This window comes from Colletotrichum gloeosporioides, assembly GCF_011800055.1.
Source record: "Colletotrichum gloeosporioides strain Lc1 chromosome Unknown consensus_36, whole genome shotgun sequence".
In the NCBI taxonomy this organism is placed as follows: domain Eukaryota; kingdom Fungi; phylum Ascomycota; class Sordariomycetes; order Glomerellales; family Glomerellaceae; genus Colletotrichum; species Colletotrichum gloeosporioides.
Window position 1 is genome coordinate 349,858 of NW_025544681.1, and position 134,512 is coordinate 484,369.

The 134,512-nt window shown below is 55.8% G+C and overlaps 35 protein-coding genes across 35 annotated transcripts in view; 19 read left to right on the top strand and 16 right to left on the bottom strand.

Moving 5' to 3' along the window:
- Window positions 1–1,705: 1,705 nt before the first annotated feature.
- Window positions 1,706–3,010, top strand: GCG54_00006012 (Solute carrier family 35 member E3; the record flags this gene model as incomplete). The annotated part of the gene is made up of 4 exons (XM_045406026.1): window positions 1,706–1,978; window positions 2,040–2,669; window positions 2,720–2,910; window positions 2,965–3,010. The coding sequence occupies 4 exons, from the start codon at window positions 1,706–1,708 to the stop codon at window positions 3,008–3,010; spliced, it is 1,140 nt and encodes a 379-aa protein (XP_045265409.1).
- A 386-nt stretch (window positions 3,011–3,396) lies between these two features.
- GCG54_00006013 (Ribosome production factor 1) lies at window positions 3,397–4,671 on the bottom strand (the record flags this gene model as incomplete). Its single annotated transcript, XM_045406027.1, has 1 exon — window positions 3,397–4,671. The coding sequence occupies one exon, from the start codon at window positions 4,669–4,671 to the stop codon at window positions 3,397–3,399; it is 1,275 nt and encodes a 424-aa protein (XP_045265410.1).
- A 631-nt stretch (window positions 4,672–5,302) lies between these two features.
- GCG54_00006014 (putative glycine--tRNA ligase) lies at window positions 5,303–7,628 on the top strand (the record flags this gene model as incomplete). Its single annotated transcript, XM_045406028.1, has 2 exons — window positions 5,303–7,153; window positions 7,233–7,628. The coding sequence occupies 2 exons, from the start codon at window positions 5,303–5,305 to the stop codon at window positions 7,626–7,628; spliced, it is 2,247 nt and encodes a 748-aa protein (XP_045265411.1).
- Window positions 5,519–7,932, bottom strand: GCG54_00006015 (putative glycine--tRNA ligase; the record flags this gene model as incomplete). The annotated part of the gene is made up of 3 exons (XM_045406029.1): window positions 5,519–7,175; window positions 7,219–7,583; window positions 7,927–7,932. The coding sequence occupies 3 exons, from the start codon at window positions 7,930–7,932 to the stop codon at window positions 5,519–5,521; spliced, it is 2,028 nt and encodes a 675-aa protein (XP_045265412.1).
- Window positions 7,933–14,427: 6,495 nt separating this feature from the next.
- GCG54_00006016 (Serine/threonine-protein kinase CLA4) lies at window positions 14,428–17,102 on the top strand (the record flags this gene model as incomplete). The annotated part of the gene is made up of 3 exons (XM_045406030.1): window positions 14,428–16,491; window positions 16,542–16,641; window positions 16,693–17,102. The coding sequence occupies 3 exons, from the start codon at window positions 14,428–14,430 to the stop codon at window positions 17,100–17,102; spliced, it is 2,574 nt and encodes an 857-aa protein (XP_045265413.1).
- Window positions 17,103–18,232: 1,130 nt separating this feature from the next.
- On the top strand, window positions 18,233–19,787 carry GCG54_00006017 (uncharacterized protein; the record flags this gene model as incomplete). Its single annotated transcript, XM_045406031.1, has 3 exons — window positions 18,233–18,468; window positions 18,646–19,139; window positions 19,198–19,787. 3 exons carry the CDS (start codon window positions 18,233–18,235, stop codon window positions 19,785–19,787), a joined length of 1,320 nt encoding a protein of 439 aa, XP_045265414.1.
- A 247-nt stretch (window positions 19,788–20,034) lies between these two features.
- On the bottom strand, window positions 20,035–21,751 carry GCG54_00006018 (Cytochrome P450 monooxygenase FCK2; the record flags this gene model as incomplete). The annotated part of the gene is made up of 2 exons (XM_045406032.1): window positions 20,035–20,627; window positions 20,677–21,751. The coding sequence occupies 2 exons, from the start codon at window positions 21,749–21,751 to the stop codon at window positions 20,035–20,037; spliced, it is 1,668 nt and encodes a 555-aa protein (XP_045265415.1).
- Window positions 21,752–22,111: 360 nt separating this feature from the next.
- Window positions 22,112–23,943, top strand: GCG54_00006019 (uncharacterized protein; the record flags this gene model as incomplete). The annotated part of the gene is made up of 5 exons (XM_045406033.1): window positions 22,112–22,194; window positions 22,244–22,345; window positions 22,366–22,759; window positions 22,814–23,078; window positions 23,147–23,943. 5 exons carry the CDS (start codon window positions 22,112–22,114, stop codon window positions 23,941–23,943), a joined length of 1,641 nt encoding a protein of 546 aa, XP_045265416.1.
- Window positions 23,944–24,216: 273 nt separating this feature from the next.
- GCG54_00006020 (uncharacterized protein) lies at window positions 24,217–25,131 on the bottom strand (the record flags this gene model as incomplete). Its single annotated transcript, XM_045406034.1, has 1 exon — window positions 24,217–25,131. The coding sequence occupies one exon, from the start codon at window positions 25,129–25,131 to the stop codon at window positions 24,217–24,219; it is 915 nt and encodes a 304-aa protein (XP_045265417.1).
- A 320-nt stretch (window positions 25,132–25,451) lies between these two features.
- GCG54_00006021 (putative transporter) lies at window positions 25,452–27,597 on the bottom strand (the record flags this gene model as incomplete). The annotated part of the gene is given in 8 exon segments (XM_045406035.1): window positions 25,452–25,782; window positions 25,881–26,111; window positions 26,162–26,390; window positions 26,463–26,530; window positions 26,590–26,683; window positions 26,732–27,011; window positions 27,026–27,277; window positions 27,349–27,597. The coding sequence occupies 8 exon segments, from the start codon at window positions 27,595–27,597 to the stop codon at window positions 25,452–25,454; spliced, it is 1,734 nt and encodes a 577-aa protein (XP_045265418.1).
- Window positions 27,598–28,914: 1,317 nt separating this feature from the next.
- GCG54_00006022 (Hydroxyacid oxidase) lies at window positions 28,915–30,198 on the top strand (the record flags this gene model as incomplete). Its single annotated transcript, XM_045406036.1, has 3 exons — window positions 28,915–29,075; window positions 29,125–29,444; window positions 29,510–30,198. The coding sequence occupies 3 exons, from the start codon at window positions 28,915–28,917 to the stop codon at window positions 30,196–30,198; spliced, it is 1,170 nt and encodes a 389-aa protein (XP_045265419.1).
- A 516-nt stretch (window positions 30,199–30,714) lies between these two features.
- Window positions 30,715–33,318, bottom strand: GCG54_00006023 (uncharacterized protein; the record flags this gene model as incomplete). The annotated part of the gene is made up of 1 exon (XM_045406037.1): window positions 30,715–33,318. The coding sequence occupies one exon, from the start codon at window positions 33,316–33,318 to the stop codon at window positions 30,715–30,717; it is 2,604 nt and encodes an 867-aa protein (XP_045265420.1).
- Window positions 33,319–37,029: 3,711 nt separating this feature from the next.
- Window positions 37,030–40,308, top strand: GCG54_00006024 (uncharacterized protein; the record flags this gene model as incomplete). Its single annotated transcript, XM_045406038.1, has 5 exons — window positions 37,030–37,719; window positions 37,783–37,901; window positions 38,169–38,398; window positions 38,445–38,690; window positions 38,744–40,308. The coding sequence occupies 5 exons, from the start codon at window positions 37,030–37,032 to the stop codon at window positions 40,306–40,308; spliced, it is 2,850 nt and encodes a 949-aa protein (XP_045265421.1).
- A 5,283-nt stretch (window positions 40,309–45,591) lies between these two features.
- GCG54_00006025 (uncharacterized protein) lies at window positions 45,592–49,308 on the top strand (the record flags this gene model as incomplete). The annotated part of the gene is made up of 1 exon (XM_045406039.1): window positions 45,592–49,308. The coding sequence occupies one exon, from the start codon at window positions 45,592–45,594 to the stop codon at window positions 49,306–49,308; it is 3,717 nt and encodes a 1,238-aa protein (XP_045265422.1).
- A 555-nt stretch (window positions 49,309–49,863) lies between these two features.
- Window positions 49,864–53,670, bottom strand: GCG54_00006026 (uncharacterized protein; the record flags this gene model as incomplete). The annotated part of the gene is made up of 1 exon (XM_045406040.1): window positions 49,864–53,670. The coding sequence occupies one exon, from the start codon at window positions 53,668–53,670 to the stop codon at window positions 49,864–49,866; it is 3,807 nt and encodes a 1,268-aa protein (XP_045265423.1).
- Window positions 53,671–56,935: 3,265 nt separating this feature from the next.
- Window positions 56,936–57,337, bottom strand: GCG54_00006027 (uncharacterized protein; the record flags this gene model as incomplete). Its single annotated transcript, XM_045406041.1, has 1 exon — window positions 56,936–57,337. The coding sequence occupies one exon, from the start codon at window positions 57,335–57,337 to the stop codon at window positions 56,936–56,938; it is 402 nt and encodes a 133-aa protein (XP_045265424.1).
- Window positions 57,338–57,761: 424 nt separating this feature from the next.
- GCG54_00006028 (uncharacterized protein) lies at window positions 57,762–59,085 on the bottom strand (the record flags this gene model as incomplete). Its single annotated transcript, XM_045406042.1, has 3 exons — window positions 57,762–58,226; window positions 58,285–58,920; window positions 58,969–59,085. 3 exons carry the CDS (start codon window positions 59,083–59,085, stop codon window positions 57,762–57,764), a joined length of 1,218 nt encoding a protein of 405 aa, XP_045265425.1.
- Window positions 59,086–61,065: 1,980 nt separating this feature from the next.
- Window positions 61,066–62,379, top strand: GCG54_00006029 (uncharacterized protein; the record flags this gene model as incomplete). The annotated part of the gene is made up of 4 exons (XM_045406043.1): window positions 61,066–61,336; window positions 61,387–61,775; window positions 61,825–62,012; window positions 62,070–62,379. The coding sequence occupies 4 exons, from the start codon at window positions 61,066–61,068 to the stop codon at window positions 62,377–62,379; spliced, it is 1,158 nt and encodes a 385-aa protein (XP_045265426.1).
- A 154-nt stretch (window positions 62,380–62,533) lies between these two features.
- Window positions 62,534–63,968, bottom strand: GCG54_00006030 (uncharacterized protein; the record flags this gene model as incomplete). The annotated part of the gene is made up of 4 exons (XM_045406044.1): window positions 62,534–63,143; window positions 63,192–63,633; window positions 63,693–63,729; window positions 63,798–63,968. The coding sequence occupies 4 exons, from the start codon at window positions 63,966–63,968 to the stop codon at window positions 62,534–62,536; spliced, it is 1,260 nt and encodes a 419-aa protein (XP_045265427.1).
- Window positions 63,969–64,965: 997 nt separating this feature from the next.
- GCG54_00006031 (uncharacterized protein) lies at window positions 64,966–65,933 on the top strand (the record flags this gene model as incomplete). The annotated part of the gene is made up of 2 exons (XM_045406045.1): window positions 64,966–65,439; window positions 65,589–65,933. The coding sequence occupies 2 exons, from the start codon at window positions 64,966–64,968 to the stop codon at window positions 65,931–65,933; spliced, it is 819 nt and encodes a 272-aa protein (XP_045265428.1).
- A 4,083-nt stretch (window positions 65,934–70,016) lies between these two features.
- Window positions 70,017–72,782, bottom strand: GCG54_00006032 (Protein kinase byr2; the record flags this gene model as incomplete). The annotated part of the gene is made up of 1 exon (XM_045406046.1): window positions 70,017–72,782. The coding sequence occupies one exon, from the start codon at window positions 72,780–72,782 to the stop codon at window positions 70,017–70,019; it is 2,766 nt and encodes a 921-aa protein (XP_045265429.1).
- A 5,053-nt stretch (window positions 72,783–77,835) lies between these two features.
- Window positions 77,836–78,617, top strand: GCG54_00006033 (uncharacterized protein; the record flags this gene model as incomplete). Its single annotated transcript, XM_045406047.1, has 2 exons — window positions 77,836–77,889; window positions 77,970–78,617. 2 exons carry the CDS (start codon window positions 77,836–77,838, stop codon window positions 78,615–78,617), a joined length of 702 nt encoding a protein of 233 aa, XP_045265430.1.
- Window positions 78,618–79,477: 860 nt separating this feature from the next.
- Window positions 79,478–80,681, top strand: GCG54_00006034 (P-protein; the record flags this gene model as incomplete). Its single annotated transcript, XM_045406048.1, has 3 exons — window positions 79,478–79,576; window positions 79,651–79,711; window positions 79,792–80,681. The coding sequence occupies 3 exons, from the start codon at window positions 79,478–79,480 to the stop codon at window positions 80,679–80,681; spliced, it is 1,050 nt and encodes a 349-aa protein (XP_045265431.1).
- Window positions 80,682–83,636: 2,955 nt separating this feature from the next.
- Window positions 83,637–85,536, top strand: GCG54_00006035 (uncharacterized protein; the record flags this gene model as incomplete). Its single annotated transcript, XM_045406049.1, has 4 exons — window positions 83,637–83,708; window positions 84,001–84,183; window positions 84,697–85,230; window positions 85,396–85,536. 4 exons carry the CDS (start codon window positions 83,637–83,639, stop codon window positions 85,534–85,536), a joined length of 930 nt encoding a protein of 309 aa, XP_045265432.1.
- A 313-nt stretch (window positions 85,537–85,849) lies between these two features.
- GCG54_00006036 (uncharacterized protein) lies at window positions 85,850–87,014 on the bottom strand (the record flags this gene model as incomplete). Its single annotated transcript, XM_045406050.1, has 2 exons — window positions 85,850–86,644; window positions 86,808–87,014. 2 exons carry the CDS (start codon window positions 87,012–87,014, stop codon window positions 85,850–85,852), a joined length of 1,002 nt encoding a protein of 333 aa, XP_045265433.1.
- Window positions 87,015–87,743: 729 nt separating this feature from the next.
- On the top strand, window positions 87,744–90,515 carry GCG54_00006037 (Heat shock protein hsp98; the record flags this gene model as incomplete). The annotated part of the gene is made up of 1 exon (XM_045406051.1): window positions 87,744–90,515. One exon carries the CDS (start codon window positions 87,744–87,746, stop codon window positions 90,513–90,515), a length of 2,772 nt encoding a protein of 923 aa, XP_045265434.1.
- Window positions 90,516–98,024: 7,509 nt separating this feature from the next.
- On the top strand, window positions 98,025–101,637 carry GCG54_00006038 (Pumilio domain-containing protein P35G2.14; the record flags this gene model as incomplete). Its single annotated transcript, XM_045406052.1, has 2 exons — window positions 98,025–98,269; window positions 98,337–101,637. The coding sequence occupies 2 exons, from the start codon at window positions 98,025–98,027 to the stop codon at window positions 101,635–101,637; spliced, it is 3,546 nt and encodes a 1,181-aa protein (XP_045265435.1).
- A 1,862-nt stretch (window positions 101,638–103,499) lies between these two features.
- Window positions 103,500–110,799, bottom strand: GCG54_00006039 (uncharacterized protein; the record flags this gene model as incomplete). The annotated part of the gene is made up of 11 exons (XM_045406053.1): window positions 103,500–103,910; window positions 103,966–104,149; window positions 104,205–104,433; window positions 104,527–104,645; window positions 104,699–105,027; window positions 105,320–105,413; window positions 105,648–107,552; window positions 109,202–109,418; window positions 109,478–110,290; window positions 110,358–110,546; window positions 110,778–110,799. 11 exons carry the CDS (start codon window positions 110,797–110,799, stop codon window positions 103,500–103,502), a joined length of 4,512 nt encoding a protein of 1,503 aa, XP_045265436.1.
- Window positions 110,800–112,309: 1,510 nt separating this feature from the next.
- On the top strand, window positions 112,310–114,573 carry GCG54_00006040 (SWI/SNF chromatin-remodeling complex subunit snf5; the record flags this gene model as incomplete). Its single annotated transcript, XM_045406054.1, has 2 exons — window positions 112,310–114,178; window positions 114,238–114,573. The coding sequence occupies 2 exons, from the start codon at window positions 112,310–112,312 to the stop codon at window positions 114,571–114,573; spliced, it is 2,205 nt and encodes a 734-aa protein (XP_045265437.1).
- A 1,447-nt stretch (window positions 114,574–116,020) lies between these two features.
- GCG54_00006041 (uncharacterized protein) lies at window positions 116,021–116,873 on the top strand (the record flags this gene model as incomplete). Its single annotated transcript, XM_045406055.1, has 2 exons — window positions 116,021–116,569; window positions 116,637–116,873. The coding sequence occupies 2 exons, from the start codon at window positions 116,021–116,023 to the stop codon at window positions 116,871–116,873; spliced, it is 786 nt and encodes a 261-aa protein (XP_045265438.1).
- Window positions 116,874–117,266: 393 nt separating this feature from the next.
- On the bottom strand, window positions 117,267–117,927 carry GCG54_00006042 (uncharacterized protein; the record flags this gene model as incomplete). Its single annotated transcript, XM_045406056.1, has 2 exons — window positions 117,267–117,643; window positions 117,702–117,927. 2 exons carry the CDS (start codon window positions 117,925–117,927, stop codon window positions 117,267–117,269), a joined length of 603 nt encoding a protein of 200 aa, XP_045265439.1.
- A 1,000-nt stretch (window positions 117,928–118,927) lies between these two features.
- GCG54_00006043 (uncharacterized protein) lies at window positions 118,928–119,508 on the bottom strand (the record flags this gene model as incomplete). The annotated part of the gene is made up of 2 exons (XM_045406057.1): window positions 118,928–119,215; window positions 119,269–119,508. The coding sequence occupies 2 exons, from the start codon at window positions 119,506–119,508 to the stop codon at window positions 118,928–118,930; spliced, it is 528 nt and encodes a 175-aa protein (XP_045265440.1).
- A 2,886-nt stretch (window positions 119,509–122,394) lies between these two features.
- GCG54_00006044 (Chromatin modification-related protein EAF1) lies at window positions 122,395–128,030 on the top strand (the record flags this gene model as incomplete). Its single annotated transcript, XM_045406058.1, has 4 exons — window positions 122,395–122,456; window positions 122,502–122,687; window positions 122,780–126,074; window positions 126,132–128,030. 4 exons carry the CDS (start codon window positions 122,395–122,397, stop codon window positions 128,028–128,030), a joined length of 5,442 nt encoding a protein of 1,813 aa, XP_045265441.1.
- A 797-nt stretch (window positions 128,031–128,827) lies between these two features.
- On the bottom strand, window positions 128,828–131,048 carry GCG54_00006045 (putative Na(+)/H(+) antiporter C15A10.06; the record flags this gene model as incomplete). Its single annotated transcript, XM_045406059.1, has 5 exons — window positions 128,828–129,933; window positions 129,984–130,643; window positions 130,705–130,851; window positions 130,912–130,941; window positions 131,003–131,048. The coding sequence occupies 5 exons, from the start codon at window positions 131,046–131,048 to the stop codon at window positions 128,828–128,830; spliced, it is 1,989 nt and encodes a 662-aa protein (XP_045265442.1).
- Window positions 131,049–133,521: 2,473 nt separating this feature from the next.
- The window catches only part of GCG54_00006046 (General alpha-glucoside permease), a gene marked incomplete at both ends in the record, with an annotated part of 2,031 nt that continues 1,040 nt past the window's right edge, over window positions 133,522–134,512 (top strand). The window contains one exon of the mRNA XM_045406060.1: window positions 133,522–134,512. This exon is cut by the window's right edge and continues 1,040 nt beyond it. Within this exon, the coding sequence (XP_045265443.1) occupies window positions 133,522–134,512 (991 nt within the window).

Consider the following 134,512-nt stretch of genomic DNA (forward strand, 5'->3'; position numbering starts at 1 on the left):
ACATGGTGGTTCAAAATTACCTTGGACGCCCATACAAAGTGAATGAACACGACAAGGCTGCGTTCGTCGATCTCATGGTTTTCGCTGATGAGGGCGGGGGGGGGGGGGGGGGGGANGGGGGGGGGGGGGGGGGGGGGGGGGGGGAACCAAAAGATGGTGGTCTCGTATTGTGCCAAACCGCTCGCCGCCCTGCGGTTGTCCTGCGGCGCGAAAAAAAAGGACCATCCCAGAGACCAGACGATACGGCGACATCTGAGCGGGTGTCTTGCGCGTACTGTAAGGTACTGTACCACGGATCAGGTTCAGGCTGCCATCCTGAGTGTTGCAGATTTGATGGGCAAAGCAAACAAGTCTTGCAGATGGCTCTCGTGGATCCAGACGGTGATTGGACTCGAGAGGGGCTGAAGCCTACGAGTTCCTAGTGGCTTGGCGCTAGCCTGCTGCTAAGAAGCATGCTGCTGGGAGACATATGTTTTGGGCGGCGAAAACGAACGAACCTAATAAGCCCCTCGGGTGGGCAAACTGGCTGGGAGTCTGGGAGAAGCAAAATAAGCCCGGGACGCCGTGGACGCCAATCAACAAGCCATGGGGAGCCAGTCTTGCACGTAGTAAGCCGAGAGCCCAAGAGTTTTTGTCCAGGGACGACTCGATGCAGTTGGCTTCGGGTCTGGCGCGCGGTCTGTGATGGCGATCCAGTGTAGGTATCCGTACCTTATTACCTAGCCTGGGGTGGGCGGTACTTCTTTGGTGACTTTCCAGTTGTGCCATTCGTCGTTAGCAGCGACGAGACCGAGCAGTACGTGGCCAGAGAAGATGGTGCCGTCAGACTATTTGCCGTCGCTTGTATTTCGCGCGTTGGTGCGAGTTCCATTTCTCTGCCCCCAAACTGAATCTAACGATTGCTTGCCTGCTTCCACCCACTGCCGTCCCGTCCGTCTCAACAAGCCCTACCTAAATCCCCAAATCCCAGGGACGCGGACGGCGGCCAAGTCGCCTTGTTCCGTCGGGGGCTCCTAGGGCAAAAAAGGCGAGACCAGGGCAGGCAGCGGAAGGCTTAGCTTAGGCTGGATGGAGGAGAGCCCTGAGGAGACGGACAGGCCTGACGAGCGCCGGAGCTTGCGTGCCAGCGTGCTAATCCCCTTCTCTGGCCCCTGCCCGCCTCAGGACCTGCTCTCGCTCTCCTCAGTCGCACCCGCCCGTCCTGCCCCTCCCCTGCCCTTATTCCAGCGTGAGCGTGGTGTACCGCAGTAGGTTCCCAGGGACGGTGGACCGGCGAGGGACTTGCGTCGTCTCCCTCCCACCTTCCACGTCCCAGACCCCTGCCCCTGCCCTCCACTCTGCTACCCCTGCCGCTTTCAGCCCGGGGTACTAGGTAGGTGCGACCACCGCCCGCCGAGACCTGGCAAGCAGAACGCCTCGGACCTTTCCATGTGTATCATTATATCTGCACCCGTCACTCCTCTCCGTGAATTCCGCGCGACCGTCTCCGGAATTTGACAAGACGAGTTTTCTCCCTTGGCTGCATTCCAGCACATGCCCGAGACTCCCTTCGTGTAACCGCTGTCGAGCGCTCCATGGTTGACTGAAAAAGGACCGCCAACCCGTCGATGATCATCGATTCGCACCCCCTACGCCCCCAAACCACCCATCGTCGCTCACTCTCGCGGTCTCATTAACCACTCTCTCAATCCACCAAAATCTCACAATGGCCGACAACCAGCGCACAGAACGAGCGGGGTCCTTCGCCTCGTCCTCCACCGAAACCGCGACCCTTCACGAGCTCACCAAGCTGGATCCGATGGAGGATAGTGTTCAAAACCTCAAGTCGCTCAACGACGAGGAGAGGCTCGCCGATGCTGAGGAGGATGAGAAGCTTCTGCCCTCCAGCAATGAGAAAGAGGAGCCCCCGAAGGCGAAGGCCAGCTTTGCCGGTGCCGTTGTATGGATGGTCGTAAACACCTTGGCCACCATTGGAATCGTGAGTTTGGGGAAACCCTCAGAGACATCGAGGGAGCTGCGTTTGCTAACTTTGAGAGCAGGTTTTCACGAACAAGGCCATCTTCTCCGACCCGCAATGGAAGCTGTGCCAGCTCACCTTTGCGAGTTTCCACTTCCTCGTCACTTTCCTTACGCTTCACATTCTCTCGCGACCCATGTTCGCTTACTTCACCCCGCGCCGGGCCTCAATCAGGGACCTGCTCCCGCTGTCTATCGCCATGTGCCTGAACGTTATTCTGCCGAACCTGTCGCTGGCATTTTCTTCCGTCACGTTTTATCAGATCGCCCGTATTCTTTTGACACCGACTGTCGCCCTGATGAATTTCGTTCTGTACAAGGCGACGCTGCCCCGAAATGCGATCCTGGCTCTCATCCCGGCCTGCCTTGGCGTTGGAATGGTCTCATACTATGACTCTCTCCCCACCTCAGACTCGAAGATCAAGACGACTTCCAGCCTGGGCGTGTTCTTCGCCTTCACTGGCATTTTTGCCTCGTCGCTCTACACCGTCTGGATTGCCAGCTACCACCGCAAGCTCCAGATGTCCAGCATGCAGCTGCTGTACAACCAGGCGCCCATTGCCTCTTTCCTGTTGCTCTATGTCATTCCCTTCGTCGATACGTTCCCCGACTGGATGACTGTGCCCGGAAACCGCTGGCTCATGATTGGCATGGTGAGTCAAACTGTTTTGAGACATCCGAGGATAGCTGCTAATTTTCTCAGTCTGGTGCTTTTGCCTCTCTCATCAACATTTCTCAGTTCTTCATCATCGCTCAAACCGGCCCCGTTTCAAGCACCGTTGTCGGCCACCTCAAGACCTGTACAATTGTCGCTCTCGGCTGGATGGTCTCCGGTCGTGCCATCGGTGACAAGTCGGTCCTGGGTGTCTTCGTTGCTATTGGTGGCATTGTCGGGTGAGTTCTTCAGTAACCTACACCGACCACGTGCATGCGGCTAACCAACTGCAGCTACTCTGTCGTCATGCTTCAGCACCAGAAGCAGCAGCGCAAGTAAACCATCGACATGCGCGGCTTGCGTCATTTTATAACTCGTTCTACTTATTGTGCATTTGAAGCGCAGGACATGACGGCGTTCTGTAGATTGGGGGTCTGTGGGAATTAGAAAGGGTGTACTATGGATGATACCTCTTGTGTGAAACCAAACCTTTCACGGCTCGGCGTCTAGGGAATATGATGGTCGAAGTTATACACAAACAATGAATTGATAACTTTTTTTTTCCCCCTCATCGATCCGAGACATGACACCTAACCCTGCTCCAATTCGTCTGATACGGTCTCTATCTAATGCAACAGAAAAACGCCTTTCGGGGTAGTCCCTGACCAAACACATGCAAGAAATCGCATCTGACTCTTGCGATTCGCTCTCCAGATGAACATCGGCTACAAGTTGAAGCGCTTCCGGTCCTTCTCCATCCTGGCCTTCCACTCCCACGGCTGCGCGTCGTCACCCTCGCTACCGGCTCTTCCAATACCCTTGTCCACCCTCCTCAGCTTCGCGGTGAAACGGGGGCCGACCTCCTGCAGGCCAACGCGGATGCCCTCGACGCCCTTCATCTCGCTGCCCTCCGCCGTGACGATGTTCTTCTCCGTCTCGCGCTTCTCGCGGAAGACGTAGCGGTGGCGGCGCCAGAAGAGGTAGTCGCGCTGGTTGTGGATCGTCAGCACCTGGCGGCCCTCGAACTCGGGCTGGGGTGGGAACAGGCGCTGGAAGAGGGCGGCGGTGAGCATGCCGAGGGGCGTCTTGAAGTTGTTGAGGAGCAGCTCCGGGTAGTGGTTCGTCGGGTTGCCGTGGCCGGGCAGCTTCTTGCCCTCCATGAAGTTGGTGATGGAGAAGGTGAAGGTCGGGCCGGCGGGCAGGTGCACGATGCTCATGCCCGTGAGCTTCTTCTGGTCCTCCTTGAGCAGGACGACGGCGGTGTAGTCGCGGTTCGTGGCGAACTTGCTGATCTCGCGGAGGGAGTACTTGTGGCCGAAGCGGTGGGCGGAGCGCGGGACGTAGGTGGCGTTAGGGAAGACGGAGCGGAAGATGTTGGCCTCGTGGTGGAGGGTCGAGTTGAGGGAGGTGGTGAGGAGGACCTTGGGGACGGGCGGCGGGGTGTCGGTGAAGAGCATGGGGAACTTGAGGGCGAGGGAGGACGGCGTGAGGTCGAGGTTTGTGCTAGTTGTCGAGGGCGCCGCAGAACTGTCTCTCCGCGCGCGCTTCTTCTCCTCGCGTTTCCTCTCGCGCTCCGCCCTCTTTGCCTCCGCCGCCTCCTCGTCGTCCTCGTCGTCTGACGCCAGCATGCTGTCTGCGTCGCTGTCGTCGCCCTCCTCCTCGTCGATTTCACGATCGAGCGCCGCGTTCTGCGCCGCCTCCTCCTCTTCTATCCTCCGCCTCTTGAGCTTCTCCACGTCCACCTGCATGCCCAGGCTGTCGTCGTCGACATCGTCCCACACGCGCTTCTGGTCGAGCGTCTTTGGCTGGTTCTTGGCGAGGCGCTGGGCCTTGAGCTCGGGGTCCTTGTCCTCCTCCTTCTTCCGGCGGAAGCGCCTCTCGCGCTGCTCCTTGTCCTTCTCCTTCTTGTTGAGCACGTAGAGCTCCTTGCGCTTGAGCTTGTTGGAGGTCTTGGTCGAGAGCGAGGCCGTCATAGACCTGCCCGGCTTGGAGAAGCCCATGCCTAGTTATTTGTTGAACAGCGCGGGTGTGACGGGTATTGTAGTGTCAATTGAGGGAAGGGGGGATGCTATCGTAGTCTATTGGTTCGCAGCGTGCTGAGATGCCGGGAAAAAGTCGAAATCAGAGTCCTGGTCGACGCTCGGTGAAAATCAGTTTGGAGAAATTTTGGCGGGGCACCGACCAATCCCTGCAGCAAATGCATCTGAACGGGACCGGGCCCGCGGGGGCCAGGGGTGTCTGTCGGCGAATTGAATTTTCCGTCGCTTTCCCCTTCACTTTCTTTTTGGTCTTCTCTCTGTTCACCCGGTCCAATGCTTGACGCCGTTCACGCTCTGGCGGGACCGGTACCTGAGGTGGGCTGGGCCGATCGCACCGCGCAACACGGCAGGCACTGACGGACCAATGAAATTTTCTGGGGTGGGAAAAAAAGGGCAGACGACATTAAGAGTCACAATCCAGACACAGCAGCAGCAACAATCGTAGCACGCAGCATCGCGCTCCTCGAACTCGAATTGATGCCCTTCTGAACTCCAAGGGGGACGCATATCAGCAGCCTCCCTCTGACTGCAAAGGGCCTTGGCTCTGTGACTCACGTTTCTCCCCAAACCCCACCATAAAACGTAGCCGTTGATGAAGCCCTTTCGTTTTATCGCACACCAGTCTTCTATTCGTTCCACAGCTAGCTTCTGTGCACTTCGGCCGGCCGCTTTTTCACTTGCCCACTTTCAGAACTACCCCTCCCCCTCCTCCACGTCCACCTCACTTTCCTCCCACCACAACCTTTTGCTGCACAGCAACCGCAACCGCACCCTCACCACCTCCCGTCACCTCAACAGGGCCAAAGTCTTAACGAAGAAGCGTGCTGCCGCCGCCGACGACGACATGACGACCCCCGCGACGACCCTCAAGGGCCAGCCCCTCGACCGGCCGACGCTCGACGCCATGCTGCGCCGCCGTCTCTTCTTCACCCCCGCCTTCGAGATCTACGGCGGCGTCGCTGGTCTGTTCGACTATGGCCCTCCCGGCTGCGCTCTCCAGGCCAACATCGTCGACCTCTGGCGCAAGCACTTCATCCTCGAGGAAGACATGCTCGAGCTCGACTGCACCGTCCTGACCCCCCACGAAGTCCTCAAGACCTCCGGCCACGTTGACAAGTTCGCCGACTGGATGTGCAAGGACCCCAAGAACGGCGATATCCTGCGTGCCGACCACTTCGTCGAGGATGTGCTCGAGGCCCGCCTCAGGGGCGACAAGGAGGCCCGCGGCGAGAAGGTCGAGGAAGAGGATGACCCCAAGAAGAAGGCCAAGAGGAAGCAGAAGACCATCGCCGTCAAGCTCGACGACGCCCTCGTCCAAGAGTACAACGAGGTCTTGGCCAAGATCGACAACTACGACGGCAAGGAGCTCGGCGAGCTGATCAAGAAGTACGACCTCAGGAACCCGGCCACCGCCGAGCAGCCCTCCCCTCCCGTCGCCTTCAACCTCATGTTCCAGACCGCCATCGGCCCCTCCAGCAACACCAAGGGCTACCTGCGCCCCGAGACCGCCCAGGGCCAGTTCCTCAACTTTGCCAAGCTTCTCAACTTCAACATGGAGCAGATGCCCTTCGCCTCCGCCTCCATCGGCCGCTCCTACAGAAACGAGATTGCCCCGAGAGGTGGCCTGCTGAGAGTCCGCGAGTTCCTCATGGCCGAGATTGAGCACTTTGTCGACCCCGAGGGCGGCAAGAAGCACTCCCGCTTCGTCGAGGTCGAGGACATCGAGCTCACCCTGCTCGACCGCCACACCCAGCTCTCTGGCAAGACCGACGTGCGCAAGATGAAGATTGGCGACGCCGTCAAGAACAAGGTCGTCGACAACGAGACCCTCGGCTACTTCCTCGCCCGCATCCACCTGTTCCTGTCCAAGATCGGTGTCGACATGACAAAGGTCCGCTTCCGCCAGCACATGGCCAATGAGATGGCCCACTACGCCGCCGACTGCTGGGACGCCGAGCTCTTCACCTCCTCGGGCTGGATCGAGTGTGTCGGCTGCGCTGACCGCAGCGCCTACGACTTGACCGTCCACGCCAAGAAGACCGGCGCTCCCCTGCTGGTGCGCGAGCGCCGCGAGAAGCCCCTCGTCATCGACGAGTGGCAGGTTGAGGTTGACAAGAAGAAGTTTGGTCCTCAGTTCAAGAAGGACGGCAGGGCAGTCGAGGGTGCTCTGATGGCGACAACACAGGAGCAGCGCGAGAAGCTCGCCAAGCAGCTCACCGACAACGGCGAGCTGGAGCTCGAGGTTGCCGGCGTCGCCGACGGCAAGGTCAAGATCAGCAAGGACCTTGTCAAGATCGAGTTCAGGCAACGCATTGAGAACACCAGGGAATACACTCCCAACGTTATCGAGCCGTCCTTCGGTATCGGCCGTATCCTCTACTCGCTCATTGAGCACTGCTACTGGAACCGCGCCTCCGCGGACGGCGGCGATGAGGCTCGTGGTGTAAGTTATCAAACCCCCTTTCCTGGGTCTACATGTATGGCGAATCACGGACACAGCACACTAACATATCTTCAACTAGGTTCTCTCCTTCCCCCCGACGGTCGCCCCTACCAAGGTTCTGATCGTGCCCCTCTCCTCCAACGCGCAGTTCAAGCCCTTCATCAAGCAGATCTCCCAGAAGCTGCGCAAGTTCGGCATCTCCGCCCGCGTGGACGACTCGTCCGCGACCATCGGCAAGCGCTACAGCCGCAACGACGAGCTCGGCACGCCCCTCGGCATCACCATCGACTTCCAGACCGTCCAGGACAACACCATCACCCTCCGCGACCGCGACTCGACCAAGCAGGTCCGCGGCGACGAGGACACCATCATCGCCGCCATCCAGACCCTGGTTGACGGCTCCAAGGAGTGGAAGGACGTCGCGGCCACCCTGCCGGCATTCGAGAGCCAGGAGGTTGAGGTCGCGCAGCGATAAAGAGTCTCATTTCATACGTCACATACCCCTCCTTCTGATGTAATGGATTCAGAAGAAAGACAGACGAGAGACGATAAAGGAGTAAAATTAAGAAAAAGGCTCGCTAGGTAGAATAGCCGCGTGTAGGGCCGGCATCTGTAGACATTCTCAACTGAGTAAAGATGAAAACTTGAACCTTTTTTTCCCCTCTTCTATACTTCTCTATACCCCTCTCTCCTAATGCATGTCCGTGTTGCGTGTGTGACGACATTTCCCAAGCTTCCGGTCTTGGCTGAACACCTGGAGCACAGTAACTAACCTCCATCTCTTCGGATGCAAACTGTCCTGCGAGATCATGCACGGCATACAAGAGACGAAGAAACGTGTGTGAGAAAGACGTGAAAGCTTGTGCGGTGGCTGAGTAGCAGCAGCAACTACAACAACTACAACAACAACAACAACAACAACAACATGTCAACAGCAAGCCGCAAGCCCGTGAAGTTCGGGCCAGCTGGCAACGGCCCGCGCGGAAGGAGGGAGGAGGCCCGGCGTTGAGGCTCATCGTATCACCGGCGTCGACGTGACGTGCAGTAGTCGCATCGCGGGGTAAAAGAAAGCGGCAATATACGGAAGTACTCTCGCTAGTAATTCCAGAGTTCCATGCATAGCCGTCCTCGACCCCCGGAAGGATCGCCGGACGTCTCCTCTCCATGCCCCTCCTCACGTTGCCGGAAACCCTCGGACGTGCGAGGCCCCGGGGGCCTGGGGGACTTTTACCACGTTGCTCGAGAGGTAGCCAACGGCAACAGTGGTAAGATCGACTTGCACCACTGCCCTGGGAGATTGACATAATTATTCCAGAAATAAGCATCAGGATGCAACGGCAGCCACGGCGTTGACCGATCATTTCGCAGCACACAGTAATCTTTCGTCGCATCTCTCTCATTCTACGTCTTGGCGCACTGACGGGAGAGGAGAAAGTGCAAGGGCGGCTATCCCGTCTCGGAGGGCGACTTCAGGGGGGCGCCGGAGGCAGGAACCTGCGACAGATCCGCGGATTGGAAACAGGACTGCGCAGTCTGTTCACGCGCCGTTTCGGTTGATCTTTGCCAAAGGCTGAGAGGCTGCGGTAGGCGCGGACGGTTCAGTCAACCACTCATCGCACCTTGACAGATCCATGGTGCTGTACAATGACCAATGAGGATCAGCCGGAAGAAGGGAGAACGCAGCCGTCAGGAATCTGTCAGAAAAGTTCAAGGAAGAGAATGCGGAGATCGTTGCTAGATCGGTTCATATCGTAGCCTCCTAGCAAGTGTCTCTCTCTAGATTTACTTTCCGGGGCAGTCGGCCGAGGGGAAACTCGAGGCCGTCGTCCGAGGAGTTGCTGGGCATGGTGGGCTTGTGCTCGTCTCCTTGGGTTGCAACGTCGTGGTTGCGGCGTGCACCAGGGGAGAGTAGTGGGCACGCGCGTCGATTGGCGATTGATCTGCCCATGCGTTGCAGGCAGGCAGTCGATCTAGGTAGAAACATCAATGCTAGTGATGCGAAATGCAGCGCTGCGTATTGAGCGGGTACGATACGCATCGGCGTATGCGGAGACCGTAGGCGCCCTCCCATAATGCGGTGCTGTGTGACGTTGAGCTGTGCTTTGCTTTACGTTGCCCTTCTCTGCCGTCCTGGGACGGAAATGGGGTGGAAAAATGTGAAACACGTCTGCGATCTGGGTGCGAGATGGATGAATCGCTGACAGGAGGGCGCTACTGCAAACCCAAGGCACGTCCCTCACATTCGGTAGCATCTCGACTCCTCGAGCGCGCGCGCAAGTCAGTGGTTTGCAGACTCGAGCTTCGGCCGCCTGTGGGGGTCAAACCTTGAGGACTTCAGAACAAGGTCCATGGCTGTTGCGACTCGGGCGATGCCGATGTGAAGAGAAGGTTCTTGACCTCGAACTGTGACAGAACTGCGTCCGTCGTTGGCGTGTTCTCTCCTCGATGTGGTCTGCTCCATTATCCTTTGTCGGTGCCGTCGTGGTTGTCCAATCAGGATAGCCGGACGACATTACTGCCCGGGGGACAACAGAGGTCGAGACCATGGGCTAGGAAACTCAGAAGTCTGGATTGATCGACTCGACAACACATAGTCTTTCCGACAAAGAACTTTCGAGTCCATGGTTCGTAGCCCAGATTAGGCAGGTGGAAGGTATGCGGCGGGTATGTGGTTGTTGGTGCAGGGATCAAGACGCGAACGAACCCCGGAATTCCAGTCATTTGGCCAAGATTGCGAGGATGAGCGGATGCCAAACAGTTGGCGTGAGTTGGGTTTCGATTTGCATGCTGGCAGTTCGGAAGCAAGGCCGGCAAGGCCCAGGGAATGATGGGGCAGCGATCGGTCACACGAGAGAGTGTTGTTACTGGTGTGTGTGTTCTGTGCAGGCGTCTCTGGACTGGTGTGTCGAGCATAGATTAGGCGCGGAGGTTTATTGTTAGTTCCACTGGCCCTAGTCCTGTCAAGTTTTGAGGTGACGCTCAATGGCAGGTTGTTCATGTGTTTGCTGCAGCCGGTGGAGTCCCTTTGTCTATTGCGACTTTCAACTCGGGGCGTAAGCAGGTCGGCAGCGCGAGTGGCAGGTGCTTTCCTTCCTTCAGCCAGGATGACGTTCGGCGGCTTGCTTAGACTGTTATGTAAATGCCAGGCTAACTTATCATGGCCGACACGATCCCAAGGCCGCCCAGTGGTTTAGATGTTTGGGTATCCCCGTTTGCACGTGCATCAAGAAAGCAAGTGCCGCGAGTTCCCGCTCGCCACTAGACGGGGACGCTGGATTGAGTCTCGCAGGAAACGAGAGGAGCGAGGCGGCGGTTGACATGAAATGGCCTTATCCAAGTCTCAAGAGCCAGGGGCCGGTGCTGCAGTTACCCGCAGTGGGGGTCGCATTGGGTCGGTTGTCTTGTCTCTTGTCTCTGGGTTCTGCGTCGGGAGGTGCATCTTGGGTAGGAGCGTAGTTGAATGACGGAGCTTTGGGTTTATCGCGGGGGCTCCTGACGTCGCGTCTCTAGCAAGAGGTGAGTCGCAAGGCGAGTGTCAAGGTGATGGGGGAGGCGCCCACCGCCGAAGGACCGAGACGAGGCGGAAGGATGGACAGGCGTGACGTTCGGCGATGACGGGACGAGGAGGTTTTGCTCTGTTTGGAAGTCGGATATCCATGTCAGTTGCGCCTGGAACGAGGAGGCGGACGCAGAGCTGCAACAGACAAACAAACGTGTCGGACTCCCGCTCCGTGGGAAACAAGACGGGACGAGGTCGCATCAGAACACTGCGAAGTTCGCCTCGGATTTGTGGATGCGCTGAAGGAGAATGGAAACAGAAGGCCGAGTGAAGGACGTGTAAAACAGGTCAAGCCGTGGCCAGAGCATTTGTTGTGCCGTGCTCTGGTTTCCACGCAAGTGTGGCTTGCCTCACCGTGACACCTTCATACTGAGACTCCAGTCCTACAACCAGTATGGAGGTCAGAGGTTGGAGAGCAAGCGCCGTAGACCGTCACACCCTGGTTTGTCGACCAAAACTGGGTGCAGGATTGGGCTTGCGCTTGTTGAGGGGGTAGGCATGTATCCTGCACAGTGCCCGTCTGTCTTTATCGGAAACTGGACGGAGGAGATGGGGTAGCTTGGGGGCAGGTTCCCCGCTATGACGTCTCACGATGCAGCGAGGGCCATCCGTGCCGAGACGAGCTGGCTACTGTGCAGAATACCTTTCCAGGGACTATGGGGAAGTCCACCCTAGGTAGGGGAACACTAAGGTACCGCAGCAGGTACGTACCTGCCGTGCTCAGGCAAGTGGATGAGAGGGGCCGTCTTCCCCTCGCTCCATCTCAATCCCGCCGCGAAAGATGCAGCACGCACTGTGAGTGGCTGGAGGCCAGCCAAGATGATCAAGATGGCACAGAACGAGATGCAAGATGGAGCACGCGGTGCCTTCGACGACAGCCCCAAGCCAACTTGTTTAAATTCGGGTGAGCAGTGGAAGTCAAAGAACGAAGCAGCGGTGTCAGGGGAAACCAACAGATGGGAATGATGAAGACGAATCCATTCCTGCCCAACCTTACGGATACCAGCAAGATGTGACTTCCACGGGAGACGGTGGCCTCTCATTCGCCAGTCGTGCGGGAAGTCTTCAGTTCGATGCGTCCAGGGAACATGTCCCCCTCCACCATCTGTACCCAGGGCAAGGTAGATTTGGTTCTTTCTTTCTTTCTTCCCTCCCCTTCCCTGCACCTGCACCACCTTCAGGTTCAAACTTCAGGTGTCTTCCTGGCAGGCCTGGTCTTCTTTTTTCCCAAGCACCCTTGGTGGCCCTTACTTAAGTCGACTCCCCTGCATGTTCCCATTTTCCCCTCCGCTAGGCACGGCGCTATGTGAGGAAGCAGCAAAGCGTCCCGCGAGGCAGGTACCGTCTGGGTCACTTTCCGCAGCGGTGTCAACCATAGCAAGTTTAAAATGTCCGTTGCTGCGAATTGTGCCACTCTGGAGTCGGGTCGGATCCCACGCAGCAGACCCTTAATAATTCTCCTAGTCTTGCTGCAGATAGCCCCTTTCGAACTTTTGCATATGCCTTGTGGATGGTATTTAAAAAAAAAAAAAAAAAAAAAAAAAAAAAAAAAAAAAAAGGGNGGGGGGTTTTTTAAAAAAAAAAAAAAAAAAAAAAAAAAAAAAAAAAAGAGAGAGATAGAGAGAATCGCGCGCTTGACAGCATCCATTTGGCCAAGACCAAGGACCATGAACCACCAACCAAGACCCCTTGACGCGGCCCTACATAGTACATGCCTCTCCCCAAATAGCCTCGACACATCAACTCTTGGCTTGGACTCCAGGCCCCAATTGCAGGCCTTGATTCTGCATTCTGAGCGTGTATCCGCCTCCCGTGTCATCCAGATTTATCTTTATCTCAACCGCGTCAGAAGGTCTTCAGCAACTCTCCAGCAGGAGTCGAAGTGGATGGGCTGCAGCTGCATCCGTACCTTACCTTAGGTGCCTTAGTAGGTAGAGACTTGAGTAGTGGTGTACGGATACAGTACTTCTGCTTGACCTGGGCTGCACATGCTTCCCCTCCCCTCCTCTCGGCTGATCGACCACGACTAGAAGGCGTCCAACAACAAGGCGTGTGTCGCCCCTTTCCTCCAAACCACAGACACACAAGACCAGACCACTGCCAGACAGACACCCCCATCCGATTGCCGTCCTTGAATCTCGCTGCTCTCTCGCTTGCTTCATCCTTCTTTCCCTTCTTCTTCCTCTCCTCCTCACCATCCTTGGAGTCTTTGCTCGTCTCATCCTGTCCTTTGCTGGCACCGCTGCACCGTCGTCAAGCTTTTGTGTTGTTTGGCAACAGCCCCCTTATTTGGCCACCCTCTGGCCATCATCCATCGACCTGCCGTCAAAGAGCCTCTGGTCCGGTACGGATAGCCTTCGAGAAGCTTGAGGTGCCCACAGCTACGCTACTCACTACTTACATGCCCCTGTTCCATTGCATTCCCCATTCTAAAGATACCTGCACAGGAGCGACAGGGGCAACAGCAGCAGGCCACCGAAGAAGAAGAAGAAGAAAAGAAAGAGGAACAGATACCCAAGGATCTTGACGTCCGAACCAGGCCCAGGGCGTAACGGTAACCACAGCCCACAGCCCACAGCCCACAGCAGGCCAGCAGGCCCAGCATATTAGCGGAGCCCCAGGAGGCGCAAGTACAGAGTACCAACGAGTCTACGAAACATCGCGTGTTCCATACCTTAAGCCATTGCCCGGGGGCTCGCATCCGAGGACAGCCACAGAAACAACCCGCCTCTATTAAACTGTAATCGCCTGCCATTTCCCTGCGAGGAAAGCTGGAAGAGAAGAGATGGCGACGCAGAACAGGTAAGCATCTCCCTCTTGCTTGGTTTGTTGGTCTTCCGTTGCCTTCCTACCCGACCCGACCTTGCCTTGCTTTGCCTTGCCTGCGTTGGACGCTGTGCATTTTGCCAACGTCGGCTCTGCACCACATTGCATCGCATCGCATCGCATTTCATCAGTCTAGTCTGTCTGTCGGGCTGTCTGTCTTCAGTCTAGGTACTGTCCGTGTTCTCTGCACTTGCACCAGCATCTTAGCACCTGCATCATCCCTTCCCCCTCCTCCGTTGTTGCTGGGCTGCATCCCATCCATCCCCAATCCCGATTCCTGCCTCTCCGCCCCCCATTCCACTACTCCCGTCCCTCCCTCTACCGCAATCGGCCGGCTCTCTCTAGGTTGGGCTTGCAGGCACACCACGCATCAATCAGCAGCAAGCAACAAGCAAGCAACACCAGCCCAAGCAGAAAGCGGGCAGCAAAAAGCAGCCCAGCCCAGCCCAGCCCAGTCCTCCTAGCAGTCAGTACTGCGCCGCACAGCACAGCACACACACACACACACACACATACACTGCTAGTGCCTAGGTGTCTTGCCTGTCTCTTTTGCCTCCCTCCAGCAGCGAAGCGACTCGACTCGACTCCTTCAGCGAGGCTAGAAGTGGGGTTAATTTCGACTCGATCTGTCATGGCGCACCTCACCGATTGTCAACCGCCAACAGCCTGCTAATTGCGCTGTTCCCATTCCACACCTTTGCCTCTCCATATCCCAATCAACCCCCCCTTTTGCCGTCCTTCGCTTCACCCGCTTGTCGTCGGCGGCAAAACTTCACACTACTTTGTTGTCTTTTTGGTTGTCATCCTCCACAAAGTCGTTCCGCCCATTCGAACACTTCCATCGCATGCAGACCGCGCCCGCCTCCGTCGTCGTCCACGCTGCGCAATCATGGCTAACGAACGCAGTGTGTACTCGTCCGGCCAGTTCATGAACCCAGGCCCGGCGCCACGACCTCCGACCGATCGACCACGTCTAAATCTCGTTCCCAACAATAATCTACCAGGCAACATGGCTAACATGGCCATCTCTCCCATCCGGAGCACCGCGACCTCAACCTACACCGGCTCCACCATCTCCCTCCCGATCGCCCGACAACAGTCGAACCAGATGGATGGTATGGGAGGCGTTGCCGTCAAGAAGGAGGGCTGGGCCTCCGTGAAGGAGTCAAAGAACTTCATCAACCCATGGAAGCAGAAATACCTCATCCTGCGCAAAGAGTCGCTCGACTTCCACAAGGCAGAGGGTGGCAAGGTTTCCTACACCCTGTTCCTCAAGGATGTCGTCAACGTCGGCCGTGTCGAAGCCGCCGGCACCATCTTTGAGATCAAGAGAAACCCCAGCGGCTCCTCCAACAGCCCGGGTGAGGACGACGGCCAGACCAAGACGTTGCAGATTCGTGTCAAGAGCGACGACGACTTGTACGAATGGATTGATCTGATTTACGGCGCCTGCCCTGGAATGGGCGGTGTCAGCAACCCCACCAACTTCTCCCACGCCGTGCACGTTGGTTTCGATCCCCAGACCGGCGAGTTCGTCGGCCTGCCGCCCGAATGGTCGAAGCTCCTCAACTCTTCCGCCATCACCAAGGAGGACTACGAGCGTAACCCCCAGGCCGTCTTCGAGGTCCTCGACTTCTACTCCGACCTGACCAAGCGCGCCGAGAACCCTCAACAATACTCTAGCCTTACCCCTACGCCCCCCGCCGCCAACCAGCAAAACAAGCAGCTTGGATATGGAGGTGGTGGTGCCGGCGTGGCGCCGCCTCGCCCTATGCCGCCCTCCCAGGCCCAGCGTCAACCCAGCTACAACACCCAGCCCTCATCACAGAACCAGCCGCGGCGGCCGTCGCCCACCGAGTCGCAGCAGCAGCGCATGCAGATGCAAGGCATGGCTTCCAACTACCAGCCCGACCCTCGCGAGGAGCAACGCCTCAAGCAGCTCGAAGCCCAGCGTGCGAGAGAACGCGAGATCGAGGAGCAGAATCGGAGGGACTTGGAGGTCTTCAATGCCTCTATTCCCAAGACCAAGACGCCCATGGCTCAGCAGGAGATCGGTGGCTACGGCGGTGGGTCTTCGTCCATCCCTCAGACGGACAGGTACAATCCCTCCAGGGCAGCGCCTCCGGCACCGAAGCCGACACAGCAGCAGCAGATCAATGGTCTGCGTGCCCAGCGCCCGGCACCGTCGCCGCCAACCGCCGGCCAGCCTGCGCGACCACCAATGCAGTCGCAACAAAGCTCCAGCTCGATGCGGGACCCCAACCAGCAGCAACGCATGCCCCGTCCAGATCAGCCCAGTCAGCAGCAGCAGCAGAGGTATCCCCCCAACGGCAGCCCCCAGCAACAGAGACAACCTCCTCAGGCTCAGGCTCAACCGCCATCTCGTCTGCCTGCTCCTGTCAAGCCCCTGAACGTCTCCAAGGCCCAGCCCGCACCCCAGAGCGATGCGGTCAAGGCCGCAGAGGCTGCCCTCACGGCCAAGCCAACCCAGCAGGAGCGCCAGAAGGACGTACGCATGTCCACCATGTCCGAAAGCGAGGTTATGGCCAAGCTCAAGGAGGCTGTCTCCAAGGACGACCCGAATCTCTCCTACTCCAAGCAAAAGAAGATTGGACAAGGTGCTTCTGGTTCAGTCTACGTTGCCAAGGTCAAGGAGGGTGCTGTCTCGCCTATTGCTCGTGAGGTTCTGCGCGCCCAGGGCATCAAGGCTCAGGTCGCTATTAAGCAGATGGATCTTGCTCACCAGCCCAGAAAGGAGTTGATTGTGAACGAGATTATGGTTATGAAGGACAGCAGACACCGCAACATTGTCAACTTCCTCGACGCCTTCCTGCGCAACAACAACGCCGAGCTCTGGGTTGTCATGGAGTACATGGAGGGTGGTGCTTTGACGGACGTCATCGACAACAACCCCAGCATTACGGAAGAGCAAATTTCCACCATTTGCTTGGAGGTTAGTACAGTCGACACACGCAGATCGTACGTGGTAACTAACTTGAGTAGACTTGCCGTGGTTTGCAACATCTTCACTCCCAGAACATTATCCACCGTGACATCAAGAGTGACAACGTCCTCTTGGACGCACGTGGAAACGTCAAGATCAGTATGTATCCCGAATCAAGCCTCACACACATTTTGCTAACGAACCCCATAGCCGATTTTGGTTTCTGCGCCAAGCTCACTGAGACCAAGTCGAAGCGCGCGACCATGGTGGGAACACCCTACTGGATGGCGCCCGAGGTTGTCAAGCAGAAGGAGTACGGCCCCAAGGTCGATATCTGGTCGCTGGGTATCATGGCTATTGAGATGATCGAATCTGAGCCGCCCTACCTGAACGAGGAGCCCCTCAAGGCTCTGTATCTCATCGCCACCAACGGCACGCCGCGCCTCAAGAAGCCCGAGAAGCTGAGCAAGGAGCTCAAGGCCTTCTTGTCTGTCTGCTTGTGCGTAGACGTCAAGAGCAGAGCGTCTGCGGACGAGCTTCTAGCTCACGACTTCCTCAAGCACGGATGCCCGCTCGGCAGCCTTTCCGAGCTTCTCGCATTCAAGAAGCATGCCAAATAAACTGGTGTGCACTTCCTCTTGAATAGGCTCACTGAGATGCCGTTGCATCAGCAGTGACATGCGGCGTTTACGGAAGTGGTGATTTCGTGCAATCACACCTGGGACAAAAAAAACAAAAGAAGACCCGACCTGCGCGCCCCTGCACGAAGCTCCCTCTCACCCATTCACTACGACGACGTACTCATGAATCTCTCCATTTGAATCGACGCGGATATCCTTGACACCCTTCTGACTCACGCGGGACGACAAAATGTTTCGTTCATCCCATCATCATGGCGGCATGGGATTTTTTGCTAATGGTCTCGGTCACATTGCATAGTTGTTTAGTCATTGAGGAGGGAGAGCGGTAATTTAGAGGGAACGAATGACCCGTGACATCTGTGGTTCCATTGAGCGGAAAGGAGCAAGGCAGTCGAGAAGGAGGGCGAGCGCGCTGTTTTCGTGCCTCAGAGAAGCAATACCACAAGTAGAGGGGCCAAACAGCGCTGATAGATAGTCTCAATGGAAAGAGGATCAACGGACAAAATCTCGGGCTGAGTTGCCAATCATTTCAGATGACTTTCATGTTACCTGTTCAAGCAAGACCCAATCCGGCGGGTGTGAGGCGTTGGACGAAGTCAAATGCCGGAGCGGAGGTGAGTTTCTTTTATGTCGCAACCTTCATTCTTTAATAGTGCGTCGACTGACAGATATGTATGGCTGGAGGGAAGAAGCTCTCAGCCGGCCCCCAACTCCAGCTTAAGGTATGGTGTCAACTACCTAGAGGACCGCTCGGCCCCTGCCCTTCCCCTCTTATGAAACCCCGCCGGCCTCGTATTCGCATTGCCTCGCAGTGCAATATCCGAGAAAAACGAGGCCGCCGCCAACCACGTCCCGTGAACGTTTCCTTCTCTGCAACTCAACGCCCACCCCCAGCGCGCGCCAGTTATTTTTTTTCCTGGTCCTCTTGCTTACCGCGCGGGTTGCCGAATGCGCGCCGGTCGTCGTCATTTTCTGGATTCACTACTGCAACTGCAAGGCCCGACCGGATCCGACGCTAGCGACATCGACGAGTGAGTGTGTGTGTGTGTGTGTGTGTGTGTTCGCGGGCCCCCGTCTTGGCTGCCGTGCCGTGCCTCCATCCCACCGGAATGGACAGCCCAATGGATGGGTCCGGAGGGTCGTCTTCGGCGCCGGACTCGACGCCGACGGCGACGGCCACTACGCCCGGCGCTGCTGTGACGATGGGTGCGGGAGGCACCGTGGTCGCGTCGTCGACGGCGGCGAATGCGAATACGAACCCCGTGGTCTCGAGACGCTCACATCCAAAGTCGAGGACGGGCTGTAGGACGTGTAAGAATCGGAAAATCAAGGTGGGCAATTTTTGGTTTGTCATGAAAAAGTGATGTGTGAGACCCTCATACTCATGTCGCAAGTTCCTCTGGTCGGTCTCATCCACTCATGAGGAGTGTGTGAAACGGCCGAACTGTCTCTCATCATTGTTACACAAATCCCATACTGACACACTCTCATTTTAGTGCGATGAGCATAAACCATCCTGTAGGAATTGCATCAAGCACGCGGTCCCGTGCGACTTTCTCCAGTCCCAACGGCAGTCTTCCGCGTCATCGCTCCCGAGGTCGCCGGGGGGCACCGAGTCTCAGGGTCCGAGTAACGGCACCCACGGCGGTTCAATCCCGGGCTTTGGCGGAGGCGGAGGCGTCGACGACCTGTCGCTGAATCTCATCGACCTCGAGCTGATGCACAACTTCACCACCTTCGCCTACACGACCTTATCGACCGACCCCGTCGTCCGGCAGATGTGGAAGGTCCCCGTCGTCCGGCTGGCCCTCGAGTGCGACTATGTCATGCGCGCCTTGCTCTCCGTGTCGGCGCTTCACCTGGCCCATAACCGGCCCGAACGGAGGGACTTCTTCATCAGCAGGGCGCTCACGTATCACCAGATGGCCAGCCGGACGGCCATGGGCCTGATGGGAGCCCTGGACGGAGAGAACTGCGAGAAGCTGTATCTGTTTTCCGTGCTTACCATCTTCTTCGGTACGCTCCCCCCATCCAAGTCTCATTGCTGTGTCAAAAATCGTGACCATTTCTCCAGCCCTCGCCTGCCCCCGAAAATCCTCCGACTCCCTGATCATGGGCGAGTCCTCCTTCCCGGACTGGCTGTTCCTCCTCCGCGGCACGCGGGGCCTGCTCAAGATCCTCGACCCGCGCGCCTACACCGGGCCGCTGCTGCCCATGTTCACCCACGGGCGCGAGCGCTACATGCACACGCGCGACGAGTCCAAGATCCAGTCGGACCTGCTGGCGGACCTGCAGCGCCTCGTGAACAAGACGTGCGCGAACCCGGAGCTGCTGCCCGTGTACAACCACGCCATCGACGAGCTGCGGCGCACGCTGAGCGTGTTCCTGTGGGACGGCGGCCGCGGCATGGACATCACCGACGCCTTCGTGTGGAAGTACCTCATGGCCGAGGACTTTCTGCCGCTGCTCAAGAGCCCCGGCGCGACGCAGGAGGCCGTGGCCATCTTTTCGCACTTTTGCATCCTGCTCAAGAGGCTGGAGAACGAGTGGTGGCTGCAGGGGTGGGCGACGCATCTGATCTCGCGGGCGTGGACGTTGTTGGACCAGGACCATCGGCTTTGGATACAGTGGCCGATTGAGGAGCTTGGGTGGGTGCCGCCTTAAGGGAGGCGCGGTGTTTTCTTTCCGTTGAAGAGGTGTGTGAGGGTTTTGTATAATTATCGGCAGTTGGCCAGCCCAGAAATACCTCGGGCATTGCTTTGTTAGGGCATCGGAGCATTTTCTTAAGAATTTCTCAGATTCATTTTCATTGTTCTATATAGTTTGGCATATCACTATTGAACTTGTCTTGTCCATGGGGCTCGCTCCCTCCACCGCGCAGTGCCGTCCTCTTGTCTACCCAGAGGCACCATCACACAAGCCGTCTTTGGATGCGCAAACGCATGGAGCCCGGCCAAAGATTGAATGCCTCCTCGTGAGCCAGCTCAAACCCCTCATCATCAAAGCCAAAGTCATACCGCCGCACCAAGCTGGCCAGGAGCATCATCTGCTCAATGTAGGTGATGTTCCTCCCAATGCAGCCGCGAGCGCCCGCGCTGAACGGCATGAAGGAAGCCTGCGCGTCCCTGGCCTTGTCAGACAGCCACCGCTCGGGCGCGTACCTCTCGGGCTCGGGGAAGAACGCCGGGTTCCTGTGGGCCGTGTAGATGGGGACCGCGACGACGGTGCCTCCTGCAATCCAGTGGCCGTCGATCTCGTAGCCCTCCGGGGGCGTGACGCGGTGGAGCCCCGTGCAGACGGGAGGGAAGAGGCGCAGGGACTCGTCGAGGCAGGCGCGGAGGTAAGGCAGGTTCTTGACGCTGGCGTAGGTTGCGACGCCGTCGGTGTCTATGGCGGCGTGAAGGTCGATCTCCTCCCGGAGCCTTGTGAACATGTGTGGGTTCTTGAGGAGAAAGTACATGACGTGCGTCAAGGCTATCGCCGTAGTGTCTGAGCCTGCGTCCACTGGTGGATGTTAGTATGCTGCATCGGTAGCTTGGGTGAGACTACTCACAGAGTGTGCTCATCTGCCCCTGGATCTCGGCGAATTGCAGGTTGCGTGCTTGGCCAGCCTTGTCTTGGAAGAGGCAGGTGGCTAGATCATCCAGCTTCTCTCCTGCCTCATGTTTGAGTACTCGATCCCTGACCAGACACTCTAGCAGTTCGTTAAAGTCCTCGCCGAGTTGGCGACCGGTGCCGAAAAGCCCCGAGATGCCCTCCAACACGGGCTTCACACGCCGACACCAAGGCGACCAGACAATCATCGACAAAGCCCTCCTCGGCGCGTGGAGACCCTCGATGAACGGCACAGTCTTTTCATCCCCACCAGACAATGTGATACGCACCAGGTCGTCCCCCCTCTCAAGACAGCCCAGCCGCTGGCTTAGCGCAATGTGCACGATGGCCTCGACGGTAAACAGATTAGCCCACTTGCGAAAGTCCACCACAGCGGCGGCCCCCTCCTCAGCACAGGCGTGGTCGAACTGCCGCGCCAGCCGCCGCACCTTGTCCGCGACCTTGAACTCCCACTGCTCGAGGTTGCGCGTGGCGAAGGCGTTGGAGAGGATGCGGCGCTTGGTGGCGTGGTCCTGCTTGTCGATGACCTCGATCAGGCCGGCGTGGGGCGTGAGGGTGTTCTCGTAGGAGCCGCCCTTGGCGCAGGGGGTCGCGTGGCCGTAGATGGCCCGGATCGCGGCGGGCGAGGAGAAGGAGACGGTGTTTGGGCCGAGTCGGAGGACGGGGTGTTGTTGGTGGGCGCGGTGGACTTCTCTTGAGCGGAAGCCGCGGTAGCGGAGGATCATGAAGGGGATGTTGGATATGCCGGATAAGTATGTGGCGTTTGGGAAACGACGGAGACGCTTTTGGTCCCGGAGGTATCTTATCAGGGGCTCGAGGATGATGAGGATGAGGGCGAAGGAAAGAAGTACTGCGATCATGGCGTCGTTCTTTGCGGGCGCGTCTAAGAAGAGAAGTTGATACGGACATTTAGAAAAGACGTTATGCTCGCCAACTGACTTCTGTCTCTTTATACCCTTCTTCCTGGCCTTTTCGACTGTGGCCTTCTCCCCTCTGGGTATGACCATGATCATTGTGACGAAATTGGTCTTCTCATGGCGCATACCTGATGTAGAAAACGAGCCCGCAGGCTGCTCGTGACATCTTCACATCAAAAACAAATCATCCTTCTGGGTATGGTGGAGGAGCTTTACCTTCTTAAACAACTGCAGTTCAAGCATGTCGGACGGAGCGATGTACTACATTGGGAAATCTGTTGATCGCGTGGCGCTGGTGAGGTATTACCACATTTGGAAGATCCGCCCGCCTTCCCCAAATCGTAATTCTCCCCATTACCCATAAAAGCAAGGAGCCCCGACTTACTCAACGACTCTGCCCCAGACTTTCCACCATCATCCCCCCCGCGTTACCCTCCGTCTCGATCTAACTTCGGCATGTTCATCATCAAACAGTTCAACCCCGCGCCAGGGGGAGAGAAGAACCATGCGTCGAGATTACGCATGTCATCCCGAGCGTGGTGAGTTGGCTTCGGCGGCACTTACACGCACTTCTGACTGGTTGCATAGCCATAGATGCCGTACACTCCACAAGAAATGTGAGCTTGTCCCATGTCTCGGAACTATAGCCGCACTCTCATTCATTGGGTATAACATGAATGCTGACTATCCGTAGGTGACATTCGGAGCAGGGGCCAGACGTGCTCAAACTGCGAAGCCGGTGGCGCTTCGTGTAGGGGCGGTGGAACTAGCGAGCTTCAAATCCGATTCAGCGGGTTGAGTCATCATGTGGTCGAGGCCACAGACTCAGATCCCTCCTCCAAAACTCGGTCTAGAACACGAGGAGATCGAAGGAGATCGAACAGACCGCCGCTTGCCACCACTGATAACGAGGGCAGTCGTGATGTTGACGCCCCATGGCAACCTGCATCTGAGGCGCCCCTTCTCATTGAACATGACGCGTCAGGCTCTAATCACACCCTTGATGTCGATGACAGTTCCGCCCAGGCTTCACTTCACCCGCAGCCATTGCCTACACATGAGGCCAAACTTGTCAAACACTTCTTCACTACTTTGATACCCTGGGTAGGCGCAAATTTCAGTTGGAAGAAGTCAACAGAGCCCTCTGACATTAGGTAGTTTGACTACTGCTGGCCCAGTGGACCTTTTGGGTCCTACGTCAAGTCGACTTTGCGCCAGGATCCGGGGATACTGTATGCTGTCCTGGCCGTCTCGGCGAGATACCTCGAGGCAGTCCGCTCGGAGGAATGGGACTCCAATGAGTACGAGCGGAAGTGCCTCGGCATCTTGATTCCGATGTTGAACGACAGGAACGTGGCGGAACCGCAAGGAGACGGGGTTCTCGTGTCCGCGTTGCTCCTGCGGCTGCTGGACGAGATGACTGGTCAGTCAAGTCCAAGACGTTTGAAAAATAAAATGATAGTTTTCTGACTTTTTGGGAAAACATGACAGACCCATCCGATAGCCAGTTGGTCATCAGACATACGGTCTCAGCGCCTGTTCTCCTGCGTATGAGGCAACACAACTTACAGCCGACGGAGCTGAGCAACGCCACAATGGCCATCGTCCTAAGGCAGGAGATCTTTGTCGCGAACATGGTCAAGCGTCCAGTTGAGCTTCTTGGCGAGGACTGCGGGATTGATGGCGGCCTGGGTCCAGCGTCTGATGTGATATGGGCGCACCGCATGACGGCGCACGCTGCGCGCGTCACCAACTTCGCATATGGCAACGAGCCACGCACTACAGATCTCTGGGATCATCTTTGGGGGTACCTGGACAGTTGGGACCAGGCAAAGCCCTCTTCATTTGAACCTCTAAACGAGTTCCACAGCATCGGGCAAAAGGACCGGGCCTCAACTTTCCCAGAAACATACTACATTCACGACTGCGCGGTGAGTGGCCGACAGTACCTAGAGATCTGTAAGATTATCCTCCTGGCCCATGATCCTCGCACGCCAAGCCTGGGCCTGGGGCGAGCAAGCTATGTCAGGGCGCAGGAAGAAAAGATTAGGAAATCGGTCCGTAACATCTACGGAATCTGGATGTCGAACGAGGAGCATGTTCCGGCGCGGGTGTTGGTGGGCCTGGCTATTGGTATCGCGGGTGAGCTGTTCACGGACCCAAAGGAGACAAGACAGCTTTGCAAGATAGTCCTGGAAGCCGAGAGACACGTCGGTTGGCCGTGTCTCAAGGTCAGCCCCAGCCTGCAGGCCTTTTGGGGCTTGCGCGATGCAGACATTGCTCGTTAGGGCCAATGTTGACGTCGAGTCGTGCTCAATGTCCTCGTCACGTTCAAGCCGGCGTCAAGTCCTGAGAACACAGACACAACGCGTTACTGGTCGTGAAGTCTTAATGAGCAAACAACTTCAATAAATTTCGATTGAATGATCATAATCTCAAACTGGTGACTCTAGGTTGAGAGAGAATGAGATACAAGGGAAGCTATTGTGAGAAAATGAGGCGACCTAACAGCAACAAGAAAGTATTAGAGCGAACTGCCTAAGCAGAAACTCACTTATACCTTAAGACTTTGACTTCTCTAACCAGATCGTGGACTCGATGCCCGTGGAGCCTAACGGGCGCCTCACATCGCCACCAGGGGCATCGCCCTTGACGGCAAGAACAAGATCGGAGAAACCAATTCCCCTCTCCTGCATGCGCTTGACGTCTTTATCAGTCTCAGCAGCACGCACTACCACCGTGGATCGGGAAGACCCCTGCGGCACGCCGATGTCAAAAGTGTACGAGCTATGTCCGGCGGCAGGCTCGAACTTGGAGCCGAGAATCTTGGAGTAGACGCGAGCGTATTCGGTCAGCAGGTGCTTGGGGACGAGTATCTCGCAGGCGGCGATGCCAGTGGCACCGCAAGGGTGTGTCGTCTTCTTCTCGTCTTCACTTGGGACCCTCCCGGTTCGCGGGGTGACGTCGTGACAGAAGAACGGGACGTCGATTCTTCCGTCGGCGAAGAGCTCTTGGCCGGGCGTCTTGTCGCCTTGGGAGAACTCCGGCCGTGTGACCTTCCAGCTGATCTCCACGCCGTCAGACTTTTTGCGTGAGCCCGCAATCGGCTTGCCGAATTTGATTCCGAGACCGGCGTCTTTCTCGGGGCCCTCGGACAATCGTTCGTTCACCGATCCAACCGACTCCTCTGCGGAGTGGGTTGTATCGGTGATGGCAAAGTCAATCAGACCCGGGGGTTTCGGGCCCCAGAATCTCATCGGCAATTTTTCATCGTCTAGAGCCGGTGGCTTGTCGTACCAGTTGAAGAATTCCAGGTAGGTACCATCAGCGAAGATCACCAGCTTGTTGCGAGATGGTTGGCCATCGTGATAGCCCCCTGGGGTGACGGTGAAGTTGTCGGTGACCCAGGCGGGGAGATTTTCAAAGAAGGGGTCATCTACCAGTAGCACGATGTGGTCTTGTTGCGTGGAAGTCATGGCGCTGGCTTTTGGTTGTGGTTGATTGCGGAGGTTACATATCCCCTCACTTGTGCTCTCATGCTTAAGTGGCTGGGCGCACCATGCACGACATGTGGGGTAAATGATCCCCCACCCCCTTGTTGACTCCCTTACTTATTTATTCAATTGAGGCATAGAAGAAAAAGCTACTTGAGAGAACCTTCAATACTTGATTGGGAAGTTATGATAGCTTCCCTCTCCGCACTCATTGCGTGACCAAGTGACATAAGACCGTAAATGTACAAATGCTTGCTAGTGTCGATTGGATGGATTGAGACTAGGATGTACCAACGAGAGGATCAAGCTGCGTCTCTCTTCAGGTCGTTATCAGTTACGTCGTCAAGAACTGCCTGGTTTTGAAGCTTTGCTTGCAGTCTGGCAAGCTTGTGCCTCCTCGTATCTCTCTCTGTTTGACGCGTGACCCACCAGGTATAGCCATTTGTCACCCCGCAAAGGCTTACGAGTCCCATGGCGAGCCCAAATGGCAGCTGGTACCGCGGTTCATAGACATCTTGGAACATCTGCGGCCCAATAGCGTCGCCGATCTGTCCGTAACTATTCACGAACCCGATAGCAAACGCAGAACCCGTGGCTCCGTTCACAGTTTGAGAACGCCACGACCACATCATACTGTCCCACCTCAGAGTGAGCAAGGTTCTCTTAAAGATTGCAAAGCAGGCAATCGCTAGAGAGCGCCGCTCGCAACGGGAGTGGGCAAGATCACTTACGGAAACCACGCGATAGAGAATGCATTCCCGATGATCATGGCAATGTAGACACCGATGTCGTGAGGATAGGCAACCAAAACGGAATAGCAAGCCACAGTGATGACGCAACTGGAAATCGGAAATAGAGGGACCGGGATTCTTGCTTTGTTGGACGCCCATCCGGAGCCCAGAAGGAGGGCAATCGTAACGACTGACATGGGTATGTTGAGAATCTGGGCAGTAGCAATGCCACTGTTTTTCTACAGTTAGTAACGAGAGCGCAAGTTGATTAGCTGTCTCACCTGAAACCCATGTTGGAAATGATGGTTGGCTGGTAGAATTTGACACCGCTGCTTCCGGTTGTCATTAGAGCCCAGCTGAGCGTAAAAAGCCACAGTCTCTTGTCGCGGAGCGTTGTGAGAATCTCTTTGAAGACGAAATTCCGTTCGACGGCCCTCGGAGAGTTTTGAGGCAATCGTGCTTGTAGGAAAGCCTTTTCTGTCGGTGACAACCATTTAGTCGTCGCAGGAACTTCGTTCAAGTCAGTCCAAGATACGTGGTGGTGGCTTGGTTACAGGCGATGCCAATAACGGCTCAACATACAATCAGGCAGAAAGAACCACACCACAAACGCAAGCACGATGGTCAGAGCCCCCTCTACTATGAACAGCCTATCAAAGTAAAGTTAGCAGATTGAGCGAATGAACCAGGTTGAAGGATAATTTCCTACCATTGCCAGCCAGAAATATCGTAGGCTCCCGATACGAGATGGAAAGCGTATGCAAGAATTCCTCCAATTATACCTGCGACATTTCCGACAGTAACTTTCGATAATCAGCGCTGGCAATACAAGGGGAAAGTGTAAGGCTAACATATCCAGACGAGCCTGACGGCTATCTCATCAGGACGATACCAGTAGGTAAGCTGAAGGATGATAGCGGGAAACATCCCAGCCTCTGCCTGGAACATACTTAGACATGAACATAAGTATTTCAATTTTCTCGTCTCGTTGAGCTCACCAGTCCAAGTAAGAAACGCACGGTGTAGAGTCCGGCGAGGTTGGTCACTGCTGAGGTGCAAGCCGTGATAAGGCCCCTGACAATCAGAGATCACATCATTAGCTTCGCCAGACAACAAAAAGTGGCTGTTCGTCTATAACTACTCACCAGGTTATCATAATTCTTGACTGCCACCGGGAAGGACTGATTCTCTTCAAGACCAGGTTTGACGGAATCTCTGCTAAAATGTAAGGGACCTATCTCGCCAACGTTAGCCTGAGTCAACAACTGTCCTCCTTTCACGAGAACGTCACCGACGGTATACAGGATGGTAATCATGCCGAATTGGTCGGAGGTGATTCCAAGTTGTGTCAGTATGTTTTCGCTCGTCCCCTTATTCATGATGCGGGCATTGGAGGCCTGTACGAAACTTCCAAATCAGAACGAACCAACCATGTTGTGGGTCAACCGAGGAAACGCTGAGGACTGACGTTGTTCTCATCAATCTTCTTCATAAGATACAGCATTGACAGAAGAGGTATCAATCGCCAGTCAACCCTGCGGATCAACTTCCGCTCCTCTGCCGCAGTCAGTGCCGTCAGAGCAGTCTCTCGGCTGATTTCCTCGTCCGCTCCGAAGGCATTCGAGATTTCCTCCCCACGGATCGCTGTTCTAAATTTTAGATGGGAAGACAGTGTTTCATCCACCGACAGCTCCGAGATTTCCTGAGTTCGCGACATGACGAAGCCTGAGAGAGGTGCCCCCGTCGACTACAGCAGATATGAGGAATGGCGAAGGTGGAGCGTATGCGTAAGGAGAAGTAGTGAGGGCGATGCCAGTGACGAAGTAACCTCATATATGATGAGGTTAGCCGAATATAAACAGGAAAAATAGCATGCCATTGCCATCAAAACACTTAATTATCGATAGGCAGTGGCTAGTCACGCCATCATGAAGAAGAAGCACGCGCTCAGTACACTCATTGAATGATGGCGTTGAGAATCCTAGTGTCACAGTTTTCAAGAGGAGATTGGCTTGAACGTTGGTGAACTTATCCAGTAGGCTGCATCACAGTGCTGCATTGGAAAGGCGTCGCACGGGTTGTGGGGGGTTATCTACCATGCAGCTCTTCCATGTCGAATACCAAGTCGCGACTAACATCGAATCTGTTCGGGTTTAGTTCTCTGTAACGGAGCTTCAAGTTGACGGATAACCAGGTCCGTAGCAGAGGGCCCATCTTTATCGACACCTTTTGCGAATGATGCTTACTGCGTCACGATGCCCATGTCTGCGGATGTCGTTGGATGGATTCCTCACAGCACGCAACATACAGGGCGAATAACGTTTGGTTGATCCATCCTTACTATCTCGTAGATAAAGCCGCGCTACGCTGACCCTGGTCATGTCAAGAAACCACTGGTAAGTAGGATGACTGTAGACTTTAGAAGGTCTTGACATGTAGCCGTAGGTGGTTGCTGTGACAGTTTAATACCGAGGTGCTTGGTGTTTCATGCAATAGTAGCAGAGGTAGCGCAAAGCATGGAGAACCGAGCTCAAATCACACGATCGCCGCCAAGTCTTCTGTACGTTCTTCAGTACCACCGTGGTGAAAATAACCCCCTGTTATGAGAACTGTTTGGGGCCTGATAGCCCGCTTTTTGGATATGCAGTCATCTTTCAAAGATATGCTATCTTCTCTTGTAAAGACTATCAAAGGATATGCAGGTCTGTACAACCCTGTACCAACCACATGCTTGGCACATCTACAACCAACCATATCCTGTTTCTATGTTACTATGCAATGGAGTCCTGCTCTATTGCCCCATATTTCTCCTCTTGCGCCAGAAATACCGTCAAGCACGCCAGAGCCCCATGGCCGCCAGGTTTGTGTTGCTGTCTGCCTGAGTCCGCTCGGTAGCGAGCGGTCAAAACTACAGACGACGCCGCGAAACAGACGTGTGAGAGGCAATGTCTTTGATTCATTATGCGGCCAGAATCATACGACAATTTATTGGGCTACTATCGAATGTCCAACAAAACTCAGTGTCAAAATCGAAATGACGCGACGCAGTGGGAAGGATGGTCTTGATGATCCTCTGACGACGGCAGAGATCCAAGACATAGCAGAGAGAAAAATGATTTCTTCTGCATGGGACTATTTCGGGAGGGCTGCGGACGAGGAGAGGGCATTGGAAAGGAACAGCAGCGCTTTCAACCGGTAGGGTCATATTAGTCGATGGAGATCATGGGAGAAACTGACCTTTCAGACTATTCGTTATTCCACGTGTACTAAGAGACGTGAGCAATGTGAACACCGACACAACTTTACTTGGTCACACATACTCTATGCCCGTGGGGGTAGCACCAACAGCGAGACAAAAACTAGCTGGTGGTAACGGGGAAATAGACACTTCGAGAGTAACGGCCAAGATGAATCTGAACATGACTCTGTCGGCCGGCTCCTCTACACCGATAGAGGATGTAGCTGATGCTCGAGAGAAGTCGGAAAGGTCTCCGCCACTTTGGGTGCAAGTATATCTTCAGACCGACCTAAGTAAGAGTGTACAATGGATCAAACGTGCCGAGGGTAAGTTGACTCTTGTTCCCTGTCGCGCCCGCTCCTGAGAACTAAGCCGTTACTCCGAAAAACAGCCGCTGGCTGTACTGCTCTTGTTCTCACCGTGGATACTCCTATACTCGGCAACAGATTGTCTGAGCGTCGCAGCCTTCTCGCCGAAAACGAGGTGAGCACGAAGCCCATAGCCAGCGCAGCTACCGTGAATCGCATCCTCATGGACGCCCGAACCAAGAAAGAGGCCAAAGATATCGCCGATTCCGCCGGCGGCGCTCTGATGAACTCAGCCCTGACATGGGAGACCACGATACCGTTCCTTCGTTCTGTGTCGTCCATGAAGATACTTGTCAAAGGCATCATGTCACCTGAGGATGCGAGGCTTGCAGTCGACTACGGGGTTGATGGCATCGTGGTTTCCAACCACGGGGGAAGACAACTGGACTGCGTGCCTGCCACTCTGGAGCTGCTGCCGCAGATTGCGGAAGTCGTCGCGGGCAAGATACCTGTTATTCTTGACGGTGGGGTGAGGCGGGGAAGTGATGTATTCAAGGCGATAGCCTTGGGTGCAGACTTCGTGCTTGTTGGTCGTCCCGTGCTTTGGGGACTGGCTTACGATGGAGAAAATGGTGTTTCCGCAGTGTTGAACATCTTGGAGAGGGAGCTGAGCCAGACGATGGCGCTAGCAGGAGTAAGCTCCATCGCAGAAATTGGCCGATCGTATCTCGGGGTGGCGAGGGATAATGGCTTCGGGATCAAACGTCTTTAGACATATGCCGTTAGATTGTCTTACCTAGGCTGTGTCTTCCACCGCGATATCACCACGGCCGAGAGTCTGAAGGTCTACTCCCCACACCATACCTAGTTACATCGCACGACCCCGAAACAAGTGCTTGAAAGTCTAGCCCGGTGTAAGATCACGTTATTAATGTACAAATCTCGTTCTGGGCAATTTCGCTACATATCCTCGAATGTTTGAAGATGATAATAGCATCAAACGACACCGATATAACGAGTCAGGGGTAAAGGAAGAGTATCGTCAGAAATCAATCAACATACAGCACCGGGCATTCGCCTGTCTTAGCCTCCCGTCTTCCAATTTCATCAATTAAAGCCCCCCCTGTCTCCCCTTTCACTGAATTCCACCTCAAATGCTCTGCTATGATACTTGTTGTCTCCTTCAGCATTACCAACGCTCATCTCAGCCCTGAATCCAGCACAATAGCGGCCATACCATCGCGGCATCCGACTCCTATTGACTGATTGTGGGCTCGGCGGTAGACGGTTAGGCACCGGAGTGAATGTATGGTGCCCATAGAATCGGATCTCGGCCAGTGCGGACCTCTTGCGTAGCATAACGTAATGCTTCCGCGATGACTCGATTCGTAGCATTCCTCCGTCCATCTTGTGCCAAATACTCGTAAAAGAGTTTTGCTACTTGAATGCAAGTCTCATCGTCGGCAGACCAAAGGGAGCCTATTACGTGCCCAAATCCAGCCACCTGGAAGGCACTGACAATGTGGAGGGCTTCGTCGGCGAATTGTCCATCCTTGACTTCTGCGGTTGAGCATGCCGAGAGATAAGCAATGCGCGCCTTTTCAAGAGATCGCTTTTCTGAAATTGCTTGAACAGTAAGTTTATCCAAGGATGGCCCTTCTAAGGTAGTCGTCTGCAGAAGTAGGTGGCTGTCCGAAGGGTTTGCGCTATCTGAAGATCCGTGGCACGCAAAGTGAACGATATCTGACTGTCTCATCCTGTCCATTACCTCTTTCGCCGATGGCTTTTCCAGATACTCGACTTTGGAAGCATCTCCAAGAGCTTTCTGGATAGCTTTACTTTCTTCGATGACCCCGGAGAGTGATTTTTGGCCAGGTGTCTCAGGCATCGCAACGACTAGAACCGAAGCCTCAGCGTGCTTGTCGCTATTTCTCGCTGCGCAGGATCTCGCATACACAAGCGACTTTATTGTCGGAGTGTAGGAGGGAATCGTTAGACTTAGCGTATCTTCTCGTGATTCATCCGAATAAAGGCCGGCAGCGTGGAACGGAAACGAGCTGGCGACGCCTGTGCCAATCCACCACATCCGAGGAGGCTCCGCAGAAGGAGCGATATCAAGCTCTGTGAAGATCGGTTTCACGCAAACTTTCCATAGCCAAGACAAGAATCCAACGCTGTATTTTGTCGTGACCTCCCTTTCGCTTTTGATATCTCGAACATGTTTCTCGCGATATCCATCCTTTGAGCTGGACATGCCGAAAGCGTTGGCCAGGACCGAGTCCTGTGATGAAGTGATCTCTGGTAAGTTGATTGCTTTGCAACCAGAGCTGGAGACAATGATCGCATCACTGCTAATGCTTGTGACGTTTACAACTATAATGGGCCCTTCGGTGGCACACTGAAGCAGTTCGTCCAGCGTTGGCTCTAGAAGAAACCTTTCGTGGCCATGATGACGACGAATACGATCCAGGCAGTCCTCCAATTGGCGATGTGCTTCCGTGCGCCCGTTGATGAAGTGGTCGCGAGCTCTAGGCTCTATAACATCATCGATGGGTTGGGATGCCAAAAGCCGTAATCGCTCAAATTCGTCCGCCAAAACAGGATGATCCTTCTTTAAGGCGGAGGCATCGCTACGGTTGTCGATCAAGTAACCGAGGATGAGGCCTCGTCCGAATTCCACTTGTTGAAGGGCTTGACTTACACGGCCCGTCCTTACAAAAAGAGAACACGCGTCGGACGCAAGTCCTGCGGTCTGCAAAACTGCGTGCTGCTGATCCTGACGGTCCAAAGAGCGGTCACAAACAGAAGGAAGAAGCTTCACTGCGTCCTGGGCTAGTTCGCAAGCCCGCTCCCACATGGGCAAGGTCAGTAAAATCCGAATAGCTCGTCGAGCCGCTTGCACCCGCACCACAGGTATCGCGGTAGGGCATTTTGTCGATTCTTCGAAAAGGCTAAGAGCGGAGTCGCGATCTTCGATTTTTCCTGTCTGCTCGTAGCTGCAGAACAGTACATCCCCGAGGTTGCTTAGATATTTTGCCAAATCAGGATGGTTCTTGGGTGTCTCAACAACAGCACTCTTTGCAGTCCGCAATGCATCGTTAAAGATATCCTTGTCATTTGTCTTTTCGTATTGGCGGAATAAGAAAAGCCCGAGGTTGCTTAGTAGTCTTGCCCGGTTGGAGTGGCCCTTGGGTGTTATTTGGACTGCTTTCCTCATGCTTGATATTGCAGCCTTGAGGACGTCCATATTTCTCGTCTCCTCGTATTGGCTCGAAAGCATGTTTCCAAGGCTATTTAGACATGTTGCGAGGTGGGGATTGCTCTCCGGTGTATTAGAGATTGCTTGCGTCGTATTCAGCAGTGCGGACTCAAGGTCGTCCATGTCCTCTGTTCGCTGATATCGGCGGAATAACCTATCGCCAAGGCTGTTCTTCCATATCGATATATCCGGATGATCGTTGGGCGTATTGAAGACCGCTTGAGCTGTATGTAGTATTGCAGCTTCAAGGTTGCCTCTGTTTCCTGTCCGGTCGTATCGGTTCAACAACAAACCCCCAAGGCTGTTGAGGTATGATGGTCGTTCGTAATGGCCCTCAGGTAAGACAGAGACTGCTTGCTCTACCATGGATATTGCAGAGTCCAGGTCCTCGAGGTTCCCTATCCGTTCGTATCGACGTAATAGTCTTAGTCCAAGGTTATGTAGCCGCTTCGTAAGGTCGGGATCATTCTTAGGTGTAGCAGAGACTGCTTGCTCTGCATACAAGACTGCAGTTTCAAGGTGGCTCAAGTTTCCGGTCTCCTCATACAGGCTAGAGCATACAGTCCCGGTGTTGTTTAACAAACCCAGTAGACCGGGATCATTCTGAGGCGTCAAAGAGACGGCAAGACTCATATTTGATAACGCAGCCTCGAGGTCGTCCGTATTTCCTGTTAACTTATATCGGCTGAACAGCATTCCCCCAAAGCCATTTAGCCAGCTTGCTCGATTGTGATCGTTTCCAGTCGAGGTGGGCGTTGGTTGCGCTTCCTTCGTGGTCGATATCGCAGCGCTAAGGTCATCCACATCTCCTGTCCGCACATATCGGCGGAATAGCATATGCCCAAGATCATCCAGCCATGGTAATCGTTCGGGGTCATGATTGGCCATAGTAGATATCGATTCTGCTCTTTTTGCATTCGAAATTGCATTTTCAAGGTCGTCCAAGCTTTCCGTCTCCTCGTGTCGGCATAGGAACATGTTTACAAGGTCATCTAACCAACTTGCTAGGCTGGGATCATCCTGAGGTACCGCGGAAACCTCTTGTGTTGCAGTCGATATTGCCTCATCAAGTGTGTCCAAGTCTCTCGTCTCGCAGTATAGATGAAAGAGCACATTCCCAAGGTTCATTTTGCTTGGCCGCCTTAACAGGATTCGATCGGTCCCGGGTGAAGGGATCTCCGGGCTGTCTCGCCCGTCGTACATTTGCTCCTCATCTTCGGTCATGATGAAGGTGCCGGACTTTAAGTTCTCATAGAATCTGTCACGTATTCAAGAGTTTTGTCGTTGATGGCTAGTCTTGCTCAGCGCTGTCCGATGGAGACTTCGAAACATACAGAGAGGGCCCGTCGAAGGTACCAGTAACCTTCCCTTGTTGCAGAACTTCCAGAACACTCAGCGGTCGTTATCTTGCAAAGATGTATGGTTTGTCTCACAGCTCAAGGAGTCTAATCGATGAAACGTCACGGTCGTTCGGAGAATGTTGAAGAGTTCACGCAGAGTTCACTCTCCAGAGAGGAAGACCGATTGTTCTACGTAGGGGGTAATTATGAATATGACGTGGCTGAAATGTGTTTGATAACAACCCACTTACGAGCTCCCACATGAGTGCATGCATGGTACACGCTGTCAGTCACAGTCACTTTGTGCAAACTGCTCCACTCAGTGATGTACAAACCTGGCAAACTGCCATGCAAGAAATGAGCCGCCCCTGCCACGAGAACTTTTCACTGCTCGGCAGACTTCGCAGAAAATACAACATTGGGCACCAAGGCCTTGCTTCAAAACCATAGGCACATAGACCGCGGCGCATTACAAAAGTCCTACAAAAATTCCGCAATGGCATTCAACCATTCGCAATCATCGCAATGGGATGTAGTGGTAAGGCTGTCGCATGCTCCCCAGAAACATCTGCTGACCTCAACAGTCATGTGCATGCGTTGGCCACTTCAAACGCCAACGCAGCTCCAGGGATATATGCAGGTTCAATCACATATCCTGCAGCATTTAGGCAGCAGGAATGCCGCGTCGTTCTCATAACACCACGTGCGGGTAAAGAAGGACAGAGTGCGGTTGGCATGCGAGGGGTCCGGTGATCACAAAGCTGCTAAGCCCAGAAAACGGCTTCTAGTGTGTGTTTGTATGAACAACATCGATCGCGGAGCTGATAAATTGGTGAAACTTGCCGCAAGCCTGATCAATGCTTCTAAGCTTCCAGGTCAAGGCAGATTCACGTTTGCATGCCAGTGGTATTTGTATGATTAATTCCCGAGTACATGGATCACGACCCCATTGTGTACCAGTATGCTTTCTCACAGAGTCTTCAAGTTAGTAGCGATGACTTCAACGAAACGCGCCCTTTTGATCGCCAGGCCCTTTTCAGGCCTCCGCGGCCCGATCAACGACGTCAAGATCATGGACAAGGCTCCCTCCTTCGTACTCAAAACAGTATGAATATATAGCACGAGTAAACCATTACTAAGTCAAAGGCAAGTTTATTTGTTTAGAAACATCCTAGAACCTGAGACTTCACTTTTCAACTTCCAAATATATCCCAAGCTTGGCATAACAGAGCGGGCCGATGAAACTTGATACGCAGTCCAGACTCTGCTTGCAACACTTTTCTCCCTGGAGATAATCTGAAGACCTCGAGTAATCAGCCGCATGTATCTACGAGACCAGCAGGCTTCTCGTTCTTGACTTTGAGTGTCAGCATTGCTTGCTGCTCACCCGGGTGTTGTGGCCACCCTGAAAGTGTACTGCCGTGGCTTCTCAGAGATGCTGCACTCAGGTCAGTACATCACATCTGACTTGCAAAGTCTTCATACCTGGAACATGTCCCATTTTGGCAGCAGATTGCTACCCAAGTTGGTGACGCCACAAATGGGATCGAGTGCCCTCGAAAGTACCGTAAGGCCTCCGCCGCGGTGGTATCGAGAAGACATAAGCTGCAAGCAGCCCCACAGGTCGCAGGCAGCCTTGGAACCATCGTCTCCCTTGTTGAACTTGTCAAGCAGAGCCCAAGTGCACGACTGCCAGGCATTCGCTTCATCTTCGGTCACCGGCTTCTGCGCAACAGCAACAGCTGCGAGTAGAGTGGTGAGTGACAGAATAGAGATCTTCATTGTCGACTTTCTGGAGTGTGGTCAGCAATGGTGATGTTAAATGTTGGGAAAGGAAGGAACGGTGGTACAGATTCAGGTATGAAGTTTTAATGGATTGTAATGTGATGTGAAGTGCTTGAGGTTTCGAAGTGATGGGTTGGTCTTTTGCTTTTATCCTTTCCTCCTCCAAAGCCTGAGCCTGTTTCATTCGGCAGTAACCAAAAGCTTTTCATTGACCGACTTCAGAACCTGATTCCACATTTTCGATACAATTATACCATGATAACACAGACTGTTACGCATAGGCGGGGTTCAATGTCGCGTCACTTGCGAGGAGCCGCAGGCTTGTGTCTCGTCGGCCAGCAGATCAACGTAGCACTCATGTTACAACCATCGAGATCGATGATTTAGAGATGCGGGTTTCAGTGCTAATTAACAGGAATGCCTCTATTCGGCGCTGTTGTATTAACCAGTGAGGCGAGAGTCACTATATACAGCTGTGTCGATTCACGGAAACGGGAGGCGCGTACTCCATCGCATCTCGTACCGGTACGGAAGATAGGCGGGTCCAGAACAGCAGCTCAACATTGCCCTGCAGTCATCACAACATGAGCCTCACGCACTACGTGCTACAAACATTACACCAGTTATCCAACACCGTGATTCCACTTCCTGATTGAATCCATGTTCAGACCGCCCTCGGCCGCCTGCCACACCGGCAACAGGCCGAGGCTAATGTGCTCAGAGTCTGCTTCAACCGAGTCTGCTTCAACCCGATGAAAGGCTGATCTTTCGCTTGGAACGGGTTTTAACACGTCAACTAGAACTCAGTTCGGCTGTTGGCCTTTGTGCTCAGGCGGCCTGGAGGCCGCGTTGAACCAAAGTGCGTGACTTGCGTATATGGAGACTCTGGCACAACATGAGTTCCCGAGCGGCATCAAGAATGATGGCTCGGAGAAGGCAATTGAGTTGATTGATTGGGCATGGCACGTTCGTCAGCCGCCTTGTATTGCTTGAAGTTTGACCGAATGACGTGTTGCACTTTAGATACATCATCTTCATAACAACAAAGTGACTGACAGAAGACCACTGTATACCTGAGTATAAAGGCATAGTAAGGAAGGAATCTCTCTGCTCGTCCAAGATTCAGTTGGCATCATTCATCAGCAACTCGCTCTTCATTCTGTTACATTCATCGTTCATCGTATCTTTATTACACCCACCGCTCAGCGCTCTTGCAAAGATGCGTCTGGCTATTCTAGCGCCTCCTTGGCTTCTCTTCAGTTGCTGTCTAGCCAAGCAGTCCTCTCAGATCCTAGGCGGTCCATTCTCACTGGGATCCTCCGGATCAGCCATTCAGCACACTTTGGACAGCATCATACCCACCACCGACCCCAACTCAGGCCGCGTGAAGTGCTGTCCCATCGGTACTGATTTCGACGGCAAGAGTTGTATCATCACCGGGCCTTCATGCCCTCCTGGGACGTACCGCAAGGGCAAGCACTGTCTTCACAACGCTCCTCCGGAATGCGCCAACGGCTACGAGTACAGCGACGGCCAGTGCACCTCTCGGAAGCCGCCTGCCTGTGACCATGGCACTGTTCTTGTTGGCAAACACTGTGTTCATGAGCGTGCTCCCACCTGTGGCGAGGGGTTCCAGCTTCGTGGTGCCATCTGCGAGTCCCTTAAGAAGCCTCAGTGCCTTGAGGGTGATGTCGTTCACGGAGCCAGCTGCGTGACGCCCGAAGGCCCATCTTGTCCTAACGGATCCAAAGTCGAAGGCGCTTCGTGTATCTCCAAGAAGGACCCTCAATGTCCGCCGGGAGCCCGCTACGTGTCCTCGAGCCGGCAATGTATGTCAGAGAAGTCCCCTCAATGCCCTGATGGGGCGACTCTTGAGTTCGGCCAATGCACCTCTTCCGAAGGGCCAAAGGTATGTCTATCCATATGAACGAGTGGCGAAGATAGGGAAATGTGTGCTGATCAACACCTACAGTGTCAAGGCGACTCGACATTTGATCCTGAACGTGGATCCTGCACAGTGAGCAGCAAGCCTCAATGCCCTGGCGAGACAACGCTCCAAGGACAATCATGTGTGGACGTGAGCGAAGCCAAGTAAGTACTTCTATTCAGTATTATTCAAACCGATGAGGATGAATATTAGCCAGAGAACTGACTCAACCACACTGCAATCAGATGCCCCAGTGAAACAAAGATCTCTACAGACAGAGCATCGGGAATTTCTCGCTGCTGTCCAGACGGGACGACTGTCTCAGGAGATACTTGCAAGTCCACGACAACCACTGACGATTGCCCATCCGGTACAACATACAAAGATGGAGAGTGCATCAAGTATTCCAACCGTCATCCTTCGTGTCCAAGCGGCTGGATGCTAGAAGCAGATCAGTGCGTGAAGCGAGGAGTTCCGAATTGCCCCAACAACACCTATCCGGATGGTGATACCTGTGTATCCACCTTGGAAGCGCCCGGCTGCCCCGAGGGATACCTGTACCACGACTCAAAATGTATTCTCCGATCAAGTCCCACATGCACCGGGAAGACGATCCTCGAGGGCGACAAATGCGTCAGCTACGCCAAGCCAACGTGTGACGGTACGTCTGCGGAATGGGATGGGAAACGGTGCAACCTCAACCGAAGACCAGAATGTGCGCGAGGAGTGCTCCACGATGGCGCCTGCGTCATCGGGAGCAAGCCTTCTTGTCCTGAAGGCACTGCTTTTGATGGCGTCGGGTGTTTATCCATCAAGGACGCCCCGGTCTGCCCATCTGGCTCAGTGCTCAACCAGGAAGGGCAATGCGTCACTACCATTCAAGCCACTTGTACACCACCAGCAGTCTACCGAGACGGCCGTTGTGTTCATGGTCAGCCTGCATGCCAAGCTGGGTTCGTCCTCACAGATGACGGGTGCCGATCGGTAGATGGACCCAGTTGCCCAGACGGCAAGACTTTGGTCAAAGGGACCTGCGTCTCGATCGAGAAAGAAACATGCAAGCCCGGTTATGTTCTCAAGGATGGGCAGTGCGTGTCGGCGTTGCCGCCTAGCTGTGGAGAGAATCAAGTTTTCAACGGCACTGGCTGCATGGGAGTCACGCCTGACTGTCCTGAGAATACCTATTTCGAGAACGGCGAGTGCGTTTCGAGCAACGACCCCAAGTGCGATGCAAACTTTGTCTTCAATGGAAAGAGTTGCGTTGCTGTCAAGGAGCCTACCTGTTCCGAGGGTCACGTCTATAACGCCGTCACCGGGGAATGTTTCGCCAAGGCCGTACCTGAGTGCCAGGAGGACGAGGTTCTCGAGGACGGACGCTGCAAGTTGGTGACTGCGCCGTGCGTCGAGTACAAGTTCTGCTTGGCTGGCGCACAAGGGCTCATCTCTGGGTCTGGTGGCCTACGCAAACCAGCTGGCGACTCCAAGGACAAATCTCAGAAGCCTTTGACTGGGAAGCCTTCATCCAGCGAAGACGTCAGTAAGGGAGCACCAGACGGTACGCAGGACAGCATCCCTGTTGACGACCCAATCAGCAATAACGAAACAGCCAAACGCGATACGCAGGCCGGCAAAGACAGCACTAATCTGGCAGACAAAGAGCAGCCAGACATCTCTATATCGCCAGGTGCAGAAACGAATTCCGGGAACACGGGTACAGTTCCAGACTCGAATGTCCAAGTACCCGATCCTGCCACGATACCCAAGGGCGGATCTGGGGGACGTGAGAACCGCGCCGGAGCGGACGGGTCCACAGAGCCTCAGTATCCCCCAAGTGGCGAGGGTGAGGCTAGCTATGCTGGTCATGGATCTGGTTCAGGGGCATCTGGCGCAGCTGAAGATGGTGTTGGACGTGAAAAGGGTGGTAAATGGGTCGAGTATGAAGAAGAGATCCCCGACCGTAGAAAACTCCGAAAGTGGATTGCGGACGACGATGCTGATGCTCATGGAGGCATTCCATCGGGCCAAGGTGGCACTGGCGGCCTGCCTTCTGGTGGTCTGCCTTCTGGTGGTCAATGGAAGCTTGACGTCGACATGGGGAGTCTTCCAGATGGCCCGGGAGGAAACTTTCGAGCCGGCGGCGGTGAGCCAGATAGCCAACAAGTCCCAGCCGGACAAACCAGCGAGGGCTCACAGCTATGGGGGCCCGGGAAAATGAAAGGAGCCTTTGCGGACTGGCAGAAATCTGCAGAGGGCATCCAGAAGCCAGCGGCAGATGTTGCAGGTGATTCTCAAATGTGGAGTGGCGGAACCGGACAGATTCCATCTGGAGGAAGTTGGCAATACAAAGGCGGTAGTGCTGGAGCTGGGTCATACGGCACCTGGAAGCCAACAGGAGATGCCTCTAGCGAGTCTTACTACTCGAGGCTGAAGAAAGGAGGTTATGGTTCATGGCAAGGTGGAGGTGGAGCAGAGACAGGTTCTGGAGGCACCCAAAGGCCGACTGGAGATGCCTCTGGCGAGACTTACTATTCGAGGTTGAAGAAGGGAAGTTACGGGTCTTACAAAGGTTGAGGTAGAGCAGAGGCAGGTTCAGGAGGTACCAAAAAGCTGACTGGAGATGCCTCTGGTAACTCTCACTGGTCGAGGGCTATGAGGAATGACTTGAGGGGGAAAATGTAGACATACTAGTTATGGTACAGACTTTGCAGGAGGCAGAGGCGGAGATTCTCAGTTCATGAGAATAACAAGAAGCGAATGGTTTTCAATGCAAAGACGACAACGATAAGCCGGAGGCTCGGGGCGGAGATGTAGTCTTGCAACCATAGCAGCCTTCATGATAGGCGAGAGAGGGGTTAAGCATGAATATGGAATCACGATCTTTTTGATAAGTGGGAGAGATCTTGTCCCATGAATGTCAGATAGTTCAAGATGCTATGCGATTGGGAAAGTGCATGTGTAAAGCCGACGAGCTCCAAGGAGGTTCGTGAGAATTAATGACCTCATCGCAGATACGTCAACTCATTTATGGGTATGAGAAGCTGTCGTTTCTCAACCGAGAAGATAGCCAATACACAAGGCCGCCACCGTTTGCTTCCTGGACTAGTATCTTATCAGAAAAAAAGCGCATTCCTCACGGCACTCGCAGGTTGAGCGCATGTCAGTAATCGAGGCAGAGTCTTCTCGATTTAATCTAAGGTTGGGTAGCTGGAATGACCGTAACAGCTTGCTCCTGGGTGGTCCATAGAATTTTGGTGTCAGCAGTACCCTTTTTCCTAATCCCATTTCTATCGGAGGTGCTGTCAGACGTGTGTGTGCAAATTTGGGTTAGTAACTCCCGACTATCAACAGGGAGAGACGGAAGACATATTTCACCCCATGAGATAGGGGCGCTCTCTCCGCTTGAAGCGAACAGCACATATCTATCTTCGATTGGCCCAGACACGTCATTTTCCGCAGCGTTGGGAACATAGACGTCCATCTCAATTTGTTCCGGAACTTCTAATGCGCGGATTCTGCAAGCAGGCTCGGTGCCTTCTGGTTCAATCTTGTCAATACCCCAAGACGCGTTGAAGCAGAATATTGAAATCCATGCAGTGTCTGAAGGCCCAAGGTACTTGTAGCTGATTTTCAAAGTCTCGGATTCCCTGAGCGTTTGCGGCTTAGTGTCCAGAATGAATCGATCGGACCTGAACTGTTGGAACGCCGGCATGGATGACAGATCCAGAAGACGATGGTAGCGCGCAAGGTGACTGAGGGTGTAAGCCAATTTCTCGGGCGCCATGGTGTCATCAGCTTGCACCGAAGGCAGTCTTGCTACTGGATTGCGTTCCTTATCGAGAATGCGGAAAGGTCCTTTTCTGGTAGTTTCGAGAAAGAGGCCGGCCTGATCGTCCGAATCAAGCGGTCCGTCCCATAGACGGAGTCCTTCATACACCCGCAATTTCTCCCTCAGATTATCGAGAAAGCCGGGGTACGGGGGCTCATCACCGACGACAGCGATGATGAAATCGGGATGAAAAGCCCAGTATCGAAGAGCAGCTCGCCAGGTCGCGTCCACCTCGTGACTGTTGTCGAGTAGTCGAGCCGTGCAGCTGAAAGAATCCACCTTTTCAACACGAGCTTGGGCTCCGACATCTTGATGGCCCGACAGTCCAATCTTCGCTGGGCACAGTAGGTCGTAGATACTTCCAACAGCTGCACCCTGGCAGGCGCCTACTTCGATGAGGATTTTCCCATCTCTCGGAGTGATGGCTGCGACCTCGCTCTGGTGAAAGGCCGTCGTCCCCAAAACCTCAATATTTCCGTCACCATAGAGCAATGGAGTTTGCGTTGTACGTTCATGCCCGTGAATATTCCTGATTCGCCGCCGTACGTCATGGAGTAGGTGGGAATGTGAGGGCCAAAGTGGTCCATCAAAGTCACGCAGTACGTGAAGAAGGTTATGCGTTAACACACCTTGTCTTATACCGTCGATTGTGCGCTCTCCGGCGGTTTCGTGCTTATCACAGGCCGTGATGATGGTAGCGTTCTTGGGATTTAGGAGCCATGGCCTAGGGTCCTTGATCGAATTTCTGGTATCATGCGAGCTAAGATGCTCCAGATACGCGCTTTCGGCTTCCCTGTCGGCTTGCTTGTCGCTTTGAAGAATCATACTTGAGATGGTTGCAGTTATGTCTCGTGGGACGAAATCACCAGCGTTCCGGAAAGCTTCACCTGAGTGGCAACTATCCAGAATGACGGTGCATCTGAGGTTCCTGTCCTCCGCCATTCCTCGAATCCAAAGACCTAAGTGGTAGCCTGTGAGAAAGGGTTCGCCTTCCAAGACGTCAGTCATGACCAAGGCCATGCCAACAAGAGGGTCCGCGTCTGTCTGGGGTACTTGGACAGCTTTCCGCTGAACGCCATGGCCTGAGTAGTGAAAATAAACAATATCCCCTGGCTGAGCACGCTTGGTGATATCGACCAGCTTTCTCTGGATATTCTTGAAGGTTGGCCAGCAATCCGGTGGTTCAATTGGTCGTTCTCCGTTCTCGGAGGTAGATGCCGTTAGCTTCGAGATATTCTGCTCTTTGACACCGCGATTGCGAAGCATGTTAAACGTGCAATCCACGTCACGTACGCAGCCTGAAAGGTTGTTGAGTGATATGTTTTGTCCATTCCGGCTCCGAGCACTCCCGGTGAAGTAGAAGTTGCTGCCGACCAGAAGAGCCCATATATCCGGCATTCTGTATGGCAGGTGCGAGTGGCAATGAAATGCTTAAGAGTTTAATTGTATGAAAACTCTCTAATTCCTGGGAAAAGCCCGTCACATTAAGATGAGCGGCTTGTAGGGGGGGTTCAAAAGGCGGCGGTCAATGTTTTCGATCAAGGGGTTACTTGCTTTGTCGATTCATACCCAAGTTCAGCGATATGAACATGAAAGGAGATGCGAGCAATTATTGCTCATTCGGCTGGCAACGGGAGGCCGCCGACCCAACTCTTAGCCGCAGTCACCAGATGCCAGAAGAACTTGCTGGATCGATGGTTCACCCCGCAACCCCCCATTCTAGTAGGCAGGGGATGGATTGGGTCCTGGCATTTCTTCCCCATTCTGACCAGCGTGTAACCTGTCACAGAGGATATATAATGTTAGGGGTGTGGACTATCGATTCATCGAGTGTCTGTGGTATTAGCCCTGAGGTTCTCATGATTCTTCCGCCTCCCCAGGAGCTCAATGAATACCCGTATCGGCTGGATCAACCTTTCCGTGTTGTCCTGAATTTCCAACTTGGCCCGCTGTAGGACATTTAATGTCTAACGGGTTGATTTCCAAAGAAAATTACTGATCGACTGAAACCACAATGCGCAGCCTGTTTTGTTGCCTCCCTACTAACCTCCCTCCCTTTGGTCGTTGATGACGTGGCCATGTGCTGACGGCAGTAAATATGGGCCGCCGCACAGGATGTTGCTCCGTTGCTGCATGCAGATACTTACTGCAGCATCACCCAATGTGAGGGATTTTCACTGCCCATCTGACTCCCGCTGTGTATGAGTTCATGCCAAACAGCACGTTACGCACCATTTATACGTGTCACTCGTCAAGTACTTGGTACAACTGTGCAAGCAATTCAATCTGATAACAAGTGCTTGCTATACTGCTCCCAGTCGACATCGAGCACTTCTTCGAGCACAGTGCTCTTCTCCCCTTCTTCGCATGTTTCCTTCGTGCAATCGAGTCCAATGATCTGGCAAAATGTCTGCCCTGTTACCCCATGAGTTTTGCCGTCGTCATCACATTCAGCTCGGCGGATTCCCCCCATGCCAAGGTCTGGGGGTTCACGCAGCTGGATGAGGTGCATTAATTGGGATTCGGCACCTTGACCCATATTCTGCAGGTAACTAAAGGTCACAGGCGAGAACTGCGCGGCCCATACCCTCTCATCCGGATGGTAGGACATTGTTCCAGAGCCCTCTGATCGTCCAGAAGAAGCATCCACTCCAATGATGTTCAACTGAGCTATGGCAGCTGCGATGTCTGGTAGCGGCACCGTTACGCCAGCTGAAGTCGATGAAGACATCATTTGACGGGTAGTAATATGCGCTTTGGTAACATATTGAAGTCCAGTAACCATCCAAATCCTCGGGGTTTTTGACATAGTGCGGTGAAGCCTCTTGAAAATAGACATTTGTCGAATGGCTGAAAATTGGGCCCCTAACCATGTTCTTGCTTCGGCGGAATTCAAAACCACGTCTTTCAGGAAGGCTTCCGGTCTAAGTCCGTGAATAAGTCAGAAGAACGAACCGTTTTGTTGGAAAACGTACCGATCAATCTCAACTCTACGGCCGTGCTCGCCCTGTACCTTGACCTCGACTGTTTTAGAACGAGCAAGCTCTCCTCTCAACAACTGAAATAAGCCTGCAGCCACAAGCCACTCTCGGCCTGCACGAACCTCGATTGAGATGGGATGTTCGATTTCGGCTTCGCCCGTCCAACGGTCCAGTTGGTTGGATCTACAAATCCATGGACCCCCCAGTCAACTCATGAAGAAGTAGCAACTGGGATGAAGGGGGTCATAGTTACATACGTAAAATCCGAGGTCCATCTATGGCTCTCGGGGCCTTGAGGATTTGCAGGGTTGACATGAAGACTCCCGAGACGCAGCTTACTGGGCATCATGCCCCTTGTAAAGACAAGGTATGTTCTCTTTTGTATCGTGTCCATGTCGGATCTAGCAGAAAACAGCTGTAGATGAGGCGAAGGTTATGATAAGCACTCAAAGATGAATCTTTCCAAAGTGTGCTTATCACGGTATTGATATGATTTGATTGTTGGGCATGAACGTATTTGAACCCTAATCTACAGCCCGCCTCATGGTGTTGTCATTCTTGAATGTAGACTGGATGCATTGCTGCCGTACGGGACAACTGCCCCTCCCACCTTCCAGAGGCAATACGCAGGCAATTTTGACAAATCATCTCTCGCTGCACGCAAATGAGGACCCTCTCGCAGCATTAGACCAATGATTGACAAGGTAGTGAGGGTTTCTGCGTGCTTTGCTCTAACAGAGCTTGGGAGGGCGGGGCGGGAAGAGACCCGTTGGGTATCGCTGCGCCATCATGCACGATGTGTTGCTCCAGCACCGCACTCCACTAAGTGAATATCAGATGAAAGGACGTAGCATTGAAGTTGTTATTCCAGTGGCCCACTTCATGAGTTTCTCGCTGTTCCTCTTTGTCTAAGCACGAGAACGTACTATGGCTATCCACTTAAGCGTGGCGAGGGATGTCGAGCACCCTCCTTACCCTCCTCACCCTCCTCCTCATTATTCTGCCCACGAAAGAAGACCGAATACGTCGACAATCGCATATCAAACCATGGCTAATATCGAGAGAGCTATTGAACAGGCGATACTGTCCATCAATGCTGTCCCTGGTGATTACCGGGTGTGGCCGGGATATCTCAATAAACTTCACCTTACGCTCGTTGAGCCTCATGCGACTATCACTGCACTAGACATTGCCACGCAACTGGCTCAGAACGCCATCGATAACATACCAGCCGGCCATTCGGAGCGGGAAGAATGTATGGACGTCCTTTCGATCCTGTATCGGAAGAGACACGCTCTGCATCTGAAGACAAATGCTTTGCAAAACGCTCAAGATGACATTGGATTGGCCATCAATTTAGCCCAACAATGCTACGACGCCACGCCCAAAGACCATCCACGTTGGACCAACCGTTTGAACAGACTGTGTAGCTGGTTGAACGATAAATGCATGATGTCAGGGGATGCGGCTGATTTGGACGAGGCTATCCGAATGGTCCGTCATGCACTGGAAGTCACCCCAGTGCCTTCACCGGACCGATCCGACTACATGAGCAGCCTAAGTAACCTGCTTGGCAGAAAGTATAGGAGCACCAAAGCCGATAAAGATTTCAAAGAAGCCTTGAAAACGACGCACGCAGCTATGGAATTGCCAGCGGGCGCCAAACACCGGGCTGTGTGCCTGCGCTGCCTGGCAGTCCTCTGGAATGTCCGATACGAGTGCTCCTCAGCCATAGCTGACCTACAGGAAGCTATCAAGGCTGCACAACAAGTGATTGAGACCTCGGTACAGGGCAGTGAGGAATGGCAGGGTGACGTGAGACTTCTGGGGATTCTACTTCATCAGAAACACTCGAATACTCGTACAGACTCGGATCTAGAAAAAGCCATCCAAGAGCAACGAAAAGCTGTGAAGTCTCTTCCTCGGGGAACCTGGAACTGGACATCATGCTGTTTCACTCTCGCAAACCTCCTCAATGACAGATACTCCCAGCACTCAGACGAGAGAGATCTCAACGAAGCCATTCAGGTTGCAAGAGAAAATGTCGATGCCACGTCTTCAAATCATGAAGAGAAATTCAACCTTTCAATGCAGCTTTTGAATCTACTCGACGGGAAGCGAGACTCCATGAATGATAGGCAAGAATCAGAGAACACCATACATCTAGCGCGTCAGCTTTTGAATGAAACCCCGGAAGACGACGATGAAAACCAAACGAAGTTGAGGACCATTCTCGGGCACTGGCTTGGTGATAGTTACTCGAAGACAGGGGATGTTGACAAGCTAGATGAGGCGATTCAAATCACCCGCGAGGCTATCTTATACACCCCATCAAAGGACCCTAGCTGGGTGGACTATAGAAACAGCCTTGCAGTTTGGCTTGTTGAAAGACATCAAAGGAAGGGAGTATTAGCAGATCTGGATGAGGCCATTCAGCTAGCTCGAGAAAATGTCGACGCTTCTCAAGGTGGAGAGAGGGTCGAGGGGTTATCTAATCTCGCGTCCTGGCTCACAAGAAGATTCGAGATTGAGGGAGCCCTTTCAAATCTCGAAGAAGCCGTTTCACTTGCCCAACGGGCAGTCGAAGCTACTCCTCTAGAGTCAAAGAACCGTTACAAGCAGTCAATGACTCTAGCAGGCATACTTAAAGCCAGGTACATCAGGTTGAGAAACTTGGAGGACTTAGATGAGGCTATCCGCTTAGCCCGCAACGCTGTTGAGACCATTCCTTCTGTTCATCGGGATTGGGCAGCATGCGCACATAATTTAGCAGGCGATCTTCACGACAGGTTTCAGAGGACGATTTCCCTGGATGATCTAAATGAAGCTTCAAAATTTGCCTACGCCGCCACAGAAGCTACAGATCAAGATGACCCACGGCTAGTCGTGTACCTGAATACATGCGGGGGAATCAATCAATTGATGTGGCAAGCATCTTCGAAGGATGGGTATCTTGAAGAAGCCATTAGTTTCGGGAGGAGAGCCCTCCAACTCATCGAAGAAGACCACTCAGGCCGAGCTACCTACGCCAACAATCTTGCGAATTGGCTCATAGACAGATACTCGAAATCCTCAGCGGCGACAGATCTGGCAGAGGCCAAGGCACTCTATGCTACGGTGTCAAGTCAAGAAATGTATGGAGTACGAGATCGTATTCATGCTGGTCGAAGATTCCTGAGGCTCCCAAACATTCTTGAAGATGACGCTCAGCTGGCTTATGATATTGCCAAGACAACAACCGAGTTGGTACCTCTGTTAGCTCCCCATTCTCTTCAAAACGCAGACAAGCAGCATGTCCTGGCTGAAGCTGTGGGAATAGCTTCAGATGCGGCTGCCATCGCACTTCGTTTCCAAGAGACCACAGAGGCCGTTAGACTGCTCGAGACTGGTCGAGGCATTCTCGCCGGCGCGATCCAAGACATGCGAACAGACCTATCCAGCTTACAGAAAAGCCACCCCTCACTGGCGGAGGCTTTCATTGCGCAACGTAACCAGCTTGACAGCCCGATCTCCACGGAAGGCTTATTACCAGGCGAGCCGAGAAACAACGTCAGCGCGGACCAACGCTATAGCGCATCCAAAGCCCTCCAAGACACTCTCCGCGAGATTCGGAAAATACCGCAGTTCGAAGGGTTTCTACTCCCACCGTCTGATGAAACCATCAGAAAGGCCGCCTCGCGGGGCCCTGTAGTCATTCTGAATGTCAGCTCTTTTCGCTGCGACGCCATCATCATCACCCCCTCCGATATCCAGGTACAGAACCTACCCAGCTGTACTCAGCAAGGGATTATGGAAAGGGTCACCCAAGTGAAAACACAGGCTACCCTTGAGTGGCTCTGGGATACGATCGTTCACCCTGTGCTCCTAACATTGGGTCTAGATCAGCCAGCCGTCGGAACCTGGCCGCGAATTTGGTGGGTTCCCACTGGCCCGTTGGTGAGGTTTCCTCTCCATGCCACCGGCTATCACCTTCGACAGGATCGTCAAACGACATTAGATAGAGCAATTTCTTCCTACAGCTGGTCCTTAAGAGGGATCAAGCACACCCAACCGCGTCCAACGATGAAACTTTCGGCAACGTCGTTAGGCTCAAAGATGGTGATCGTCGCGATGAGGGAGACGCCAGACCAGGCAACCCTAGAATACACGGGGGTCGAGAAGGAGGCGATTTTAGACGTCACAGGGCGCGCAGACGGCCTGCAGTGCGTTCAGCCTATGCCCTCTAGATTGGAAGTCTTGTTAGAATTGGAATCCTGCGATGTCTTCCACTTCGCAGGGCACGGCAGCGCACATCCTACAAACCCTCTGCAAAGCCAACTGTTGTTGAAGGACTGGAAAGAGGCACCTTTGACGGTGAACAGCTTACTTGAGCGCAACCTCGACTCCAAGTCTCCGTACCTCGCCTATCTTTCAGCATGCGGAACAGGCGAGGTCCAAGACGAGAAATCTGTGGACGAGGTAACGCACCTGGCGAGCGCTTTCTTGCTTGCGGGGTTTCGAAACGTCGTGAGCACACTGTGGGATGTGGATGACGAGCAGTCCGCACGAACGGCGAAGATGACATACGAACATATTCTAAGCACGGAGTCGGATGACGATGGGACCGTCGCGCGTGCCTTGAATCATGCTACGCGGAAGCTTCGGGATGAGTGGGTGAGAAGACGACACGGACACGTCCCGGATGAAGCAAGCTCGAGAAATCCTGGCAAACGGCGAGTAGCAGAGAGGTTGAACTGGACGCCCTACGTTCACTACGGGGGCTAGGAGCAAAACAGGTACCATGAGCAAGCAGCATGGTAAGTACTGTCAAGGGCGAGCCTCCTCCAGCTCTTGGTGCAGTCATCATTCGACAGGGTGTCTGTGTCGTACTCGTCCGCAAAGTCGAGGTCGTCAATATCATTGTTGTGGATGTGGCATCCGCATTTGCTCTGGTGCATGTACGCAAGCCCAACGAAGCTAACGTAGACGGCGATGGCGCTGGGCATGGGATGATGTGTTAGTGGGGGCCCTCTGTCGTATCTCAAATATAAGAACTCTAAATGGATATTGGTTAGTGCGAGCGGAGTGTCGCCTCTCCTGCTTATGATGAGGAGGTGTTTGGGTTTCGATATGATAGTCACATTGTATGCGTGGAACTTTGCAGCATCCTCGCAGCGAGTGAGGAGTATGTGAATATGATAGATGCCTAGCTATTACCACTAAGGACACTGGAATGAATGTGATGATGGTTTATCCACTCTCAGCTGCAGTGTCGTAACCCCCGCAACTCGCAGCGGCTGGGGCGCCTTCGGGCCCTCCCGCAGCAAGACCCCCTCAAATTCAAACGCCGAAATGAACGTAAGGGATCCAGTGGTGGTTCACCAAGCCCCTGCTGAGAACCCCTTCATGTACAGGAAACGCCTTTCTCTCTCCTACATCTGTGTTGACGCAGCCGTCACGCAACATCCTAGTCGCCTGGTGCAGCCCTCGACAAATGGCCACGTCTGTCATCCCTTCGTCCTTGAGCGTCTCATAGAAGACCCGGGCTACATTCACACAGTGCTGGTCCGAGACCTCCCAGAGCGTGCCCACTACGTGCCGAAATCCTGCGAGCTGCAACGAGTTGATCAAGTGAATCCCCTCGTCCGCAAGTCCTGGCGCTTCGTTTGCTCCTGTCGAGCAGGCCGAAAGGTATCCAAGGAACGGCTTCTTCTGAAGTCGATGGTCGCGGAGATCTGCGATGGTGAGTGGGTTTTCGTTGCAGTCTCGTAGGAGCAGACAGCTCTGCGATGGTTCTGCGGGGTCCGACTTTCCGTGCCCAGCAAAATGGAAGACCTTGCAGGACTGTAGGCCCATCAGTATCTCGTCCTTATACGGCCTCGGTGTGCTGCTCCGCAACTTGAGCGACGGGCAGAGGCTAGCCACAATGTCCACCTCCTGTTGGGCCCAGAACAGGCTCCCGTTGTTGGGTGTTGTCGGCATGGCCAGTAAGAGGGCAGAATCGACCGACGACTGGTCTGGTTCGTTGTGGGTGTTATGTCGCCGCCCGTGGATCAATGACCTTAGGGATAGCGCATAGGACGACATAACACGATCAAGGACCGTCTCTCCTTTGCGCTCCCGGTATTCTCCAGCTGCGTGGAGTGGGAAGTGGCTGAGCAGTCCGGTTGGAATCCACCAGATACGCGGCCACTCTGCCAGGCTTCTACCGGATATCGAACTCGTGAAGTTGAGGGCGTCAAGACATGGACGCGCGGTCGACGCCCAGAGCCACTCCAGGAGCTCATTCATGCCATCCAGATGCCCTGCAAGAGACAGCTTGAGACTCCCGAGGCGTTGCTGGACGTGTTCCTTGGTTAGATCAGGCAGCTCTAAGACGCTGATGCTGTCGTGTTGAATAAGGAATGCATCGCATCGATAACGCGCCACATTGATGACCACGAGAGGCCCTGAAACCGCCGCGGCTTTGAACTCGTCCTCGTCCGGGACACCACAGAAGTGGCGAAACCCATCCTGTGCCTGGATCTCTCGAACGAGCTCACCGAACCTTTTCTCCGTTGCACGCCTCTTTCTTGCTTGCAACTCCCATGCAGAGATATCACCAACATCGTTCTGAGAGTTTGCTGAGGCTTGTAAGTTTCCAGGCGAGTCTAATTCGTCTCGGAGGGAGAGAAACTCAGTTGCCAAAGAAGGATGTTTTGCTTTCAAGTCCGAGATATCTCCCCGCATATCCAGCAGTAGACTGGCGATAATGCCACGACCCAGCTCCAGGAGCCTCAGAGCATCATACGCGCTCTTGCCAGCGTTGAGAGCGACAGCAGCAGCCGTAGAGGCCAAGCCCGTGAACTTTGCCAGCATATCTTGCTTGTCGGTGTGTTGCAAAGACCGGGGCGTGGCAGCAGGCAGGAGATTGATTGCTCCCTCCAGTAACTGGTTTGCCTCTTTCCAATCTGAACGTGCGGCAAGAATTCGAGATGCATCTGTGGCCAAGCGGATGCGAACGAAAGGTGCAGCATTCTGCAACCTCCAGCCCTCTTTGAAACATTCAAGCGCATCAGTCTGGTCCTTTTCGTTACCTGTCTGACGGTATCGATCCAGGAGCCAACAACCGAGATTGTCCAGCGTTCCCGCTCTTGCGGGGTTTGCTCGCGGGAATTTCTCGACCGCTTCTTTCGTTGCCTCTATAGCATTATCGATGTCGTCCATATTCGTTGAACCGCCTCGTCGGAACCGCCACCCAAGCCAGTTTCCCAGATTGGAAAGCCGACTAGGTAGATCGGTATGCCGCTCCTCTGTAGCATTGATCGACAATCTCAAGATCTCTATCGTTTCATCAAGTGCGGCGCTGGATTTTGGCTCTGGAGCGTTTGTGGCCTTTGTGAAACGCCATGAGCTCCCTTCACACCCGGATTTGTCGCCGAGCAAGTTGGCCAGGTTGTTCAAGAAGCCTGCGCGTTGGTGGTGGGTGGCGGGTGTGGAGGAGACTGCTTCTCTTGCTGCTGCTATGCCATCTTCAAGGTCGATCATGGAAGCAGTCATTTCGAATCGCAAACCCAAGGCGCCCCCAAGCCCGTCAAGTAGACGAGGTCGCTTTGGGTGATCTGGTGGGAGGGCTTCGATTGCTGCACGGATAGCCGCGATAGATTGACTGTTATCATCCTTTGACCCGCTCTGCCGAGCTCGCCTGTCGAGCCAGAGTCCAAGATTCTGGATCCGATCTATACGGCCAGGGTGGCTTTTGGGAGTTTCATCAATTGCAGTTCTCACCAAATCGATAGCACGGTCGAGATCGTGGTCTCTGCCGAATTGCTGAAAGCGCTCCTCAAGGGTGACAGCGAGGTTGTTCAAGTTGATGCAACGCAAGAAGTGATTTGGCGGCGACATGGCGAGAGCCCTTTCAAGAACCTCCACGGCGCGATCTAGGTTCGCGGCAGCATTGGTGAACTTGAATCGACTGTGGAGATGGTTGCCGAGGTTGGTCAAATTCTTGAGTAGACTCTGTTCGCTTTGCACCGTAGCGGCCACCGCCATCTCCATGCATTCGATAGCCCGATCGAGGTCCTCTTTGTCGCCAAAGCGGTCGAATCGCTCGCTTAAACGCAGCCCGACGTCGTTCATGCGGCCTGGCCACCAGGGACTGTCACGCGGTGTGAGATTGACGGCCATTTCCGCGGCGTCAAGAGCCTTGTGAAGATCATCAACTAAACCGAACCGTTCGAAGCGCACACTTAGCCAAGTCTCCAGGCCGGAGAACGAGCAAGCTAACGAATCCAACTTGAAGGCATCGACAAAGGACTCGTTCATGGAATCCAAAGCTTCCGTAGTAAGTTCGATGGCACGTTCAAGATCAGGTATCCAGCCTGTGCGTTCAAACCGATCTCCATAAGCACCGCCGAGGTTGGTCAAGCGGATTTGTCGCGCGTCGGATTCATGATCACTTCGGGTCGTGTACTTGAGTGCCCTTTCTAATAATTCGATGGCGCTGTTGAGATCATCCATTGAGTCTGTCGTGTCGAACCTTTTGTAGAGTCGATATCCGGACCAGGCTGCCACACGTCCATTGCCTACGACCTCGAGCACGTCAACGGATTCAGTGAGCGTTTCATCGTCGAAAATATCAATTTGCTCTAGCTGTGAACCCGAAACCCGCATATTAGAAAGCAATCCCTGATACCGGATGTGAAGACTTGCCGCGGTCAACTCGCCCTCATCGGAGGCATGGTCGTGTCCCCTTCGAATCATTTTGACCGTCACGCCCATTTGCTGAGCCATCTCAAACACTTCTTCAAGGTCTTCGTCCTTGAAACCCTTCAGGCCGGCCATTTCCAGCGTCATGTTAATCCAGTCTTTGGTCTGAGCCGCACGATCAGGGTGGCAGCGAGGCGTATTAACTACCATCTCAAGGGCGCGAAGAATAGCGTGCTGCAGATCCTCCATGGCAGCTGTCCGCCGAAACCTTCTGACCAGCAGGGTCACCAAGCTCTTGAGACGCGGGACGTATTCGGGGCTGTCGCAATCGGTGGGGACGAGCTTTGCGGCTTCATCGACTGCACATGGTGCTGTTTCGTCGATGTTCTTGTCGAATTCGTTGTAGTACTCTAAATTGTCAAGAGAAGGGAGTTGATTCATAGTTCCCAGGAGCGTCATGGCGAGCACAGGAAGCTTTGAAGACAAAGATGGAGTGATGCAAACGATAGTTGATGCTTTACACTGAATGGCTCAGTGACCAACATAGAGTAACCTGTTGGTGCTACAGAGTATCGAACTACAGTCAGTGATATGATTTATGTAGATGAGCAGCCATCGTCTTCCCTCCCCATTTAGGGCTCTGGCGGCGATCCTCGGGCTTGGTTCCTGTTTGTGTTATTGCATCAACTTGCGTGGGCATGCCCAGCGCTAGCCACCTGTTTTCGTGCCCATGGCCAGGGAGAAAGAAAGAAAGAGGTAGCCAAGAACCAATCCATCGATGCCGCACAAAACAACACGAAGCACGCGCAAGGCTTACAGTTCCACTCTTGTGTGTTGTGACATCTGAAGCCGCCGCCACTGCCACGTAATATTCACACTAGCTTGAGAAACCAAAGAGAATAAGCTGAACAGACATTGCCAACTGTGAAAACAAGTCATAAGGCGGCGGCTACAGCCCTGTTTGATAGAATCCTGTGCCAGGAACGAATGGGATCGTGCCGCGATCCTAGCGAGCTGTCGAATCACATAATTGCTGCCTAGGTTGGTATGGACAGCTCACTCACCTGACCTGAAAGGCTGAGTCACTTTCGTGTTCAATCTGCGGGCTGCTGAAGCCGAAGCAGCTGACCCTGACCCCTGCACGAGCTGAGGTGCACTTCGGTTGCCGCCTGCATTGTTAATTGGCCATCCAGCGTCGAATGCCGCGATGATCTCACTGCAGAAACCGGTCCCTCCCCCGATGGATAGTGGGGTCTAGTGGAAGGCCTCCGGGCCTGCCCATGATGACGACGTGCCTTACTTGGAAGAAAGTCTTTTGTAACGAAAAAGCATTCCGTCCACTGGATAAGATAGTTGATGAAAACACGACTCATCCAGCCGCTATAGCAAGATGGTTCAAACAACACAAAAAGACTTCCCAGACCATACGCGCACTTCAAACTCCACCGAGCGACGAAAATGGGCTCTACTGATTGGAGTGGATCACTACATCCCAGGAGATAAGAGAGCGATACATTTCAGCCATCTCAGAGGCTGCGTCGAAGATGTCCAGAGGATCGAAAGGTATCTTCAAACCAGGAGCGCCGGCGCCTGCAACATCGTGAAACTCATGGCCATTCGGAACGACCATGGAGACGAGCCAGTGGGGGACAGGATGACTTGGCCAATATTCGAAAATATCAAAAGAGCAATCGAGGATATCGGGAACAAGGTTACCAAAGGAGATCTCGTCTACATTCACTATTCAGGCCACGGAATCCTACGACGCCATTTGGGAACATTAGAGAATCCGGGCGGCGGCGACGCTGTCACCGGCACAGCACTAGCTCTCACGGATGTCATGGCTGGTGGTGCTTATTTGACAGGCTACCAGCTGGGTGTTTGGGTCAGAAAGCTCGTGCAGTTCCGCAAGGTTCGAGTGTGTCTGGTCCTCGATAGCTGTTTCTCTGGAAGCGGGTTCAGAGCCAACAGACAAGCTGATTTCGACATCCGCACATCGGATACCGATTCCCCCGATGAGCAACTTCTCAAAGTCGATGAAGCTGCTGATGAAGATGCTCGCTCCATGGAATCCGAGCTCGACGCCAGATTTGGAAGCGAGAAAGAGGATGGAGAGTACAGGAATGCCAACCTCAGGCGCTCATGGCTGTCCAGGCCGTGGGGATGCACCGTCATTAGCAGCTGCCAACTCGACCAGCAGGCTGGAGAGAGCCTCTTCGACCCCGATGATCAGGTTAGGTCCCCCACTCGGAATGGGATTCTCACTCACTGGATGCTGGACATACTTAATCACCCTGGCCCACGAACACCTACATACACACGAGTCGTACAGCATGTGAAATCCAGAATACACACTACAATGCCACGGAGTCGGCAAACGCCGGTTCTTCATGGCGACGGCCTCTATGAGTTTTTTGGGCATGAAGAATTTGCTCAGAAGCCTGCAAGCATGGTCAAATTGTTGAGGCAGCCAGGATGTGATTCGACGCTCTACCAGATCGACATTGGCGCGGCCCAAGGAGTACAAGTCGGAGCCATATACGCCATCTTCCCAACTTCTACAACAGTACCGCCTCGCCCTGAAGGCAATGACACTTGTATCCCGCGGATTCGCATCACAAAGACAAACATGTTCTTCTCCCATGGAGAGCTGCAAGAGAGCAACAACACATCTATCCAGGATGGCGATTTGGCTGTCATGGAGGCTTGGGCCTTTCAGTCACCGAAGCCAATTGTTAGGCTCCTCGGGTTGGGTGGCTGTACGGACCTGGAAAGCGAACTGGAAGAAGCGCTGAGTGGATATCTGAGCCTCTTCGCAGATGATGTTGCGCGCGACTATAGCTTCACAGTTTCCATCAATGACGCCGAACAAATCAACATCCGTGACGATCGGGATCCAGACGGGCAGGATTGGGTGCCCAATATACCTGCTAATGACCCCAATAGGGCCCGGAAAACCGCTCACATCCTGAACCACATGGCCCGTTTCAATGCTTTGAAAAGTATTGACCACGGTCTGTTATCGAGAGCCTTGTCAAGAGATGATTTTATCTTTGAGCCTCTCGATGATAGCACGCTTTGGCGTCCTCTTGCAAAGCTAGGGTCTGGCATGTATGAGGCAAGGCATGGCCAGATTATAAGGCTTCTATTTCGAAACATTGGGCCTGCCACAAATGTCCACTTAGCCATATTCTCATTCAACTCCACTAGGGGCATTGAGAAGTTCTACCCAGAGGATGGGCAGCCGATGGCGCTTGTATACCCTTGCAATACCTCGGAGGCATCCTTCGCAAGCCGAGAACATTTCATCAGGCTTCAGATGCACATCCCACAAAAGGCCAACCCAGGGGACTCTGACACGGTAGACCTCTACAGAGCCTATGTCTACCAAGGGAATTCCCCACCATCATGGGACGAGCTCAGCTTGCCGGACTTGCCCAACGATGCAAGAAACATCACAGAAGAGCTTCCTGTTGAACCTGTGCTCGAAGAACACAGTGGACGAAGCGATGACATGCGGAATGCAAGGAGACTCCCGGGCAACTTCTCAAAAGATCTGGACAGCTTGAGATACTCTGAGGACCCATGGACGTTCTTGGAATTTCGAATCCGAATAAGGGCATAGGTAGAATGGATTTCTCCCTCTTGATGTCCTTGCATATCCATCGATAACTGCGAAGATACAGCCCCACCCCAAATAAATCAAGGCGCGTCGGATCTCAGTTCACGCAGAACACGATCCATCCCCGAAATAACCACATCGAATCGTAAAGTAGTCCAACACAAAATCCTCCGTGCCGCTCCTAGCCCCTCGGCAGACGGTACACCGGTTCGCCTTGTTGTCGCCGTTCTGGACGTCCATATCAGGGACGAGTACGTGACCGCCAATCTCGCTGGCGCAGATGCCGACGGCCTCGTCAATGCGACCCAGCGCCCATTTGTCGTATACGCCGCTGGGATAGGACCAATAGAAGGCGCAATCTTTTGCTGCTGAAAGAGTGGTGAAGATGGCGAAGGTGATGGCTGGCGACCACATGGCGAGTTGCGGTTTGAAAGGTGAGTTGGAGCTGTTTGCGTTGTAACTCTGAAAGACGACAGAACAAAAGGCAACTTGAGATGAAGCCATGGCTACAAGTGTTCTTCAAACTGATCTCTCCGCGCGTCCCGCGGTCTCACGAGAATCATTTCGAAGGTCTTGAGCACTGCTGATCTGTCTGCGAGTCATGGACGCGATGGTGTTGAGGGCATTTAATCTAACCAACGCGCAAAGTCCAGAATAGAAAACTTTACTTTGCAAGCACAAGCCTCTTGTTGTAACCCGCTGTAACCTGCCAATGCATTCGGTAAGCCTGGGAGGTCATATGTGGTGACTGCCCTCTCAGCGATTCGGTTTGATATTTGAAAAATGCATTCGAACTATGCTCATGGTATGACTTTCCAACACTTGTTTCCCGCATAGTAACTCCTCATCATGAATGTGTAGATATCCAACTCCAGGCGCCGTTATGTCAAACGTCTCTTTCCTATTTGTCAATCCCTGAAAAAATCCCTCACGCCTTGCAGGCGCTGTAGCTGTTCCATCCCGAAGCTTGCTGCCACTCCGTCAGTGACTTGATCAACGTCGGGTCGATGTCCCTGTTCGCCTTGATGAAGATCGTCTCGAAGGGGTGCACGTTGGTCCCAAAGTATTTTCCGTTCCACAAAACATCGCCGTTTTGCGACGAGTCGCATTCGTCAATGTAGTTCTCGGACTTGTGGAACGCCGTCATCATCAGGTCTACTTTATACCCATTATTCAGGAAGATGCTTGTCGCGCCAACCTCAGCGTGGACGGCGTGGTTCCAGTCGTTGTAGCAGCCAGCGAGGCCGACGGGATCCTTCTCGTTGCCGAACTGGTCGCTGGCGTGTGAACTGGGCGGAGGGTTCAAGAGCAGGTCCATGCCAATCGAGTCCGTCGCCCAGATCATGGACTGCACGTGGAACCGAGGCCAGCAATTTGCGGTCATACCAACCAGCTGGAAAATGTCAGAACCGGGATCGCATGTCGCACAGAGATGAGAGGGGCTTGCTTACCTTGACTTTATCGGTGACACGATCCAGGTAGAGATCGCTCCAGCACGCCTGGGCCCAGTGAGGGAGGAACGGGCCGCGGATGCTCGCATTCAAGGTGATGAAACGCTTGTACTTCTTGTAGAGATCGCCCTCACGAAGAATCTCACCATAGGCGCCCAGATCGAAGCAGGTGTTGGGGCGTTTCACAACCCTGATATTCTTCTTCTCGGGGATCTTGCTTTCCGCGTTCGTCTCGCCGTTCAAGATGAAGACGAAATCAGCAGCATCGTGGAGACCTTGCTTGACAAAGTAGTCGAGGTTCTCGAGAGCTGCGGCGGATTCGGCGAAGGCGTAGAGAATCAGGGGCCTGTCTTTCGATGACGACGGGCTGGACGGCGAGGAAGGCTTGCTTGGGGCCTTGGCGGTCTCGTGGGTAGACGGCTTGGAGCCGGCCTTGGCATCTGCCTTCGCCTTGTCTTCGTCTTCTTCATACCATGGCGGTAGGGTGACTTGCGGCGACGTGTCTGGGCGAGAGGCGTCCGGTCGCGGCTTCGAATTGCCTGATGATGGGTGTTCGGGGACACTTGCAGGCTTTCCTCCAGGGTTGACGTTGGGATTCTGAGCGGGAATGGCGGGCTGCGCGGGTTGTTCATGCGTCTAAGCAAGGTCAGCAATGCCCCGTCGAAAACGTGTGAAGAAACCCACGATGTGTGTCGGCGTCTTGGGATTAGTCGACGTAAATGTAGACAGCGTCCACATGAAAATGAGGAACATCAGCAGCCCAACGGCGGTCTGCTTGTTCACCGGAAAGCTGTTCCCCATGGCTCCGGCGCGGACAGAGGAAGCTCGAGGGATTCGGAGGGACAGCTTTGGCGTGGACCTCGCCAGCTCGAGAGCTCGGAATCGACGCGATTCGTATGCGACTCGTGTGCGATGCGATAGCCGCTTATCCGGAGGATCCGGAGGAACAGGTCAAGAGGAGGCGCAAGAAAAAGATGGAATGAGCATCAGATGCTTCCAGCAACAGTGTGGGATGGCAATTGAAGGAAGAGACAATGTGATCCGAAGTTGAAATGGGAGAAAGTTCTCGTCTTGTCGGAGGCCAGTCGCAACAAGACAAGGGAGCCCACGCCAGATTGGAGGCCAGGGAGCTCCATCTGGGCATGGACAGGATGGCGTGGCATGGTAGGAGAGTTATTTAGGGAGAAGTGGGCTAGTCAGGGCTGGATGACGGGAGGGATTTGGAGGGAAACAGAGGCAAGGAATGCGGGTTAGAGTTCGAGAACTTGTAAGAGACGGTCGAGTGTGGCTGAAGCTAGTGTTGCTGTCATGTCACTTCACCTTACTCTTGTCAGTGTCGGCGACGGTGAAGTGACATGGCACTGCCGTCCAAGCGCCGCATGGCACGGCAGGACGGGACGAGCATCTCATATTGATGTCGTACACGTACACGGCGCTGTTGAAGATGAACTGGCTGGCTGGATGGAGGCTCGGGGGGGGGAGGATCTACGATTCGGTGGATGCAGGCGGACGGGATGCACACTGGTGACACCACCATCCCTCGAATCGACGGCTAGGAACCGGGAGCCTGGACTCGTAAGAAGCCCACTGTCCACGTCCCCCCTGTGGAACTCTCCGATCGGGCTGTCCAATCCAGCGCAGCGGTTCAGTCAGTCCCTGAGGTGGCCTGGCAGCGTCCGCGTTGATGCCGGCCGGGCCTTTCCCCCCACACCCGGGACACTGGCGCCGTGGCTTTCACATTGCTCATGGTGGGTGCAGTTCGGCAGACGGCAGACGGCAGACGGAAGACGGCTTGAGAGACGGGCGAAACCACAGTAGGCAGTCTTCTGCTGTCGTGAGGCTGGATGTCGTTGATATTGAAGTTGCCAGGTCATCGGTACTCGCATCGCATTCAACCCCCACGCGGCTCACTCCAAGTCAAGGTCGTCATTGCATCAAATCTGGCCTTATCGGGGACTTTCTTTTCCCTCACACAAGCGCACTATGGATGTATCCGTAGGGGTTCGTTCCCTCGAATTCCCGTCGGCGCTGCAACCCCCTGCATGTCGTCCCTTGCATTCTGCACATGCCGATTGGTACGATATCGACCTGTCGCTAGCTACCTGACCTGAGGTACGTATGCCGTACCACCTAATCATGTCGGTGCCAGTGGCACATGTCTCGGACGCTCGCTATCGGCCGTGCAATCTCTAGTAGTCTTAGATGCGCCATCGCCTTCAAATAAACATGCAGAATTGCGCCGAGACTTTAACCGACTTTGGGCGGTGCATCTATCGCAATTGACTTTGGCAATCAACGCAAGGGTGGACTTGAGGAGAGACAGCAGCGCACGTCAATCCCGCTAGGGTTGACGACCGCCAAGCCAAGCAACTGCGACCACTATTCGGACGGAGCATTGTTTGCCCATGAGATGGATGTTGTCTACTGCATAGTCGACCGCCAAGGGCTCAGTCTCGACCTCGCGATGGCCTCTGCTGCACCTCTGCTGCAACAGTCGCAACTGCCGATGGACGGTGAACCATGAAGTTCAAGAAAGGACGTCGCAATGGCCGGGATTGCTGCAGAAACGTACGGTTGCTGACCCGGAACTGCCTTATCTGGAATCGTGTTGGAAGGAGTCGCTATCTCGAGCGGGGGTTGCACCGAGTGGAGGTCCATCTCACCATCTCCAACAACACCATCCGCGTAGTAGAAGAGAGGCCGAGCGCCATTGACAACGTCACTTCCCAGTCCTGTTCAGCAGAATCTTTGCTCGACTACAGATTTCACCTCTGAAACACCATGTCTCCTTCAATCACGATCCAGCCGCCACTGTCGCGACGAGGCCACGGCCCCGGCCTCATCATTCTGGTTGACGCGGGACTCAACCTAGCCAAGCAGGACAAGATCCTGGATCCTCCACCGGCACAGAAATGGGCCGAGGAGGGCTACGCCGTGGCTCAAGTGGTCGTTGCTCCTGGACTCGCCAACATCCCCAACGACATCACATCGGCCATTGCCCAATTGAAAGCGCTTGAGAGCTGTGATGACAAAGACAGGTTTGGCGTCATTGGTGAGCCCTTCATTATCACATGCGACCATCAGCATCTGACCGTCCCGTAGCCTGCCTCGCCTGTCAAGCACCGGCAGTCGCCGATGCCCTGGAGAGCCATCCTGAGATCAAGGCCGCCATCTTTTTCAACTTTGCTCAAACCCTCAGCATTCCCACTCTCTCGCACGCCTCAGGTCCCGATGGCGGCGGCACCAAACCCGCTGCCCCGTCCAAAACCTATCATTATCCATCAGCCGGCGATTTCTTCACCATTCCGAGCCATGACAACTTCAACGCCAATGCCGCTGGTCTCGCCCACACACGCACGTTGACATTTCTCAAGCCCATCCTTGGGGGACCCTACTTCGATCTTGAAGCCGTGTGGGAGGAGCATACGCTGTTTGAATTTGGCGAGCGAAATGTTGACAAGACCATGGCCACCATGGTTGAGCAGCCTTATGTGAGTGTGTGTTGTCGGTGTAGCGATGCCTTATGCTGACTGCGACGAGGTCAATCATATTCCCACACTCACCGGCGGCGTAGGCCGCGCCCGCCTCACCAACTTCTACACCAATCACTTCATCTTCAACAACCCAGAGGATACAGAGCTTGAGCTGGTGAGCCGTACGGTGGGCATTGATCGAGTGATTGATGAGTTTGTATTCAAGTGTACCCATGATAAGGTCATTGACTGGCTGTAAGCACACCCCGCCCCCCTTGCCAGGCTTCCATCGCTCAGTCTAGTGTCTCTCAGACTTCCCGGAGTGCCGCCTACCGGCAAACATCTCTCCATCCCCTTCACAAGCGTAGTCAATGTCCGCGGCGACCATCTTCACCACGAGCATATCGCCTGGGACCAGGCGACGGCTTTGCGTCAGCTTGGACTGCTCCCCGACTACCTCCCATTCCCGTACCAAATCAACGGCAGCGGTCCTTCGAGCGGTAAAAAGTTCGAGTATCGATTGCCAGTCGCCGGCGTGGAATCGGCTCACAAGCTCGTGGACGAGGGGGCAGTCGAGTCGAATGGCATGTTCGAGTATGGGACGAGAGAGGTCGATGCGTAGGTGTCGGGCTCAACGGGTCGGCTCAAAAGGTGCGGATCTTCAGTCACTCTCCTCGCGGCGGGTGGTCGTTGACTCTAACGATGAAGAATCTTTATTAGGTTTATTATGTTGTTCGGCTATTATCAATACAATCTTCTCATTAGCAACTCATGAGCTACGGTCGAGAGCCAAGACCCGAGGACGAGGCGCTTCTCGAGGAAGGCTGGTATTTTGACTCATTGTACTTCGACTGTTCCTCGCCCCATCGGACCTCTTGGTCAACCTTGATGCGGATGCCGCCCTTGAGTGACAGGTCGTCGTCGGAGCCAGAGTCGGGTAGGCCCTTACCACCTCGTTCAGATCGCCCCGTGACGCTCGTCGTGACGCCGTATTTGCCGTCTTCGGTGCCGAGACGCTTGAAACCTCTGTCGGCCGACTTGCCGCCGGTTCCTCCAATCGTCATGAGTTCCGTGGGCCCGCGGCTACCCATCTTGGTCGCGCGGCCGCCGCTGCGGCCACCGCTCTGGCCTCCGGAAAGGTTGTACTTGGTTGCGATGCTGCCGAATTGCGATGAAACCTTGACCATGAGCGGCCGAAGGGTGGGCAGGCACGCGCTGATGACACCGCAGGCGCACTCGACGACACACCACGTGCAGGCGGTAGCAAGGGTCCCTATTGATGTCAGGATGAGTAAAACCTTGTAAGCGGCGAACGACTCACATGTCGTGTCCGTCAGCTGGAACTGCATAATCGTCGTGAAGCGGTAGATACTGGCGAACAGGACGCTGCTGATGTCAGGCAAGTTTCTCCCACTTGGATACGCAGTTACTCACAATCCACCCAGCAGGAACATGAAGCACAGCGAGATGCGCTGCACCATAGTAACCTGCAGCCTCCATACCTCCTTGATAGGCAGGCAGAGAATGGCGACGTCCGTCAGGATGTTGGGGATGGCGTTTCCGATGAAGGACGCCTTGAGGTCGATACAGGTGCCGTCGATCCACGGCATGTACGCCTTGGCCACGGGCGTGCACTGGAACACGCAGACCAGGACGATCGAGATCCACCAGCCGATGGTGAGGAAGCCGAGGACCATGGCCGAGATCTTGAAGCCTCGAGACGGGAAGATACGACGGTACATCAGGAGCAGGGAGATCTTGATGAACATGACTGCCGTGACATAGATGCACTCAAAGGCCAGAAGCAGCTTGAGGAACTGCACCTGCTGGTCCAGAGAGAGAGTCGAGGCATGGCGTCCGAGGCCTTGTGCAATCACTATGATTGATGTGAGTCTGTATTCAACTTTTCTATGTTTTGGCATCCAATGTTCTTACTGGCATAGTTGAGAGCACCCGCCATGAAGGTGACGATCTGTTTCTGACGTGTTAGCCTTTGCCCACAACACTCTCAACACCACCATCACCACACCGAAAACGCACCAGTCCAACGACCATGAACCAGTCATCGAGGCCGTAGTGGAAGCCAACCGTCCATCGCGCCCAGAACCGCAGGCCAACGAACACCGTCGCGAGAACGAGCAGCGCCGTCGTGGTGCCGCTCAGCTCCGGCCCTCTATTCGCCAAGGGGTCTTCCACCGTAGTGTCGGCCATGGCGGCTGAAAGAAGAAAAGATGGAGACCGGAAGGACCGGCCAGAAGCAACAATCCAATATCTGAGCGTCCGATTACGAAGAATATATAAAACGAGTAAGATGAAAAGACAGGCGAATTCGACTCGAAAGGGAACAAATGGACCCGCGATGTGGGAGCAGCGCAGCGCCTACTCTAGAGTCCTTATACATAAACGACTTTTGTCGATTCCCCTGGCCGGGAAAAAAAGTGGTAAGACAGAAACTGACTCGGCACTTGAGGGGCAACAACTTGCCGGGTAACAGCGACAGAAATGGTCGATTGGGGCCCTCAGAGGGGGCATGTAGCACTGCCAACTGGGGGGTAGGTATCCAACGGCACATCAATATAACGGCGTCGTCGAGCCCTTGTCCATACCAGAGTGGCACCGTCACAACCCCGGCTCGACTAGCGATGCGTCTGATCGCAGCGACTATCACGGGAGTTCAGACAACGACCCCATAACCAATACTACGCCGTACCACGTTGCCATGCTCCATCGAGCAACCTCAATCGAGGCATCACCCTCCGTCCTGACATCTCCATTCGGAAAGGGGGAGACATCATGGGATGGCGTGCCGTGCGAGGGCTCCTTGGCCGCGATATTGACGAGGTATCGAAGCTTGGTTCATGGAAGCAATATTTTCGACGAGGATAAAACCGCCCGGGTTCGTCGCTACCTCGTGGCATTTTGGTCTTCTCTCCTCACGCTCGGCGCCATTTAATCGATTCCCCCCCATCCTCGCCTCGTCTGTCAAGCTTGTTCTGGGCATCGCCCGTCGTCGTACAATCCCAACTTATACACACGTTCCTTACAACGGCCTCTGGCATCCCACCGGTCCTTACAAGTCCCTCCTTTGGTACCCTCTTACCTTAATCTATACCACCTCATTCAAGCATCGATCGGCAGTTATTCGTCTGTGTGATCCCAGCCCTTGACAAAAGCACTCTATCCCCAACCAAAGAAACACACAGAAGAGATGTTCCCCAAGATCGCCAGCCTCCTCACCTCGGCCCTTGCGGTCTCCGCGGCCGTCCTGCCCCGTGCAGAGCTGCCCACCATCGTCTTCACTCCGGGTGCTTGGCACGGTCCGCAGTCCTTCGACCTTGTCCGCGCCGGCCTGACCCTCAAGGGCTACGAGTCTGAGGCCATCACCCTCCCCTCCGTCGGCGCCGAGCCCGCCACCGTCAGCCTCGACGAGGATGCCGCCGTCCTCCGCAGCACCCTCACCACCCTCGCCGACGCCGGCAAGCAGATCGTCCTCGTCGTCCACTCCTACGGCGGCATGGTCGGCGCCAACGCCGTCTCCGGCCTCGGCTACCAGCAGCGCGCCAACAACAGCGAGACGGGTGGTATCATCATGATGGTCTACCTCGCCGCCTTCGCCGCCCCTAACGCCACCAGCCTGGTCGACATGCTCAGCGGCGAGTTCCTCCCCTGGATGAGAGCCGATGTAAGTAAACCTCTTGACACGTCTTCCCCGCTCTGCATCTGCATCTGTCACTGTTTTGCACCCTTGCCCGGGCATATGCAACGTATCAGATGCAGAAAGCGGCTCTCGCTTGATATCAAAGACCACAATCGACTAACACGTGTGAACAGGGTGAGAAGGTCTACGCCGACACGCCCGAGACCATTTTCTACGCCGACGTCGACCCCGTCCTCAAGGCCAAGGCCATTGCTGAGCTCAGCTGGGAGTCCAAGCGTGTCTTCTCCGATGACGCCACCTACGAGCCCTGGAACGAGGGCATCGAGGTCATGTACTTCCACACCCAGCAGGACCAGGCCATCCCCCTCGCCACCCAGGAGGCCATGGCCGCCCAGTTCCCCGCCGGCTACACCACCTTCTACGCCAACACTTCCCACTCGCCCTTCCTGTCCCGCCCGGACCTCGTCATCGAGGGTGTCGAGCTGGCTGTCACCAATGGCCAGGCTAAGCTTGCCTAAGCCTTTCTCTCCGGAGGCGTGTTGTAGTAGTGTAGTTGACATATGACCTGTCATGTGAACAATTTCGTGTTGAGGAGATTCTTCAGGTGTCCTCGACCTGATAAGTCATAGCCCCCTTATCCTTTTTTAGAGGAAAAAGAACAGACAATCAAGACCTATTTCCTCAAATCATACTCGATATCACTATTCGCCTGTGAAATCATGTGTTGTGACGTTCGAGAATAGCTTCACTGGACCGGTTCTGGTCATCTCGCCGCCGTGTTAGGTGCGAGAGAGTCCACCGGAAGTTGTCCGTAATCCGTAAGAGATCGTCGTTCCCCGAGGGCCCTGTCTTCTTTAACGGAGATCCGCGTGCGAAGCCTCCGGAAGCCCCTGCAGGTGTCTGGGGGGTCCCGGAACATGCGACGCGGCAGATATGGAGTACGCTTTCCTCTTTTCTCCCACGAGAGAAAGCTCCAATCCAGAGGCAACCATTTGGGGGCAACATGTCAGTCGTCTGCCCGAAAAGGGTCGCGTAGCCGACAAAAACACACCATGGGGGGCCCAAATAACAGGCGATGATGATGATAACGAGTCAAACGACTCATGAGCACAAGCCCAGAAGAGAAAAGAAACAGAAAAAAAACCTCCGGATATCTGTGCACTGCGCAATCAATCTTTGGCCGGTACCCTACCGCCCACGTGCGCTATTGTCCTCTTCTTCCAGCAACCCAAGATTACGACAACAGCTTGACGCTCCCCTGCAGTGGCACCAACGACCGTTGCGCGGCGCGCCGCACTCCACAGCTCTTCCCTCATGGCATTGTCTTCAGCAAAGGGTCCCCGGCCCTTCTCGTGTGGAGAACGTCGAGTGTGTGGACTCAGAGGCCGATGGGAGACAGGAAAAAAGGGGGTGTTGACCAGTTTGACGGGTGGGAACCGATTGATTCCAGGCCTGCCGGAATTTGAGTCCTTTTTGCTAAATTCTGCTCTCTCCCTCCCCTCCCCCAGTTGATGTGACGCTGTCTCGTCTCTGCAACCACAAACTCGTCTATCTAATTGTTTTGAGTTTCCTGCGACATGTCGTTGGAAGAAGGATTGCAAGTTTGTTTGGTTCGTCTAAAGGACGGGCCGGTACTTTGGAAACGCGCCAGTCTCGGTTTGGGTGAGTATGCGCGTGTTGGCTTGCGGGAGGATTTTCACGCGCCAGACGCGAAGAAGAAAGGTCTCCGGGGGGGGGGGGGGGGGGGNGCCCGCGGGGGGGGGGGGGGGGCAGACGCGGCGTCCCTCCCGGTGTGCATCGCGCATCCTCCTGCATTTGCCGATTTGCATGCACCAACCGGATGCAGTGCCCTTTGCCTGGCTGGCCTTCTGCGCCTTCTGTGCGTTATTCCATTTGGCAGCAAACCGAGCTACGCCGTAACCGGTAATCGGAGGTCCGGGCGTACGTCTCCACACCACCGGGCCCCGGTCTCCCCGGCCGTCTCGGCGCGCCGTCCTTTTTGCACTACTGCACAGGACGAAGACGGAAACGCATTCCCGAACCATGAGGTTTGCATGAACGGTACGGAATTACGCGCTGGGCTTAGAGTCATCACGAGATCGTCCGTGTGTTTTCTCACAAGCCTATGAGGGGTTTTTCTTTTACGGTTGTTATTGAAGAAGTGTCGCCCCCCATTCGTGGCCACCTACTGCGCGGCATATTGCGTGCGTTGCCTGCGTAAGGTGGTGTTGCATTGGCTCTCGGACGCTCAGGATCCACCGCCGCCCATCGTCGCCCGGCGCCCGCGATACGAAAAGACTGTTAGAGAGATCTAGAACGCTGTCTATAGTACCCTCACAGAGAGTCCACGGTGGTTTCTGGGAGGGACCTATATCAGCGCCAGCGTCGCTATTCAGGTGAGTGAGGCGGGAACAATACTGTCTCAGTTCGGACATTGTGGCAGGCAGGCCAGACGCAAATTGCGAGCGTTGAAAGGGGCGAAGCCAAACGAACCGTTAAAAAAGGCTCCTAAGTCCTAAAACGACAGAGGAAAGAAACGACCGACCGACGGAGTTGAAGCGAGCCACATCCCGCGGGTAGATTAGACTTGATCAAATTAAACTTTCACGTCAACGAACATGACAACTGGAGATCCCCCGAACCTTCAACGTCGGTTTTCGAACATGTAAGGCTCTCTGGCGAACTTGGCACCCCCAGGTCTAGCGCAGGACGCAATCGTTTCACCAACAACTGCAATCCAACACCGGTTTGGGACCCTGGGCCCTGAAGCACCCCAGTCTCTTTCTCTTTGGGCAAGGGGGCAGCCCCCCACCAACGACCCCCATAGTATCGTCGCGCTCTTTAGCCCTTATCGGTGGCACAATTACGGATAGGCAATAGGCATCTCGAACTCTTCGCCCGCGGAGGAGCAAGGAACGGGCAGAGGCAAAAAACTTGGCCTTGTCAAATTTCCTGTGACGTGAACTATCCTCTGACAGGTATCTTGACAGGACGATCTCGTTTCATCGCGGGTGTTCCCCGGGGCGCCGGCGGCGGGTTCGTCCGCTGAACCGTTGCGCGGTTTGTTCGTGTTGGCGCTGGTGGCTTCCAAGTTCCGCCCATCTCTCAAAGTCAAATCTCTGGAGAAGCCTTGAAGCTTTTCTGCCGATCTTCATCTTGACTCGTGGTGGTGGCCGAACCGCGGTTCCAATCCTTCTGGAAGCGGTCTTCCTTCACGAGCTCCTCACAGTTCCCGGGTCCCCGTCACATGCATCTAGATCGATCCATGACTGTTCCTCACTGATCAAGCCGAAAAAATGATAAAGAAAGAACCGCGTCGCCAGCTTCTGTAGAGTGTAACATCAACTCCCATACGCTCGCTGCAACTCGTGACGAAACGCCCACGCCCGACAAGATCACCGCCGTCAAATTTCTGCAGCGGTGAGTTTCAACGCACGCCCGGAACGCCACTGCCGTCCCGTCCCTCTCCCTCGCCCAAGAGAAGCTCTCGAATTCCCGTCGGCGAATGGGCTCCCGGCGGAAACAGTACGGCGCAGCAACAGCAGCAGCAGCAGGCGAGCGTTAGCAATCAGCCAGCAGGGCGAGACGGAGAAAAGGCCTCTGCAGGTTGTCGGGGGTGGTAGGTCCCCACTCGCCGAGCGCAGATCTGTATTTTAAAAAAGGGAACACACACAAAAACACCGCGCCTCCCGGACCTAGCTTGCGGTTGGTCAAGGCCGCAAGATGAGCGGAGAAGCCCAATGGCGAGGCGGAAGATTATCAGACGTTTGATAAAAAGAAGCGAGGCATTGAAACAATTGGATGTAATGCCCGCGGTCTCGGGGCTGAGCACCAGTGACTTGGTATGAGGATGAGGATGACGAACGCGTCACTGAGAGGCCCCCACGGACCGCATCACGGGCGAAGAAGGGCTGAAATGTCTGCCCAGGATCTTATATATCCTATATTGTTATTGCCAAAAGCTGAACGAGCTGCGTCGATATTGACCGGGCCTGGGAGATGAGCTGGAACGTGCTCTGTGAGAAACAACGTGGTCAGTGATATGCTTAGTAACGAGGGTCCCGGGTTTCTACAATCTCTCGGCACAACGCGAGCTCCTAGCGTCGCGACGTTGACCATATCTGATCATAGGCGGATCAGTTCATTGTCTTCGGGCCTGGCCGAGGAAGCATTGCCAGGTCGAGTAGATGACGCTCAAGAGTCACGTTGTGGATGTGCAGTATAGCTGATTTGAGGTTCATTACTCTCTTCTGTATTGGTTCATTCGTCGTCGAGATATTATTATACACTCTTATACTTCGTGCCCTGGAGGGTTTTCCCTTGAAATGCCAAAGCTTTGCCCCTCATTTCGCCAGCCCATGCGTGATATAAAAGAAAAAAAGGTCCAACCACGTCCATGCTTTATCGTCGGGTCCTCCCAGCGGCCACTCGCACGTACAAAGACAGTTGACTGGCTCATCCTGGTATATATGCCCCGACTCGGGCGGGGTGGGTGTTCAGATCGTTAGGAAATAGGTACAAAACGGCCCGTGTCAAGCGTCTTGGAAGACACGAGACCACAGTCCAAAGAAGCGAAGGGGTATCGTCTGCGTGGCCACGTTTTATGTGATGGGCGTAAGGAAGGGGCTAAGCATGAGCTCGTCCGCACTCGGGCGCAGGTTGTGGTCGATTTCGAAAGTTTGTGAAAGGAATGTCTTGGCGTCGTCGGAAGCGTGATCTGGGATCGTGGGTGCAGCCTTGCCACCGCCAATCTTGAAGATGGCTTGTAGTTGACTGCAGTCGGGGTAAGGGTGGGTGCCTGTCATCATCTCGACAACCAGGCAGCCGAGAGACCAGATATCGGCCTTGCGGGTGTAGGATGTTTGCTTGACAACCTCGGGCGCCATCCAGAAGACAGACCCTTGAAGCGAGGGGCGGTGCTTGTTGTTGTTGGCACCGCTCAGGATGTTGGACGCCTCAAGCTTCTTGGAGATACCGAAATCGGAAATCTTGATGGTGCCCTTGTTGTCGACAAGGATGTTGGCACCCTTGATGTCTCTGTGAATGATGTCTCGGTTGTGAAGGTACGACAGTCCAGTGAGGATCTGGCGGACGAAGCTGCGGACAAGGGGTTCGGGCAGCGCGCCGTATGAGTTGAGCATCGTTTGTACTGAACCTCCGGGAACGTACTCGAGGAAAATGTTGAGGTATTCCGACGACGAGCTGCATCCAAGATATTGAACAATATTCGGGTGTCTCAGATCGCGGAGCAGACTGATTTCGCGCTTAAGGGCCTCAATCATGCTCTTCTTGCGTGCGTCGTTTTGGCTGTTGGCACCAGGAGCAGGGGCCTCGACTTGCTTCACAGCCAGCAGCTCACCGGTCACGGCGTGAAGTGCGAGGTAGACGCAGCCGAAAGAACCCTGGCCAATCATGGCTCCCTTCATCCACTTGTCGTCCGACCAGGATTCTCCCGCGAGGAAGCTCTCGAGCTCCTCGTCTGCGTCTTCCCCATCCTCGTTGAGGGCTTGTGTGAGATCCTTGAGAGACCCAGATCCGGTCGAGCCATCGGCATCAAAATAGCTGCGCCTTGTGACGTTGCCTTCGGGATCGGTTACGCTCAGAGCCGCAGCGCTGGCACCATCGGAGCTGTCGGCAAAGGAGACGTATGACTTGCGGTTTGGCTCCACCGGAGACTCCTCCTGAAGGGTGTCGAGCATGGAAGAGGCAACCGAGTCGCGGAAGGCATGCGTGACACGCAGACCAGACCGCGGCTTGGACATGTTGTTCGACGCATTAAGCCAGCTGTCGGCGATGGTGGGAATTGGAGGGGCGTCTTGGATGCTGGACGCGAAGCTGAGGTTGCTGGCCACGCTGAGTCGACTGTTGACCTTGCTCAAACGTGTTGACCTTCTCATAGACAAGCGAGCGGTGCGGTCAATCTCCTCCCTGGGGTGGTCAGGGAAGTAGGATGTGAGGTCGGAAGCGATGAGCTCGCTTGGAGGTCGCAGACCGCCAAATGACCGCAGAATACCCTTGTTCCTCCGCGGACCCGCCGATCTAGGGCCGTCGTTGGATGCAGGTCGCTCAAGTTCCTTAGCGGTGTTGTACACGTTCCGCTCCCGGTCACGGAAGGACACGGGCGAAAGAGGGCTTTGGAGTTCATCGTTCCATCTCTCGCCAAGAAGCTTTTGCACCTTCATCTGACTTCTCTTATCGACCGTCTCAAGGGCCCGGCTGTGGTTCTGCTGGGCTTCCTCGATAGCGATGCCCGCCGCCCTCTCGAGCTCGGGCATTCCAGGCTCGCCAGCAGGAACGCGGCGTAGAATCAAACGGTTTCGCTCGGGTCGTTTTTGGTCCTTGATGATGCGCCACAGCTCTGTGTCGCCCAGGCGTCTGCACTGGTTGGGGTCCGGCTCGATGCCAGCCAGCACCCAGAAACAGTAATTCCTCTCGTGGTCCTCTCGCAGAGCAAACTTCCTCAGGGTAACTCGCATGACCTCCTCGCAGGTGTTGCAGTCGGCAATCTTGACGACCTTGGTGACGCCTCCTGTTGAAATGACGCGGATGACGTCCTGGTTCTGCGGTAAGCCAGCCATCAGTGAACCATCCATACTGGAGTTGTTCCTCGTATGGGAAGTTACCAATCGGCCGGTTGAGGGAACGGAGGCCCCGGCGGTACTCACATAGCCGGGGCTTTGGCCATACCGTGGACGCAGGGGGCGGATGGCGTCGGAGCCGGGCAGTGGCGAGGTAGGTCGGGAAGACGAGGTGTCGCCGATGGGCAAAGAGTCATACTGTCTCGAGTAGCGCTTGTTCATGGAAGGCGTCGGCATGGTGCGGGCACTGGATGCGGACGGCCGCGGGGAGCCGCCCGAGGACGGGGTGTACTGCTCGAGGCCCCCAAACGAATCCTTGAGAACGGTCAGACGGTCGCTACAAGTCACGATGCACACTGGTGGTGGCCTTACCCTATTCCGCTTCTTCTGGTTTGCGTACGCCTTGGTCCTCAACTTCTTAATTCCAAGGAACAGGCGAACGCGGTCGCCGACTTTTTCGATACCCATTTCCTTGAGAACATCCTTGTCAAGCTCGAGGAGGTTCTCGCCGTTGATGTGGTTCTTGCGGAAGAGCTTCTCGTACTCGCCACACTTGACGCTGCGGAGGTAATCGCATACCTTCTCCTCGTCCCAGTTCTTGACGGCGTCGGGACCATCGCTCTCGGAAAATTCGGACTCTGTGGGACTGGCGTAGGAGGTTGTCTGGTTCGGGATCGTGGGTGCGCGTCTCGAAGGCGGCATACCGCCGGTCGAGACGCTGGACACCATGGGGTTGTTGGTGTTCAGGGGCGCCGGGAAGGCGGCGGTCTTGGGGGCTAGCATTGCCATCTTTGGGGTATTTCGAGGTTGCTGGTGATCATTGACCGGGTTCGAAAAGGCTTGTCGTGGTGGTTTCGCGCGGGGATTGTCTCAGCTGCCTCTCTCCTGGAGCGCGTCGTGCCGAGAGAGGATTCCTTGGAGCGGGTGGCCGAGACAGTAGACGGGATGGCGGGCCGGGATGGGGTGATGTTCGGGTCTCTCTCGAGGAATGCTGATTATGATGGAAGACGAATGGTCGGTCTCTGGCGAAGGGAATGCTGGCCTCTCTCTCACTACCGGACCGCGAAGGTCTGGACTTGCTGTCTCGTGCAGCAGAAGGGGAGAGAATTGGGTTGAACGAAAGTCGTGGGGGAAATTACGGGTACTCCGGCCGGGCGCGAGAAGGAGGAGGGAGAGAAGGGTTAATGATTGATTTTTGGGGGTGCAGCAGGGGAGCGGAGCAGCAGCTCAGGGAGGGGAGGGGGCGTGTCTGCGGAGGGAAAGGATGGACGATGGACGATGGACGATGGACGGGAGCGACCCAGGGCAGGGCAGTCACCCAGCGGGGGAGAGAGCCCAGGAGAGCAGGGCAGCCTCAGGTACAGCACAGCGAGTGGCAGGGCGGGCGGGACGGACACACAACACACACACACACACACACACACACACACTGGACACCACCCAACAGCTGTGCCGCACTTGAGGCAAGGAAGGTACTTCAGGACGCTGCCTTTTGACGGGTGACTGTGCGGTACCTGGGTTCAATGAGGGACTAGAAGCGAGCAACAAGCTTCCAATGCTTCCTTTGTGTGCTGTCGCAGCATCCCGCGAAGGGAAAGCAGCCCAATGCAAAGGGCAGAGTGCCACAGAAACAAGCCAGCAGTTCCTTACCTCACCTCACCTCACCTCACCTTTCTTCCATGCCCCCTTCTTCCCACACTTAGCTCACACTCTGCAGCGTCTGTCCGCCCTCTCGAGACCACCCAGGCGGAAGTCTCTGGTCAGAAAGTGCCATGTATTGTTCTCCTCCCGTATCAGGTCGGCCTCTGTGGCCGGTTTTCTCGGCCTCGCGGAGTTGTGTTGTGTTGTGATACCTGCCATTCCCTGACATATGGGGTGGGCCGGCGGCCGTGACATGACAGCAAATGATACCTCAATTCAGGTAGGTTTTTGCTCGGATTTCTGGTGCCGCAACGGGTACTTCCAAGCTACGCAGTCCTCTGCCCTGGACGGACACAGGTCCAACAATTTGCTTGCTGACGGCTTACAGCTATTACGGGCCGTCCGAGGGGAGAGGTGACGATGATGGAGGACCCCTGTCGCCGTCCTTGGCGGCAGTAGGTACCTAAGGTAACTTGCACTGAGGGAGGTGAGGGTGTTGCAAGGGTAAACCGACGGCGGCGGCCTGATGAAACTGGCTCAACCAGGGGCAACGGCCGCACGTCCCCACCTCACCCTCACCTCTGTCGTCCACATGTCGGCTCACTGCACCACTTGGTTGAGCTTCAGCACCTGGGCTACTGCCGCAGCACGGAGTAGAGTAGAGACGCATCCCCAGGGCGCTCCCTCAGCGGCACAATGTACCTGAGGAATTACTCAGCTATTCCCGAACATGCAATTTGCCCTTCTCAATGCATCGCCGCATCGCGCCCCCTTTCCGCCAATCGCTGCCGTCCAGATATCTCGCGTCCGCTGCTGCGACAAAGCCCAAGACAACGCCATGCGCGCCGGATATCCCTCTAATTATTGTCATCGCCGCCGCATCTCGAGACTGCGGATATCGCATTGTCTACCTACGACCTAAACAAGGTATGAATGCCTAGCTCCGAGCAATGCCGTGTCCATGGCGCCCCGTCTAACACCAACATCCATCTCGCTTATCTGTTACGCTTCCACCACCACAAAACCCGAGATGCGCCTCTCGTGAGAAAACACCCATCTATTCTGGGCCCGTCAGCAAGCCAGCCTCAGCTTCCACGCCCCTTGCCTGCGGGAGGCTGTTGTCATAAAGGCACCAGAAGGCCCTTGCGACAGCCCCCATTCTGCGCCGCCGCTATGCCAACACTGAACCGTGACAAAGATAGCATCGACCTTTGTTCGCAGACGACGGCTCCGGCCATACTGCGGAGCCCACAGAACACGGGGTAATTGCGCCGCCATCGTGAGCCATCGTCACCCAGTTGTCGTCCTATCCTCAACTCATCCAACCGCCCAAACCATACCACGATCCGTCACATGGCAAATCACACTCTGTTCCTTGCCAGCAGCCGCGAGAGCCCGGGCGATCCTCACAAATGTTGGCATGGCATGGGCCATCCGCCATGGGCTTCATCAGCTTCTCCCCACAACCACCTCCCAGCTGCGTGGAAGTCTCCATCGCAGCCGGGAGCTGCCAGCGCAAACAATGCATACCATTCGTACGCAGTAACAGGCTAATAGCCGAAATCGCAATGTTTGCCCGTCTCGCCCGGATCATGAGAGAAACCCCGCTGCAATGATACCTCCGCTGGTTCCACCGTCCGTGGACGATTGACGAAAACCCGAAACGCCTACGCGGTGAGGGATTAGGGGTGTTTGATAGAACAAGACGAGCAAACGTCAACCAACAAGCCCGACTGGTAGCGTACGCAGTGCGTTGAATGGGACCACCGTAGCCCCGTGATCCAACATCAGACCGACCAATCTTGCTTTTACCAGGGGGACCATCGCCACTGGCAGCAAGACTGGCCATCGTGAGCCCTCAGCGGACGAGCCATGCACAATCAACCCACAATCGCCAAGGACAGCTCACAGCTTCTTTTCCGCCGCAGAGGCTGCAGAGGCTGCAGAGGCAGACAGCGGCGGGGAGGATGAGCCATAGCTGCGAAGACCGGCACGATAGGGCCGCGTCTGCTGTTGATTGGCTTCCCGTGCCATGCAGTCACTCCAGGGCAGGATGTCTTGAAACCAGTCGTGTCGCACGTCTCGACACCCACTCCGCTGCCCAACATCCCTGGCCTTCTTCTGGGCGCCAACGTCCCCCGCTGGTGCTTGCCCCTCGCTCGCCTTTCGCACCAGAGTCTCCAGACGTCGCCGCGTTATTAGCTCGCCTGACTGGGCCGTCCGCTGTACCATTCTGCTAACCTTTCGGCGTTGGCGTCCTCAGATTAATTAACACGAAGACGTCGGTCTGAGCCCGTCAATTGTTTCGCCGCGGGAATTAACACTCACCGTCACTTTGGATGTCGTGTCTTCGTGGATCATCCCAGCTTTGCGACTCCCTCAGAGCCTCTCGAGAGACTTTCACAAGACGGTGGCCAATCATGAGCTACCCTGGGTTGGAGCTGTCTATTGACTTTTTTTCTTGTGCGAGCCGCCATGTAACCTGTGGAACATTGGCTTTTTGAGAAGAATGGCATCTGGCTGACGACCTCGTGTACGGAGACTGTTGATGACGAGTTTTTCGTTGTCCTTCCCGTTTCCCCCGCACCTTGCGAGCCATGCATTGCAAATGACAATGCATTTGATGACTCGGTTAGGTACTTGACGATGCTATGTTCAAAGATTTGCAGATTTGCAGCTCCTGCGCCGCAGTCGTACGGCGTCGTGCAGGGCAATCTACTGACCCTGCGTGCCTGCACATCGCCATCTCTCCTCTCTCTGCTGCTCGGCACTGACGATGGAGATGCGCAGTCATGCGAGGGAAATGAGCCATGGCCCGATCATCGTCGACTCGCCACCACGGAGAACCACAGGCGAAGCTATCATCGCACCTTAGCTATCCAGCCGCCGACGCTGAAGTGGGGCTTGGCGCTTCTGTTGATGATCGCGGCCCTTCCTCGACTGGTGATGTTCGCAAAAGACGTGTCCTGGGATTGTGCCTTTGACGTTTCACACTAGACTGTCTTTGACCACCGAAAAAAAGAGCTTCCCCCTCTGCCAGAACAGCCGGCCAGCCAGAGCTGCAGTGGCAGCACCAAATCCGGCTGTTTGGTGAGCTAATGGAGGCCAACGTGGCCCTGGCCAGAGCGGGCGCCAGCCAGCCTGAAACGTGAAACCTCAGAAGATCTTCCTTGCATATCCAAGTGCCAAACAACCACCAAAAGGTCGTCCCAAAGCCAACCCTGCAGACCGACGGAGATCGGCTTGTGGGCAAAGCCTCTCCCGGCGCGCCGGCACCTCACCACCCTGCTCGCCGCCCATCACCACGGACGCGACGCAATCCCTGGGGGCTTCTGTCGAGTGTTTGCTTGAATGATGATGGGCCTGTGTGTCTGGGCACACTTCCACGTGGACAGGAGGTTCACAGATGGAAACATGACGAAGGGGGGAGCCCGCAATGCGCCTTGTCCTCGCGGCGGCTCCTTCTTTTTCGTTTAGCGCCAGAGGCTTGCAATGGAGAAGTCAGTTGCCGAAAGCGAAGGCTTGCGCGGAGGCGAGCCGTGGCTTGCCTCAATTACGGCACATCTTTTCTTCACGCACTGCGAATACGACGGGGACATCGTGCAACCTGGAGCGTTTCTTTTTGGGCGATGAAGGCTCGTCCTGGTCTACCTGCCCCTGCGTCTGGGGGTTGTTGATGGGCACGACAGTAGCAGCCAAGAGTTCCCTTGTCTGGCTAGCATGCTGGGCATTTCACGATGCTTTCCACCAGTGACTGAAAACACAGAAAAAAGTCTATGGAAATTGGAGGACGGGACCTGACGAACACCCGCCGGGGTGCGTGCGCGAAAACCAAAACTGGGATAGCCAGTCCGGCCGGTCTCCCGCCACCGACACATGCCATCGGTACAAACCTGTCAGGGTCCGCCGGCGCTTAAATAGGCTTTCGGCCTGTCGGGCGGGTCGCCGGGCTCCGCACGGTCGGCTATCGGCTTCCGCCCGGTCAGCCCGGAAGGGGGGTCGGCCGCTGCACTCCCGGCCTGAGGACGGGGCCTACTGTCCGCTCGTCGCGATAACGGCGCGGCGAACCCATGAGTCACCGAGGTTTTTGTGGCTCAGCCGCTGTTTCTAATCCCCAGCGCCTAGGGACTTTCAGCCAAAGTCCCGGGATACCGTCCGCACAGCTTCTCTGTCCGTCACGCATCGATCCGAGCAATCCGCCATGGACACCACGCACAACTTTTGCTTCCCGGTACGAGTGCTCGCCAACTCGCGGGTGAAACTCACGCCGTTTCGGGCAAGTCTGTCATGCTGCCAGCTGATGATGATGGTCACTAACCCTCACGTCCCGTCTAGGCCGACCGCCATGCGGCGAAGTACATTGAGTCTACCTCCGGACACCCAGAGATCTACGCTCACACCATAGCGGGCCCGTACAAGAGCGTGGACGACTTTGTGACCAGCTTCATGGAAGGTGAATCCCGTGTCGACCCGGGCATGATGACATATGCCATCATCGACAAGACGTGGCCGCCCTCGGACGAGGACGACGAGGGGGAGATGGCTGGCCGGATCTCCTTCGCCAACACGTCGACGGCCCACTTGTGCACAGAAATTGGCTACGTTGTCATATTTCCAGCGTACCAACGGACGCATGTGACGACCAACGCCGTCGGGCTGATGCTTCACGAGGCCTTCAAGAGCCCCGAGCAGGGGGGATTCGGTATCCGGAAGGTCATCTGGCAGGCCCACGCCCACCCCGGAAACAGCGGCTCGGTGCGCCTGGCGCAGCGGATGGGCTTCCGGGAAGAGGGGGTCAGGCGGTGGCATAGACTCATCCCGAAGGGCCGTCTCCAGGGCAAGATTGGCAACGGCGAACCGCTGCCGCCAGGGAGCGATCCGGATGACATCTGGCGGCACAGTATGCTCCTTGCGCTCTGCTGGGACAGCTGGCTAGAGGGAGCTGCGGTCCAGGTGCAACAGGCGATGGACCGAACCCGCTGACGTCTGCGTGTCGCTGTTGTCTTTTGTGATGCCGTGGAATACCAACGAGATGCCTCTTAGCGCAGCGTCATTGTTGTTGTTAGAGTCCCATGTGTGCAGCGTTGGAATGTCTCAGACCAAAGCTTGTCAATCGTTCCTCTAGGTGTTGTCGTCGACTGCTGTTGTACGGCATTCCCTCGCGCTGTACCTTGCCCAACCCCATTCAAACAATTGAGCTTCACTGAATTCCCGGAGGACACGACTCATTGTGAAGCAATGGAGAACTGTCACCGTCTTACTCGCGCAAGTCAACTCTGAGTGAAGGTGTTCTGCGTGGTGGTACGGGCTCTTGGGTGCGCCATGCCATGCCCAACGGTCTGGGTCGCTGCGGGTGCGGGTGCCGTACCGAGAAGTGGGGCTCTTTTCCCCCCGTGCCCCGCGAAAAAAACACAAACCCCCTCCAAAAAGGCGCGCCCAGTCAGTCAATCGCTTGACCCTCTCCGATGTACGGGCATCTTCGTCAACGTCTTTTCCCATCAAACCCGCAAAACCAGCAACCCGACCACGCCCCATCACCGCTCCGGCCGCCAATGCTCGCCAGTGGGACAGTACGGCTCATTAAATGAAGCTGCTTCGTATTCACGATATCACGAGGAACGTGTGTGCAGTCGATCGCCCGCAGGTGGTGCTACCCCGACGCGGCCACCCGGAACGGGAATAAAGGCAATCGAGTTCCACGACTTTGCGTGTGATGAGAGAGCCCTCGAGCAACTGATCTCATCCGCAACTCACCGCCTCCTCTCTCACACTCGCCCTGGAGCAGCAACAGAAAACCCCAAGCTACAGCTCCTCCTCTCCTTGAAGAGGATCATCAACGAGCCATGAGTGACAAGTCTCAGGTGCCGGCAGAGGCTGCAGCAGCTGGCGGCGTCAAGCCGCTGGTGGCCTTCCTGGGTCCCCAGGCCTCGTACACCCACCAGGTACCACGAACCTGAAATCACACATCACACGGCATGCCGAGCAGTTGTCACATCTAACATTTTCATGTGTGCAGGCTTCAGTGCAAGCTTTCCCAGACGACGAGTGGGATCTGCGGCCGGTTGTCACCATCACGGGTCAGTGTCTTTCCATGTCTTGATTCCTGCCCCGCGTTCTGTCTTGGCTCTCCTGTTCCGGGTTCCTGACCGGGCCGTAGACATTTTCGAGGTCGTGCAAGCCGGGGAGGTCGCCTTCGGCGTCGTCCCCGTCGAGAACTCAACCAACGGGTCCGTGCTGTTCACGCTCGACAACTTCGCCGACCGCAACGCCCTGTACCCGGATATCTCTGTGTGCGGCGAGATCTACCTGGACGTGCACCACTTCCTCGTCGGCCGCCGTCCGCCCCGCGTCCTCAACGATGACGCCGCCGGGGCCGGCAGCGGCTCCGGTGGCGACGGCTCCGGCGCCTGCACCCCGACGGCATCGGACCCCAACCCCCTGAAGCCGCGGACCAAGCCGCTGTGCAGCCTCAAGCACATCCAGCGGCTGTACTCGCACCCGCAGGCCTGGGGCCAGTGCGTCGCCTTCCTGCAGACGTATCTCAAGGGCATCGAGGCCATCGACGTGAGCTCGACCAGCCGCGCCGCCGAGCTCGTCTCCATGGACGAGACGGGCACCAGCGCCGCCATCTCGAGTGAGATCGCCGCCCGCATGCACGGCATCGACGTGCTGGCGCGCACCATCGAGGACCGCGAGGACAACACGACGCGCTTCTTCATCATCCGCAAGGGCCTGGACGGCAAGATGCCGGGCCACTGCGAGCGCAAGAGGGGCAGGACCAAGTCGATGGTGTCATTCACGGTCCCGCACGAGGCCCCCGGCGCGCTCGCTGACGTGCTCGAGTGCTTCCGCAAGTTCAGGCTCAACCTCACGAGCATCAACAGCAGGCCGAGTCTCACGGGGCCCTTTGAGTATGTCTTCTTCGTCGAGTTTGAGGGCCACAGGTTCCAGGACCCCGACGGGAGGGTCAAGGGGGCGCTCGAGGGGGTCGCCCAGGTGGCGGAGAAGCTGAGGTGGCTCGGGAGCTGGGAGGACCAGCGGTCATGAGGCAGGGCAGGGCAGGGCAGCCTTCGGCGAACCCCGTTCGCGATGTCTCGCGCTGTTGCCTCCCTGGCGTCTCTTTTTCCTCTCTCACGCGACAGCACCCCCACAGCAAGACCCAGCAGCACCGGGACTTTGACGGATGTCGGGATGCTGGTGGCCAGACCGTCGTTGCCGTCTGGTGATGCCGCACCCCCTGAAGGAACATGCTTCGGGGCTACTTGTGTGAATATGCGGCCACGAAGGGGTGGTGGGCGCCGCTGTCGGCGGCACACAAGGGGATCGATTGGACGGAACAGGCCTGGACTGGCTGACGACATCGCAGCTATGTCGATTCGAGATAAGAGGTGCGTCGTGGGCTGGGCAGAGACTCAGGAGCGTGGGATTCCCCCCCTTAGCCATTGTGTAATGGAAACAGCGAGTGCCCGCCGTGGAAGTTTCTCTCTCATGGTTCTGGACTCTTGTTCCGCAGGTCTTTTTTCTTGTTGCCTCCGCTGCCCCCCCTGGTTCGTGATGGATGCCCTTTGAAGAGTTTTCTCCTTCGTCTGCGCCGAGTGGTGGCGTCGTGAAGCATGGCCACGGTACTGCGGGCATGGGCATTGGCAAAAAAGGGGGCTGGCCCTCTCAACTCGGGGTCGATTTGGAGAGCGGCCGATTGAGAGCGGTCATCTGCAGCAGCATGCGTATACAATGGGCAGAGATTTACAGACACAGGGAAGGGGAGATGCGATGGAAACAAAGAAGAGGAAGCGACGGATCAGGGAGCTACGGCTACGGCTACATGTGATGGTATCGCGAGATGAACGAACGCCGGTCGCGTGCCTATGTGTCTCACAACGCCCAATCCCACGCGGGCTGGACGAATAAGGGCCGTCCCAACAACGCTCAAAAACCTGTATGCAACTGTTATGCCTACAGGGACTAAGGTACTACTCTGTGAACGGTGTGAGGGCCTCGGCTCAGTAGCACGCCCCCCAGTAAGCAGAGCGAAAGTTTCCTTTCAAAGCTTTGTACGGTAAGTGTGAGTGAGCAGGGAAGTGAGGAGGGCGGGCGAAGAAGCTCTGCAACCTCTGCAGAAGCTCTGCAACCATTAGCGTGGCGGGTTGAGGGGGTTGCTGGAAGCTCTGCAGAAGCTCTGCAAGTGTTGTCTGGCGCCTACCGTAATGATCATTCTCAACCATCCATCACCCACCCCCAACCCCTCCCATCCTTTTTTTGTGTTTTTTTTCTTCCCCCGGTCGGCCACCCCCTCTTTCTCTCAACTAGTGTTGTCGGCCTCATCCTCGTTCAAAATGGATGGGTTGCTCCTTGGAAATTGGGGGCGCATCTCTTCATGGTGGATCGACAACTCCACGCCCATTACATCCATATTACACGGACGAGAAGGGCAGGGAAAAGACCCTTGCGGAGCTCGCGCATCCTGCGAGCTGCATCCCGCGTCAACATGGCCGAGCTGGCCCCAGAAAAACAAAAGACAGACCGCACTGGCAGACGATAGTTCTGAGGGCGCAGATGCCGAGTATGTGCCGTTGCTCGTCAAAAGGGTCGAAGGATGCAGGGAACGCGGCGTGGTGCAAGCCGGGAAGAATGCTGCTTGATGGAGTTTGTTGGAGTGCTCTGAAGTAATAAGCTGGAGCAAGCTGGAGCCGGTCTCCACCGGCCGACACACGTTCCGCCGCGGAACCTCTCCATTGCTTGATTGCCCAGCCAGAAAACCATGAGATTTCATCAGATTCCCGGTCAATCCCCAGCGGGCGTACCCACGCATTTCCCGCATTTACCCTACTGCACTGCGTAGTTCTATGCAGTACAGGACCAGGCAGGCCGCAAGACCAGGCACTTGGCCCTACTGGGTAAATGGAGAATGAAGAGTGCTTCGAGTTACAGAGTTTTCCATACAACTCGTGAGAGGTACCTACTCGTCCAGTGTTTTTTTCCCAGCCGACAAAAGCGGGCTCCGACCCTAGTGCTGCTGGGCGTGGATTCGGAGAGCTGCAATTGGAGAGCCGGCTTCGGGTCCTTGTCTTACTACACGCACTACACGTCATAGCACAAGGTTTTGCAACGAGACGCCTCCCAGGTACAGAGCAGGAGTACTGGTCCGTACCGAACGAGAATCGTCTGGTCTCCGGATCAGGTACCTCGCCGGCCACAGTCGACGGCGTTTTCGCCGCCTCAGCCCGTGCTTTTGCCCGCGTCGAGCTGCTGCCCGCGCTGGATGCGGTACTTTCGTCTCACCTCGCCTCTACCTCTGCCTCTACCTCTGAGCAGCCTCTCGAGTGACTTGCAGCCGGGTGGGTTGAGTGGGAATCTTCGGTCTGAAAGAGGGGCGGGCGCGTTCCATGATCCGTGGCCAGACGCAACATCGACGCCAGTACCAGCAGTAGCGAACCCAGACTACGGATACGTAGCTACATTGGCTCGACGGACGGCTGTCGGCCAAGGCAGTCGGCAAAGGCAGGAACCCAAGGAAGAAGTTACTGACACTGGGCGGTCGTTCCATGGGAAAGCGTGGGCGACATGTGCGTGAAAGGCGACAAGTGACTGCCCGTCGGCGGCAGTGGGAGTGGGAGTTGCAGAGCTTCGGGCAACCCAGAAGGCAACGTGAGAGGCGAGCTGGACTGGACCATGAAGGAGCTCTTGGACAATTTATAGCCCAAGCCCGCACTCTCTTCCCTCCCTTGACCTTCCTGTCTCTCTCGATTTCGCCATCGATACCTGTTCTGTCGACATATCACGATCTCTCCCATCATCTCCAATTGTTGCTTAGCCCCAGCAACAAGAGCTTCTCACAACGGCTGACAGCTGTCTGCGTAATTGATTGCTACCTGCAAGTTCCAATTCAGCCTCTGCAACAAACTCGCGGATCCCCTGTTCCGCCCGCCCGCGCCAGCCCAGCTCTGTGCGGCAATTTGATCTTTCCCATCCAGATTCCCCATCTTCGCGGTGAGGTGCTTCATCATGGCCATCACGCCTTCGAAGCCAATCTTCTGTGCGACCCACCCCCGGGCCTGCTCTACCGCCTTTGAGAGGGTAAATCATCCCCCCAAGAAACCACTGAACGAGGGACCGGTGCTGCTTACGCTGCCCGGATTCTGCATTCCGAGACAGGACGGCGAGCACGCAATCGTCCGGCGGCGGCCCAGCAAAAGAGAAACAAGGTTCAGGGTCCTGAATCGTGGGAGCAGCCGGGCGAATGGTGTTGACAATCGGTCGTCTCTCGTCCCAAAATCTCCATCTCCCGCTCCCCCCATCCCCTCACCCTCACCCTCCAAAACTTGCTAAAGGGAAAAGCTTGGCTGACCATGGCTTTTTGACATCACAGGTGTTCATGGCCCGCCGGGACAAGCTGGCGTGTGTCCATGAGCCTTTTGGCGATGCGTTCTACTACGGCCCCGAGCGCATCGGTGAGCGTTTCGAGAACGACGCCGATGGCAGGGAAAAGTCTGGCTTCGCCGAGACGACGTATGCCGACGTGCTGAGCCAGATTGAGGAGGCCGGCAAAGAGGTTTGTGCCCTTTCTTCTTTCTCTCCCATCATTTCGTTCCTTCTGCTCGATCGATCGCCCGCGGGGCGTCAGCAATCCCTAGTATCCCTCCACCCCTGCACTTTGTTTCCTTAGGGGTTGCAGAAGCTCTGCAACCTGCAAACCCGCAGTTCACCCCCATCAATTCGTGACTTGCCATCCCCCATCGGAAATCGATCCAATTTTCGGTCGCAGAGGCTCTTTGCACCTCGAAACAGAGCTTCTCGAAATTCCCAATTGATTTAAGCTGAAGCTCGGTCGGCTGGGGCGGGTCTGCCGACCGCCCAGGGAAGCTTTGTGGTGCAGCCACCAACTGTACCGGGGGTACATCCTCCACTGGGCTGAAGGTGTCTCCCCCACACTGGACGACCTGACGGCCCCGGGGGAGCTTCCAGCGGCCTCCCGGCAGAACCGCCGCCGACCAACCAGACGCTACCTTACCGCAATAATGCGTGCCATCGATAGCTGAGATCAATATCGCTGACTTGGTGACAGGGCGGCAAGCGCATCTTCGTCAAGGATATGGCGCAGTACCTGATTCCTTCCAACGGAGGAAAGGCCGCCATTGTGCCCTCGGCCGGTAACGCCCCTGAGGCCGGCAACCCGACGGTGCTGCCGATTGAGACGCTCCGCAAGTTCCAGTGGACGTTCCTCATTCGGCACCCGCGCCGCTCCATCCCCTCGTACTACCGCTGCACCGTCCCGCCCCTGGACAAGATGACTGGCTTCTACAACTTCATGCCCAGCGAGGCCGGCTACGCGGAGCTGCGCACCCTCTTTGACTTCCTCGTCAAGGAGCGCATCGTCGACGAGAGCAACCTGCTCGTCGTCGACGCTGACGACCTGCTCGACGACCCCGAGGCCATCATCCGTGCTTACTGCCAGCACGTCGGCCTCGACTTTACTGACAACATGCTCAACTGGGGCGAGGAGGACACCAAGATCGCCCAGGAGAAGTTTGCCAAGTGGACTGGTTTCCACGAAGACGCCCTCGGCAGCACCTCGCTGAGGCCGCGCAACAAGGCGCATGTAAGTCACCGTATCCCCTCCGCAGTTGCTCTCTCAGCCCCTGCCCCGGAGGAAAATCCCTTGGACGTGGAAGGATGGAAAATCCCCTGCCGTTGTGGTTTGCCCATCCGGGGCACGCTGGACGGCGGTCTGTGTATACTACGCAGCATGCTAATTCCCCGCGAGAAAAAGGTCATCACCCGTGAATCCGAAGAAGCCGAGTGGAAGCAGAAGTTCGGCGACAAGGGTCTCAAGGAGATCCGCGAGTGCGTCGACGCCAACGTCAAGGATTACGAGTATCTCAAGAAGTTTGCTATCCGGGTTTAACTGTGTGTGCTTGTGTGTGTGAGAATCATTATTACGACGTTGATGACAAAGAGCATTATCACGAACTGTTTGGTTTCTGGGGTCTTTGGGTTCTGAAAGGGAAACGCGTTTTATACGCTCAAGGGGTTTCGGTTTATCAGGGGTCATGCAACCATACGTATTGGTACAATAGTCTACATGGAGAGCCGTCTTAGCCACTCTAACGGGCTGCGGATGGCAACTAGTAAAAAAACAACATGGACGTCCTTTTACTTCAATGTACAGGTTTTTGAATACTCATCCGTGATTTTGACACGTCTATCCATCCGCCTCCTCACGGCTTCGATTCGGCCTTCTCGTTCTTCTTCTCCTCCGGGATCGTTCTGTCCTCGCCAACCGCCTTCTTCTTGCCCCCCTCCCTGAACTCCGCGGGAATGTCGTCCTTCACATCCTGATACCTGTACTTGATGTTGTCCTTGGCGGCGGGCTTCTTGACGTCGGGCTTCTTGCTGGCCGCGGGGGCCTTCCGCCGATACACCTCAAGCAAGCGCACAGCGTCGTCGAAGAGCTTGTGCTTGACGTTCTCCGACCAAGAGCTCGCGTAGTTGCGGTCGGCGTCGACGGCCCAGGTCACCGTCACCGGCAGGAGTTTCGCATCATTGTTGAGCTCCTTGAGCGTCTTGAGCTGACCTGCGAGTTTCATGCGGTAGTCGAGCCATTTGCGGCCCTGCAATCTACCTTTGACCCTGTCGCCTCTTCGCACGAAAAGGCGGTTGCCGCGGCCCTTGCCGGCGAGGACGGCCGCCATGTCGGCGATGCTGTTGGCGTACTGGTCGTTGAGCCTCTGGCCGCGCTCGAATTTGTTGAGAACCCTGCGCCGCTGCTTGACCCGGAGGGCGTCCTTACCAGGGAGCGCTTCGGTTTTTACTACATCGAAGCGGAGGCTATCGTCCCAGCACAGCTCGTGCATTTTGCGGAACTCGCGCAGCTTCTGGAAGACGGACTGGCCCGCGGCGCCCGCGCCCTTGGGCAGCTGGATCATGGCCATGGGCTTCCAATAGTCTTTGCGGAGCGCCGCAGGTCGGAGTTTCTTGCCGTTGAACGGGAGCTGGCGGAGCGCTCGGTGGGACTGGCAGACGGCGTGAATTAGCATATTTTGGGATTTCTTTGCTGGCCGTGATACTTGGGGATGGGGGGCAGCAGCAGCAGCACTTCTGCAAACGAGTCGCTCATTGCTCCGCCATTGCGATTGCTCATTGTCAACCCGTCTGCCAGGCTAATGAAAAGCGTACCTCCATGATCTGCGAGTGGGAGTAGACGACCTGTCTCGTGAGCTGGTGGCTCCAGACCCAAATCTGCTCGCCGTGGCCCTCTGGGAATTTGGCCAACTTGTATTGTGGCCTCTGCCGCTTCGGCATGAAGTGGCCATGTCGAATGCTTGTCCTCGAAACGCCGATGGACAGCTGTGAAAATCTGTTGGAGAGCGTGGCCGGTAACATTGTTGCGTCGTGCGCCGTCGCTTTCGGGGCACCGGCGGTGGGCTTGTCGTGGATCGTCGTCGCCGTCGTTCGTCGTCGTCGTCGTCGGCCCCAAAACTTCGGCGTAGCTCAACCTTGCAAAATTTCCCCAAGCTCTGGAATCGGGTCGCGCGACCGCTGTGGCTGATGTGGCTGGTGGCTACCACAAGTTGTACTATCTGCGGCTTGCCTACCGTGGTCACATGACCACGGTGCGATCGCTCCTATCGATAGATGATAAGATAGACACTCAATCGATAGGACGATTAGATCCGGAGTGGGCCCAGCGGGCCCGCGCCCAATGCGACCCCGCGATTTGGGCTTGGTGGTGCACTGATTCCAGTGACGTCGCGGGACTTCCACCAGGTTCTGGTCGCTGCCCTACAACTCCCGGCCTTACCAGACGATGCTCGATCAGTCCATTCGACGGCCCACTCTTCCCAGTTTACAGCCTCGAGAAGCTTCAGTCTTTGGGCATAAATTCAGAGACTCGAACCGACTTTCGACGACTGTTTTCACTCTTCACCAAGCTTAATACAACACAACACAAAAAAGATACCCCAGTTGATGATAGACTCTTCAACTTGAAGCCTCACAATTTGAGCTTCGCAACGAAACAACAAACCTACCTACCTACCTTTCTACCCTACGCTTTAATTACAACGCAACAACACAACACAGTCGTTACACACAACAACAACAACCGCCATCATGAATTCACGAATGGAATTCACCGACAGAGGCGAGAAGGCCGTCCAGGACGCAATGGCCCTCGCAGAGCAGTACGCCCACTCGCAACTGCTCCCCGTCCACCTGGCAGTCTCGCTGCTCGACCCTCCCGCAGACCAGTCAAAGGACCAACAGAACGCGCCGCCGCCGACGTCCTCGATGTTCAGACAAGTCGTCGAGCGCGCCCACGGCGACCCGCAACTCTTTGACAGAGCCCTCAAGAAGACCCTCGTCCGCCTGCCGAGCCAAGACCCGCCCCCGGACCAGGTCTCCGTCGCACCCACCTTCCACGCCGTCTTGAGGAAGGCGCAGGAGCTCCAAAAGACGCAAAAGGACTCCTTCATCGCCGTCGACCACCTCATCCAAGCCCTCGCCGAGGACCACACAATCCAGACATGCCTGAAGGAGGCCAACGTCCCCAAGCCGAAGCTGGTGCACGATGCCGTCACGCAGATCCGGGGCACGAAGCGGGTGGACAGCAAGAACGCCGATACCGAAGAGGAGCACGAGAACCTGGCCAAGTTCACAATCGACATGACGGCCATGGCCCGCGACAAGAAGATCGACCCCGTCATCGGCCGAGAGGAGGAGATCCGCAGAGTCGTGCGCATCCTCTCCCGCCGCACAAAGAACAACCCCGTCCTCATCGGTGAACCTGGTGTGGGCAAGACCACCGTTGTCGAGGGCCTGGCCCAGCGAATCGTCAACCGCGACGTCCCCGACAACCTGAAGGCCTGCAAGCTGCTGTCGCTCGACGTCGGCGCCTTGGTGGCCGGAAGCAAGTACCGCGGAGAGTTCGAGGAGAGAATGAAGGGTGTCCTGAAGGAGATTGAGGACTCCAAGGAGATGATTGTCCTCTTCGTCGACGAGATCCACCTGCTCATGGGTGCTGGCTCCTCCGGTGAGGGCGGCATGGACGCTGCCAACCTGCTCAAGCCCATGCTTGCCCGTGGTCAACTGCACTGCATCGGTGCTACCACCCTCGCCGAATACCGCAAGTACGTTGAGAAGGACGCTGCCTTCGAGCGACGTTTCCAGCAGGTGCTGGTGAAGGAGCCGACCATCGGTGAGACTATTTCCATCCTCCGTGGTCTCAAGGAGAGATACGACAGACACCACCGCGTCACCATTCTCGACAACGCCCTGGTGGCCGCCTGCAACCTTGCCGGCCGCTATCTCACCTCCCGCAGACTTCCCGACTCCGCCATTGACCTGGTCGATGAGGCCGCCGCCGCGGTGCGCGTCGCAAGAGAGTCACAGCCCGAAATCATCGACTCTCTCGAGCGCAAGCTGCGCCAAATCATGATTGAGATTGCGGCCCTGGAGAAGGAGAAGGATGAGGCATCCCAGACCCGTCTGGTCCAGGCCAGAAAGGATGCCAAGAACGTCGAGGAGGAGCTTGAGCCCCTGCGCCAGAAGTACCTCTCCGAAATCAAGAGAGGTGAGGAGATTCACCTGGCCAAGCTTAAGCTCGACGACCTCGAGAAGCGCCTTGAGCAGGCCATCAACGACGGTGACCACGCCAAGGCCGCCGACCTCCAGTATGGCGCCATCCCCGAGCAGCGCGCCGTCATTAAGGAACTTGAGGCCAAGAAGGCTGCCGCCGACGCCGCCCTCAACGCCTCTGGTCAGGACCACGGTGCCATGGTCACTGACGTTGTCACGGCTGACCATATCAACGACATTGTGTCCCGCTGGACTGGCATTCCCGTCACCCGCCTTAAGACGACCGAGAAGGAGAAGCTCATCCACATGGAGAAGCAGCTCGGCAAGATCGTTGTTGGACAGAAGGAAGCCGTCCAGGCCGTCTCCAACGCCATTCGCTTGCAGCGGTCTGGTCTCAGCAACCCTAACCAACCACCCAGCTTCCTGTTCTGCGGTCCTTCGGGTACCGGTAAGACTCTCCTGACCAAGGCTCTTGCCGAGTTCCTCTTCGACGACCCCAAGGCCATGATCCGCTTCGACATGTCTGAGTACCAGGAGCGTCACGCCCTCAGCAGAATGATTGGTGCTCCCCCTGGATATGTGGGACACGACGCCGGTGGCCAGCTCACGGAGGCCCTCCGCCGCAAGCCCTTCTCCATCCTGCTCTTTGACGAGGTCGAGAAGGCCGCTAAGGAAGTACTCACCGTTCTTCTGCAGCTCATGGATGACGGCCGCATCACCGACGGCCAGGGCAGAGTTGTCGACGCCAAGAACTGCATCGTCGTCATGACCTCCAACCTGGGTGCTGAGTACCTCACCAAGTCCACCAACCGCGACGGCAAGGTCGACGCCACTACGCGTGAGCTCGTCATGAATGCCCTCCGCTCCTGGTTCCTTCCCGAGTTCCTCAACCGCATCAACTCGACCGTCATCTTCAACCGTCTCACGCGCCGTGAGATCCGCAAAATTGTCGACATCCGCCTCATGGAGATCCAGAAGCGCCTGGAGAACAACGGCCGCAAGGTCTACATTGACGTTTCAGAGGAGGCCAAGGACTACCTGGGCAACGCAGGCTACTCACCCGCCTACGGTGCCCGTCCTCTGTCTCGCCTGATCGAGAAGGAGGTGCTCAACAAGCTGGCCATCCTCATCCTCCGCGGCAACGTCCGCGATGGAGAGAACGCCCGTGTGGAGCTCATCAACGGCAAGATCACCGTCCTGCCCAACCACCAAGACAGCGAGCTCAACACCGACGACGAGGACATGGACGAGGATGACGCTGTGGATGAGCTCGGTGCCGAGTCGATGGACGAGGACATTTACGACTAAAGGGGTTACAACAGAACCGAGACTTGAAGCAAGGAAGAAGAAGACAGCATGGGATGATTCACGAAGTATGATTGCAAAGGAATAATGTAGATGTTTCATTACTCTAGAAAGCAGAGGCGTTTTGGGATCAAAAGGGACAAAGTCTTTTCGAGAATGGAAAGGGATTACATACAGTAAATAGGCATAGACCTCAAATAAGTTCAATGAAAAAAGTTGAAAATGTAATGTTCAATGGTTTCTCCATTGCTGGTGATGACTGCGATATGAGTGCTACATCACACACCGAAGAACAGAAATATTCAGACAGGACGAGGCCAATGTGAATTCCCATCTTTCTGTACGGACATGGACACCCAGATTTGCCGTATAGACCCGACTTTGTGGCGACAAGACACGGCAGAACGGAAGGGGACTTGATCCCATCGCAGATCGCCATGTCGATCAACAGACAACTCAGAACCTTTCTCCATATGAACTCTTGGTGTCGACTTGTTGAGGAAGTTTCACAGCCCACCCTGTAAGAGGGTACACAGTAGGTCAATACGGTAAGAGCGCTTCAGCTGGTGCTTCGTCCAGTAAGCAGATCGCAGTAAGTGGCTCGTGGTATCGACTTAGGACGCGGAATCAGGCAAATACATTCCAATACGCATCAGACAGGTCGGAGCACCATCCCACTCTGACCATCCCCAACTCAGTAGTTTCCATAGCATTCCGTCGCGACCGAATCAGCCCGCTTGCTCCAGACTTGCAGTGGAAAGAAGTAGTAGACAGCTTCCGTTCAGTTCTATTGCAGGGGCCCGGGACCTGCAGCGAAGGGCCAATCCCAAGAATGACGTCAACCCGAACCAAAGCTTCCTCGATGGCACTGTCGCGCGGCCCGTCTGGAATGGTCTGATGTTAGTTGGCGAGACCATGCGACCTCGAAAAAATAACAGTTCCATAGTATGGGCACTGGCACAGATAGAGAGCGACATTGCAAGAGACAGAAGGCATTTGGGACGATTACGGCTGGGGAGGACTGCCCAAATGGCACACTCCCCCGCGCCTATTTACAGACAGATGTGACGCCGTCATGAGCCTCGACGGGTGCGGCATCATCTTCGAAGCCCGTGGTTGGTCACTAAAGAGCTGCAGAGAGCTATTCACAGCATCTGTGGCTGTTTCACAAAGCCTGGGCTCGCCAGTATTTCGGGATCGATCCACGTCTTCGGGTTGTCAAGATATCGCCCGGGGGAGGGGGGTTTGAACGAACCTGACGTTTCAACTACGACCTACCCACGGGCTGTTGTCCCGCTGATCAGCAAGTTGTAGGAGAAGAGCCACCGTTTGTTTGGTTTCTGTTTTCTTCTTTTGTGATTTTCATCGCCGGGATTGGGTAGTATTCTGCCCGTCGAACGCCATGCAGCTGCGGTGCCACGGATTGGCCATCGTTTACGACCTCGTTGCCAACTTTGCGTATTCGTGAGATCTGCAAACCTGGCCGTGGGATGGCGGGAGAGACCGGCAAAAGGCTGCGGTGCTATTTTTACCACTGCGGCCCCGGTGATCGCCCTGGTCGGGGTAGGGTAACCCACGACGGGGAGGTTTGCCCGTTGTGACCTCCCTGAGCCTCACCCAGTGAACCGGGGCGTCGGGCGAAAGAAGGGACCTCGAGCCAGGAGTGGACTGTGGCGGCGGCCCCCATCGCCCAGGGTGCATGAGGCGATAAATTGTCCAGTCAAGCGGCGAAGCGACCGCAGCTTTTCCACATGTTGCGCTCCGGGCCAGGGTACGCTGGAAGCGGCCGTTGTCCCATCGTGGAGATGGGAAGAAAAAGGGCCGCCTCGGTGGTGGTGCGGGCAAAGATCGTGGTGGGTGTCGGCGGACCGATCATGCCGCGGGCGGTGATGCATTGAGGCTGCGCGGCGGAACGCGTCACTAGCACGACGGACGTGGCGGAAGAGGGCACTGGCACGAGTTTCGGCGGAGGCCGCGGAGGTAAGTTGAGGCTGGAAAGGTCCGTGTCGTGTTGCACATGTACAATGTATGTAGGGCATTTCGTCCTGAATCTGGGACGAGAGAGGGGACGATGTCCGATGTCCGGTTGAAGAAGAGGACAACAGAGCGTACATACATGAGCGAGGAGAAGGGCCCCTGGTTCTCAATCGCAGACGGAAAGCATCGACAGGCGACTGTGGGGGGCGGCACAGAATAGGGGTCGATGAAACGGCCAGGTACACAAGAAGGGGATGGAATTCTCTCATCGGCATGCTCGAATCGGCTGCCATTTGGTGTGGTGGTTGACGACAGGGTCGAGTCAAGAGCTGCGATGGCAGGTGTCTTTTGACAGTTCAATACGGTTGGAGGCCGCGAGGCACGACGGGATGGATGAAAGCTTGGTTGCCAACCAGCCCAATGGATTTTGTCCCTCTGCGCTGAGAAGGCCTTGGGATGGAGAGGACGGACCGTAGCTTGTTCTCTATCGTGGAACTGCTCAGCAGATGCCAGTACGGTGGAAGCTTAAGGTATCCGTATTGCCTGCGAGACTTTCAAGGGACGCAGGTTGTCCCCAGCATTCAAAGTCCCCGTAGCGTGCTTTCCAAGACGGGGGGGGATCAACTCGTCCCATAACCAAATCGAGGAGACGGCGGGCGGCTACCGGGCGGTGGGCCGAGAGCGATGACTGTCCAAAATAAGACATTGATGCTGGACGAGCCGAACACCAGACAATGTGCTCACCGTATCTGCCCACCGGCCGATGACCAGTTGAAGGCCAGGCACTGAGAGGCAGCGGGCGACCAGGGAGAGATACGAGAAACGTGAAAGCTTTCGAAAGGCGACGCTGTAAGCGGGAGCCGTTGGCGGCAGATCGTGGCGTGGGAGTGTGCATACGGCATCACAGAAGTGAGCGTAGCGTGGATAGGGCAGGCTAAAGCCATGTTTCAGAATTTTTTAGCAGATCCTCTGACAAGAGTCATCCGAGGTTGTGATTGGAGAAGGGCCAGGGGGCGTTAAGCTGGAGCATAAATTACCAGCATCTCCATCACGCCTTTGAAGTGCTGCACCTGGCAGGCCTGGCTTAGCCTGGACCTTGGCTGTTGATGTCAGTGGCCCCATTGGGAAACACGTCGCAAGCTTCGCTGGCTTGCTGTTGGTGGCCCCCCTCCCCTTTTTTTTTTTATTTTCCAAGTGCCAAAGTCTCTTTTGCCAGGCTGGTGATTCGACCAGAGCTGGTGGATTAAGGTGCGATGGTGGCCCAGGTTTTGAGTCAGTAAACGGTGGCGGCCATGTAGCACTCGCTGCTCTTTTGTCAAGTCGTCCATGCATATACATGCGGATCTTGTGTGATGGCTCGAAGTTGAAGAGGGCAGGAACGGCCGACGTCGGTTGCATCGTGTCAGCAAAGCCCGGGGAGGGCTGACCGAGATTCTCTAACCCGAAGACTGGACGTGGTTCGCGATGTTGGTGGTCGAACCCCTGAAGGAACCCAGGAGAGAGCACAGAGCCTCCCAGACAGGGTGTCCGGCTTTCCTTAGACCCAGGCCGGTACATTCGTGGCTTCTGTCAATTTATCCATGACAGCAGGTCAGCACATTGTCAGGTGCTGCACAGAACATTGCGGTCAGAGGGCTGGATAGCAGGATTCGCCATGCCGGCCAGAAGTCATTGCGGTGCACAGAATTTGTGCTTTGCGATGTTGAGTAGTCTCGTCCCAAGTTGACTGGCAATGACATATGGGCTTGTCAGCCGCAGACCAAGTTGCTTGTTGCCGGCATTAAGATGTGAATCTGATATTGGGCTAGGTTCCAGCTAAGGTGCGGGCATGTGAGGTATGGCCGGGGGCTCTCGCTTTCCCCAGAGCCCCAGTCTGAGGGCTTCTCGAAGGCCAGCCGTCGTTCCCGAAAAAGGCAGACGGACGGTGGTGGCCGGTCAAGTTGCACTGAGATGTCGCGGTTATATGATGGCTTCTGGTAGGTTTGTAGCGACACCCCGGTCTGGCCGGGTGGTTAGCGAGGGTTGTGTGCACCGCGCTGCAACTCTGAAGACGACGAGGCACGCCCAGAGATGGAGAAATGCCTCCGAGGAAACGGTGTGGTGTAATGGGCGACAACTTGTCAGTGGCGACGAGCGAGGATGGTTCGTCGGGGCGGATGGAGACAAGCCAACGTCAAGTCAGTTTGGCCCCCATTTTTGGGTCATGCTCCAGGCCAGACCCCTAATTCTTCAGCGCAGAGGGTGTCTTTTGCAGCAGTCGGCTACTCAACTTCGGCGAAAGATGAGGCGCTCTTGACGGTGATAGATCGGTGACACTGGGGAAGCGTGTAGGAGGTAAGGGACGGGATCCCGGCTGGTATGGAGGGATGGGACCTGGTTGACAGTTTAGAGGCTTCGTTGACGGTAGTTCCATGGCATTGGATGAGGGGTTGAGTTTGGTGAAAGATGACTGATGACTGGCCGCTGGTGGTAGTGGTGGTGGCGAAGGAGGAAGAGGAGGGATGTGCATCTTAGTCGGGTCGGTATCAAGACCAGGCGCCAGGATGGCATCACAGCATCGGCTGGGCCTGGAGCAGCTGAAGAGTGTTGATCATCCCAGACGGGACGATGTGGAAAAGCAGGCCAGGGACGAGTCGTCGTAGGGCTGGTCAGTTGTGTCGTGTTGGCGGTTGGAGGTAGACGCTCAGACACGTTGCGGTTATACCTGCGTCGAGAAGAGGAATTGAAAGACAATAGTCCCGTCAGGTCGCTTGGAGACGGGTAGTTGGAGGTTGATCCGGGGTAAGGGCCGTGGGATCAGGAATTGAAGGACAAGCGATTGCTTCGGGGGCAGACAGGTTATTGCCCGCTAACAGACGTTGGTGCGCATTCCGCCGAGTTAGCGTGTCGTTGGACGAGGTCCCGTCCCGAGTCTAGACCGAGACCTACCCTAGGTACTAGGTGTTAAGGTGCTTGGTTTGGTTTTGTGGTGTATTCGTACCTATTCGTATCATGCCGTATGAAGTATGTGTTTTCCTGCGCATCTGTTCTGTTCCGTTCCGTTCCATACGTAGCTGGCAAACGGTTCTGTCGTGGCCGCCCGTCGGTTTCAAGGTGGGATTGGCGGCAGAGGGCAGTAACTGGGGCAGGTAGTGGGCAATGGGCATGAGCAAGAGACAGCACAGCCGCTCTTCACGATGGCGTCGCGGCCTGTCAATGGATTATGGCAGTGATCCTGATTCTCCATGGTGAGGTGTGCAAAGTTGGAAAATGTGGAGTTGCAATTGCGGGTACGGACAGCGGTGCACCAGGGGGAAAGGTACCCACGGCATCGCACCTTCCCACTCAGTGTCAGCCCTCCCTGGCCACACCATTCGCTCCCGGGCTCGGGACCCACCTGCGTCTGTCTGGCTGAGGAAAGCAGGGGAAGGGGCGATTGACGTTGAAGGGAAGCAGGAGGGAGGAGACGCCTGCCAACTAGAGGCGTCAAGATGCCAACGCCGTTCCAGGGGCCGGCAAGACGGACTTGACGGGCTGCCTAGTGCAGGAAAGGGCACATGGTCGAGATACCTACAAGAAGAGAGAGTATGGTGAAAGCATACTTCAGTAAGGTAAAGAAGGTACCGTAACGCAGGTAGGTAGATAGGTACCAGCTAAGAAGACAGACTGCCCGCTTGAGTGCCCCCTAAAGCGATGCTAAGGTCGATCGGCTGCCGTTTCACACTGACCTCAACCCTCCGCTTGGCCCCGTTGTGGGCGCTGTCGTGTCAGCCAGTCCCTGTCTTGAGCAGCTTGCCCTGGTCTAACTGACGAGGGGAGACGGCTGCGAATGTCGAGAGCCATGTACCTGCCGTGGCGGGCAGCAAGAAAAGGTACCTTGCCCTGCTTCGCCTTGGGTTGCCTTTACTTCCAACCTGGCTTCAATGGCAGTGGAGGCCAGGGCAATCAATGGCAATGAATGCCCGAGGTGAAAGAGCTGCGTCTGCGCCTGCATTGCACTGCTGCTGCTGCTGCTTCTTCTGCTGCTGATGCTTGCTTCTACTGATGCTTCGCTGCACCGCACTGCACCCAACTAACGCAAAGGTAACCCAAGGTCTTCTTCCATGAGAAAAGGCAGGTAGCCTGGTCATGCATGTACCTTTTCCCCTAACCTCAAACCACCCCTCCTTTCCCCCCTAAAATGACCTCGACAACGTCCTTGTATGTACCTGTCTCCTTCTCTGCTCCTGCCCTACCGTCCGTTTCCTACCTATCCGTCCGTACCTTTCCCTTCCTCGAGGTACCCGGCCTGCCTTACCTCACCTCACCTTGTCTTGTGCTTTGCCTTGCCTTGCCTTGCCTTGCCTTGCCTTGCCTGACTATCCGTCCTAAACTGGCACAACGGGACTGGTCCAAGGACCCAACTCCTTACTCCAAACGAGCACTGCACCTCCGTAGCATTCATTTTACCGTTCCATCAACCACAAACCTCACGCTCTGAAATCTCTCTTTTCCCTCCTCCTCCTCCTCTGCTGCTCCTCTCGTCTTCTTCCCCTCTTCCACTCCCACCACTCTTCCACCCCCCAACCCCTATCCCTTTCTCCAGGCCTCATCGACCCTATACTAATGACGCCTGTATATTGAGATCTTTTACTTTTGTTTCTTTCCTCTCTCTTTTTGTCTCGCTCAAAAGAAGCCCGGAAGGAAAGGACATCAGAGTTGGTTCTTGGATCTGCCGCTACAAGAGAAATCGTGGTAGTGTGTGCGTGTGTATTTGTGTGTTGAGAATCCGGACCTGTGGAATCTGATCCGAAAACCGACCAGACGACACCGCAACGCTACGCAACGCAACGCTCCGCAAACGCACCGCACCGCTTCGTATCGTAGCCTCCACATTCAAAAGACCACCCACCGCTACGCGACCACAACGGCTACCGAGTGACGGCAGGAGAAATCTTCCCATCGCCCCAGCGCCCAATCGTCCGCAGCCCACAAGCCCCCGACATTCCTTGACCTCACAACTCAAGCAATTCCCCCCATCCGACCGACGTCGAACCCTCCTTTTTTATTCTCGACAACGCCCAGCAGCCCCCCGTACAATTGTCTGTCTGGCGTGGCGTACCTTGTAATACCTGGAAATACGCACACAACACTTTTTCGTCCCCTTCGACCGTTCGACCAACATTCCTTACACTCCCAGCCCCAGACGAGCCAACCCCGTTTTTGCGCTCGACTGCCCCGGCGACCCCATCACCTCTCTGCCTCCCCGTACTCGACAGGCTGGCAGCTCGTCCCGGACAGTCCGCGAAACAGCTTCGGCAGGAAAGAAAAAATCAGGACGTTGGGGAAATTGACGCAGCATTTCGCTGTCGGTATCCCTTTCGACTTGTCCGACTGGGAACACGAGACGTTACGGTCTCCTCCAGGCTGTCCTCAAGTCGTCGGATACGATTCTCCTTGGCGCGTGTCCATCGTCACCCCGGAGAACAGCATCCAATTCGACAGCCCCGTCATCCCATCGGGTCTATTTCAAGTGTCACAAACTTCTCTGATGAGGTGCGGCCTAGATAATTGATAATGTCAACTAGATCCGATCATTTGGCCATTGGTTACCCGCCCCAATCTGCCACACAGGCTCGGTCGACTTCACCGACCGCCAACAACACATCTCCCATTGACTCTGCCGCTGGTTCCTCGGTCAGATCTCCATTCGGCCTGCCAGGCAGCTTGAATCACACCAGCAAGATGGCTAGCGCTTCGCGATCAGGGGCTGGCTCTCCGTCGCACGAGATGCCCGGTTCCAGCAGGCTGTTCTCCAAGAGGTACGCGAGGTGCCCATTCCAGCTCCCTTTCTCTCTGGAACTACCAATGCTAACTGCTTTATCACAGAGCCCGGGAAATTCAAGCCCAGGAAGGCGTGCCTGGATTGCCGTTAAATCCCTGGGGCGGCCCGCCGACGAGCGGCAACTCCACGCCTCTCCGCGAGAACATCCCCGAATCTCCAACCGATGGCTTCCCCGACTTTGCCCAGCTTCCTACGCCTGACTCGCTGCCCCAGACGAGGCGTGCTCGCGCTGGTACCGTCCCGTCACGATTCTCTCCCGGCGGTGTCGGTAACGGTCTGCTCAATATTCCTGCGATGGCGCCGAAGTCATCTCGGCCCACACCTTCCCACAGCCCCTTCAAGTCATCTTCTCCAGGCCTCGAGCCAGCGGACACCGCCTCCAATAACTCCGCGCTGCTCTCCCGTCTTCGCGCCGGTTCAATGCCTCAGCGTAGCCCCTTTGCCCAAATCCCGGGTACCAGCTCTCCATTTGGACCCTCCATCTTCAGCAGCTGGAACCCCACCGGAACCGGTCGCGATCGCGGCATGACACTGGCAAGCATCGCTAGCATCGGTTCTACGAACGGCCCCAGTTCGCCAACCCAGTCTCAGATCTCTAGAGAAGGCGGTGGTGAGAGTGATGTCCATATGAGGACGCTCGACTACCTCGGACTGGCTGAGACACCGCAGCCCCCTCGCGCGCAACTGGCGACTCCGTACATCCCGAGCTTCAACGATTTTACTAAGGCTAACCGTTTCCGCTCCTACTCGGTCAACAACAAGGACAAGTACGCTGACGAGGAAGAGGATGATTTCGAGGAGAACATGACTTTGGAGAGCCAGTATGTCGCTCACCTTCAGGACCAGCTTGCGGCAACCAATGCGGCCATTCACAACCACAACCTGGCTGTGCAAGCTTTTGCCAACCAAGCGACCCGTCCTCGTGCCCGCACCGCTGGTGTTCTGGACACCCCTGGCTCCCGCCTGATGCGCACCTACATGTCTGGCAATGCTGGCATGGGCGGTGCTATCCCGCCCGCCGAGATCCGTCTGCCGGACGAGAAGGAATTTGACGACCTGCCGCAGGCCGTAGCTGCGATGAACCTTGGACGGTCAAGCAGCCGCAACGCGAATCTCCTCAACGCCGAGGATCAAGGTCTCGAAGGTCCCACCAGCGCTCTCTGGCTGGGCAGCATTCCCACCTCCACCACGACGTCAACCTTGACGGAGATGTTCAAGTCATACGGCCCAATCTTGTCTGCTCGTGTCCTTACTCACAAGAACTGCGGCTTCGTGAACTTTGAGCGCATGGAGAGCGCCATCACGGCGAAGGCTAGTATGAATGGCAAGGAGATCTTCCCTGGAGCTGGACCGATCCGCATCAACTTCGCCAAGCCCCCATCTGCCTCCAACACGCCCGGCCACGACGGTGTCTTCCCGTCCCCCAGCCCCGATCCCTTCTCGAAGAACCAGGACGGCGCATCCGGTTCTGGCTCCGGCGCCGCCGCCGACAGCGCGCCCCTGGCCGCGCAGCCAGCAAATGCTGCCCCGACCGTGCCACCTTTGGCCGAGATGACGAATGACATCCTCCGTATCGTGAAGCAATTCCAGGCCTCTGACGAGGACTCTGCCAAGATCTCCCGCAGTCTCCAGTCTTCTATCCAGTTCAACAACTTCGTTGACGAGATCCCCCCAATTCGGGAGCCAGCTCACACCCGCGTCCATGACGCCCCAAGACTGAGGGACATCAGGAAGCGGATCGACAACCAGAGCCTCTCCCAGGCCGAGATCGAGACAACCGCCCTTGACATGCTTCCCGAGATTGCCGAGCTGTCGTCCGACTACCTGGGCAACACAGTCGTGCAGAAGCTCTTTGAGCACTGCTCCGACGACCTCCGGGATGCCATGCTTGCCGAGATTGCTCCTCACATGGCCGAGATTGGTGTGCACAAGAACGGAACCTGGGCTGCCCAGAAGATCATCGATGTCTGCAAGACTCCTCGCCAGATGTCCTTGATCGTTGAGCACTTGCGACCGTACACGATTCCCCTGTTCCTGGACCAGTACGGCAACTATGTGCTCCAGGGCTGCCTCAAGTTTGGCGCTCCCTACAATGACTTCATCTTCGAGACCATGCTTAGCCGCATGTGGGAGGTTGCTCAAGGCCGCTACGGTGCTCGTGCCATGCGTGCTTGTTTGGAGAGCCACCACTCCACCAAGGAGCAGCAGCGCATGCTTGCCGCCGCCATCGCCCTACACAGCGTGCAGCTCGCCACCAACGCCAACGGAGCCCTGCTTCTGACTTGGTTCTTGGATACTTGCACGTTCCCTCAGCGCCGGACGGTTTTGTCGCCCCAGCTTGTCCCTTGCCTCGTCCATCTCTGCACACACAAGGTCGCTTATCTCACGGTTTTGAAGGTCATCAACCAGAAGGCCGAGCCGGAGGCACGAGACACCATTCTCAAGGCTCTGTTCTTCACGCCTAACGACCAGATTCTCGAGGCGATCCTGAGCGACCACGCCTGCGGTGCGACCTTGATCTTCAAGGTCCTCACCACACCCTTCTTCGACGAGAGCATCCGCAGCCAGGTGGTCGAGAATGTCAAGAATGTCCTAGTTCGCATTAAGGCCCAGCCCGGCCAAGGCTACAAGCGCTTGATGGACGAGGTTGGTCTGTCTACACGCAACAGCGGCGGAGGTGCTCGTGACCACGGACACGGCAACTCGAACAATAATGAACAGCGCCAGCGACCGGCTTCTCGCCAGGCCAACCTGAACAACCACCATCAGCAGGGTGGCCACATGAACAAGCAGCAGCAGTTCTACAACCCGCTCAACGCGCCTGTCAATCCGTCCAATTACGAGATGGGCTTTGGTGGCCAGCGTAACGAGCCTGCTGACGCGAACATGCCGCCGTTCCCGCCGTATGGTGTGCAAAACCCCATGTACAACCCATCAAACTCTCCGATGCCGGCTCCTGCGAACTTGCAGCAGCTGCAGTACCAGCAGAACATGCTGAATCGCGCCACACCTCCCATCAACAACTTCTTCCCCCCGATGCAGGCAGGCTTTGGCGGCTACAACAGCCCTAGTCCATCGATTGACCAGTACCGGAGCCAAAACTTGGCCAACGGCAGCCCTATCCAGCCTCCGGCGACTCAGATCCCTCAGATGCCTCCCGGTCAGGCACCGTACGCACCTCCCGGATTTGGTATGAACATGGGAGGCATGGGAGGATTTGGTTACGGCAACATGGGTGGCGGCATGCAGAACATGGGCTATATGCAACAGGAGCAGGTCAACGGAAGACGTGGCCGAGTAGGTCAACCCCTACCTACCCCCATCGGTGTCCCCAGGCAGCACTAACTCTGATGTCAAAGAGGTGATCCGAACGCCAATTGTACAGACGAAATGCTGGTCAGGGACGGTCTGACTGGCTCATGCCGCTCTTTTTGCTTGGTAAAGGATGGCTTGGTATGGAATCGGCACAGGAGTTTGGTGGATCTGGGTCGTCATGTACAGAATGTTTGCAGGAGTAAACGCCGCCCCATGTGTCAGGAAAATGCGCAAGCCACTCCCTTCGAGGAGGGGGCCATGTCTCGATGATAGACAAGGGCACATACGAATGCTGCCCCCGGATAGTGGTCGCAGCAACGAGAGAGGGTTTTATTATTTTCTTCTTCGATTCACCTGGTGGGCTCCAGCAGCTCCACGAATGGCTCTTCATCCTTCCTGATCTTCACCTGGGAAGTTGTTTCTTTTTACAGCACTACTATTGCTACCCTCACTTTGCTTGTGGCGTGGTATATAGAATGAGCGGGCGGTGGGTGACGGGCGGCAGACCGTCCTCCTGAAGCCCGCGCTTGCGAGGAAGTCAGACAAAACCAAAAACCACAAAAAAAAAAAAAACCAACCCTACCCCAAAAAAATGTGTGTTGCTTCCAGGTACTGCAAAGTCATCAATCGGAGTCTCAAACGATGGGCGGGCATCACTTCTTTTTCTGAGCTTTACAGCAGCAGCAGCAGCAGCAGCAGCATCTATTGTTTCTTGTTCTTCTCTATTTTTCCTTTCTTGTAGAAACCTTGGGTGGGATGGAAGGGTGTCCTATGGCTTTCGAAAGTATGTCTTTTGTTTTTCTTCATTCGATTACGGCTGTGACGAAACTTCCTTCTTGTTCGAGGTTGCTCCAAAAGCTGCTCTCGACCGGGTTGTATAGATAGATAGCATGAGGTAGTGTTTGCATTGTAGTAAAAGCTATTGGTATTTCCCAACACACATATGAGCCGTCTCCGTCCTGTGTCACGTTTATTTATGGTGTCTGTCCAGTTTCAACCCCGCCAAGTGAAGAAAGGCCAGGTAAACCTTTTAAGCCAGCAGTATTAACCAGGGGTTCTATCATGAATGAGCCAAGAAGCTGCTTTTGGCAGTACCACGTGGGCCACATGTCACAGGGGCATGACTTGATTGATGCGGTGTGTAGTGTAGCATTCTATTCGATGCCTAATGCCCCCTCCGCCATCCACTCGCTCACTCTCACCTCCGCCTCTGTGCCATCTCAAAACTTTTACCTCCCTGTGTGCCTTACCCATACCTACCTAACCTAGGAACCCAAGGAGAGATTACGAGTGTAAGAGAGTTGTGGTATGATACAAGACAACCGTAGAGAGAGAGGGGGCGCGCAAGCGAACCCAACCCAACTACTCCTTCTCCATCGATATAGGCACGGTATACCCAGGCTGCCTGTCATTCTCATCTTCCCCTCCAACGCTATGGATAGCACATACTGCTGATGCCGTGCTTGCTCAAAAAAATATGAAAAGACTCAAAATGCCACCCTTCTTCCTGCGCTCGAAACGTGTGCGAACTCGTTTCTCTTACTAGACCGCTGTGCTTCTTTCTATGACGTTGAGTGTGTGTGTGTTTGGAGCGGTCGTCCTGTGTTCAATCGCTGATGCCCGATTCCTCCAAACTCCGGTATTCGTGCGAAAGGTCGTGTCTTGGGAATCAATGGGCAATGATAATAAAAGGGAAAATAATAGAGAATACCGATGGCGAATGCACCGTGATCGTCGTGCCGTTCTTGTCAGACGACGTCGTGGTGTCTCTCTAGTGTCGGTACATGCGAGCCGGTTGGGTCGTCATTAGGCTGTCGCATGTGTATGTCGGAGTTAGTTGGGGATGAGGAACGTTCCATTGTCACCGACCGAGTCTCGTCGTGGTTGGCATCCTAATCGATATCCATAACGGTCGTGTCGTCGTCGTTCGGCACCTCCTGCGACGACTTCTCCCCAAGAACGCTGGCCGGCTCCGGGTTGTCCTGAGTCGTCGTCGCCGGGGTAGGCAGATCAGCCGGCGGCTCAACGGACTCGTTCTTGATTGTAGTCACATCGCCCTCCACGCTCTCTGTGACGTCTGTGGTGTTGCCGTCGGCTGTGACTGCGTCCGCAGCCATCGTGGTCGGGCCAGCAACGCCGTGCAAACCGCCTCCAAGCAGGCTCTTAATACGGTCAGACATGGCTTCCATGTGAGCAAGCATGGCGCGAAGACTTTGCTTATCATTGGCATTCAAGTCACCGTTGGCAAAGTTCTCGGCGCTGCCACGCGCCATGATGGAAAGAACGTCTGCATCGGCACTCATCTGTGGATCTGTTAGTTCTACGTCTACACCGTCTCGACGTCGCGGTTGTTCTTACCAGGAGAGCCTGTGTGAGGTCGTCGAGCTTGTTGTTTTGTCGAGTGGAAGCCAGCTCGACCATGTTGAACACCGCTTGCTGTTCCGCCAGCGTGCGAGAGTCCAGAGGAGGGCTAGTCTGGTGTGGCTGGGCCCCGGCCAATGGCTGCGAACCAGCAATGTAGCCTGCGCCATCCTTTCGAAGCCTGTGAAAATTGTTAGTACTCCCCCGCAAATTCAGGCAACGCAGGCGGTACTGACTGAGAAATGAAGTCGAGCACAACGCCTTTGGCGGGCAGTTTGTACACTCGGCCAAAGGTCTTCACGTCGCTCCAGCCCGTTTCGTCACTTGATTCTTCCTCCTCAATCTCGATGAAGCCGTTGTTTCTCATACCACGGCTAAAAGCAGGGGTGATGGTGGGTGCTCCTTTGATCTTCCGGAAGCGGTGAGCTGGCGCGAGCTGTTCCGGCAGCGTGGCCAGCAGGTCGTCTGCGTGAACCGGACAGCGCCATGTCCGTACGACTGGCGGAATCGCCAGAGGCGGGTCAAGACAGTCCAGATGCCAGTGAAGTCCACACAGACTACAAGGAATGATGGCTCGGTTGTCGGCTGCTGGATGCTGGCAATTGTGGCATAGAACCGCAGAGCCGTCGGCGTCCCGAACCTTGAAGAAGTCGGGAGCTTCTTCATATCCCTTCTTCCTGGAGCGATTGTCAGCTGACGGTGACGATAAGCAGTGGGATTTGGCACTTACTTTGGCTTAGTGGGAACCACCACGTCCTCGTACTCACCCTCAGGTCCAATCTTGACGCCTTCAAAGTAGAGCTGGACTGGCCGAGGCAGCTTGAAGGCTTGCGGGTTCGTCTTCTCCAAGCCATTCAGCAACCCTCCAAAGGGACCCTTGTGTTCGGGCACCCTAGTGGGGTATCTCGTGCTGAAACAGACGTTGCAAAACCACTCCTCGGGGAGCGTGTCGCCCAGGCCCAAGTCGACACATTCGAAATGGAATGACCTAGAGCAGTTCTCACAGCAAACGAGCTCCCCAACACCGCCGCAAGCCGAGCAGTAGTCATCATTCTCGTCCTGGTAGGTTGTAAGCATGTGTTCGCTGAGGCAATTTGCGGGAAATGAAGAGGTGGGAGTGCAGGCTGGTCGGGAAAAACGGGAGGACGGGGGCCGCTAAACTCTGAGTCGGGATGTGCGCCTTGGCCGCTCAAGATCCATGCCCGCAGAATGCCCTCATGCCCTCGTGTGCTCCCATCCTGTCATCCCATCCACCAACCCGTCGAGGGCGCCCAAGGCAGAAAAAAATGGCTTGGATTGAAGTGGGCAGCCTTGTGCTACGATGAAAAAGAGACACGCGACGTAGACTTACCTGATTTGTCGGGCCCCCGTTGGCAACAGATGGACCGCCCTCTCCGCTGGCACGGGGAACGCCAGCTGCAGTGCCTCCTTTCTTCTTCATAGGACTGTGATGGAACGCGTCAGTGACTTCAATTTTGCATGTTCATGAAGTGCTTTGCGATAAAATTTCGGACGAATGCGATGGCTACGGCGATGAGACCAACCGCCTGCCGTGCGACGCCGCTCACGTCGCCACTCAGGGCTGGGGTTCTCATCTCATCGCACTATGCCACTTCGACGCAAAGTCTGGGATAAAAGCTGCGATATGCAGAGTGCATCAGGGGGAAAAATGAACTTACGAAGTCTTGATACGCAAGCCGGTCCGCTGTTTCTTCGTAGGGCGTAGGTTTGTGGGCGTCGCAGCTCTCGAGCTCGCCGTCGGAGTGACGTCCTCAATGAAGGATGGCGCGGTCGGAGAGCTGTTGTCTATCTCATCATGCGTCCTCTTGGCCGATCTCGTGGTCCTCGCGCTCAAGTTCAGATTCAGGCTCAAATTGGGAGCCGGCGTCCTGGCTGACTTGCGAAGATGCACCGCTGGCGAAGATGCAAACACGGATCCTGCTCTACCTCTCATGTCTGATACGCGAATATGGCTCTCTGGCTGGGGCGTCTGGCTGATGGTGCTGTCGCGTGCATTTCTCCTGCGGGAAGTCGTGGCATCATCGCTGGGCAAGATGCGCGGTGCCTTATCCTTGCTGGCGTTCTTCTTACCGGCCGCTTTTGTTGTCGTGGTCGTGTTGGCCGTGGACGACAGGTTGGGGAAAATGGGTGAGGAAAGTCGACCAGGCATGTTGCCAGCCCCTGCAGCTTGAGATGCGTTTGGGGGGAGGGTGGGTGAGTTTGGGTTGGATGCGTCAGACACGCTCGACTTAGCAGCAAGGGATCTGCCGCGTCTCTTAATTGGCTGGGGTTCGGTTGGCGGTGCTGCGCTGGTTGTGGTGGTCTCGGGGTCGGCCCCAGCAGCCGTGGTAGCCGTCGTGGCACTGTGACGGCGACTGTGGCTGACGACTCGAAATCCGACGGGAATGGGTGGAGAGCTGGGAGATGGCGAGTCTGGTGGCAGTGATGGCGATGCAGACAGTTCCGAGAGGGAAGAATCACTGCTTGCTGAGTCCCTTCGGGCGCGCCTGCGTGAGGGCGTGACGACACCCATAGTCGCTGTTTCCGCGTCCATCATTGACTCATCCGCATCGTCGACGGGGGATTCTAGCTCCTTCCGCCGCTTTCCTTTCTTTTTTGTCGGCGACGGGCTCTCTGTCTTGGCATCGAGAGAAAGAAGCCTGCCGTAGGGTGCTGCCTTGGGCTTGTGAGGGGTGAAGCGCGAGTTGGTGGAAGGGGGCACGAAAAAGTAGCATGCCTGATTGTCCTTCTTGCCCTCCTTCTTCTTCTCTTCGATAAGGCGAGCGAATTCATCCAGAGTGTCTGCGTCAGCCTTCTGGTTGTACACGTCCTCGAACATGGCCAGGAAGGTTGGGTTCGCAGAATTTTCATCGTAGAGGGTCCTCAGTGCCCACGCAGTGGGATAGCGGTAATGCCGGAGCGCCTCATCAACCGCGATCTCCACAACGCGCTCGACCGACTCCTGAGAGCAAGGAGTCGGATCCGGAGTAGGAGTAGGCTCAGGCGTAGCTTCACGAGGAGGAGGCTGCACGGCATCGCTGGAAGGCGCCGAGGGCTGTTGAATTGACGCTGAGAGGCGGCGTCCCGCAGATGGTCGCGAGAGGCTCTTGCGCGGGAGCGATGTGCGACTCGCCGCATTCTTCACCGCCGCTGCCTTGGGCGTGTAGTCCTCGTCCTCATCGTCGTCATCCAACCCTCTGATCGTCAACGATTTTTTGCCCATCTTCGTCGCGGCAATGGGTGGTGAGGGAAGTGGCGGAGGAGGTGTTTCTGAGCGCTTTGGTGCCGACGCACTTGCGGCGGCCGCGGCAGAGTTTGCTGAGCTTGGCTTGATGATAATCTTCCTGACAGGTTGCTGCGCACCCTCCTGGCCCTGCTTTTTGGTGGTTCCTGCCTTTGGGAGGGTTCCAAGGGGCGCCATGTTCTCCGTCACGCCATATCGGATCAATCCTGCCTCCTCAAAGCTCGGCTTGCTCTGGACTGCGGGCTCCAACCATTTTTGCAAGAAGGTCTTGGACGCTGCACTGGGCGCATTCGACGACTTCTTCGCAGAGTCACTCCCTCCGTTGGCGTGCTGGTGCGGGCTGGAAAATCGCGACCTCGTAGCTCTCGTGCTCGTCGGCATCATGTCGAAAGGGCTCTTCTCGCCGGAAGGGCTCTCTGCGGCGGCCCCTGACCTCCTTGCCTTGGACCAGACTGACAAACGCTCCGAGTCGGAAGCCTGCGATCGCGTTAGTTCGTGTCTTTGCAGAGGAAAAGGGGAGTTGGTTACTTCTCTGGTCTTGGAAGGCATTCGGTGATGCGTTCTAGGCGCGTTCCCTCCACTTGCGACGCGAGAAACTTGGTGGGAAGGAGGGATGGGAGAGAAAAAGGGTGCCGAGCTGCGGGATTGGTCTCGAGGATTTTCGGAGTCGACGGACTGGGGGTGGTGTGGGCTAAGGAGCTACGGTGCAGTACAGTACCTACAAAGCTACCTTACCACGGCGGTGGGCGGTGGGCGCTGGGGGGGCTGCGAGGGTACCAGATGGCGAAGTGCAGGGGGGGATGGGGGGCCAAGTCACAGCGCTCTTGGGAGCCAGTAGCTCGATGCCACAGCATGCCAAAGCCTTGGACCTCACTGTTGGCCCTGTGACTTACACACCCGGCTCACCTTACTGGACGCGCTCATAAGGTTTCCAGCTTACTGCACGTTGGCGTCAATCCGTTGTCACTGGATTGGGCTGTCTTCTTCGCCTCCTTCCTTTTCCTCTTGAACCTGCTGGGCGATGGTACTCGAGGACGTCACTTGATCTTTGTTTCTCGAAGAACAATCACATCTACCTCCTCCGTAGCGGTTTGAAGGAAGGGCGGGACGGGGGAGCTCTTTATCTTCAGGAGCTCGCCTCCTTGGTTCTCCCCCCGACGCTCGACCTGAGAAACGAAGTTTGGATACTCGGGATCCAACTTTGCTTCCCACCCAGGGGGCTGGGTTCTGCTGCGGGTGCGGGTGCTCACCACGCGGTACAGTCGCCATTTGCCTGGGCGGGTCCGCGTCTCTACCGTATCGACGACGACCAGGGTGAGCGACGGGCAACCTCTGGAATTGGGCATTCTGTTCCACTCATCCTCGTGGCCAACTTTCTCTTCCCCCGGCCGACGGCTTCTCCTGGCGTGCTGGGTCTCATCGGCAGAAACGCCCCTGTTCCATCTCCGTTCTCAGACATCATCACTTTGCGACAAACCATGCGGGATATCAGCAAATTTGTTCTCACACGTCCCCTTCGACGCTGATGCTTGGGGGTCACTGGGATCGGGGTCGGTCTGGGAAACGGGCTCAGTGGAATGGTATATGAGATGCGCGTATGCGTGCAGATGACTTGTCTTTGTTGGGGCTGTTGCATCAGGGCATATGGCCTTCCGACCTATCCTCTGCCAACAATCCGGCACATCCAGGGCTGCCTGCCTCGGGGACTTCCCGCGTTGCCAATCAAGCCGACTGAGTGAGGCTTTCATCGAGAACCATCGCTTCGCTGACACACCGGCAAACAGTTTCGATGCCCATCAGCCACCCAGCGTCGGACAGCCAGGACAAGCGCACCTGTTTCCGGCCTCACCATGGCCACACGGCCCTATCGTTTGTCCAAGGGGTAAATTCACACATTTGACTTTCACGAACGAAATTTTGTGGGCGCAAAATCGGGCCACCCCCTTTATCCTTATTGATAGTCACTGCAGTTTTTCCACTTCCGCTTACTCCTCGTCGCTCTCCTCCTCCGCCTCGCCGGCGGCAGCCTTCTTGGCGGGCTTCTTCTTCTTCTTGTTCTTGTTTTTGCTCTTGGTGGTATTTCTCGACAGAGGCTGCTCAAGAATCTTGAGGATCTCCTCGTCCTCGATCTTCTTGTCAGACTTGACCTTGCTGAGGTCAAGAGCCGGGGGCGCACCGAGCTTGGTGATGCCGTTCTTGGTGATGGCTGCGCAAACGTTAGCTGGTTGCCTGGGGATTATGACGGCACTCCATGGGGAGGCTTACCAATAGTGGTCAGGTAGCGAGCGACGGGGGAGTTGTCCTTGTCGCCAACAACCTCGTAGGCACGGAAAACGTTGCCACGAACGCACTCAACGACACCAGACTTGGCATCACGCTCATCCTCGAGCTGGCGCAAGCTGAAGGGGAAGGTACCGAACTTCTTCTGGACCTCGTTGAGGATCTTGCGGGAAGTCGGGCGCTTGAGGCCGTAGGTCTGGAGGGTACGGCGGTGCAGAGTGGTTCTCTGGTCAAAGGTCTTGACCTTTCCAGCACCCAAGCTCACGCCCATCTCGACACCCCAGACCTCACCAATCTCGGGGGTACCGTCGCCCTTGGTGCCCTCGGCGGGGGCAAGAACGATCTTCTTCTTGCCCTCGATCTCGTTGCGCTCAAACAGCCATGACGTGGTGCTCTCGACGAGGTTGCAGTCGTAGGCCTTGACGACCTTCTCGAGCAAGCTGGTAATCTTGGCCTGGCTGGGGGCCTTCTCCGCGCTGGCCTTGGCCTTCTCCTCATCAGTGCCGTTGGCCAGAGTGCCGGGAGGCAGCATCAAGCGGAGGAGGAGCTCATTGGCATAGTAGTTGGCGAGGATCAGGTCAGCAGAGCGGCCAGTGATCTCCTCGGAAGCCTTCTCCTTGGGGGCAGCGATGATGGTGTCGCAGACGATGGAGCCGAAGCCGTCAATCTGGGCGCCGAGCTGGATCTTGATGGGCTCGCCCTCCTGGATCTCGACGTTGGCCTCGGCCTCGTCGGAGGTCAGAGGGGTGTAGGGAGTGACGAAAGAGGCCGGAGAGACCGTGGTAGGGTGAGAGAAGCCTGCGCGAAGCAATCACGGTCAGCGACGGGAGGTTCGAAGGGTGGCCAGAAGGGGGACTTGACAAACCCTTGTTGACCTTCTTTCCGCGGTAGACCTTGGCAAGCTCTTCCTCAATGAGCTTGTCGCCCTTCTCGCAGATGGTGACGATCTTCTCGCCGGGGACACAGAGCTCGGCGACAGCAGCAAGGACCTTCTCAGAGATCTGAGCGGCGGTCTTGTACTTGGTGAGGGTGTCGGGGTTGTTGAGGGTGTAGTCTGCCATACAGTTAGCTCCATGAACGAGTCCGCGATGGAAGGGCAGCTCTCCAGGCACGAGTCTCGTGAGCCTGAGCCGCAGCAGCGTTTGCTATGGCTGCTTGGGGCGTGGCGGGGTAGCAGCGTGGGCTGTTTTTGGTGTGTGACGCAAAGCAGCAGAAGGAGCAGCAACACACGACCACGCGAAAAGAAAATAGCAGCAGCATGAACGGGCAAGACGGGGCAACTGACCGATCTCCTTCTCGTCCGACATCTTGGCGGTATTTTTGATCAAGGAATTGCCTACAAATCAAAGGGATATCTCAAGCGATTGTGGTGCACTGGTCCAGGATCTCAAAAGTGGGAGAAGCTGGAACTGTTGGATGTGCGGGAAGATGCAGTGCAGAGTTGGTGTGCTCGGGGCTGGTATTTTTGACGACGAATACGTCGATTTTCAGGGCGGGGAAGGAGGGGCTAGCTGCTGTTTGTGGGTGCTCGGGCAGGTCAAGCAGATGCAGTTCCAAGGTCCAGTCTGATGTACCTGTGGTGGAGAATTTGCGCCGGGATCGCTTAGAGTCGTTACGTCGGTACGGTAGGTAGGTGAGGTAAGGTACTTTACGTAGGTAGGTACGCCCACCAGCGAATCGTTGTTGACGGTTCACGCGGCACCAGGAGAGAGATGGGAGCGTTTCTGTGCCGTGTTACCTGTGGTCGGGTGAAGCCTAAATTGTTCCTCGACAGTGAAGCAGGCACCTGAGGCAAGGTAACAAGAGCTCAGGTACCGGGTGCCCAGCCGCCTCCAAGGTGAGGGGTTCCAGGTACATGACCCAAGGTGAGATAGCTCCGCCTCAAGGTGTACTCGGTGAATGAAAGAACCTTTTCTCGGCTCAGCCCAACCAGAGCTGAAGCTGCCGATGCTCACAGCTCAGGGCAACCCGTCATCCCACCAACTTCAAACCGGCAAAAGCCCGGGCCGTACCGTAAGGCCACATGGGATCTCTCCAAGTGATGGGAGGTTTTCTGCACGTCTGGCGACAGCGTATTATGTGCGTCCTGGTCAAGACGATCCTGGCCGGGACTCATTGACGTCGACAAGAAGGATGGTGGTGCCTCACGTCTTCGTGACCACGAATGTGGTGGACTGCGACCATGGCAAAGCAGCTGTCGCAAGAGCTGTTCTGAATGCTTCAAGTGGTGCGCCACGCGCGAGGTTGCCTCGAGGCAGGTGTGGCGCCGACACTCGAGGCGGTGCGGCCAAGTCCAGTCCCAGTCGAGGTCAGGACGCGCTCAGATCGTGAAAGACACGCTCAGCGCCTGGTGCTTGGTGCGGCAGCGACCGAGGACGTGTAGGAGCGGCGATAGGTACCGTTCTGCTTAATTTGTATGGCAGAGTACATTAGCGTGACAAATGAATTTTTGAAGCAAGAGGCAACTGCAACTCCCGTCCCCTGAAAGCCTGGTACTGGTCTGCGCCGGCTAACAGAACCGGGTCACTCTGACGCTTCTGCACCGGGAGTTCCCAGCAAAAACACGTCCCAAAGACATTGGGTGCGTTAGCCACCTGGCACCAGCCTTCCCGCCCAACACCAACACGGAGCAGGAGGCTACCGTAGACGTAGCAGAATCCACCTTGCACCTCTTGATCCGACTTTGGAGGCATCGCCAATTGGCATCTGCCACAACACGCGCGCAAATCGACCTCGGGCCAGTCTGCGCGTTTTCTACACCAGTTCGCGCCCGTCGCATTGCCGTTGCGATTCGGCACCCTGCACATTCCCTCCACAATGGCCGCCCAGCCATCCACGTCCACGCCCACCGGCGCTGGCGCGACAGCCTCATCATCCGCATCCACGTCCGCCAACAACAACCACGATGGCACTCCCCAGTCTGCCAGCGCGAAGGCGCTTCCGGTGCGAGACAAGGACTCTTTCAACAAGATGCAGGTCGAGCGCTACGTCGCGCGCGACTGGCAACACTCGATCGCCATGAAGGATGCGCAAGCCAAGTTCGAAAAGGACATGGAGCAGATGCGAGACAAGATCGACGACTACAGCATCCTGAAGAATCAGCGCATGTTCTTTCCCCCGAGCAAGCTGTACGGCGAAGGCTATCGCGGTTACGGAAACGGATACACCGACATCGATCCCCGTATGCGAGCGCCCTTTCCAGCTCAGGTCATCTACCCGAGCCAGAAACCGCGGCCCGGAAAGCGCCAGTCGCATCCGTTGAGGTGGAAGAAGAAGGATTTGAAAAAGCAGGCGGAAATGCATGAGGAGCTCGTGCCGATACGGATCGATGTGGATTGGGAGAAGATCAAGCTTCGCGACACCTTCACGTGGAACCTCCACGACAGGGTGATTCCCGCCGAGCTCTTCGCCCAGCACTTGGTGGAAGACATCGGCATCCCCTTGGACCAGGCAAACAAGCCGGTTCTCGACCAGGTGATTCACCAGATGCGCGACCAGCTCAACGATTTCTACCCCCTTGTCTTCTCCGAAGAGGACGCGCTTGATCCGGAATTGCCCTATTCCGCGTACAAGAACGACGAGATGAGGATATTAATCAAGCTCAACATCACCGTCGGCCAGCACACCCTGGTCGACCAGTTCGAATGGGACATCAACAACCCCCTGAACTCTCCGGAGGATTTCGCCGCCACTATGGCGCGTGACTTGTCGTTGTCGGGCGAGTTCACCACCGCCATCGCCCACAGCATCCGTGAGCAATGTCAACTCTTCACCCGCAGTCTGTACAGTGTTGGCCATCCCTTCGACGGCCGCCCGGTCGAGGATCCCGACCTCATCAACGCTTTCCTCCCCTCTCCTCTCACTTCCGTCTTCAGGCCCCAGCAACAAGCCAAAGACTACGCACCATACTTGTACGAGCTCAGCGATGCTGACCTGGACCGGAACGAGGTCATCTTTTCTCGCGAGCAAAGGAGGCAGAAGCGCTCCATCAACCGCCGCGGCGGGCCTCAGCTGCCAGATCTCAAGGAAAGGCAGCGCACGATCAGGACGCTGCTGGTGTCATCAGTGCTCCCTGGAGCCGCCCCGAACATGGAGGAGACGACGCTGTACAAGCGCGTTGCCGGCGCGCCGACCACACGCAAGAGGCCAGGTGCCCGCGACGGCGAGATTTCCGACTCCGATTCAAGCGACGACTCCGGCCCAGACTCGCCGGGCGTCTCACAACTCGGAGGAGGCACGGCCAGGACAAGAGGCCTTCGCGGAGCTGCTAGCGCCGCTCAGCAACGCATCACGAACCTGGGTCGCTCTGAGACGCCCGAGGCGAGCGTTATTCATCACCATGAGACGCGCAGAAACCTCAACCGGTTCGGCGGCCGCGAGACTCGAGACGAGACTGAGGAGCCTTCTCAGCTTATTGTCACGCTCAAGGTCAGCAAAGACAAGCTGCGGAGACTTCTCCAGAACCCCAGAGCCAGAGTTACGCCGAGCGGTTCGCAGACCCCGTCAACGCCTGCGCATACACGCATCCCCAGTGTCGCGGCTCCCGCGAGCTCGATGCCCCCTCCGTCGACGCCGGCCTCCAACAGCCAAGCTCTGCCCGCGAAGCTTGGCACTCCTCTTCCTCAAGGTCAAATTGGCCGACAACCCGCGCCACCACCAGTCGCTGGCCAGCCACCGCCACCTGCTGTAAGTAAATTCGCGTGATAGATGATGTGAGCAGGGGAACAGTAGCTGACATGACCCAGCCTCCTCCGCCCGAGTGGCTTAAGGAATGCCTTCAGCAACTTAAGAACACGTATACGTACGACAACTTTGAAGGCATGATGAAGTACTCAGCAGTCAACCCCGCCACAGAAATGCCGGTGCCCGTTCCTGCCGGTTCACAGCCGCCAGAGGGGGTCAGGTGGATGTTCCTGCCAAGAATCCGCTGTCTGGACTGTCCCGGGAAACTTTACACGCCTGGTCCAGAAATGACTGCCGGAAACTTTGAGGTGCATCTCAGGAACAAGCAACATCGTCAGAAGGTGGACGCCAGGGAGGGCAAGGACACTGCGCCTCCGGCCTCGACGGCCACATCCTAGAAGGCTGATGAGCTTATGCTGGGAAGCCCAGTGCCCGACACTCCTCGGTACGAAAGCCGCTCATCTCGTCGCGGCCCGTTCCAAGATGCCGCACCACAGAGCCTGTCGCTCGTGGGAAGGGCATTGCGTCAGCTGAGCTTTTTAGGAAGCTATGCTGAAAGCGACGATGACAAATAGGGGAGGTCTACCGCTTCCCTTATTGTACAAGGTACCTCTCATTTTCGTTCCTGTTTTTTATTTGTAGAAAAGACGCTATTACATAGGCATCGAGCCTTGACCGCCCCTATGGCTGGCAGAGGCATAAAAGGGACACTAGATCGTCATTTTCTCTATGGAGCTTAGGGTAAGGGAGTTCAGATCCTGCCAGTGTGGCAGCGAAACAGGCGGAGGAGTTTCAGCTTGGGTATTTGGATCAAGAGCAGCGAATTCAAGGGGAGTGCAAGCAAATGTAAACAAACTGACGATAAGCGCGCTATTGGGGATATCAGCGCTGCTACGGTAGTAAGAATAATACTACAAAGATCCGATCGGCGTTTGGCTCATTCTGTGGTTGAGGGTGTTCCTTGATACAAAACACCATGAGGCCGGCTGTATTCGATGCCTGGGCCCAGCTAGAACAGAACCAAGATCTCGTGCCACGGCCTGGTCGTCCACTTATCGCTCAGTCTTTTTTATCCTTCTCCGCAGATCCTGTCGCCTGTAAGCCGCGGTGGCTGCTTCCGAATGTAACCCTCACGACGTGTCAAGACACCACGCGGCATCTGGAGGGAGCACTCTCTCCCGGTTCCTGAACAGGAAGGGGAACAAGCTTCCTTGGCACACGGTGGCATTGCCGTGGTTCATTCGGCGCGTCTGGCATGCCCAGGAAGCTTCAAAAGGGTCAAAAATGAAATCAAGACCCTTCGACGTCGTCATGTCCCGAATGCCCCTTAATCGGGATTGAGTTCGCCTTCGCCCAGCATGCCCTTGCCAGACGGAATGTCCTTATTCTCCTTGCGTGGCGGGGGTGGGCACGCTTTAAACTTCATACAGCCTAAATTTCCCCCTCTTCCGCCCAAAACAAATTCCCCAAATCATCGCCCGAACCGATGATAAAGTGCATCGGAAGGTGCTGTCCGGACGAATGCGACGGCACACCCAGCCAGCATCGAAGCCAGTCTTAGAAGCTTCTTCCACGGGCAAGCTCCTGGCTGCTCGGTCCGTCCGGGGCGATGTTTATATTGCTCGTGACCCATATTTTGCGTCTGAACTCCTATTTCCCCCTGGGGTTTGCAATGCACGCTACCCGATGTCGTGATCCCGAGTTCCCATATTGGATCTGCCTTGGATTTGATATATAAAGACTTCGTTCTCCTGTTGCGGGGTGGTGATTCCCCAGTTCGACTTGGACCCTCAGCCCTACCAGTACCATTTCACATTCCATTTCCCCCGTCGTCATATACCCAGCATGAAGGCCGCCGCCCTCTTCTCCCTCCTCCCCCTCGCCTCCGGCAAGATCCTGTGGGACGGCCGCTTTAATGACCTCAACTCCTCAACCGACCTCAACAAGTGGTCTTGGGCGAACCAGGTCGGGCCGTACCAGTACTATATCCATGGCTCAGGCGATGTCACTAAATACGTCAACCTGTCGCCGGATTACAAGAACCCGGCCGACACGGCGTCCAAGCAGGGCGTCAAGATCACGCTCGATAGCACGGCGTACTGGAACGGGCAGAACATGCGCCGCACGGAGCTGATCCCTCAGACAAAAGCCGCTATTAACTCGGGCAAGGTGTGGTACCACTTCTCCATCATGCGCAAGGACACAAACGCGCCGAGCATCTACCGCGAGCACCAGATCGCCTTCTTCGAGAGCCACTTCACCGAGCTGAAGAGCGGGTGGATCAGCGGGGAGAGCGCGACGAGCAACGCGAACCTGCAGTTCATGGTGCAGCAGAAGAGCCTGTGGAAGGCGGAGTGGAAGGCCGGTGTGTGGCACAACGTGGCGTACGAGATTGTGAGTCTTCTTTGCCTGTAGAACGGTTAGCTGGGCTGGGGTGAATGCTGATGTGATGATCTTGCAGAACTTCTCGAGCGGCAGCGTTGGCTTCTGGCACTCCGAGGGCAGCGCGCCTCTCACGCAGGTCGTAGCTCCCGTTTCTGCCTCGACGTCGTCGAACGGCGCGGACTGGCACTTGGGGGTTTTGGAACTTCCCCGTGATGGGTACCCGGACAGCAACGAGGATTTTTACTTCTCGGGTGTTTATGTCGAAGATACCGCCATCACGACCTCCGTCACTGGACCTGGTGAGTCGTCATGAAGTATAGTTGATGCACAATGACTGACCTTCAATATAGCTGCTTAAGAGATGTTGGTTGCGTGGCCAAAGAGGCGTCATGTATACGCTTCAAATACAACACATCTGCTTGGGTAGCACCATGTACATAGCTCTTCTTCACTGCACATACTGCAATTTGGAAATATTAAATTTTGATCCTCTCTACTCTCTATTCGAACGTCTCGGGGACTGATGGCGCTCCTCTTCAGCGGCCATACGTCCAGTCTTGTGTCTCTAAGTCTCTCCCAAGTGCAAGCATCTTGAAAATGATTGATCATCTGCAATTTCCAACGTCAGCTGATGAGCCAAAATTGCTGGAGAGTGCGGGCAGGAGCAGTGCCTCGGAATGAAAGAGAACCCACCATGCTTGGTTTACTAAAAGGAAAGTGCGCCTCTGGCCTTGATAGAATTGACAGTAGCACTCTGTATTGGGAGGTTGTTGCCAGACTCATTGACAGAGGTCGAAGTAGGAGCTTCACATTTTCCAAGAGAGGTACGCTGCATTCCAGGGATCGCACCAAGTGAGACATCCCAACCGGTAACGCCAGCCCAATACATGCAGTAGGAGGTGTTGTCCTGGCAGAACTTGTAGCTGCAGTCCACAGCGAGTGTGGGGGCAGGAGTGATGAGCATCTCGTTGGTCTCAACCTTGCGCGGCAGAATGTCTTGGGCGGCGGTGGCCGTAGGAATGGCGCAAGGACCGAGGTTAGTGACAGTCTCTCCTGGAATAGGGCCTCGAGAAGGGTCAAAACCTGGCAGAAAAGCCAAGTTAGTTAAAGATGAGTGCCGAAGCATATGCATGAAGCTTACCTGTAACTCCAGCCCAGTAGGCGCACATGGAAGCTCCATCCTGGCACCACTGGTGATCGCATTTGATAGAGGGAGTTGCAGGAGGCTGAACAGTGGTGGTGGCAGTGACGATGTCAACGACTGTCTCGACCGACTGCTGAATGCTGGGCCTTATCGCAGCAGCAGCAGTGATTGTGACTGTGATAGCCAAGACGGCGATGACAACGAGGCCTTTGAGGTTGCACATTGTTGCAGGTTGGAATGGGTTTGTTGGAGTAAGAGTGCTGTGATGAGGCTTTGAACAAAGTCTTTTGGATTCGGAATAGGAAGAAAAGAAGAAGAGTTGATATTGCCCTTGGTGGGTAAGAGGGGAAAAAATAGAAACGTAGAGCAGAGAAGGAAAGAGGTGAGGAAGGAAGAGGAAGAAGAAGAGAAGCAGGAGAGTCGAGAGGCAGGTTGATAACGGATCCTGCAAGTCTAACAACTCGCTCTGAGGTACGTTAGAAATAAGGAAGGAGCAAGCGACATTGCAGGGGAGTAGACAAAGAGAGATTGCCTGTTCTCTTACAAGAGCCTAGAGCTGAAGAGGGACATATAAAGTCTTGAAGTTCAACTACCACACAACTTTGGCTTACTGGCTGAGGAAGGATCAAAGAGAGTCTTGGGCGGGTGCGTCCATTTAAGTGGCTCGATTTGGGCTTGAAGTCCTGTATGTTCCACAATGCGGAAGGTTGTCTTACCTGTCATGCATCCTTCTTGCCATTGCTGGACCGCAATACTGGAAGCAACTCCGGGTACTGGTCCGGGTACTGATTGCGAGGGTCAGACTGAGCATGAGCGATTCCAGGCTTGTTCCACTACATTCAGGCGAATGATGGCTTGCTGCACGTACGCTTCGCAAAAGCGAGGGGCCGAACTTCAAAATCGCCTCGTGCAGACAAGCGAGCCAGCTGCCACGTTTGCGGACGGCTGGATGCTGCTGAAGCGGTACGAGGTTGTCAAGTGCGGCCCGAGAAGAAGCCGTCTGGGGGATTCGCAAGGGAACCTGATGGCACCACTTTCCTCTTCGAGTTCCCCGAATGCGCCGCCGATACAATGAAATCAAAAGCCGAGAAACACGCCACTTCACCGGGACCAATCACCAAAAACGAAATCTCATGGTGTTGCTTGTGAGCAGGCCCGAGGCCGTGATCAATATTGTATACACGATTAGGCGATGCGCGAGTTACAAAGAAACCAGAGAAAGCCTAGGCAGAAGCGAACTTGGAGGCGGCAGTGAAGTAGAGAGTAAAGGTGCAAGCGATACTGAGAATCCATGAGAGACTGCGCACCGGGGCCCAATTGCGGTTGTCCTGCAGACGAATGTAGACGATGTTGTACAAGATGCGGAGGCCGATGTAGCTGAAGCTGATGGTGTTAACAAAACGGGGATCCACACCGGCCACGTTGGCGGCAACCACGCCGGCCGCATAGAGGCCGAGGGTCTCGAAGCCGTTCGCAGCGGCGGCCTCGGCGCGGAAGATCCGGGCTTTGATCTTGGACGATGGTCAGTCACACATTCCCAAGACTCGGGCGGAGGGAGACGCACTATCTTGTTCAACTTCTCGTCGGCCGCGACGACGTCGTTGAGCTTACGCGGGTTGGCTACGTCGTAGAGCTTTCCCGAGGCTATGGAGGCGTAGGTGTGAGCGGCCATGATCGACGCCACTGCGGCTGGGACCTGTCTCCATCGTGAGCGTGGTGGCGCGGATGAAGCCTCAGGTGAGGGGTAACTAACCGTGTACAGAGACAGGCCCTTTTGGGCAATGTCCAAACCGAGGAACGACATTTTCAATGGGACTGCGGTTAATAGGTATAATGAGTGTCAACTGGGAAGTGATGCAAAGCGTTGGTGAACCAGCTGTATTGACAGAACGTATGCCTTATATATATGTACCAGCCAGATCATCAACTGAAAACTGCAAGATGACTTGTTTATCAGACATAAATAACGGGACGGCGCAGCTGCGGACTCCGGCGGGCAAGGAGTAATGGGGTCGCCCGAGGCACACAGGTTGCCCCGAACTGGGAGCCGTCTTCGGCTGTGCAAGGCGAATCTATCAGACTATCATTGACACTTTGGCATGCAGATTCTATGTCAACCTAGCTGTGAACTCCGGGAGTTCATTGGCAGCACATGGCCCAGCCCCTGTACGAACCCACAAGGGCCAACTGCAACTGTGCCGGTAGGAATCGTGATGTCACACAAAACGGCATTTATACTCGTCCAGCCAATCCGAGGAGGCCGTGCATAACTCTCAGGATTTAAGCATTGTGTAAGGCACGACGGCCTCTCATTGGGCGACGGAGTTACGTCCAAGCTGTCGTCGATGCGATTTCTTTTCTCCGGACCTGTGACCCGTCAGGTACACCCACACATGTTCAGCTGCCAGCTCACTATCGAAAATATTCTGTCTTTGGTTTACTCGATTTTGTATTCTGAAAGGTAGATGGTATGTCGCGTGTTGCAGCAGTTCCAAGTCTTGCTGACCTTTGTTTAGACTTCCAGTGCTGGAAGAAAATGCGACGTCTTGGCAAACGCACAGCTGCGTCGAAACATCGGCTCGACTGGCTCGCTTTTTCTCGGTTCCCCAGCTTCGATTTCCGGGTCCGTTGACAAGACCATCCAGCACAAATCACCACAACACAGCATCAACGACTTGACCCAACAGAGACGCTGCGCAGGATGACGATCAGCCCGGCTCACGGGCCCTCGGGACAAAAATCCCCCAGAGGCTAGCTGACAGCTTCGACATGATGGTCAGGATTTTAGGACTGCGCTGGAGCATGAGCTCCGGCCAATGAGCATCGAGCACTCGACCCTGGCCGTTGCCCTGCACCTCTTACTGCTCAGGCTCTCTCTCACACCCGATCACCCATGGGGCCCCGGCGCAAAAGCCAGAGGAAAAATCTCGAAAAGCCGGCTGTAGGTTGGGATAAGTCATGGACTGCCCGTGTGTGGCCAACGGTCTGATCTCGCACATCGACGCCCCCCTTCCGAGATCCCAACCGAAAACTCTTCTGGAACTGACGACTTTTCCGCTGGAGACTCCAGCTCTTCCGAGTGTTGGCGGCGCGGAACTGACTCGGGACTCGCGAGATTTTGGGCCGCATCTGCTCCCACTAAACGGAGCGAAAGAGATGTTGCAGAATCGCTGGTCGACAGGTTGCGAGTCGAGCCTCTTTTGTGCTCAAAGGCACCCGACTCATGGCCATCCATCATTTCACACTCGCCTCCGGGCTGTCTATGACGGTTGCTTAAGCGGACTTCCAGGGCGCAGGCAGGCGAATCAAGCGATTTCAGCTCCGTTGCAATTCGTCTCATCACAAGCACACCCACACCCACACACCAACAGCCATACCGGGGTTCTGGCTCCTCGAGTGAGGTTGCAAACTGCCTTGCCCTGGGCGTCGTTGGCGTGTTCCATTATGCGTTCGTTTGCCACGGTCGCTCCCTGCCCGATTGTCATCGCATAATGGCTAAGCGGCCAGCCGGACGATTCCCAGGCAGAAGCCATGTTTGTCATCGGGCCGTCGTGGAGGGTGAGCGCAAACTCACAGGACCATCGGAATCTGAAGCCTGTTCTGAGGCTGGAGAAAACCAGCCTGAGGAGGGAAGGTTTTTATTAGTCCTGCCAATTGCAGGCGTGGCGCATGATTGTGAGGCTGCCGCCTTGAAGAAACGTCCACAGCATGGCCGGGCAGGCTTTGGCCCAACAACCAGGAATACGGCCAAGAGGAAATCAAGTGAGATCCAGATTTTCACACGAACATGGAACTGCAAAATCCCATGCAGGAAGCGACGGCCGCTTGCACCTGAGGAATGTGAATGGGGCCAGGGATGCTAATGAGATTGGATGCCAGGCCACACAGGAATCGGGTTGGTCTAGACGAATGCAGCACTTGCAGACGCGAACCCTGAATCAAGCAGACAACCTCCTCCATCATGACTGGTAGATACTTCACAGGGTCGTTTGGAGGCGCCTGTCTACTAAACTAAGACATGTACCGATACATCATACCTGCCTTGACGGCAGAGAAGGGGAAAAAAGAGGGAGAGGGCAAAAAGGAAGAAAAGGAACGAGCGTGTGTCGGCGCTGCACTTGGACTGAGCGCGCTGGAGAAAGCCCAGAGGCACTGATGGAATACCTCCAGTATTCCCCGGGGGTGGTCACTTTCTCTCTCAACAGTCTTCGTGCGCGCCAAAAGCCTGGAGGGTCCGGTCCAGGCGTCCCCATTGGAGAGGGTTATCGCATAAGAGATTAGAACCTGGCACTGTGCCGCTTCTCCTTTTGGCCCCGGTCGTCCATCTCGCCATCACCGGGATCTGCACGCGTTGATGGTAAGCGCAAACTGGCGCGCACAGTGTCTTCTCCGCTTCCCCATGGTAGCGATAACATTTTTTCCTTGGTCCATCAATCTCTCTCCCGCCCAATCTAGCACCGCCAGCCTGGCCTGTGACTTCCAGAATCACCTACTCGTTCAGCGCCTGTAGACCGACAAAATTCTGGTCGAGCCTCCACGCCTCCACGACGAACTTCAATCGCGATCAATTGTCACAACCCGCCACCACCACTTTCATCACCTGCGATCGCTGATTCCATCTCTGCGAATCCCAAAAAATATCGTCGACATTCCGTTTTTGCCCAAAACGGATGTCGCGGCAGCTCATGACATGACTGAGGTCGGGCCTGCCGACCGCTCCAGGCTTTTGCGATCTAAACGCGATGAATTTAAGTGAGTAACTATTCCAGTCGATAGATCTCGCTCTTCCGATTCCAGCGATACCAAATTCGAGGTGTTGATAATTTTTAGTTCAATTGTAACGTCGAGAAAGCGGAAGCTTCGCCAGCTCTTTGCTGTCGCGACCGATGGCGATGCACTCCCCACAAACGCTTTTGCAAAGCCCGACGCGCCACCCTTCACAACAGCCGAAAATCAGTTCTTGCAAAGCAGCGATATTTCCCAGTACGTCCGGCCTACCCTGCCGCGCTTTTTTGAATTAATTTGGTCGCGTTTTGCTCTGTTCGCCATTAAACCGTCGCTAACACGACTTACAGAGGACGGAAGCTGAATGAGCTGGCTATTCCCCAACGACCTCAACTGCGCTACGATGTCTTGAAAAACTCCCTCGACACATCTGGCCTCTTCGCACCAGATGCCGAGCCTACTCCTCCACCGAAGCAAGCTGCTGTCGCCGAACCGCAAGCGAAACCCATCCCCGCGCCGTCGCAACAGCAGCCTCCGGCTGCGCCCACCGAATCGAATGGCGTTCCCCCGTCCATTCGACCACCAACCGGCCTTGCTGCTCTGCCACCAAAGCCTCCGACTCCCGTCTCAGCGATCCCAACTTCAAATCGACCCGAAGCTGTAAAGCCGCCTGCTACCGCCGCTCCGACACCTCCGCCAGCCCCGCCGGCTGTTGTATCCAAGGACCCTTCTCATGCGTCGCGTCAGGATGCTAGTGATCCGGTGGATGGCGACAACTCGGAGAAGGCCGCCCCGTCGCCTGTAAGGGACGAGCCGAAATCCACGTCGAAGGCCGCCCCGTTGCCTGTAAGGGACGAGCCGAAATCCACGTCGAAGGAGGTCGAGTCTGCGTCGCCTGTTGATGCGCCCAAAACGTCGACGGATTTACCAGTTCCTCAGTCTCCAGCACCACAACCGCCCGCCCAGCAGGGACCCAAGAAGACGGAGGATACGGTTCCCCTGGCTGTCAAGCTGCCGCCGGACACCGCGCGGGCTGTGGATGCCCTCTCGTCACCGGGGTCGACAACCCAGACAGCAGCCACCCCAGCAGTTCATGATGCCTCGACGGATACCAGCCCTGACAACGAAGGGCCCCATTATGTCGAGCGTATGGAGCCCAGGGATGAGGCAGAGACGGAGGACAAGGCTGAAGAGGAACCGAAGACGACAGAGACGTCACCTCTGGCAGATGCGGATCGGATTCCTGATGGACCGGAGGCCCAACTTTTGCAGGAATCCATGGCAATGGACACCACTCCTTCGGCACCAGTAGTTCAAACTCCGAAAAAGGCACCTACGCCCCCACCTGCGTCCACCCTCGTGGTACCAGAGCCTGAGGTGAAGGCCCCTGAACCAGTGGCTGATAAGCCGTCAGCACCTGAGACCGTTGAGGATGCTCTCGCCACAACGGTCGAACCGATCACGGGACCGGCAGCCAAAGAGGTTCCGGATAGTCAAGAACAAGTTTCGAGTGACGACCAGATGGATGTGGATGAGCCAGCTTCTAACCCTGAGGATAAGGTTTCAGTCTCAAATGGACAAGAAGGTCGCCCCGAGCCCACACCGGCAAAATCTGCAACCCCGCAACCACAAAACCTCGCCAATGTCTCGCAAGATCCTGAACGTGCTGTCACACGAACGGCGTCCGGCGCTATGCGGCAGAAGTCGGTATCAGAGATCTTGGGAGAATCGCGGCCGGAACCTGTCGACACTGCCGGCACCGATAATGTACCACCCAGCCAGCTTACTCCGGTTACGCTTGCTCCGCAATCACCAACGGTCAGATCAAAGACATTCGCCAGCAAGAAGAAGGACAAGGCCAAGAACACGCCCTCAGCGGTCGTCTTCGGAAAGTCAACAAAACGCTCAGCCGACAAGTCTGTGGTGCCTTCACAGCAAAAACAGAGTTTTCTGCCAACGGACGATTACTTTACGCCACTCTTCGTGCAGGGCTTCACTCAAACTAGCAAGTGGATGAAACCGATCGAAGTTATTCTTAATCAGTCTCACAAGACGGTGTCGACTCCCGATGCTTACGTGGCAATTCAGGACAACCAGGCATGCCGTGTGCTGCGGCGGGTCTATCATCTTCAACAGCACGACAAGTGGTCTCTGCGTCAACCAAAGCGATGTGCTGAGCCTGTACGCCCCGAGTCTCATTGGGACGTCTTGCTTCAAGAGATGAAGTGGATGAGGACAGATTTCCGGGAGGAACGCAAGTGGAAGATGGCGGTCGCGCGTAACCTGGCGCAGGCGTGCGCTGAGTGGGTTACGTCAAGTGCAGAAGAACGCAAGGAGCTCCAGATTCCTGCCTTCATCCCCCCCAAGCCACAATCAGCCGAGGCGGAGACAGACATGTCGATGGCAGACACCTCCATGGACGCGGTCGACGCTCAGCCCACCCCCGAGCTGATACCGTCCGGCGACTCGGATTCTCCTGAGCACGTGGATGAGTTGCGCGAGGAGGTCCTGGAGACTGTTGCACCGTCGGCGATTTTCGCACTCGAAGACGATGATGTCGTGTTCGAGCTGCGAAACTCGCCGACGGCAGATCAGCTGCTGCAGGAGCTGCCGATGTACGGTGCACCGCTCAAGGTCCCTTCGTTCGATTTCACCGGCCCCGAGTTCGACCCCGATGCTCACTGGCGCCGGCCTGCACTTCCTCTAAGCAAGTATGTTGAGGGTGAAATGAAGCTTTCGACGGACGGACCTCCGAGAAAACGCAGCCGCTTCCAGTACGAAGAAGAGGAGGATGACGACGACGAGAAGGTCGTGTTTGGATCTCAGCCTGCCAAGAGGATGAAGCTGCCGCCGCAAAACACGGACGTGGCTCTGTTCAACCCCGATATGAAGCCGATTAGAGACCGTCTTCACGCCGGCCACCAGTTCCGCCCTCCTGCGGAATATCAGATGCCGATGCAAAACTTCTACGAGAGCCGCAGCCCTTCACAATGGACTCTTTCCGAAGATGACGAGTTGCGTGGACTTGTCCGCGAGTATTCGTACAACTGGTCGCTCATCTCCAGCTTGCTCACGACGAGATCTGTGTTCGCCTCTGGTGCCGAGCGTCGAACGCCGTGGGAGTGCTTCGAGCGCTGGATCAATCTGGAGGGCCTGCCAACGGACATGCAAAAGACGCAGTACTTCAAAGCATACCAGAACAGGATCGATGCGGCAAACCGGGTGATCATGCAACAGAACCAGCTTGCGGCGCAGCAGCAGCAGCAGCAGCAGCAACAGCAGCAACAACAACAGCAGCAGCAGCAGCAGCCGCAATCACAACAACAACCAGCTGGCGCAACCACACCGGCGACACCGATTGCTAGGCGTAGACCGTCCACACCGCTTAGAGTGGAGCGAAGACGCAACCAGAAGCACTTGACGCTGATTGACGCGATGAGAAAGTTGGCCAAGAAGCGGGAGACGGCGGCTCAGAAGCAGCAGCATGCTTCTCAGATGGCAGCCATGCGCAAAGCCAACGAGTCGGCCCAGCCGCGAGGACCAGTCAAGACGCCGAGGGACTACAGCTTGATGAGGTGGGAGCGTGACCAACAACTCGCTGAGAAGGTGGCCCAGTTCCACCAGCGACAAGAAACTCAGCGAAGGGTACGTCCTGTGCGAAATCCCGAGGGTATCGTACCTACTAACACAGATTCTACTCAGATGGCCTTACAAGCACAACGTGCCCAGCAAGGCCAAGCTGCTGCCCAGATGGCGACCACTCCCGGCGCTGCTCAGATGCAGGCGAACGGTGCGGCTGCCGCAGCCGTGGCCGCCGCTGCCCAGGTCAATGGTAACTTGGCTCGCCCTAATATGCCGAACCAGCTTGCCGTTCCAGGCCAGGGCCGTGGCCGCATGCCGATGCAGGCTCCGACAGCCAACATGGGCGGCGCACCTGCTCAGATGGGCGGTCTTGTGCCGCCGATGCAGATGAACGGAGTGCCGCAGGCGCAGATTCAAGCTGCGATGCAAGCCCAGCAACAGCACAGGATGCCAATGCCAAATCCCCAGCCGGAAGTTAATGTCAACCTGCTGCTTCAAGCCCGTCGCATCTCGGACCAGCAGCGTCAAGCCGTCGCCCACATGCAGCAGGCGCAGCAGCAACAAGTCCAACAGCCTCATCAACAACAGCAGCAGCAGGCGCAACAGCAGCAAGGTCAGCAAGCGCAACAGGGTCAACAGCAGATGCACCAGGGCACGCCGGCTTCGCAGTCCCACTCCCCGCCGAACATGCGCCCTGCTACCGTCAATGGCGTTAATGGTACCAATGGCGTCAACGGTGTACCTCAGCAGCATCTCCTTGCGAACGCCCAAGCAATGATGGCCTCCTTCAACGCCGCTAACGGCGGCGGAATGTCCACGCCTCCCGCAGGTGGTCTCCACATGCCCAATGGTACTTCTGGCTCGCCTCGCCCGCAGATGCCGCCCAATATCCAGTTGCAGCTCAACGCAATCCAGGCCCAGTTTCAGGCCAAGAATCCCAACTTGACGGAACAGCAGGCTCGCCAAGCAGCTACGGATCACCTCACGCGGTTGATGATTGCCCAGCGAACGACAATGTCGCAGAGCGCTATGAACGCTGCCGCCGGTGGTGGAGGCGCTTCTTCCCCTGGTATGGCTAACGGCATAGCAGCCTCAACAAGCCCGCACCAGTATGCTGCACTTCTCAGACAGCAGCAACAGCAACAACAAGCGGCGCAGGCTGCTGCAAATTCCGGCCAGCCTAATGGTCAGCAGAACGGTCAGCACCAGCCGGCACACCAGCACCATGGCCAGCAACAACAGGCGCAACACCACCCTCAACAGCAACAACACGCTCAGCAACAAGCACACCTCCAACAGCAGCAACACGCCCAGCATCACCAGCAGCATGCTCAGCAACAACATCATGCTCAACAGCAACATCAGGCTCATTCCCGCGCTACATCTCAGTCTCATTCCACACCTCAACCTCAGCCTACACCACGACCTCAATCCACACCACAATCTCAACCTACGCCCACACCTCGACCTCAGTCAACTCCTCGGCCGCAGTCTACTCCTCAACCCCCGAACCAGCCTCAGCCACAACAACAGCAGACACCGCATCAACAACACACGGCCCAGCAGTTGCAACAAGCTCAGCAGGCCCAACGTGCGCAGCAAGCGCAGCAAGCCCAACAGCGTGCCCAGGCCCAGGCACAGCAAGCTCAGCATGCACAGCAGAACCAGCCAAGCAAGCAACCTTCGCAGCCACCGCCGACTCCGCAGACCCCGCAAGCTCAGCAGGTTAAGCCGCCGCAGCCGCCGCAACCGCCTCAGGCGTCTCAACAGGCCAAGCAGATTCAGCAGCCACCGCAACAAACGCAGCAAACGGTTCAGCAGCCAGCCCAGCAGCCAGCCCAGCAGCCAGCTCAACAACAAGTTCAAAAGTCTGCTCAGCCGCCAGCTCAATCACCTGCTCAGCAGCAGGCAACGAAGCAGGCAACCCCGCAAGCAACACAGCAGGTGACCCCTCAACCAACTCAGCCGGAGCGCCAAGCAAGCGGAAGCGCTACACCGTCTGCTGCGCCGTCAACATAGGCCGAGGTAGCGAAGACGAGGCATCTTATTAAACGCGATGATATCCCATACAACTCACAAGTCGGACATGTGTTCAGGGTGCAGCGATGAGTGCCCGGACATTGCGACAGGGGACGATACAAGATAACTGGTGCCGCGGGAAGCGCGGATTGCATGTCCTTTGGGGAAGAAACAAGGGCATCTTCGCAGTGTCGTCGCGCCGTCCGCCTCCTAGTCACCCAAGCCAGCACTCTGATGCGGCGAAACGACACAGAAAGGAAAGGCCGGCGGCGCGAGCAGACGTCGTGTACATAGATAAAAGGAGTATTGCGAAATTCTTACTGGCAGCGGAGGCGAAAGAATCCACAAGGTTGTATATAACCTCTTGTAATGCGAAGACGAGACGGGAGGGCAGCATTGCTTCTTAGACAGGCTGCCTGATGAGGAAAGACGAAATGAAAAAAAGAAGAAAGCCACTCCTACATATCCGTCATTATTACCGCATGTGAACCTGTGCTGTTGATGCAGGCTTGCTCATGTAATCTCGCACCGGACATCCAAATCACGTCAAAAACTGCATGTCACAAAAATGAGTTGGATAGCATTAGGAAACGACATTTCTTCATGGGTACTATGATACGGAAACCCAGGCCTCATGCGAGACCTCGCTCTATAGTTACGCCTAACGCCACTTGATGCCCACTCTCCCAGTGCCGCTGGAAGTGCAACAAACCCGTCTCCGAAGAGATGAAAGCAAACAAACCACTGAAATGACGTTTAGACAGATTGAAACGAGAACCGCTACATGCGAGCCGCGTCTAAGCAGGCCCAGACCCGTTCCCGCGATGATTGTTGTTGTTGCCGCCGTCGAGCAACAGCTTGGGCTTGATAAAGTCCTCGTCCAGCTGCCGGAACAGACCCGCAGGATCCTCGGCGCTGAACAGCTGCCTGATGGCTGATGTCGCAGAGACGTGATGCGCTGCAGGTGAGGGCTCGGCTTGCAGGATGGCGGATGAAGTTGCCGAGTTCGATGCGCCGGGGGTGAGCATCGACGGACTCGTCCTCCGGGGTTCGCGACGGGCAGGAGGCGGGAGATCCGACGTGTCAATGTCGCTTCCCAGATCCGAGTCTGTCGTGTTACCGCTGCGGTTCAGCAGGTCGCCCCGCTCCGCCTCAGAGTTCTTGCGGCTGAGGCTTGTGCCTCGCTTGATGGGGTTCGGCGAGTGATGGCCGGAAACGTAGCTACCGCGTTCCGAGCCAGCGCCCGGGCGGGTGCCGTTGCGTGAGGCGATGTTGTCCAGCGACATGCTGCCGTTCCGTCGCCCGGGAGTGAAGCCGATGCCGCCGGAGCGCTTGTAATAGTTACCTCCGAACGACTCAATGTCGAACTCGTCATCGCTGTCAATCTCGTCGACAACGCCCGTGCGGATACCGAGGATTTCCAACATGCGCGCCGTTGTACCGCCAAAGATGATGACAGTGAGCACGACGACAACCAGGACGGTGGCTTTGAGCGCGTAGGAGTTCTCGCCCGTGAGCAGCGCTGCTAGAGCCACTCCGACAGCACCGCGGAGACCGGCCCAGAAGAGCATGGCCTGGTAGTTGTACGGAAGCTCATCGCTGACATCTCCGCCCCTGCGCTGAGCCCTGTAACGGATGACCCAGTTGATGGCGCGGGACAGCGGGAACACGGCGACCCATCGTGCAGCGCAGACTGCTGCGACGGTAATGATGATGAGCAGAGGTCGGAACTGCAGCGCATTATCTGTGAACAGGGCAAGGCCGAGGTAGATGAAGATAAAGTTCTCTGACAGCTGTGCCAGGATCTGGAAAATGAACTTGGTGGTGAGCTGCGTCCGCCTCGACATGTTGAAGTAGGCGTAATGCTTCAGCGTGATACCGCAAAACAGCAGAGACACGATACCTACAGAGGGTCAGCGCCAGAAAGAGATTGCAGCCGTCGGGTCAACTTACCAGACATGTGGATGCCGTGAGAGAAGAAGTACGTGGCATAGGCAATCAGAACAACCAGACAGCTCTCTGTCTTGGGGTAGCGGCGGATGTAGGTAAGCTTCAGAAGCAGTGCCGTCATAACACCGACGAGAACGCCGATCAACATGCTGCCGAAGAAGACAATCAAGAAGATGCCGATACCCTCGAAGAAGCTTAATAAGCCCAGCTTAGAGGCGTCACCCTTTTTGTACTTTTGCGCCGTCTCGAAGATGACAATGGCAATAGCATCATTCAAGATTGACTCGCCAAAGATGATGGTATAGAGCTTCGGATCGACCTTGTACGAGTTGAAGATGGCCAAGATGGTCACAGGGTCAGTGGCTGACAGGGTAGCTCCCACAGAGATAGCGTCGACAAATGACATGCTGATGGACTCGACGCCGGTGAGCGCGTAGAGCCACAGTATGAGACCAATGACCACCGCCGACAGGAACGTTCCGGCAAAAGCGAATGTCAAGATCGTGCCCATGTTCCGGAAGAAGTTGGCTTGGTGTAGTTCGTATCCCGACGCCAGGATAATTGGAGGCAGCAATAGGTTGAAAAAGATTTGGTAATCGAAGCTGATGAGGTTTCGAATCGAGTCGCCAGAGGTCACGAGTAGGAGGAGTCCGACAGTCATACCTAGAAGCTAAGGTCAGATCATCTCGAGATACAGGCTGCGCATAGAGAGAAGGCGACAAACCGGCAAAGATGGAAATGACGGTTTCGTGGACCGCTTCAATCTTCCTCTCTTGGAGAAAGTAGCTTGTGAGGAACGCGATAATGAGCAGCATAATGGAAATGAAGAGCGCCCATGCGGCGAAGATTTCCTTCTGAGAGCCATCAGAACCTGGAGTTTATAGTCAGTCGCAGTCGGCAGGGCGGGAGATGGGCAGCTTCGGCAGCGTACTTTCGGGATCGCCTTCTTCGGCCGCACGTTCTGAGGATCGTCAGTTTGCGCGTTCTCTCTGGAGGTGGATGGCTGTGCCATGGCAACGTACGGACGATGCGCAGGGCCGTTCCTGCGAGATCGGAGGTAGAAAACATGTTGAACGAGAGGTTCGGTGCGGTAATTGCGGCGCTCACGGGTTGGTGACAGAGTAAGATCCAGAATCAAGAGGGAAGCAGGCTGACCGGCGGGTCGCACATGAGCTCCGAGGGTTGCGGATGGCGATCATGAACAAGCCAGCTCGACAGGCGTCGCAGGTGTCGAGGGATCGTCCGCCGCGGAGTCGTGTGAGGCGGCGACGAGAGGGCGCAATGTATCGATTTCGCCAGGCCTCAAGGTCGAGATGGCATTCGCAAAGGTGTCCACTCGAGATGCAGGCGCAGGTAAGGTCGGTAGGTGCAGCAATGCAATAGCAAGACAGACGGACGGGAGCCAGCCACTTCTCGGAGGCTGCAACAATGCACCGCGGTGGCTCTGTATCCGTCCGCTGATTGGCCGTGGATGTTTGACGTTGCGTAGTCGCGGCGGGGTGGTAGAGCTACAATTGGGGGCGGGCAGGTGTCAGTGCCTTTTGGACGGAACAGCGGCCGCCAAGCGTCGATCTTGAAGTACCGGTACTGGAGGCCCAGTGTTTGAGCTTCGAACGTCCCAGAGTTGGTTAGCCCGGTCGTCTGGACGCAAGGGACTCCTGATAAGTCGATAGGCTCGCTTAGGTGATGGCCATGCGTGAATGGGCTTCGTTTATTGCATCTCCCACAGATGATTTCATAATGACATGGCACGTGTCTTCCCCATGCCCACACTCGACCCCCAACGGGTCTAGGTACCTTAGATCGCGGGCAACTGTGGGCGGGCGGGTGCAGCTGCGACGAGACGCTGGGAACCAAGCACCAAGCAGCAAGAGGTACCCATTCTTTTCCCCAGCGCAGCGGTTGGGAGCCTGGAAACCTGGAGAAGACGACCAGTTCGCTGAGGGTGTCGAGGTTGGCACACACTGCGGTAAGACATCTGACACCTGGGGAGAGCGGTTGGGAGTGCGGAAGAGTTGTTGGGCAGCCTGGGGTGACACTTGACCAGATCCTCGTGAGGATTCTCTCAGTGTGAGTACGAATAGCCGGGCGGATGGCACCGTCAGCCGGGGGGTTGCTGCTGTTCCACCACACGAAAGCGACTCTGGCTGAAGCCGAGGTGAGATTGTGCCCTGCCCTACCGTACCTTGCTTGAAGATGTTTATTTCGCAGCGCCCAGCCGAACGAGGAAGGCCATGCTGACACACGGGGCCGCGCTGACTTGATGATTGTACGTAAACCCGGGGGCCATGAATAGCATCTGTTTGTCGCGGCCCGTAAGAGGAGACATGTTGCGCAGACTGCGAGAGACAATGTGGTACGCGTTTTGGAGTCTGAGGTGGCAGACGGCGGTGACAACGGGGGCGGAAGAAGGGAGCTACAGCCATGACGTACTGTTTTGCGGGGGTACCCCGGGCATCATGCCCCGGCAGCAGGCAAGCAAGGTGTCTATCGCTCGCTGTGCGATGCCATCGTAACCAGCTGCCGCTTGTCCCCCAGCTTCCAAGCCCCTCTCTCTCTCGGAACACCCGCCTTGTTCTGCCACCCAGTGGAAGCTTCCATCGGTCCCGCCACGGAGTTGCGCCGTGACTACCTCCCGGCTCCAGCAAATAAATACAAAGACCCTTCCCACTCTTGACCTCAGCTCAGTCAGGGTCGCGTGTCTCGAAACAGCCCACCGACGACCGATCCAACCGACTAGCTGCGCTCGCATCGCCAACACGTGTGTATCCAGCCGGCCTAACCAGCAAAGACACAGTCGCGATCCACGAAGGCGGACGGCTCAAGACCCCCATCAGCCCGGCCCAACAGCTGCATGACGGCTCTCCCTCGGCTTTGCACCACTCAGCTGCACGTCGCACGCAGCACGCTTCCACCCCTTACATCGAATTCCGCCAGTGCCAGTCGAACCCGACGCCGGTTCTGGCTGCCGCTCTCCCGCATCCGCTTCTGTCAAGCCTCCAGCTTTTACCCACCCGGTTCCCCCTGTGGCAGACACTCTGGCGCAACCCTGGCACACCATCTCGATCCGCGGTACCGCCTCTAATTCGCCCGTGCCAGGCTCAACCGCATATCCTGGGCTCGAATCAGGAACCGGCCTACATTTTTAGTTGGTCATTCCGCCAGGGCGCAGTTTGCATCCAGCGAATGACGCAGCCCTCTGCTGCCAGAACTGTCATCGTCAGAAATCGGCTCTCCCGTCCGTACCTGCCAGCCAGCCCGAGGGGTCTCGTGGCATCCTCCTACTTGACCGCGTGACGGCACAACGTCTTTCTGCCTGACTTGGCCACGTCGGTTCCCTTTCCCACTCTCGCGAACCATCGAACCCGCTGTTTAAATACTCTTTCACGGCCTATCATTGACTAACGCAGTCAACGAACCCACCGATCTGTCTCTGGCATTCGAAACGAACCCCTCGAGTTGACACAAACCGACCTTCGATGCCCCGCTAGTGGGCCTGGTCCGAACTGAATAGCTTCACTCCGATATCTGTCCGCCCAACATGACTTCCAAAAAAGCTCAATCCCCTAGAAGGGGGCGACCTTTGCCCAACATTGATCAGAGCAACCCCCCGTCCAAGACGAACAGCACTCAGACTCGCACCTTGTCCGGCAGCACAGCTCGGAACGGCTCGACTGGGCGTGACAAGGGAATCGTCAGCGAACGATCTCCGCTTCTGTCTCCGAGCAGCGACGACGATGGTTTCACCGACGGTAACACGGTCACGGGGGAGCAGGACGACTTGCAGCAGACAAAGAGCGTGTGGTACCTTATCCTCCTGACCATCAGCATCGGCGGTCTGCAGATCGCATGGTCCGTCGAGCTGTCTAATGGATCACCATATTTGCTCTCTCTTGGCCTCAGCAAGTCGTTGATGGCCTTGGTGTGGATTGCAGGTCCGCTTACCGGTACGTTGGTTCAGCCCTATGTCGGCATGCTGAGCGACAACTGCCGACTGCCGTGGGGAAAGCGGAAACCATTTATGGTCGGCGGGGCCATCGCAACCATGGTGTCGCTGATGTTCTTGGCTTGGACGAGGGAAATCGTCGGCGGCTTCTTGGGGATTTTTGGAGCCGATCCGGAGTCTCAGGGAGTCAAGACCGCCATTATTTGCGTCGCCGTGGTCGGCATCTATGTACTCGATTTCGCCATCAATACCGTGCAGGCCGCCATTCGAGCCTTCATCGTGGACTGCGCACCTGCTCACCAACAGGAGGCGGCCAATGCCATGGCAAGTCGCATCACCGGTTTCGGCAACATCATCGGATATATCGCGGGTTACGTCGATTTGCCGAAATACGTCTGGTTCTTAGGTGACACACAGTTCAAGGTCCTCTGCGCCATTGCCAGCATCGCCTTGGCGTCGACCATCCTGGTAAGCACAACATTGATTCACGAACGGGACCCCCGACTCGAGGGGCCACCGGCGCAGAGGAAGGCTGGCGCGTTTTCATTCTTTGGCAAGATCTTTACCTCCATCAAGCGTCTGCCGC